The sequence below is a fragment of the Phoxinus phoxinus genome (genome assembly GCF_949152265.1).
Source record: "Phoxinus phoxinus genome assembly, chromosome: 6".
NCBI lineage: Eukaryota > Metazoa > Chordata > Actinopteri > Cypriniformes > Leuciscidae > Phoxinus > Phoxinus phoxinus.
The window spans coordinates 30,374,041-30,515,755 of record NC_136881.1 but is presented as its reverse complement, the minus strand read 5'-3'; the positions used below and the strand labels follow the sequence as shown (position 1 = coordinate 30,515,755).

General features: G+C 38.3%; 13 protein-coding genes and 1 long non-coding RNA gene across 22 annotated transcripts; 6 read left to right on the top strand and 8 right to left on the bottom strand.

The window, feature by feature from the left end:
• Positions 1-19,762: 19,762 nt before the first annotated feature.
• LOC307000751 (lectin-like) lies at positions 19,763-21,436 on the top strand. Its single transcript, XM_079616572.1, has 6 exons — positions 19,763-19,795; positions 19,867-19,945; positions 20,311-20,453; positions 20,603-20,743; positions 20,927-21,041; positions 21,208-21,436. Exons 1-6 carry the CDS (start codon positions 19,793-19,795, stop codon positions 21,300-21,302), a joined length of 576 nt encoding a protein of 191 aa, XP_079472698.1. The 5' UTR covers positions 19,763-19,792; the 3' UTR covers positions 21,303-21,436.
• A 13,921-nt stretch (positions 21,437-35,357) lies between these two features.
• Positions 35,358-51,071, top strand: LOC307000746 (uncharacterized protein). The gene is made up of 9 exons (XM_079616566.1): positions 35,358-35,647; positions 38,342-38,384; positions 38,605-38,901; positions 38,979-39,263; positions 49,002-49,222; positions 49,374-49,472; positions 49,945-50,070; positions 50,355-50,459; positions 50,750-51,071. Exons 2-9 carry the CDS (start codon positions 38,342-38,344, stop codon positions 50,861-50,863), a joined length of 1,290 nt encoding a protein of 429 aa, XP_079472692.1. The 5' UTR covers positions 35,358-35,647; the 3' UTR covers positions 50,864-51,071.
• A 1,699-nt stretch (positions 51,072-52,770) lies between these two features.
• On the bottom strand, positions 52,771-55,181 carry tmem109 (transmembrane protein 109). Its single transcript, XM_079616571.1, has 3 exons — positions 54,676-55,181; positions 53,992-54,094; positions 52,771-53,903 (listed from the first exon to the last, which is right to left on the bottom strand). The coding sequence occupies exons 1-3, from the start codon at positions 54,871-54,873 to the stop codon at positions 53,548-53,550; spliced, it is 657 nt and encodes a 218-aa protein (XP_079472697.1). The 5' UTR covers positions 54,874-55,181; the 3' UTR covers positions 52,771-53,547.
• A 653-nt stretch (positions 55,182-55,834) lies between these two features.
• On the bottom strand, positions 55,835-60,970 carry LOC307000749 (L-asparaginase-like). 2 transcript variants are annotated; one of them, XM_079616569.1, is made up of 7 exons: positions 60,828-60,970; positions 60,075-60,217; positions 58,886-58,981; positions 58,623-58,786; positions 56,555-56,638; positions 56,264-56,426; positions 55,835-56,135 (listed from the first exon to the last, which is right to left on the bottom strand). In XM_079616569.1, the coding sequence occupies exons 2-7, from the start codon at positions 60,207-60,209 to the stop codon at positions 55,992-55,994; spliced, it is 786 nt and encodes a 261-aa protein (XP_079472695.1). In that variant the 5' UTR covers positions 60,210-60,217; positions 60,828-60,970; the 3' UTR covers positions 55,835-55,991. The 2 variants fall into 2 exon arrangements, with proteins under 2 accessions (XP_079472695.1, XP_079472696.1); XM_079616570.1 differs by lacking the exon at positions 60,828-60,970 and having other exon boundaries at positions 55,879-56,135; positions 60,052-60,209.
• A 681-nt stretch (positions 60,971-61,651) lies between these two features.
• On the bottom strand, positions 61,652-66,619 carry tmem176 (transmembrane protein 176). Its single transcript, XM_079616573.1, has 6 exons — positions 66,487-66,619; positions 63,396-63,506; positions 63,192-63,248; positions 62,846-62,992; positions 62,626-62,742; positions 61,652-62,267 (listed from the first exon to the last, which is right to left on the bottom strand). The coding sequence occupies exons 1-6, from the start codon at positions 66,610-66,612 to the stop codon at positions 62,253-62,255; spliced, it is 573 nt and encodes a 190-aa protein (XP_079472699.1). The 5' UTR covers positions 66,613-66,619; the 3' UTR covers positions 61,652-62,252.
• Positions 66,481-69,382, top strand: LOC307000754 (uncharacterized protein). Of its 2 annotated transcripts, none has more exons than XM_079616576.1 (6): positions 66,481-66,625; positions 67,639-67,756; positions 67,912-68,022; positions 68,257-68,313; positions 68,399-68,539; positions 68,754-69,382. In XM_079616576.1, exons 2-6 carry the CDS (start codon positions 67,670-67,672, stop codon positions 68,859-68,861), a joined length of 504 nt encoding a protein of 167 aa, XP_079472702.1. In that variant the 5' UTR covers positions 66,481-66,625; positions 67,639-67,669; the 3' UTR covers positions 68,862-69,382. The 2 variants fall into 2 exon arrangements, with proteins under 2 accessions (XP_079472702.1, XP_079472701.1); XM_079616575.1 differs by lacking the exon at positions 66,481-66,625 and adding an exon at positions 66,933-67,073.
• A 277-nt stretch (positions 69,383-69,659) lies between these two features.
• On the top strand, positions 69,660-80,348 carry vps37c (VPS37C subunit of ESCRT-I). The gene is made up of 5 exons (XM_079616567.1): positions 69,660-70,192; positions 70,617-70,725; positions 73,489-73,660; positions 77,036-77,118; positions 77,935-80,348. Exons 2-5 carry the CDS (start codon positions 70,633-70,635, stop codon positions 78,559-78,561), a joined length of 975 nt encoding a protein of 324 aa, XP_079472693.1. The 5' UTR covers positions 69,660-70,192; positions 70,617-70,632; the 3' UTR covers positions 78,562-80,348.
• Positions 80,349-81,632: 1,284 nt separating this feature from the next.
• Positions 81,633-89,718, top strand: cd5 (CD5 molecule). The gene is made up of 7 exons (XM_079616568.1): positions 81,633-81,815; positions 82,371-82,422; positions 85,147-85,536; positions 85,943-86,062; positions 87,016-87,066; positions 87,144-87,206; positions 87,906-89,718. The coding sequence occupies exons 1-7, from the start codon at positions 81,708-81,710 to the stop codon at positions 87,986-87,988; spliced, it is 867 nt and encodes a 288-aa protein (XP_079472694.1). The 5' UTR covers positions 81,633-81,707; the 3' UTR covers positions 87,989-89,718.
• On the bottom strand, positions 88,019-91,861 carry LOC307000756. The gene is made up of 3 exons (XR_013798079.1): positions 91,721-91,861; positions 90,363-90,451; positions 88,019-88,153 (listed from the first exon to the last, which is right to left on the bottom strand). It is a non-coding gene; the product is annotated as an uncharacterized lncRNA (long non-coding RNA).
• Positions 90,256-104,106, top strand: tmem132a (transmembrane protein 132A). Its single transcript, XM_079616554.1, has 12 exons — positions 90,256-90,718; positions 91,276-91,363; positions 91,702-91,916; positions 92,021-92,230; positions 93,512-94,002; positions 94,101-94,253; positions 96,123-96,318; positions 98,914-99,057; positions 99,145-99,347; positions 100,859-101,084; positions 101,507-101,698; positions 102,785-104,106. Exons 2-12 carry the CDS (start codon positions 91,282-91,284, stop codon positions 103,589-103,591), a joined length of 2,919 nt encoding a protein of 972 aa, XP_079472680.1. The 5' UTR covers positions 90,256-90,718; positions 91,276-91,281; the 3' UTR covers positions 103,592-104,106.
• A 1,244-nt stretch (positions 104,107-105,350) lies between these two features.
• Positions 105,351-113,258, bottom strand: LOC307000743 (uncharacterized protein). 4 transcript variants are annotated; one of them, XM_079616558.1, is made up of 8 exons: positions 112,771-113,258; positions 112,542-112,636; positions 112,137-112,236; positions 111,929-112,032; positions 109,121-109,226; positions 108,493-108,569; positions 108,275-108,365; positions 105,351-107,493 (listed from the first exon to the last, which is right to left on the bottom strand). In XM_079616558.1, exons 1-8 carry the CDS (start codon positions 113,054-113,056, stop codon positions 106,595-106,597), a joined length of 1,758 nt encoding a protein of 585 aa, XP_079472684.1. In that variant the 5' UTR covers positions 113,057-113,258; the 3' UTR covers positions 105,351-106,594. The 4 variants fall into 4 exon arrangements, with proteins under 4 accessions (XP_079472684.1, XP_079472685.1, XP_079472686.1 ...); XM_079616559.1 differs by having other exon boundaries at positions 108,493-108,572; positions 109,121-109,223; positions 112,771-113,241; XM_079616560.1 differs by having other exon boundaries at positions 109,121-109,223; positions 112,771-113,215.
• A 976-nt stretch (positions 113,259-114,234) lies between these two features.
• dok1a (docking protein 1a) lies at positions 114,235-118,708 on the bottom strand. 3 transcript variants are annotated; one of them, XM_079616564.1, is made up of 5 exons: positions 117,840-118,204; positions 117,465-117,764; positions 116,813-116,885; positions 116,497-116,669; positions 114,235-115,808 (listed from the first exon to the last, which is right to left on the bottom strand). In XM_079616564.1, exons 2-5 carry the CDS (start codon positions 117,567-117,569, stop codon positions 114,879-114,881), a joined length of 1,281 nt encoding a protein of 426 aa, XP_079472690.1. In that variant the 5' UTR covers positions 117,570-117,764; positions 117,840-118,204; the 3' UTR covers positions 114,235-114,878. The 3 variants fall into 3 exon arrangements, with proteins under 3 accessions (XP_079472690.1, XP_079472689.1, XP_079472691.1); XM_079616563.1 differs by lacking the exon at positions 117,840-118,204 and adding an exon at positions 118,469-118,708 and having other exon boundaries at positions 114,249-115,808; XM_079616565.1 differs by having other exon boundaries at positions 114,249-115,808; positions 117,983-118,033.
• A 1,856-nt stretch (positions 118,709-120,564) lies between these two features.
• On the bottom strand, positions 120,565-128,183 carry paip2b (poly(A) binding protein interacting protein 2B). Its single transcript, XM_079616577.1, has 4 exons — positions 128,026-128,183; positions 126,717-126,874; positions 121,357-121,530; positions 120,565-121,271 (listed from the first exon to the last, which is right to left on the bottom strand). The coding sequence occupies exons 1-4, from the start codon at positions 128,030-128,032 to the stop codon at positions 121,215-121,217; spliced, it is 396 nt and encodes a 131-aa protein (XP_079472703.1). The 5' UTR covers positions 128,033-128,183; the 3' UTR covers positions 120,565-121,214.
• Positions 128,184-132,226: 4,043 nt separating this feature from the next.
• On the bottom strand, positions 132,227-140,917 carry LOC307000839 (uncharacterized protein). 2 transcript variants are annotated; one of them, XM_079616750.1, is made up of 8 exons: positions 140,578-140,917; positions 135,019-136,007; positions 134,545-134,873; positions 134,034-134,174; positions 133,587-133,712; positions 133,420-133,461; positions 133,170-133,304; positions 132,227-133,035 (listed from the first exon to the last, which is right to left on the bottom strand). In XM_079616750.1, the coding sequence occupies exons 1-8, from the start codon at positions 140,634-140,636 to the stop codon at positions 132,823-132,825; spliced, it is 2,034 nt and encodes a 677-aa protein (XP_079472876.1). In that variant the 5' UTR covers positions 140,637-140,917; the 3' UTR covers positions 132,227-132,822. The 2 variants fall into 2 exon arrangements, with proteins under 2 accessions (XP_079472876.1, XP_079472877.1); XM_079616751.1 differs by having other exon boundaries at positions 132,665-133,035; positions 133,170-133,250; positions 140,578-140,876.
• Between the last annotated feature and the right edge of the window lie 798 nt (positions 140,918-141,715).

Genomic DNA, 141,715 nt, shown 5'->3' with positions numbered 1-141,715 from the left:
ATGGATGGGTAATCAGCAGTGGCACCTACAGGACTGTGCACTGGACTTGACTGGTCCAGCTCTTCTGAATCAGCTGACTCAGATTCAAGTGAGACTTCAGGTGACAAAACTGCAAGACTCTCACCATCTCTGGAATTTGACAGGTTCTGTGCACTTGGGGAGTAGCGACGCTACTAACTTAACTACATTTTTCAGTAGCTTGGCAGTAACTCAGTTGCTTTTTAAACAGTGTAGCTTTTCCAGTAGCTAACTACTTTTTGCAGCAAGTAGCGGTGTAGCGCGAGCAAAAGCTACATTACGTTCTCTTACGAGAGATTCTCTCGTACTGCGTTGTCGTAGCAACGCATTGGGAAAAATCCTTTTCCACGAGAATACTGAAGCAAAAAATTATCCTTAATTTTGTAAAACGCTTTGCCACAGCATACAGACCTAGGCGAGACAGCTCGCGCGCCTATTGGCTGCTGTGCGGCAAAAGCTTAAGCCAATCGAGCGAGCCCTTGAGTGACGTCACACCCAATGAGGGCACTTCGCGCCCTCCTGCGTCACGTCCCGCCGAAACGGGCGTGGCTTAGGGCTATATATTTCGCTCACAGGCTTATGAACTCTGATTTTTTATCCTTCAGCGAGGACAACTCATCGCTGATCCGAGTGAAGAAGCTGCGCCGTCGAGAGAGCACCTCAGCGGGAGAAGTCACGACAAGCTGCTGGCACCGCCGCCTTCGTCACCTTCCAGCTGCGCGTTCCGGCGCCTATATATCCTTTCACTTATTGAGTGTGTGTGAGGTTGCCGGCGCGACTCACACTTATTTTCTAACTGTTTGTATCTGAAGCGGCGTCTTTCTCAAGATGCCTCTTTGCGGTTCGTGCAAACGGACCACGCTCAGCGACAGGGACCGCCACGTGATTTGCGCTTCCTACCTGGGCGAGGAACACGCGGCTATCGCTCTTGCGGATGGCGGCTACCACCACTGTGAACTACTACCTCTGGCGACTCTGCGGATTTGCCTGGCTTCGTTCCAGGAGCCCGTGTTCTCCGCTGTTGTGCCGCGCCGTAAAAAGCGGCGTGCACAGCGGAACCCCGAACCTCCGTCAAGCCGCCAAAGTTCGCCGGCGCGCCCGCGTACTGTGTCTCCGGCTTCCTCAGCCTCGATACCCGACGGACAGCGACCGCAGATTGCCGCCGCTTCCGTCGATGACATCGACGCCATGCTGAGGGACGAGGACTCGTGCTCGGTTTTGGCTTCCGGCAGCGAGGAGTGGGCGAGCTCTGCGGATCTCGCGGCCCCTGCCCCAGCGCCAAAAGGAAAAAGAGCGAGCATCGAGGCGGAGCTCATGCGCGTTCTCACTCAAGCCACGGCGAGCCTTGGCCTTGAGTGGGTTTCGCCCGAGCAGCCCGCTAAAAACCGTCTGGATGGCTACTTTCTGCCCGGGGAGAAGTCGACGCCAGTCTCAAAGCCCGCCCCCTTCCTTCCTGAGCTTCATGAGGAGGTCGCGAGAGCTTGGACTTCCCCGTATTCTACGAGGACGAGGTCATCTGTTTCGCTAGCATTCTCCGAGGTCGACGATGCTAAGAACAGAGGCTACCTTTCCCTCCCGCCGGTCGAAGAGCCTATCGCGGCCCACTTATGCCCACCCTCCGCTGGACGGCGGGCTAAGATGGCGCTGCCTTCAAAGGCTTGCCGCACGATGTCATTCCTGCTCCGTCGCGCTTATGCCGCCAACGGACAGGCCGCGTCAGCGCTGCACTTCATGGCGACGCTGCAGATCTTCCAGGCCGATCTCCTCCGCAAGCTGGACGAGAACGGACCCGATGCGATCTGCGTGGCGGATCTGAGAAGCGCTACAGACCTGGCTCTTCGCGCTTCGAAGTCTGCGGCCCAAGCCATCGGACGCAGTATGGCGGCGATCACCGTGTCTGAGAGGCACCTCTGGCTAACGCTCTCAGACATGCCAGAAGCAGAACGGACCGCGTTCCTCGACGCCCCGCTCTCCTCTGCTGGCCTCTTCAGGACTTCGGTGAAGGACTTCACCGACAGGTATGCGGAGGTGCAGAAGGCGACCCAGGCAATGAAGCACTTCCTGCCGAAGCGCTCCAGCTCTGCAGCAGGCCGTGCGAAACCGCCCGCTCAGAGCTCACAGCCGAGACCGCCGCCCAGCTCCTCATCTCAACGCCGCCAGACCCAGAGCTCGAGACCGCGCTCTCGCTCTTCCGGTCGCCGCCTCGCGCCGCGTGGCCCGCGACAGAAGGTAGCGTTGAAGCCAGAGCCCCCGAAAACATCCTAGCACTGCTAGGGAAGCGTCGGTGTTCAAGTGCCGCTGCGGCCGGACCCTCAATTCAATTCAATTCAAGTTTATTTGTATAGCGCTTTTCACAATACATATTGTTTCAAAGCAGCTTTACAGAAAATGCATTTCAAAAATGTACAAACAAAAATACAGTTAGTTAATCATAAATTTAGGGCATAACATATCGCCGGCGTTGGGTCGTCTCTTCACAGGCATCGAGTCGTCTCATCACAGGCGTTGGGGCATCTGAAGTCTCCATGAGAGGCTGGATACATAACTGGAGCTGACGAACTCTATTTGAGTTATCTCGGGACAGGCGTCCCGAGATAACAACAAAAAAGGCAGATGGGAAATAATTAGCGTAGCTGCTGTTCATAATATGAATGCATTTGATCTGATTTAACTGTAGTATAAAAGGTACGATGCATTATGTGAATGCTTGGCTAAAGAGATGCGTCTTTAGTCTAGTTTTAAACTGGGAGAGCGAGTCTGAGTTTTGCACAGTATCAGGAAGGCTATTCCAGAGTTTAGGAGCTAGATGTGAAAACGCCCTCCCTCCTTTAGTGGACTTAGTTATCCTTGGTACGACCAGAAGCCTCGAATTTAGCGATCTTAAAGAGCGCGATGGATTGTAGGGTGATAGAAGATCCCTTAAATACACAGGGGCTAAACCATTTAGGGCTTTATAAGTCAGTAACAATACTTTGTAATTGATACGGAACTTAATAGGTAACCAGTGTAGAGATGATCAAATTAGTGTTATATGATCATATTTTGGCTGCATTTTGCATTTTGGACTAACTGTAGCTTGTTTATTGAGGATGCAGGACAACCAGCTAATAAAGCATTACAGTAATCTAGTCTCGAGGTCATGAATGCATGAACTAACTTTTCTGCATCAGAAACAGAGAGCATGTTACGTAGCTTAGCAATGTTTCTAAGGTGGAAAAAGGCTGTTCTTGTGCCCACACCCTCACCGAAGCTCACCGCTCGTGCAGTCCCAAGCGAAGCAATTGTACCTGCGATCATTGCAGCCAACAGGCGTGCCTCACTGGCCGCTTGCCTGCACACAACAGCCGTTTTCACGGCTACCCAGATAAATCCATTAAAGAGTACATTTTCTGGTGTCCCGGCCACGGCCGATGATGTTTCTTGTGTAGTAAATCTGCCCGCTGTAATATGCACATCCCTACACACAAACACGGCCCCACACACAGGGCCCGCGCACATAAAATCGACTCAGTTCGATTGCGCGTTAAAAGTAGCACACGTGCATACTACCCAGTGCCCACTAATGCTACCTCCTGCTCATCGCACGGTTTCTGTAAAAACGAAACCTGCGTGCAGGCGCTCCGCTCCGGCGAGCGATGCTATAAAGGTGGTAAACGTGCCCGGTCCCCAGTGCCCGCGTTCCCACACAAGCATCACGGTTCCTACGGAGCCCGTCCAGCCCTCCCTCTCCCGCCTGAAGGCTGTCGAGGGGTCGAGAGCGGACATTCTGCCCGCTTTCATAAGCGCGGCCCCGGCCTCAGATGTTGCGAGCGAGACATTTCTGTCGCAGCTCACGAAAGCCGCTGTATCGCGAGTCGATCAGAGCGCGCTTTTCACTCAGCCCCTAGCTACACGTGCAGATGCATGGGAAAAGCTTCCCGGGGTTTCAAAATGGGTGATAAACATCATAAAAGAAGGCTATTCGCTACAGTTTCACAGACGCCCTCGCCGCCACACGGCGCGCGTCGAGACTTCGGTAGATTCGAATGTAGCACATCTACTTCGAGCCGAAATTCAGAAACTTCTGAGAAAAAGGGCTATCGAACCTTTATCTCAGGCTCAGAGCGAAGGGGGGCTTTACAGCAGATACTTCCTGGTACCCAAGAAAGACGGGGGTCTCAGACCCATACTAGATCTGAGGCAGCTGAACAGAGCGCTTGTGAAACGCCAGTTCAGAATGCTAACGACCAGAAAAATCCTCGCGCACGTTCGCCAAGGAGACTGGTTCGTGTCAGTAGATCTAAAAGATGCGTATTTTCAAATACAGATTGCGTCACGTCACAGGCGATTTTTGAGATTCGCCTTCGAGGGCCAGGCATACCAGTACAAAGTCCTGCCGTTCGGCTTGTCTCTAGCACCCCGTACATTTACGAAGTGCATGGACGCAGCACTCGCTCCCCTCAAACTGCAGGGTGTTCGAGTGCTGAACTATTTGGACGATTGGCTCATTCTAGCCCAATCTCATTCAGAGATAGTGGCGCACAGAGCCCTGCTGCTGAGTCACCTCGAGAATCTCGGTCTCACAGTAAACTGGGAAAAGAGTTTGCTGTCCCCCAGTCAGAATGTTTCTTTTCTGGGACTGGAACTGAACTCGCTGTCGATGACAGCGCAGCTGTCACAACAGCGCGCGCTGCGCATCCAGCGCACAGTCAGCTCATTTCGCTGCGGCGCTGTTCTCCCTCTAAAGAGATTTCAGAAAATGCTAGGTCTGATGGCCTCAGCATCTGCAGTACTGCAGCTGGGTCTGCTGCGCATGCGCCCGCTGCAGATATGGCTCAAAGGGAGGGTGCCATGCAAAGCATGGGCCACCGGTCGGCTTCGCCTCAAGGTCAATCAAGCTTGCGTTGCAGCTTTGAAACCATGGAGGTCAAAAGACTGGTACCTGTCAGGTGTAAGCCTAGGGACTTCCTCGAGTCTGAGGGTGGTGTCTACGGACGCATCCAACGCAGGATGGGGAGCGCTGCTCGAGGGCAGACCGCTGTTTGGTCTTTGGTCAGAGCGAGAAAAGCTCTTCCACATAAACTGCCTCGAGATGTTAGCAGTGTGCAAAGCGCTCACTCGCTTTCGTCCCCTGATTATGGGCTGCCATGTACTGATACGTTCAGACAACATGTCAGTGGTGTCATACATAAATCGCCAGGGCGGCCTCAGGTCCCTGTCGTTATACAGGCTGACCAAACGCCTTCTGATTAGGGCGCGCTGCAACCTCCTTTCACTAATGGTCGTTACACCCACACACAGTACAACTGTTGTGGAAGAAATTCGGCAGAGCGGAAGTGGACCTCTTTGCGTCCCCAGAGAACGCTCACTGTCTAGAATTTTTCTCGAAAAGCAAGGACGCGCTGGCTCATCAGTGGCCACGCCGCCCCCTATATGCTTTTCCCCCTGTCTCCCTCCTGACCCAGGTGGTGGAGAGGATCAGGGAGGAAGGATGCTCAGTGCTGCTAGTAGCGCCGCTCTGGACGAATCAACCCTGGTTCCCAGCTGTGATGCAGTTAGCCAGCACCGCCCCGTGGCCAGTGCCTCTGAGGAGAGATCTCCTCTCTCAAGCAAATGGTTCGACTTGGCATCCTCACCCGGAGCTATGGTCCCTTCATGTGTGGGCCATCAACGGGTATCCGCTGACCTCCCTCAGGGAGTGTTAAACACGATCACACAAGCTAGAGCTCCGTCTACGCGACGGCTCTATGCGTCTAAATGGTCTGTTTTTTCTGGCTGGTGCACGTCTCGCGGCGTGTCACCCCCAGACTGCGGAGTGACAGAGGTTTTGTCCTTCTTACAAGAGATGTTGGATAGCTGGAGATCACCTTCCACACTCAAGGTATATGTGGCGGCTATAGCGGCTTTTTCTGAAACCGCACACGGCCAGTCCATAGGAAGGAACGATTTAGTCATTCGGTTCCTTAAAGGAGCTAGGAGACTTAATCCACCCAGACCTCCCACAGTTCCCATTTGGGACCTTTCTACGGTGCTGGACGCCATGAAGGGTCCTCCTTTCGAGCCTCTTCAGGAGATTGATATGAAACACTTGTCGCTCAAGACGGTGTTTCTCCTGGCTCTCGCTTCAGTGAAGCGCGTTGGGGACTTGCACGCGCTCTCAGTGAGCGCGTCGTGCATGGAATTTGGGCTTAATGACTCCAGAGTCGTGCTCAAACCTAAGCATGGTTACGTTCCAAAATCCCTAAACACACCGTTTAGGGCGCAGGTTATTTCCCTGTCTGCCCTTCCGGTCATCGGGGATAGTATGGACGAAAATTTCATCTGCCCAGTGAGGGCATTGAGAGCTTACGTGTCGCGCTCGTCTGCTTTCAGACAGACAGAGCAGCTTTTCGTTTCATTCAGTGGGCGTCTCAAGGGACTGGCCACTTCGAAACAGAGCCTATCCAGATGGATAGTGGACGCTATAGCTCTAGCGTACGCATCCAAAGGCATTCAGTGCCCTTTGGGTGTTAGGGCGCACTCCACGAGAAGTATGGGTTCTTCGTGGGCTTGGTCGAGTGGGATTGCCTTACAGGATATTTGTATGGCGGCAGGCTGGGCCTCACCGTCTACATTTATCAGGTTTTATAACCTCGAGGTACCCGCCTTACAGGCCAAGATATTATCGGTTTAAATAACCGTATTTGTTAGACTGACATTTCAGTCGTCAATTATGGCATTATTCTGAACTGCTGAGCGCAGTTAATTCTGTACTGATCTGCTAAGTGCAGTCTTTTCTGTACTGGTCTGCTAAGCGCAGTCTATTCTGTACTGATCTGCTAAGCGCAGTCAATTCTATACTGATCTGCTAAGGCAGTCATTTTTGTGAGAGATGGTGGTTAGAGCCCACCTCTTTCAGGATTCTCTGTGAGTCCTACAGGTGATTATGTACTATATGAACCCCAGCTCAGTGCTCTGGGTCTATGGTGTCGGATCACTGCACACACGGCGTCTTACAGGGTGTTCCCCAATGCGTTGCTACGACAACGCAGTACGAGAGTATCTCTCGTAAGAGAACGTACTCGGTTACTAACGTAACCTCGGTTCTCTCTAGAGAGAGGAACGAGTACTGCGTTTCCTGCCGTGTATGCGCTCTGGTTGTTTCGCTGTTAAAAATCAGAGTTCATAAGCCTGTGAGCGAAATATATAGCCCTAACCCAGATAGCAGACCGATGTCGATTCAACGTTGATTTTTAGTTGTAAAGGTTAGTATCAATCATCAATCAAATTTCAACGTTGAATCAACAGCTACGTTCAATCAGAACGTTATTACACCGAAAATAAAACATCGATTCAACATTGAAATGCGGTTGAATGGCGTGTCTGACGTTGATTCAACGTTAATTCGATGAGCAAAACGATGTTGTTTCAATGTCACGAGAAACGTCGTTTCCACATTGATTCGATGTCAGTTTGCTATCTGGGAAGTCACGCCCGTTTCGGCGGGACGTGACGCAGGAGGGCGCGAAGATAATTTTTTGCTTCAGTATTCTCGTGGAAAAGGATTTTCCCCAATGCGTTGCTACGACAACGCAGTACTCGTTCTCTCTAGAGAGAACCGAGGTTACGTTAGTAACCGAGTACGTTTTGTCGAGCCTGCGCGAATCAGCGCGATGCCATATTCTTCTTTTAGAGTTGTGACGTTCGCGAACGAACCGATTCTTTTGAACGGCTCATAAACATGAACGATGGGAGCCGAGTCGCGGCTGGAGGGGAGCCGTTCTTTCTGTCGTTCTTTTTTTCCTATTTTCCTATGCGTGTTTCACACAGATGCACACAGCTCCTCCGCGAGACAGAACAGTTATAGGGGGAGGGGCGCACCCAGCGCAGGGGTCTTGTGTGATGATAGTTGTGTTCCATTTTATTTATTCTAATTTTATCTACAGTATATATTTAAAACTTTAAATATTTTTTGTTTTCTATCAAAATGTTCTTGTGTGAGAACAATGTTCTTGTGTGGAAGTGTTTGTAGTTAAGCTGTTTTGCACAGAAATTCATTGCAGTCGGCTTTGTTTTTGATGTTTATTTGTGAGTAGGTATGAATAACATAGTCAACGTAGCTTTACACATAGCCTACACACACTTTGGTAAATCCAAAATAGTGATGTCACTGTCTAAGCAGAGGGATGTTGTGCGACCCTATGGCCACACATGACAAATGAGGTAATAATCAATATTTCAGAATAATTCAAACTCAGATATTGGTGTGTGATATCTGAGTTTTAATTATTTGACTACAAATCTCACCTCATCATTCCTCCCATTGATTATTTCCAGGCTAAACTGAGATGTCCCCAAGCTGGCTTCTTAAAACTGACTACTGGTAAATATTTTTTAAAAAGAGCCAAAAACAGATCGCCCGGACCCCCTCAAAGAGCCATTTTTTTTGCCATTACCGCCACCTGTTTAATCACGCATCTTGCGGCTAACGGTTCACTGACGTACAGAAGTGGGTTGACACGGTTGACACACCCATATTATCCATGATGGAGCAAGACGTGGCGGCAGATTTGAAGGATGGAGAAACAACTAATGTTACCCATGGCCTTATTTGTCCAAGTTCATATTTGTTGCAATTTTGCACTTTTGACAAACAGTCTGATATATTTGAGTGTAGTGTGTAATAAAACAATACTCTTTGAAATCATAATTGTATTGCATTGTTTTAAACACAAAATATTTTACTTAAAACATTCCTCAGACACTTATTCAGTTATTTATAATATACGTTGTTCAAAAAAATCAAAAGTAGTTTCAATGTAGCTAGCTACTTTTTGATAGTAACTTGTAGTGTAGCTAACTACTTTTCCAAAAGGGTAGCTTGACTGTAGTTTAACTACTTTAACTTACGAGTAGTAGCTTGTCAAACTACAGTTTCAGAGTAGCTTCCCCAACACTGGATCTTCCTTACTTTCTGTCCAATCTGCTCTCCCCAAAAACAGATCACAAAGACAGTCCACTGAACCATCTCTCCCTGTGAGCAGGAAAAACACATCATGTTTATGTCCAATTGACATTTTCATCAAAATGAGTTTGTGACACTGCCACATTAGTTTAGGTATATTTCTTAAAATTCGTCAAGGAGTTTAAGTATTTAATTGAGGCATATAGGTCTGTAGGTTTCATATAATGTCTGAGTGATATGTATATGTGTAACCCCTTCACCCGGGTCCTCCTCACCCCACTCCGTGCGGGTCTCGAACCCGGGTCTCCGGCATGAGAGTCAGGCACTCTAACAAGGAGGCTAAAGACTGCAGCCTCTAGCGTCTGTCGCTAGAGCGCCTATTGAGATCAGAGGAGTGAGGTTTACTCGCACAGCGACTACCAGCTGGCCTCCGTTACATATGTACTTATTTATATGTAATTTTTTTCCATGTTTACTTCCACTGTGTGTAATGGTATATGAAGGGTGTTTGGTATTAGGCCACTGGTCGGCCGATACGTTTATCACCGCGCACCCAAACTTATATCTATAGGGGGCGGTCTGAAGGAAACCAGGTGTGTGAAACCAGAGGTAGTGGCGCCCGTACTCAGTGCTGCATGCTACTAGCATTTGAAAACTGTTTTATCTTGTGTGGGAGAGAAAAAGAAGGCATTCCAACTGGGAAAACAGACTATGTGACCTAAACGCTGTTTGTAATGAGTGGAAGACGGGTGCGTTACCAACAAAATAACCTTCCCAGGCGGCTGGCTGGACTGATTCACCGGAGTTGGTGAGACCGATTTGTTTTGTTTGTTTATTTTATTATGTGCGTGGTATAACTGCAAACCAACGATCGCGTACGGGTTTCTTTTCTTTTGTGGATTGCTATTCTTGTTTGCTATGTTATGGGACAATTGACCGGCGTCGGCCTTGGATTATTCACTCTCTCACAGCCGTCATGATAAAGGACAGAATATCCGTCATTTAGTTTGGACTTTTAGGTGAATTTCGGGACTGAAAGAGAAAGGACATTGAACTATTGGGGGGTTATGTGGGTCATTTGAATGTGTGAAAATATAAAGCTTTATTCTGTGAGCTGTAATAGTGTATTTGTTTGGTGAGTGTTTTCCTTTCATGCTAGTAGACCGAAAATACTGTTTGTCAAATGTTATAGTTGGTTATTGTTAATCTGGTCAATCTTTCAAAAGAACCCCATGTGCATTTTAGATAACACAGCCTGAAGTAAAAAGGTGGATTGTTACAGATGGTGGCCCGTACGGGGAGGAATATAATTTGTGATAGATCATTTTGGTAATAAGATTGCATGTAACATGGGCGGCATTTGTATTCTGAATTAAGATAATTGCTGTAAATAACCAGTTATCAGGTATACATCTCGATTTGTTTTGCACTGTAAAAAAAAAAAAAAATATCTTTGGGAAAATTACTGATTATAAAACTGAATAGACATGGATGAAATGAGGGTGACACCACTTGTAAATCTTGATGATTCCCTAGAGGAAGATGTAGTTAGAAATGAGCTTAGTACCAGGGCCTCTACTCCTACCTCTGTCGATGAGCTTGGTGAGCAGCTCAATAAACCTAAAGGAGATGTTTGGGTCACTAGGAGAAAGCCTGTGGGGGAAATTACCTCACTGATTAGTTTTCTTTATATATCACCGACAGAGGAGAGTCAACAAAGCACTGGAGATGAGGGTGACACATCGTACCTCGCACTGCCTGCTCTCATGTCCATTACCACTGACTTAAGTTCAGTCACGGAGAGAATAGATAACCTTGAAACAGATTTTAGAGATTCTGCCACTAGTGCTTTCAACAGAGAAGAGAGCATTAGAAGCTATGTTGACAGGAGTCTTGTGGCTCTTGAACAAAGCATGATATCGACACTTAAGCAGTTTGAAGAAACGTTAGTGGACTGTTTACGTCGGCGGGATGAAAAATGGAAGACAGAAATTCAACGGCTGAAGAGTGTCAGCCTTTTGCCTGTCTCCAAGCCTGGGAAAACCTCTGGAACTACTAGCCATCCTTCATATAATCGCTTCACTGCAGTTCAAGCTCCTCATGGTTTGCCTATGGCTCAAACATCCACTGGTGACGTCTCTCAAAGCAATTTTCCTCTTAGTGTAGGTACCCATGCTGGGGGGCCTACAGGAAACACCTTTCCATCTCCTTTTACTTCTATTACCTCTCCTAATATGCGGACTGATTTTGCTAATGATGCCCAGCCTTCTGTTTCTCTTACTGGACAGCTTCAGCAAGGTCAACCAGCCCCTATCACTGCTGGGGCCCAGTTCAAGACATCATTCGCTGGGTCTAGTGTTCAGCAGCAACGACAGCCTTTCACCTCCAGCACCAGCCTACCTACCCCTTTGATTGACCTTGATAGCCAGGAGCCTCTGTGCCTGTTGTTTTTTCTAAGCCTGCCGTTCATATGGAGTTCCCTTCTTTTAGTGGGTCCAGGGAAGTGTCTGACATTCTTAACTTTGTGGAGCAATGTGAAACATATCTTGCTGTAGGGGTGGGCGATATGGCAAAAATATCATATCACGATTTTTTTCAGGAAAATCACGATTCACGATTTTATCACGATTCCTTTTCATGTTGGTTTTACTATTTTGCAAGTGACTGAGCATCACAGCCAAACTAATGTCCCTATTTTAAAAACAAAGCCTTGGGTAACAAAATATAAAATAAAAAAGAATGGCAGACATTTAGGCCAAAGTGGCGAAGATAAAAAATATTTGTCATTGTCTTTGTTATTAAAAATGAAGAACAAAGATACACATACACAACTTAATATACAAATAAAAAAAACAGTGCTTTATTTTTTCAGCTACAGGTGTATTTAACAGCATTGAAGAAAGTAATTAAATGAACAAATATGAAAATAAAACACAACATCGACTTCACTATATAAATTTTACATTGATTCTTATTAAAGCTACTATTAAAGTTCTCAGTCAAGAGTGAGTGAGATGCTCTTTGTATTTTGTTGTTTTATTAACAGGGATAGTTCTCCCAAAAATTTAAATTCTCTCAAGCCGCTTTAAACCTGAATAAGTCTCCCTCTTCTGTTGAAAATAAAAGTTATTTGGAGGAATGTGGGTAAACAAACAGTTGATGTACCCCAGTGACTTCCATAATAGTTTTTTCCTACTATGGTAATTAATGGGGACCAGCAACCGTTAGCCACACTCCTCAAAATATCTTCTTTTGTGTTCAGCACAAGAAATAAATTAATACAGGTTTGGAACAACATTAGAGAGTGAGTGAATAATGACAGAATTTTTATTTTTGGGTAACTGTCCCTTTAAGGACAAGCGGCAGCATGTTTACTATTAGGGCTACTGTCACTTTAAGATCTGCGCGCAACGAGTCTACACGCATTTGACAAGGCAGATTTTTTCTTCATTTTTTCTATTGTTCTTTCACTTTAGACATAACCAACTTTGTTTATGTAAACCTTGTGGGTATTTGACAGTATTAGCGCAATAAGATAACTTAGTTCAGTAACGGGCGCTGTTAGACAGGCTTTTAGTGCATGTGCGCGCGTCGGGTCTATTGCGCTCAGAAAAGCGCCCGTTAGAACAGCGCATCAGCAGCGAATGACATGTTTAACCGGCAAGGCTTTAAAGCACATGCAAATAATTCATTTTTATGAACTACAGTGTCCCGTTCCTCTGCATTTCATGTGGATATACGTCGCGCTGTACAGTATGTTGAGACGGAGGCGCCAGAAATGCAAACTGATAAAATGGACGATCCTACGATATTTCTTCAAAAGCAGATCGTGGAGACATTTTAATCGTCCACGATCAAAAATCGTAATATCGCACACCCCTATCTTGCTGTTCGGCCATTAACAGTTGCAGAACTATTAGGCGCACTTTCTGGTGTTCTTAAGGGACCAGCACATAGTTGGTGGTCTGTGGCGAAGAACAAAGTTCACAACTGGCCAGAACTCAAGGAGGCTTTCCAGGCTGCTTTCCTGCCTCCTGATTACCTCTCGGAGGTAGAAGAAAAACTGCGAGACATGGTGCAGCTGCCCGAACAGTGTTTGAGGGATTTCGCTTATGATTATCATGCTCTTTGTATCCGGTGGAAACCTGAAATCACTGAGGCAGAGTTGGTAAGGAAGATACTAAACAACTGTAATCCCAGAATTGCTGGCTGTCTTAGAGGAACCATCACTACGGTTGACCAGCTTGTTCAAGTGGGAACGTTGGTAGAAAAATACTGCACCTCGTCAAAGGAGTACTGGGGCAAAGTGGACCAACAGAAGGCTAAGGAAAAGACCTCAAAGAAAACCCATGAGAAGGGTAGCTACAAAAAACCTGCAGATATGGTGACTGTAGTTCAGTATGAAAAAAAAAACTCCGTTGGCTCTTCTACATGTTCCAGTAACAGTGAGGGGAAAGAATTACTCTGCTGTATTGGACACGGGATGCACTTTTTCTCTCATGCGTCAAAGTATGTGGATGGAGGTGGCTCGACAGGGTGAACAGCTGAAGGCAAGTGGGGACCAAAGCTTTGCCCTTGCTAATAGCAAGACGTACGGTGCCATGGGAAAAGCACATCTTCTCTATTGCTGGCATGAAATGATGTGGGCTCTGGAGACGTACATTCTGGCTGACGACAATCTGGCATTTCCCATTATTCTTGTTTTGGATTTCCTCTGTAAGAGCTCTACCATCATCCATATGGGGGACCAACCGTATGGGGTGAAGGGTCCCAGGGGTTATACGTTTCATCCATTCCTGGCACCGCTTAATGAGAATATGGGGTGTCAAGTCACTGATAATCAGCCTAAGGCCAGTCTTTATGTAGCTATTCCTTCAGGGAGCGCTTTGATTTCATGTTCTTCACCAGGAGTGGTAGCTCTGCCTTTTCCTGATCAGCCTCCGGAGATTCAACAACTGCTGCAGGCTTGGCCTGAGGTGTGTTCAGGGAAACTGGGGAAGACCTCAGTGGAAGAACACAAGATCTTTGCAGTGGATGAGGTTCCTGTCCGCAGCAAAGCCTACCGTGTATCCCCTTTTAAGCATCAGATTATTGTAGACCATATAGACCAGATGCTCAAGGATGGCATTATTGAGCCCTCCCAGTCTGCCTGGGGCGCTCCAGTGGTTTTAGTCACCAAGCCTGATGGGTCAATAAGGTTTTGTGTTGATTTTCGACGCCTTAATGCCAAGACCCATCCAGATGCCTACCCCATGCCTCTTATACATGACCTTCTTGAGTCCATGCATGGGGCAGCTTTTTTCAGCACTTTGGATTTGAAATCAGGCTATTGGCAGGTTGCAGTGTCTGAAGAGAGTAAAGCCAAGACGGCCGTCATAACTCTAGTGGGGCTTTATCAATTCAAGTGTATGTAGTTCGGACTAAAAAATGCTGGAGCCACGTTTCAAAGGTTGATGGAGAAGGTCCTGGGAGAGCTGAGGGGGGAAATATGCTGTGTTTACATAGATGATGTAATCGTGTTTTCGGCCAAAAGCATTATATTTGCATTATATAGTGTATTCCACCAGATGACGTCACTACATAGGTATTCCCTATGGGGGGAAATGCACGTTATTTTCCTGGTTTCCACTAGGGGCACTATTGAAGGTGTTATGAAGCATTTTAATGGCTCAATGATCTAAAATTATGTTTCTGAGTTGGTGTGGATGTCTGAGAGTGATGTGTGTCTGCGTTGACAAAAGTGTGTGTGTGTGTGTGTGTGTGTGTGTGTGTGTAGGGCCTAAATATAATACATGGTGTTTAGGCGAGTGACAAAAATCATAATATCCTGAAGGTCATATTTTACCCTTTCTGTCTATACACTCTCTCTCTATCTCTCTGTCTCTCTCTCTCTCTCTCTCTCTCTCTCTCTCTCTCTCTCTCTCTCTCTCTCTCTCTCTCTCTCTCTCTCTCTCTCTGTGTGAGTGTCGGTGGTGTAGGATGTGTGCAATAGAATTTAGAAAAATAAAAATTCATGTTCATGGTGATCTTGTAGTTTTGCTTTCTTTCTAGAGCAAATTTTGATGTGTAGGGAGACAGGCACAGGTTATAGTCTCCTAGTAGAAATCAGGAAAATGTTTGCAATAGTGCAGATGTTTGCATTATGTCAATTATATGAAAAATGGTACCAACTGGTAGCCTAGGTCTCCCCATGCTGCCTTGCGCGCAGCGCGATTTTATTCACGCTGAAAGGCAGCCTGGATACCATGGACTAGATTTTCACCTCAGCGAGGGGACCAATCACAGAATGGGGAGGGAGCAGCAAGACGATGATGACGTCTATGCGACACACCGAAGCAGTTTGTTTATATCAACATGTGCACTGCAGATTTACCTTCTACCCTCATGTTTGTCTTGGACAAACGGCAATAGTCGCTGAACACCATCGTGCACACATAAATTTATGACCCATCGTCTTCTTCCTCGTCGAATTTCTGTCGCTCTACATACGTCATCTGGTATAATTGAAACGATTGGCTATGAGCTACGTACAGGCGCATTTGATAGACATTCGTAGCGCCCAATAAACGGCTATGGGCATTCGTACACCACGCCTCAAATACGAGAAAATTAACCAGACTAGCCAGACTAACCAACTGGTGGAAAACAGTAAAGTAAATATTGTACCCCAAGGCTTGGTCATGACAGGATATTTGAATAGAAATTATGATTTTATGATATTATGACAGTGGGTTCAAATTTTTTTTATTTTAATGGGTTTAAATAGGATCAACTTTGTCCTTAACGCGCTATGTGTGATTTTGGAAAAAATCTGACATAGCACAAAAAATTAAAATGCACCAAAAATAATTTAGCTGTTAATCTTTGACGTATTCAAGACTGTGATAATCCAAAGCCAAGGTTTTCACTTTGCATTTAGTATATGGAAAATAATTACATTTTTGTGTTTTTTCCTCTTATACAAATTGATGGTATCGTCACCAAAACTGGAATTTAAAGGGTTAAAATCCTGAAATTAAATAAATATTTGGTAGTTATCATGAGGACTGATGCTGGTTAAAATATTTAACTCAGTAAAAGTGGAAAATAATAATAATATATAATATTTTAGGCAAATAATAATAATATATAGTATTTTAGGCAGTGTTTAATACGCGCTAAGTGTGATTTTTTTTTTTTATCTGACATAACACAAAGATTAGGGGCAACATTATTTCTGGTGCATTTACAGATTTTGACATATTCAAGACTGTGATAATCCAAAGCTAAAGTTTTCTCTTTGCATTTAGTGTATGGAAAATAATTGCATTTTTGTGTTTTTTCCTCTTATACAAATTGATGGTATCGTCACCAAAACTGGAATTTAAAGGGTTAAAATCCTGAAATTAAATAAATATTTGGTAGTTATGATGAGGACTGATGCTGGTTAAAATATCTAACTTAGTAAAAGAGGAAAATAATAATAATATATAATATTTTAGGCAGTGTTAATATGTGACCATTTTTGGTCCTTAACGCGCTAAGTGTGATTTTTTTTTATTTAGCCTATCTGACATAACACAAAAAATAAAAATGCGTAAAAATCAATGTTGCTGCTAATCATGGACATATACCAGGCTGTGATAATTCCCTCCCAAGAAATCGACCTAGCATGTAGTACACAATTGTTTTTAATTTTTTTATGTTTTTTCCATCGATAAAAACAGTGGCATCATGTAAACAAATGGCATTTAAGGGGTTAAAATTCTGAAAATTAAATAAATATTTGGTAGTTATTTTGTTGGTAATATGTTGGTTAAAATATTTAACTCAGTGAAAGTGGATTTTTTTATATATATAATTGTTTTATGGCAGTGTTTAGAGTGGACATTTTTGTCCCTTAATGCACTCAACGTCGTAAAATATATAATGAGGCATAAAGGTTAAATAATATGCAGTATTTACACTTTATGATTTCAATGAGGAGCTGTGTTTTACACATTAGTTCAATTCAAATGCGCATTAAAACTGCCGATCTCTTACCGTATATGAGAGACAAGAATCGATAAATCCAAGGCGATTGATGTTGGGAAAATGAATTATCCACACTTCAATCTCATGGTCGGTTGCGAGGCTCTGCGATGTAAACAGCGGATCTTTGAGCTCGTGGCCGCTCATTACTCCAGCTCTAGTCATTGCCATGTGATTATCAGCCAATGAATTAGAACTGCTACAGTAACAGCACACAGGCCAAGAGCACATGCACACTACATTTTACCTCTAAAACCCAAATGAGAAGCTAAATAATGATGGAAATAAGGACGTTTAGATGATGATTACACAGTGAAAGTAACAAATAAATAATCTCTTAACGATTATGTTTCTCTGCATGAGATAGGCTACTGGGATGCACAAAGGCAATGTTTGAATGAATAGATTTGGAAAAATGTCAATGCAATAATGTAATAAGCAATCCTCATATTTTACAAGTTCAATAAAATTAAGAAGATTGAAAAAAAAAAAAAAAAACTGAGTCAAATCAACCGAGTCATATGTTTTCGCGTTCTGATTCAGGTGTCTTTTAGCACGATCACTGCTTTCTGTTTGGCAGAAAAGATCGGCCCAACTTTTCGAGAAACAAAATAATCATATGCCTCCAGACTTTTGAAAGCCTTTAATCTTTCATGAGTGAAGGGTCCAGGGGTTTCTATTAAATAAGAATAAATATCTCCCCAGCAAATTGGTGGCCAATACACGGGCGAGTCGGACCAACGTTTTTTGTCATCTCATCTCATATGGGCTTTGAATAACTTTGATTTTGTCACCAACACACATTTTTAAGCTTCTCTCCAAACCTCCGGTCTTCAGATGTTAATGTGCTTATATTGTGGATTTCGCATCCTCCTATAGGCATCTAACTATAATCTCTAACTGCTTTAACTAAATCAACTCACACTTATATTGGCAATTTACTACAGACATCTTTCTTGAACATGAAAAAACGATTTCTCTCAACATAAAATATGACAGCATTATAATAAAAGCAATTGCATAATTAGACGGCAGATTAATATGATCATGCGTAACGATCGTTAGTTAAACACGATCAAACACTCAAATATAGTAACAACTCCAACAATCAACCATTATATGCAAGATCACAACATAAACTTTCTCCTAAGTAAGAAGAATTAACTCACTTTATAGGATGCACACTTCAACTCGGATCGGCTCGCATTTCTCCTCACAGAACCCTTTGCGTCACAATTAAAAGGGCAACAAGTCTTAAAGGGGCCATGCACGCAAAGCCGTTTGTACAGTGTGTGTGTGTGTGTGTGTGTGTGCGTGTGTGTGTGTGTGTGTGTGTCAAGTGTCATGAAAATCATTGTCATGAAAATGTCTCGTTAAAAGAAAATCAAGGACAATGGAAATAAGTTAATGCAACTTTATTGTGTTATCCTTGAAAAAGAATTTGTTACGATGTTGTATTGCTACTTTTTATGTCAAATAAACTCACACCTTTTATTTTCATTTACATAAAATAAATAATCAACCTTGACGAAGGTCCGTAAATGAACGTGTTTCTTGAAACATCAACTGGTGCTTTTTGGACGTCATCAGGCTTTTATTTGAGCTTATGTCCTTTTTGAGTAAGAGTGGATTTTTGAGTGCACTGTCATCACAGTATGACGCACCAGTAATACCCACAGGCCAAAGTTCTCGCAGGCTTTTTAAGGGCCAACTAAGACATTTCTGATTTTTTTTTTTTTTTTACCATCCAGTGTAGAGTATCCAAGTGATCCAATAATGTTACTTTCTGTTCTAACTTTAGCTTTGCTTTTCATGAATACATTACATTATCATACATTTAGGCATCTAAAAATGGGCATAAACAAGACTCAAGACTTAATAGTGAACTATTTCTAGCATGTAATGAATGAGAAATTAGATGCGCTAAATCTTCTGCAGCATAATGAGTCCACAACAAGGAACCCAATATATCCCAATGTATCCAATATATAGGTAAGGCAAAGGGAAAAACCCTCTGGTGTGCCGGATCCAGTCTTAACAACACTCTCCACACATTGCTCTTTCTCATTCTCGTCCTCCTTGTTCACCTCCTCTTACACACAATCTTCCTCCTCTCCCTCTTGTTTCCATCCATTGTTGGTATCAACATCCAGTGCAACATTTTGGCACTTTGAACTGACTTTAGATTGCAATGAAAGAGCGCAGAGGGAATGATTTAGCAAGACTTCATTAAGTCTTATTATAATTGGACCATGAGTCTGGAATAAAGTTGAATTGAATATAGAATTGAATACACATAACCGTGTTTAGTCCATTGGGACAATCCTCCAGCTTATTATGGTTATTCACTGAAATTTGAATTTATATGATCTCTGGACACTGTAAGAAAAACAATGTAAAAGGCAAAAATGTAAAAGGTACTGGTAATTATCCACTACGGACATTTCTTTTAACCCTAAAACACAACACAATCCCTAATACAGGTACAAAAAACCCTGTAAAATTATTATGGAAAATTCCCTCATTAACACAGTATTGTGCTGTATTTTACAGACTTCTGTTTTTCTTGATTAGTTGTAAATTAATTATTATATTTTAGCCTACATACTATGATTGTTCAAGGTTAACATGAAGATAATGTTACTTTAGTAGCAATGGACCTATAGATGTGTAAAAAAAAAAAAAAAAAAAACACTTTCCTGTGTCATGATTCTGAATAATAAAAAAACTGAAGATGTTAAGATTGAAAGAAGGGAGGAGTTGTGAAAATGAGTGGAATGGAATAAAATAAAATAAGGTGAAACAGTTACTGTGAGGACAGATAAGACAGCAAGAACAGCAATGGTAAGTCATTTTCTTGAATGAACACTTTGTATCAATTTTTATATATTATTTATATATGCTTTTTTTCGCAGTGGACATCGGGATCTATAAGATTTGTTCTGCTGATGACTCTTCTCTTTGAGAGTGGCAGCTTCTTAACAATGGAGAGAGGTAATGTTTAATTCAACAATATGTTTACATGGAAATTTCCAAATTTTACACATTTTAAGGTTTTATAGAAATCAACCCCATTGAACCTTTTTTTCTAAGAGTGAAATTACGTAAGCCCCATTAATGTACCCCAACAATAAAATATAAGGCAGATGTTAAAACAAAACACGTGGCCAGAATATATATTGTGTATAATGTTTATATGACCAGTTTTGAGTAAACATTGACAGCATTAGTATATTAACAGATATTACCAGACTTATATATTACAAGTTACACTTCAAACAGACAAGGACAACTATCCACCTGTATTTTTAAAGTGCCATATAGCTTAAAATAGTCATGTGTGTGCCTCTGTCATTTAGGTTTTGATGGTGACCATACTAATGTCACTTTGTGGTGCTGTATGCCTGAAGCCTGTGATGAGCATGGCTTCACTGATTGGTTCAAAGTGGGCCGCTTATGTGTCAAATACTTCAAAAACCCTGTTAACTTCACTGAAGCCGAGGTAGGTTGTAGCACTTTTAAAAAAATAGATTGTTGCATTGTTACACTAAAGACATTTAGTTTCTATTATCCTTCACATTATTACCTCCACCATTTAAAAAACCAAAAGCAATGTTGTGTATATATTAAATGTTCTTGTTTTATACCCAGTTCCAGTGTAGGTCCAAAGCCCCTGGTGCACATCTGGTGTCAGTGCATAGTAAGAAGGAGAATAATTACTTGCTCTGCCTTGTGAAAAAATTTAACCCAAGTAACCTGCGCTTCTGGCTCGGAGGCTTTGAATTCTTCAAGGTAAAAAGACAGAAGTCTGAAGAGGTTCACAAATGGGGAGAGCAAAGAGAAATTATTGAGATGTTGTTATTTTCTGCTTTATATTGACATGCATCCACTAGTTTATTACAAACAAACACCCTCTGGCTTTCTTTCTTTCTTATTATTATTATAATTTTTTTAACTTCTTTCTCACTTTTGCAGTCTGGTAAGTTTTTTTGGATTGATGGTTCCTACTGGAATTATCAAAATTGGACAAGTGGTGAACCCAACCACATGTACACCGGCACAGAGGAATGCGTGGAGATGAACTGGAAAGGTAAGGATGGAAAGAAACAACAACAAAAAAACGAGTGAGTTAAATTCAAACTTGATGTTTGGCTAAATGATTTATTATAGTGATATTGATGCTGTGATGACAATGGGATGTTTGGTAAAATACAATGATAGATGAAGGTACATTTCACTTTCCCTCACATTTTCAGAGATTGGCAGGTGGAACGACGACTCTTGTAGTGTCAAGAAAAACTACATCTGTGCCTTCAAACATTATGACATGCTGAAAGTAGACCAGGAGTAGATGGAGCAGTTTTATCTGAGCATCATCCCATAAAACTTTCTGAATAAAATGATTTTCTCTGCATCAAAAAAAAAAAAAAAACCCGAAATAAAAACAATTCTTCCTTAAAATGATAATAAAGAACTTTTGCAATCAAAATGATCATTTGATTTAATTTATTTATTGTTTGTCTTATATATAATTTTGAAAAATATACATTAAAGGAAAATATTACTTTAAATTCACTAACCTTAATCTAACTATAGTTTATATCCTTGTGTTGGAAAATAAAAGTGGTTTATATCAAATTTGTTATAAATAGATAACTCATCAAGGAAAACTTGAATACTTCAGTCATCACCTTTAGTCAAGTTTTAAATAAGTTGAGGTTTCATTAGATAGAATTCTAATGAATTCACAGTCCCCCTGTGGTGAAAATCACCTTTTTAACGTTGTTTATGTCTATGTGGTGTTTTTATTATGCTTTAAGACACAAATCCCTTAATTTCACTACCCCTCACATTTTCAAATAATATAAACAATTATTCAAATTTAAACTTTAAATGATAATAATCAAAATGACCAGTTGATTATTTTTTTTGCCTGATTAATGAAATGAGAAAAACTAATGCTTCTTGCAGAATCAAGTAGCACTTTATCACGAGGCCACATTTGTTTCAAGAGGTTTTAATGTGTGATGAAGAGTGATGAATAAATGAGATCGAGGTTTGAACAAAATGGAGGGGTAGTGGAAATAAAAGCGATTCAAAGTGACAAATGTAAATGCATCATGTTAAAGGTTGGGTAGGTAAGAATTGTCTAAATAACTTTTTTTATATACCAATACATAATTAAAATGTAAGTACTTTGAAAAAGAGAGTATAACAATTGAGTGACTAGGCTATAGTGTATTTAATCTTCAAAAAACACAGCTCATTAATTCCTACCGGGATGAAACAAGTGATTGGCTTGCGCGACTGTCACTCTCCGTCGCCATGACTACCGCTGCTATTACTGGCTTTGCCCACGTGCACGCACTCGCGCACCCGTTTTTAGGTTGGAGTGAATAGAATTAATGAGCTGTGTTTATTGAAGATTAAATACACTAGAGTCACTCAGTTTTTTATACTCTCTATTTCAGAGTACTTGCATTTTAATTATGTATTGGTATATAAAGACAGTTTAAACAAATTTGAATAAAAGTTTTTTTTAGACAATTCTGACCTACCCTACCTTTATAAAGGTGAAGTTGAAAAAAAAAAAGGTGGGGGGAAAAAAAGAGTCTTGAGTCAGAGTATGTCTAATGCAGTGAATTTGATGACAACACCCAAATGTTGAGATTAAAGTTTAAGTAATTACAATAATGAATGTCTCTACAGAAGATCTTGCAAGTCAACTTGATGAATTATGATCAGATTAAGTGACAAAGCCATTCTGAGTGTGAGTTGCTGCAACTTTGGCTGGCAACTTCAAGTGGAGACACTGAGAGATCACAACTCTGTCAGTAACCACACAATCCTACGTTTTTTGTTGTTGTCTTGTGTGGTAAACTACTTTCAGATGCTTGTCGTATAGACACCTCTGTCCAACAAATGTACTGTCTACAAAAATAGTTTTCACTTGGTGAGCAAGCACAATGGCGATATGGGTTAGAAATGAAATAGGAGAAGGGTCATGCAAATTAACAGAATAAGTTGCAGAATTTTTTTTTTTTTACCATTAGTGAAAAAACCATGTCAAAAGTGCATTACGACCCAGATTGCAATGAAAGAGCGCAGAGGGAATGATTTAGCAATACTTCATTAAGTCTTATTATAATTGGACCATGATTCTGGAATAAAGTTGAATTGAATAGAATTGAATACACATAACCGTGTTTAGTCCATTGGGACAATCCTCCAGCTATCTTCTGTCACAGTGTCTGGTGGTTCCTTGGGTTAAACACTATGGTCCTCAGTTTTCACGGTGTCTAGGCATTCTCACTACAATTCCCATCATCCTGTCTGTCACTGATTGTTCATTGTGTTCCGCTGTTTCTCGTCACCTGGTTTAGCACTTGTGTATATATACCCTGTCAGTTTCAGTGTTTGTCACAGAGTCCTTGTTTATAGTCATCACACTTCCGTTGTCTGCATTCTGTCTGCTTCTTGTTTTGTTTCATGTTTTGGATTGCCTTTCTGGATTTTGACCTCTGCCTGAACTAGTTGTGAGTACGGATTACCCCTTTAATAAATAATTGCATTTGGATCTCTCTCTCCTGTGTGTTCCGTGACAGAAGGACTCCGTCACATTAAAGATCCAGCATTGGGCTGGACGTCACGCCTGCCGAGCCTGAGCTTCACGTCACGCCTGCCGAGCCTGAGCTTCACGTCACGCCTGCCGAGCCTGAGCTTCACGTCACGCTTGCCGATCCTGAGCTTCACGTCACGCCTGCCGAGCCTGAGCTTTACGTCACGCCTGCCGAGCCTGAGCTTCACGTCACGCCTGCCGAGCCTGAGCTTCACGTCACGCCTGCTGAGCCAGTGTTCCCTGACAAGATGGCCGCCGTTGAGCCGGTGCCCGTGTCTGTTCCTGAGCCGGTGCCCGTGTCTGTTCCTGAGCCGGTGCCCGTGTCTGTTCCTGAGCCGGTGGTGTCTGTTCCTGAGCCGGTGCCCGTGTCTGTTCCTGAGCTGGTGCCCATGTCTGTTCCTGAGCCGGTGCCCGTGTCTGTTCCTGAGCCGGTGCCCGTGTCTGTTCCTGAGCTGGTGCCCGTGTCTGTTCCTGAGCCGGTGCCCGTGTCTGTTCCTGAGCCGGTGCCCGTGTCTGTTCCTGAGCCGGTGGTGTCTGTTCCAGTGCCATGGCCGCCTGAGGGGTCGGTTCCAGTTCCTGAGCCGGTGGTGTCTGTTCCAGGGCCATGGCCGCCCGAGGGGTCGTCTCCGCCCTGGCCGCCCGGTGGACTGTCTGCTTCGTCCTGGCCGCCGGCTAAACCGTCACCCCTTGTTCCTGTTCCCCTTCATGGACCTGGCCCACCATCCCTCCCCCTAATCCTCCACAGCTCCGCCTCCCTCCTGGACTTTTTTCAAGTTTTGTTTTCTGTCGTGGAGCGTCTGGTAGCTGCTCCGTAGAGGGGGGGGGGGGGTTATGTCACAGTGTCTGGTGGTTCCCTGGGTTAAAGACTAGAGGTCCTCAGTTTTCACGGTGTCTAGGCATTCTCACTACAATTCCCATCATCCTGTCTGTCACTGATTGTTCATTGTGTTCAGCTGTTTCTCGTCACCTGGTTTAGCACTTGTGTATATATACCCTGTCAGTTTCAGTGTTTGTCACGGAGTCCTTGTTTATAGTCACCACACTTCGGTTGTCTGCATTCTGTCTGCTTCATGTTTTGTTTCATGTTTTGGATTGCCTTTCTGGATTTTGACCTCTGCCTGAACTAGTTGTGAGTACGGATTACCCCTTTAATAAATAATTGCATATGGATCTCTCTCTCCTGTGTGTTCCGTGGCATCTTCTCATTCATTGCATTATGGTTATCCACTGACATTTTTATTTATATGTTGATCTCTGGACACTGTAAGAAAAACAATGTAAAAGGCAAAAATGTAAAAGGTACTGGTAATTATCCATTACGGACATTTCTTTTAACCCTAAAACACAACACAATCCGTAATACAGGTGCAAAAAACCCTGTGAAATTATTATGGAAAATTCCCTCATTAACACAGTATTGTGCTGTATTTTACAGACTTCTGTTTTTCTTAATTAGTTGTAAATTAATTATTATATTTTAGCCTACATACTATGATTGTTCAAGGTTAACATTAAGATAGTATTAATGTTACTTTAGTAGCAATGGACCAATAGATGTGTAAAAAAAAACACTTTCCTGTGTGATGATTCTGAAGATGTTAAGATTGAAAGAAGGGAGAAGTTGTGAAAATGAGTGGAATGGAATAAAATAAGGTGAAACAGTTACTGTGAGGACAGATAAGACAAAGGTGCAAGAACAGCAATGGTAAGTCATTTCAGTCAGATCGGGATCTATAAGATTTGTTCTATTGATGACTCTTCTCAATTCAATTCAATTCAAATGAGCTTTATTGGCATGACTTGTACAGTATTGCCAAAGCATTGGCCATTAGGCAATGAACAAATAATCAATAAAATTAATCAGTAAACAAATGCATGAATACATTTATACAAAAAAAACAATCAAACAATCAAAATATCTTTGAGAGTGGCAGTGTCACGAACCCAGGTCCATGGAGGGGAAAAGGAACAAGGGGGAACGGCTTAAGCGACGGCCAGGGCGAAACAGACAATCCATCGGGCGGCCAGGGCGAAGCAGACAGTCCATCGGGTGGCCACGGCGGTGAAGACCCAGGCGGAACAGAGACAGACCCTGGCTCAGGAACAGTCACAGACACCACCGGCTCAGGAACTGGAACGGACACCACCGGCTCAGGAACTGGAACAGACACCACCGGCTCAGGAACTGGAACAGACACCACCGGCTCAGGAACTGGAACAGACACCACCGGCTCAGGAACTGGAACAGACACCACCGGCTCAGAAACTGGAACAGACACCACCGGCTCAGGAACTGGAACAGACACCACCGGCTCAAGAACTGCAACAGACACCACCGGCTCAGGAACTGCAACAGACACCACCGGCTCAGGAACTGCAACAGACACCACCGGCTCAGGAACTGCAACAGACACCACCGGCTCAGGAACTGCAACAGACACCACCGGCTCAGGAACTGCAACAGACACCACCGGCTCAGGAACTGCAACAGACACCACCGGCTCAGGAACTGCAACAGACACCACCGGCTCAGGAACTGCAACAGACACCACCGGCTCAGGAACTGCAACAGACACCACCGGCTCAGGAACAGACGCGGGCACCGGCTCAGGAACAGACGCGGGCACCGGCTCAGGAACAGACGCGGGCACCGGCTCAGGAACAGACGTGGGCACCGGCTCAGGAACAGACGCGGGCACCGGCTCAGGAACAGACGTGGGCACCGGCTCAGGAACAGACGCGGGCACCGGCTCAGGAACAGGCTCGGCCGGCAGGGCGAGCAGCTCGGGCGGGGCCGGCAGAGCAGCATGCCTAACCGGCGCGTCAGGGATGGCAGTCACCTCTGGGATGGTCTTTGGGTTAGGAACCACCGGACGGTCCGTTGAAGAGGTCCTTCTCCTTCTCCTCTTCCGCCTCCGGACCACCGGAATCGGAACCACTGGCTCCGGCTCTGGAGCAGCAGACACTGGCTCCGGCTCTGGAGCAGCAGACACTGGCTCCGGCTCTGGAGCAGCAGACACTGGCTCCGGCTCTGGAGCAGCAGACACTGGCTCCGGCTCTGGAGCAGCAGACACTGGCTCCGGCTCTGGAGCAGCAGACACTGGCTCCGGCTCTGGAGCAGCAGACACTGGCTCCGGCTCTGGAGCAGCAGACACTGGCTCCGGCTCTGGAGCAGCAGACACTGGCTCCGGCTCTGGAGCAGCAGACACTGGCTCCGGCTCTGGAGCAGCAGACACTGGCTCCGGCTCTGGAGCAGCAGACACTGGCTCCGGCTCTGGAGCAGCAGACACTGGCTCCGGCTCTGGAGCAGCAGACACTGGCTCCGGCTCTGGAGCAGCAGACACTGGCTCCGGCTCTGGAGCAGCAGACACTGGCTCCGGCTCTGGAGCAGCAGACACTGGCTCCGGCTCTGGAGCAGCAGACACTGGCTCCGGCTCTGGAGCAGCAGACACTGGCTCCGGCTCTGGAGCAGCAGACACTGGCTCCGGCTATGGAGCAGCAGACACTGGCATGTCCAGGATCCGAGCCAGACGCTCCAAATAGTCCATCATTGCCTTGGCAGCCCCACAAATGGGCATCTCTAGACCCGTCTCAAACTGGGCAGACGGGACTTGAACAGTCTCTGGCTGGGCAGACAGAACGTGAACAGTCTCTGGCTGGGCAGACGTGACGTGAACAGTCTCTGACTGGGCAGACGTGACGTGAACAGTCTCTGACTGGGCAGACGTGACGTGAACAGTCTCAGACTGGGCAGACGGGACGTGAACAGTCTCAGACTGGGCAGACGGGACGTGAACAGTCTCTGACTGGGCAGACGGGACGTGAACAGTCTCTGACTGGGCAGACGGGACGTGAACCAACTCTGACTGGGCAGACGGGCTGTGTCTCCTCCTCCTCCTCCGTCCATGATGGCGTCTCGGTGGCATCGAACTCACCATCTCTGGGGAATTTACCGTCTCCTCTACGAACCTGGTGGCTATGGTCTCCTCATTCCTTCTAGCACACATTGAAAAATAGGCCAACAAAGAAATCGAGGATCCTTCATCCTTTCCCGGAGGGAAAATCTCGCCACGCGGTATCCACATACCGACCGGATCGTATCCATACTGCTGGATCTAATTGTGACGGAGTCCTTCTGTCACGAACACACACAAGACGAGAAGATCCAATTGCAGTATTTATTATAAGGGTAATCCGTACTCACAAACAGTCCAGGCAAGGGTCGAAATCAAAAGGCAATCCAAAGAACACAAGATAAACACGAACAACAAGAACGGAAGTGTGGGGACAATATACAAGGACTCCGTGACAAACACTGAAACAGACAGGGTATATATACACAAGTGCAAACAAGGTGACGAGAAACAGCTGAAGGAAATGAACAATCAGTGACAGACAGGATTATGGGAAATGTAGTGAAAATGCCTAGACACCGTGAAAACTGAGACCTCTAGTGTTAAACCCAGGGAACCACCAGACACTGTGACAGGCAGCTTCTTAACAATGGAGAGAGGTAATGTTTATCATTTGATTTTATTTATTTATTGTTTTTTTGTCTTATATATCATTTTGTAAATATGCATTAAAGGAAAAGATAAATTCACTAACCTTAATCTAACTATAGTTTATATGCTTGTGTTGGAAAAAAAAGTGGTTTATATCAAATTTATTATAAATAGATAACTCATCAAGGAAAACTTGAATACTTCAAAGTCATCACCTTTAGTCAAGTTTAAAATAAGTTGAGGTTTCATTAGATAGAATTCTAATGAATTCACAGTCCCCCTGTGGTGAAAATCACCTTTTTAACGTTGTTTACTTTATATCTATGTGGTGTTTTTATTATACTTTAAGACAAACCATGTACAAATGCATAAGTCAACACACCATTGTGAGTATTTTCTCCTTAAAACTGCAGTGAATTACAAAAAAGCGGTTTGAAATCGCTGCTGTTTCTGACATCAAATTGTCTTGTAAACAATCACGTCAACGTATGATCATCAACGAAGGGGCGGGGCTAATTTGCATATTCATAAAAGATAGAACCGCGTATACTTAATGAGGCAACGGTGTAGAGTTACATTCAAGCTATTTTAAGGCATAACAAATTAAAGGAAAAAATGTTTAAATATATAATTTTGGTGATCAAAGATGAGTTTAAAGGGATACAATTATTGACAGGGGGACTTTAAATAGCCTATAAAAAACTGTCAGATACAGTTTAGTTTTCATTAAAATAGCCCCACATCATCACCCTTCACCATAGATTGGCATGGTTTTATTTCAGTTAGCCTAATAGCTGGTTTGATTTGCATTGAGAGATGATATTTTTAGTCAACTTTAGCATGGGTGTATTCACTTATGCTTAGCACTAGATGAACAATATCTGTCCTTGAATAAATAAAGCTTAAACTTGTCTTAAAAAAAGGCAGTAGCTAACAAGTGGCTAAATAGGAGTATAGCCATCAGGGACATTAAACATCATGATGGCGAACAGGTAAACTCATCTACACAAGTCCGCTTTTGCAGGCTTGTGTTTATAATCGCACTCTTGGAAACTATCCTAACTCAAACTTTCAGGGAAAATGTTTTTTTAACCCTCTGGTGCTGTTCACATGTTTTGTTTTGTTTTCTCAATGAAATGATTGTAGCCTACATTTTAGTTTGATCTTTTTTATTTATTTCATATTTTGTATTTTTAGGGGATTTTATGGTACTAACTTACATTTATGCAGTAGTTATAATCTATTTATTCACTTTTTGAGCATAGAACTGAAAATTTTATAAAATCCAATTATATATTGGAAATAAATCTTGAATGCTTTGGGGCACAGTCCTATTTTTAACGATGACACTTGGAAGATTATTGCTGAAGTGAAAAAAAAAAGTGAACTTGAAAAAAAGAAAATATTTAGGCTATATTTAAAAAAAAAAAAAACATTTGACTCTAAAACTGTGAGAAAATCACAGCCATGTATCTAGATGTGTTCCAAATTTGAGGTTGATATATCGAACAGTAAGAATTTGTGAAATGAAAAATGACTGAACCATATCAAATGTTTAAATAAAGACTTAAAGTGTTGTTGGAAGCTTAATGGTGGTGATGAAGTCATGCGACGGTGATGTAGTTTGTTTATGACCTATGTTTACCTTTTTTTTAACTTCTGCCGCTTATTTAGGCTTCAAATTTCATAAAAGTTGAGTTCGTTTGATTATCATAATGTACAAAATGTGTAAAAATCAAACTTCTGTTGGTCACAGAGCTTATTTTCTCCAATTGTTCAAAAACCAATGGACAATTCCTATTGGAGCAAGAGTGATGCTAAACTTCTGGGTTAAGCTTAAAAAATATGTCATCTCTGCACTTGTCATCAGCCTTGTCACAAAGTCTGCATTATATGTTGACACATTTTTAAAACAAATTGATGAAAATTAATGGGAGACCATGTAAAGCTTTGTGATTTTTAACTTATTTCCTAGATTATGCATTTATGTGGTTGAATTAATGATTTGATAAGAAAACTACCACTTAAAGGGGTGGTTGAGTATGATTTCACTTTTCTAACTTTAGTTAGTGTGTAATGTTGCTGTTTGAGCAAAAACAACATCTGCAAAGTTACAAACGCTCAAAGTTGAAAGCAAATAAAGATATTTGCTTTTAAAGAAAAGGACTACAACAAACTGTAGGGACTACATGACATTCCTCCCGGGTTAGTGACATCACCAACCCTAAAATGTACATAAACCCCGGACTTAAACCCGGTGTACATAAACACCCCATAAACACGCAGTCCATCTTGAGAAGAGGAAAAGTTGTTGTACATTTGTGAGTCAGCTCAAACTTTAGCATCCATATTTGCAATAGAAAGTCACTCTGTGTGCATCTCACAACAGTTCCTATACGAGCAATTTATAGACTACCATGACAGAATATCCTAATTGAAGATAGGAACATAAACATCAGCAATATAAATTCATCAACTAACCATTCAGGGACGTCCTGATGCATTCTACATGTTGTCACTTCTTCTTGAGTCTCTCCATCTTTGTCTGACTCCGTTTTAACATTAAATGCAGAACAGTTTCTGTCATTTTAGTGTGTCTGCGAGAAGTAATCGCAGCTGCTAACACACATGAGCTCTTGAAACCCCGCCCTCTGCAGCAGCTCATTTGGATTTAAAGGGCCAAGCACAAAACTGTGCGTTTTTGCAAATCCTCAAAAAGTGACAACTTTAACATGCTATATAAAATATCTGTGGGGTATTTTGTGCTAAAACTTCACACACACACTCTGGGGACATCAGAGATTACTTAAGTACTTTACTCGAGTATAATTTTTGGGGAGTAGCCTACTCATGACTTTAATACATTTGAGAGGCAAATATTGTACTCTTTACTCCGCTACATTTCTATCCATAACCGTGAATACCCGTTACTTTTTCTTCTAAAAAAAAAAAAAAAAGGAAAAAAGAAAAATCTCTGAAACCCTCAATTTGTTGTTTCCCTCTCAAACGTGACTGGATTCTGCAGGCGCCACTGATTGGGACAGCCTATCAGCAATCACCTTTCAGGTTCAGGTTCAGAGGTGTGTGAGAACATTGCTATATTGCCTTATTTGCTGGTTTAGGTTTATTGATTTGATTCATGAAAAAACAGAGAAACTCACATGTACACACAATTGTTAGCTGAATTTTCTTTTCTGATATTACACATTAATGTAAGCAGAGTATTTCCTTTGATGTTCTTGAGTATGCGGTGTGTTTAACACAGTCAGGTTCAAATGTGGGTGCAAAAAATCCATCAAAACTCTAGCAGAGGTTTGTCAGAGCGTTGCCATTGTGCTATTGCCTTTATTTAATGTTAAATAAAGCAACGTGGTAAAAAGATTAAAATGACTTGATTTTACTTTCAATTCCTTTTACATTCTCCAAGGTATTAACATTAACATTTTTCATAACTCCATGTAGGACGTTTCTGTACATAATGCAATATTTAGAAAATGTAGCCTACTCTTGTACTCTTGATACTCAAGTACTTTTAAAAAAGAGTACTTCAGTACTTTTACTTAAGTAGACATCTGACTGAAGTACTTTTACTTGTACTTGAGTCAAATTTAGCAAGGGGTATCTGTACTTTTTTTCAAGTACTCACCTCTGCTGGTGTGTATATTCAAGTAAACAGCCAAGCAAAAATCCATAGACACACACTGGCAGGACACCAACCATCAGTCTATGTATAGATGCTCTACTGACAGCTTTTACAAAACGAATAGGTAACACTTTACAATAAGGTTCATTTATTAATACATTAGTTCATGTATTAACTAACATGAACTAACAATGAGCAATATATTTGTTACAGTATTTATTAATATTTGTTAATGTTAGTTAATAGAAATAAAGCTGTTCATTGTTTGTTCATGTTAGTTCACAGTGCATTAACTCATGTTAACAAGATTTTAATAAAGTATTAGTAAATGTTTAAATTAATATTAACAAAGATTAATAAATGCTTTATAAGTGCAGTTCATTATTAGTTAATGTTAACTAATGTAGTTAACTAATGTTAACTAATGAACCTTATTGTAAAGTGTTACCAACGAATACTTTCTGGCGGTATCTGGGAATGAGACTGGATCTAATATTCCTTATGTGGATACTTGATCTACCATTTTTGGCATTGTCGGCAGGATAAAATAGCAGAGGAAGTGTCATCTTTATGGGAGAATCAGAGTATGGATTGTTTTTGGCACAGCCAGAAGGATGCAATGAATCCAGGACATCCGGGCTACAGACTCCAGGTCAATAACGTGAGAGATTAAAAACACTCCCTGGCTGCAGGCGTCTTTCCTTCACAAAAGTGCAACAAGCAGTGTAAGTGTGTCTTTGAGAGTTTGTCATCTCCATGTAAATACGGTACCGTGAGTAGAAAGGATGCTGGGTCAGATTTGATCATTCCTACATGAGTTATGCAGGGGTTTATTTAAAATCCCTTTAAAGTTTAAATAAAGTGCCCCTTTCATTTTCGAATATTACCTTTCGTGCAGTGTGTAATGAATGTAAAAGGTCTGCAAAGTTTTAAAGTTCAAAGTGCACAACAAATAAAAGTATAGTCTCCTAAAAGAAAGAATAGATTTTGATCTGTTGAAATTAGTTGTCAGCAATTGCAATCTCACTTCCTGTTACACACCTAACAATGTAGCAAATTCGTATAATGCCAGCCTATGGTCTTCATTGACTGCATGCAAACAACGCATACCTTGACCCGCCTTCAAACACCGTTGTTGTCGCTGAGGCCTTGAAAAGTTTGGTTTGGCTGTCGACATATCATGAAGACGCTATTTTCAGCGCTGCGAATCCACTTTGCTGCACTTACAAAGGATGAGGAAGACTCCGGAGCTCAAAAAAGGGGTTACACTTTATTTTTAGGTGTCTTTGTTACACTGTAATTATACATTTAAGTATTGAGTAATATTAAGTAACATGTTGTTACGGCCCTGCCCCGGTTTTTAACTTTCTTTTGAGAGACTTTTAGGGCCGACTCCTCCTCGGTGGGCAGGATTGCCCTAATGAAAACCAGCTGTACCTGTGGCAACCTATTTAAGGGGCTCCTGGATTTTGTCTAGTTCTCTCTCATTTTTGTTTTGTGTCTTTGTTTGAAGAGTGGGTTCTTGAGTTTGTGTTCCCATATGATTTCCACGACTTTACAAACCCCAATTTCCAACAGTTTATTGATTTGATGTTGTATTGATATTTATTATTATTACCTTATGTTTTGACCAGACATTATTTGTTTAACTTTAAATAAACCTATATCTTTTTAAGCCCATCTTGTGAATTGTCCTATTTATGTTATGACTTTGAGCCGTAACACATGTGCTTAGGATTAGGGTTTGGGTTTAGTTGCATATAATTATGCTTAATTTATAGTTATTACTATAGTAACTACATGTAACATTATGTAACAATGGCACTGTAAAATAAAGTGTTACCAAAAAAGGTGATGGGTGTTTTGTCTCCCCGACACGTGCTGTAAGCGGTAGACCAATCACAACAGACTGCGGGAGTCTGACAAATCAGGCTGCCGGTAAGGTGTGGTTTTGAGAGACTGAATCTTTGAACGAACAAACTTTGACTCTTTGAGGAATTAGGTGATGTGCAATGTATGTAAGTGTTTTTTTCTTTATCTTGGATGCATTTATTGTAGAAGACCTCCAAAACAAAATTAGGAACCTTTAAAATAGCATAATATGGAGACTTTAAATCACTGGGGATTTGTGAAATCCAAATGGTTTGAAATCAATAAGCATGAAATATCATTATTTGGAAAACTATCTATTCTGGTTCCTTACATCTGATTCTGAACTAATTTCAGACGGTGCAGAGATCATGCAGATTTCTAATGGTAAACAGTTTGAATCTCGAAATTCTGATTTGATGTTTCGTAAATGTGTTCAAGTATGAGTATGTTTTAGAAAATATGCAGAATGTACACAACACAGTTCCATTTAGACATTTTATGACTCGTTCTAAACACAAGGATTATGATGTTTCATTACGCTGTCAAGTAATGGGGGTTACAAACAGTTTCTTTAACATTCATATTTGTGCAGGTAGAGTGACAATTGAATTTTTGTGTTCCCTTAAAGACTTGCAATCTGCTCAAAATCAACACCATTCTTATCTGTACCTCCTATTGAGTTGTAATTATCATCTTACAAATCTCAACAACACATTAAAGTCTTTAGCACTTATGTAACATCAATTTTGACCAGGAGGACAATACTAGGGATACTGGCACTGTGTAAACTATTGTGATAAACAATGTCAAAATATTAATAAGAACAGCTGGTGTGTGGGATCAATATACAGCAAGTCCCCCCAAAAAAGCAGTCTGGTAAGTTTTGAGATAAAAACCAATTTATGTGAAATCACTTCTGTTTTTCTGAGTTAATGTCTTACTTTTATCTGCATAAAGTTATGCAAAATAAAAAGGGGTGTTGAGGAATACATATAGACGAGACTATATCAATTCGGCATTGATTTATATTACTACTGTATGAGAGTAAAATAATAATCCTAAAGTTTCAATATTCAGCAAACTCACAGAAGCGTTACAATTTTTAAACGGAAATGAAAACTACTTTCTTTACTATCAAAATATGAAATATAATTTGTGTTCCAACAAGGCCAGTCTGTAGGCTATCCCTTCCACAAAGCATTCATGAGAATGAGCATTGCACTGAGCTGAGACTGATGCATGCTGGGATGGGAGGGGTCCTCTAGCCTCGCCTCTCACGTGTATCGTGTTGCGTTTGTTTATGCAGTCTTGCCAGCCTGAAATAGGTTCGTCATCTGTTATATTAGTTTCATAGCTTGAGGAAAATATAGAAGGAACAGCTGAAGGCTGGAGCACTAATATAAATGTCCGCATTTCCTCTCCATATTTATGAGCATAAATTTGGTTTGAAGAATAACATTTATAAATTGGTGTGGTGACTCGTTGCCCTTGCATTTATTTAAAAATGACTAATCAAAATGGTTAATGTTAAATGTATTAATTATTTATGTGATAAAAAAAAAATAAGAAAAAAAGATTCAAAAGCTCAGTCAGTTCCATAAGAAAACAAATAGTTCATCTAAACACAAAAAAATGAAAGGGAAGTTCAGTTATTAAATATCACATTCCACACATTTGGGGAATGAAAAGGTTATGTTCGGCACTCCTTAAAGCTGTGTATAGCCTATTATATGCCATTTCTCAAAGGCAGGCATGCATGATCATGCTACACTTGCCATAACATACACTTAATTCTCTTTCAGATTGGCTACTCATTCAAAACTAACACACACACACACACACCAATCCTCACATGCTTTTGTAATCGTCCATCTTGACAAAAGAACAAGAATGTGCCCGGAGCGGTTGGTAGCCTATATGCACGACCACATAGGGGGCTGAGTTAAACTCTACTAGGCTACCACAGGACACACCTACTACCTACAACATAATTTACAGCCCTGAACACGGCTAAATCCTACATTTACAACGGAAACGTCCATCATATTGATGACATTGTAAGTAGATACACTTTGATCTTTCTCTGTGTCGCCTATGGTTGTCAAAATTTAGGAAATAATTCGCAGGAAACGCGAATTACGTCTCTATATACAAAGTCGTTATTGTTATAGTTTTTTTTTTTTTTAACCAGGCGCCTAATGACGATAGTTTGTCAAACATTGTAGATAGCAGTTTGTATTTATTTATTCCCCGCTGCGTTTGGTTGATGTTTGATTCAAAATCGTTCAATCACAGACAGACACGTTTGCATCTAACGTTAGCCTATTTGCGTCTCTTACTTTAATATGTGACATTAAGTCGTCAACTGAACGTGTTATTCGTTGGATTACTCGACATGACTAAATCTAATTAGTTCGTGCATTCGCGCTAGTAGCGTCAACATGTTATTCGTTGGATTACTCATGACTAAATCTAATTCGTGCATTCGCGCTATAGCGTAGGCTATGATGAAATTGGGGATTCTGGCCCAGTTAAATTAATCTAACGCGCTTCAGAGATGCAGATTAGCTGCCATTTATATGGGCGTGTCCCAATCGCTGAACAGTGCACTAAAACCAAGCGGCAACCTCCCCGTCTCTCTCTTGAAACCAACACGGAAGTGAATTAAACGGCAATTCATCGACTGGCCGCTTGAGGCTGGCTGCAGAAGGGAGTCAAATCTGTATCTCCCCCATGTTAAAATGCCCAACTTTACAGCAGAACAAAACATGTTTACAGCCTGGTTCTCTCTGTGGCTTTGGTCTATAAAGCTAACTTTGCCCTTCATAACAACTGTGAGGGGGGTGCATTTTTTTATAACTCGCCCGTGTAGTTGATTAATATTTAAAGTTCTGCAAAATTAAGGGTGTGTCCACTTTTGAGTGACAGGCGGATTCCCGCTGATGTAAATGCTAGCCGGTTAGCAGTCACTTCACTTCAGCAAATTCCAGCTGCTGAATTTGCCATCTCTGCCGTGTTTGTGCTTTTATTCGGGATTATTTCATATAATTTAATACACCCGTGACCCATTACCTCGCCCACGGCTTTGGATTCCGCCGTTTTTCGTCGAGTATCGTTCGAGAGACCAGCGCTGTATTCCAGTCGTTCTCCTCTGTGAACATGCACTAATGGATGTGATGTCTGACAATTTCGTTGCTTTTTGGAGTTTTCAGATTTAAAAACGTCTATAGATATAAAGGCTACACTCGTTCTGCGGTGCCGTTGCTCTGGACCAGATTATAACATGCTTATGTACCGTCAGATGAGATCCTGCAGGTGTGTTTCTCCGTTCATGCAATAAATGCACATCCTTGAATGAGCGCGTATTTCTAGCGCATTTAACGTTACTTGAACTTCACAGGTAATATATCTATGTTTTGACCCATTTGAGATGCGGCCAAAATCAGAATTTAAAATGGACTGAATAATAAAGCTCTCTACGAACTTGACGAGCGATGCCGCGCTGACGGACCATAGACTGTAATAAAGAGTGACTGACATGTATGCACATAATCACGGTCACACACACTCTCAGAGTAGCCTATTGTAAAGTTACTGCATAATACATTTTCAACAAGCAGAATAACTTAGCTGCACAGAATCGCGATACACAGTCTCACTTGTAGCTATGTCTTTTAACTATTACAATATTTCGAAGGGCAAAAACAGGACCTTTTAATTGCCATTCAGATTTTAATCATCAACTGTCAGTGTCACTTTAGCGCGAGCCCCTGTGCAGTCGCAGACTTGGTACTGTGAGTAGCATATAGCATTAGCTCCCAAGCCTGCTAACTCCATAACGTCGCGCTAGGTGGGCGTGGTTTCAGATAGCCAGGCTCCTCAGCTCCGCCTCTTTGCCCATATTCTGTTATCCGGGAGTGACGAGCGGTGACGCGAGGCCAAGATGGCGACGGCCGGCTCCGCCCACTTTAGGCTTCAAAAATGCTCTTCAGAAACCTACGGGTGACGTCACGGACACTACGTCCATATTTTTTTACAGTCTATGACTAAAACCTTTTGTACTCTGTCCAGGCTATTTAATTAATATATACACCGTATTGTAATATACTTAAAGGGATAGTTCACCCAAAAGTGAGAATTCTGTCATGATTTACTCACCCCAAGTTGTTCCAAACCTGTAACGTTATGAATTTCTTTCTTCTGCTGAACACAAAAGAAGATATTTTGAAGAATGTCGATAACCAAACAGGTGATGGGCCCCATTGATTTCCATAGTATTTTTTTCTCCATATGGAAGTCAATGGGGGTAATTTGATAAATGTTTTGGAATTTGTATCAAATTTCATACATAACACGAAATTATGTTGATGTAATCAAATAAACTTTCAGTCCAGTAAATGCTCATCTTGAAATATAAATAACTATTTAAGTTATATGTACGTTTAGCCTACTTTATAAAAAATCATTAAAGATACACATGTTCAGGTGGACATTTTTTTAAATACTACAAATATTTTTACTTAGAGGGCAGAAGGCATGCAGAAGATTGTGTACAACAGGTTTTTCTGCAAAGTTTTGATCATGTTGATCATTTAGAGGCCTGCCACAAATATGGTCAGATTAACCAGTTTAAGACGATATGATTGTTTCTAGAACTCTGGTTAAAACAATAAAGTTATTTAATGTAATATGTGTTAAGAATCTATCTGCAATAATAGATAATAGAAATTAATAGATAATTTCTCAAACAGATGCTGAGTGTTTGGACCCTCCTAGCAGCTGCTATTTGTGCAGGTATGACAACATTTGCTTCTTACACACTAAAATAACCTTACTGAAGATGATTCTGCATGGACGTGTAAATTTAGTTCTTTAGAATCACAGTTGAATCATGTCATGCATTGACATATAAGACAAAAAAAGCAGTATATAATTCTAATTGCTTAAAGAACTCATCTTGTAATTCTAAACAACATCTCTAGAATATGAAACAACAAAACATTGTCTCCCTCAGTGCCAGTCTCAGCAATATCTCGAAGGAATATAATCCACGGCCGTCAGTTGTCTCTGGATCTTCCTGAAAGGACAAAGAGGTTGGAATTTACCTCTGCTGATGAGAAAGATCAATTTACTATCTGGGAACATAAGAGCCTATCTCTCTGGCCCAGTAAACCCAGTAAAGGCCAAGTGAACAGCGCTAGTCAAGGCTGGTCTTTCACAATCAGACATGTTACGTTTGACGATGAGGGAACCTACACCCTGGTCAATTCCTTTGGTTCAACCATCTCCAGTTATACAGTAAAGGTCAACAGTGAGTAGTAATTTAAACCTCCATCTCAGAATAATATCTCTGTGACGGTCCACATATCCTCACCTTTTTTTTTTCAGCCAACAGGGAAATAATAGAGCGTATAGCAGGTGAAAAACTGACTATACCACTGCTAGGACTCAAGCAGAGTGATGCCACGCTTCGCTTTTACGGCAATTATTCATCTGTCACCCTCGTGGAGAATGGAGTTCCAGTGGGCAAGAACAAACCAGACTATATTAACCGGCTTAAAGTGACCAGCGAATTGATCCAGGTTCTCAATGTCAATGTGTCCGATTTGGGCAGATACGAGCTCACCGATTATAAAGGCAGATCTGTCTCAAACAATACAATGGTACTAGTGGGTAAGAAAATACTTTCTTCAGTATATTTTATATTTTAAATTTGAACACACATACACACACATTTTACTTTTACTATTTAAATGGGGACATTGCATAGACTTTCATAGTTTTGTCATTTCAGCTAGTGATAAATACTATAACCTTACCAGAAAACTTTCTGCATGTTTACAATTAAAATAACTGAATTTACTTTATTTTTATGATGTTTTTACAAATGAGGACATCTCCAAAATATATTTGTTGTCAGGTTTAGCTCACTTCTGGGTACTTTTATGCCCTTTTACAAAGCCTTGATTTTGTTTTTGGGGTGTACTAGAATATTTTTTCATGCTTGATAGTTCAAAAAACATATTTTCACATATTTTACATTGTTACAGCACCTCTCTCCCCAGTCTGGCTCGAACGTGCCTTTTAGTTCTGGTTTCGATGAAGCCCCTTTTTTCGAAATACGAAATGTGCTGTGATTGGTTTTCTCGCCCAGTGTGCTGTGATTGTGTCCCGCACGGTTGTAGAACACACAATGATGATGAGGAATAGGTTCAGAAAGGTCTTTGAATAAATTCAGATACAGGCACGCAAACAAACACAACACTGGCAAAAACGAGACTGCGCCTAGAACACTGAAAACACAGGAACTTGTGTACGGATGATGATAAGGGAACACCGCAGAACAGAATGACAACTCGTATTAGTAACCAAGATGACAAACAAGTGGCGGGAACAGGACATAATGAATACTAACTAAAAGTCAGTGATAACTAAATTAAGAACAACTATAACCAAAAATCCCTGAATGATTGGCACCACTTAACAAGTGTTCGTGAAATGTCAAGCAAGATCTACTCAGATGTAAATATTAAGGATTAAGGAAATATATCAAACCAATTCAAGCCTGATTCAGACTTAAGAATGTTAACAAACAAGTTAACTGGATCATCCAGAATGGATTTCATGCACTGACTTTGCAAGCAGGGATTTCACAGGACGTTTCAGAGTGATATGATTGTTTTTTTGTAACAATGTTATTCACCATTAATCATGATATTTGTCTGAAAACTATGGCAATTCAAACAGTAATTGATCACAAAACGCTGGTGAATTTTCCTAAAGGGCTTTTTCCTAAGAACAGTCTTGCAAAAGCGAGAGCTTACAAAAGCTACAGTAAACACTATATCAACACTAATGTTCAATTCAATTCAATTCAAGTTTATTTGTATAGCGCTTTTCACAATACATATTGTTTCAAAGCAGCTTTACAGAAAATGCATTTCAAAAGTATAGGCTACATACAAAAATACAGTTAGTTAATCATAAAATTTAGGGCATAACATATCGCCGGCGTTGGGGCGTCTCTTCACAGGCGTCGAGTAGTCTCATCACAGGCGTTGGGGCATCTGAAGTCTCCATGAGAGGCTGGATGCATAACTGGAGCTGACGAACTCTATTTGAGTTATCTCGGGACAGGCGTCCCGAGATAACAACAAAAAAGGCAGATGGGAAATAATTAGCGTAGCTGCTGTTCATAATATGAATGCAATTGATCTGATTTAACTGTAGTATAAAAGGTATGAGATGCATCATGTGAATGCTTGGCTAAAGAGATGCGTCTTTAATCTAGTTTTAAACTGGGAGAGCGAGTCTGAGCCTCGGACAATATCAGGAAGGCTATTCCAGAGTTTAGGAGCTAGATGTGAAAACGCCCTCCCTCCTTTAGTGGACTTAGTTATCCTAGGTACGACCAGAAGCCTCGAATTTAGCGATCTTAAAGAGCGCGATGTATTATATGGCGATAGAAGATCTCTTAAATACACAGGAGCTAAACCATTTAGGGCTTTATAGGTCAGTAACAATACTTTGTAATTGATACGGAACTTAATAGGTTACCAGTGTAGAGATGATAAAATTGGCGTTATATGATCATATTTTCTTGACCTAGTAAGAACTCTAGCAGCTGCATTTTGGACTAACTGTAGCTTGTTTACGGAGGATGTAGGACAACCAGCTAATAAAGCATTACAGTAATCTAGTCTCGAGGTCATGAATGCATGAACTAACTTTTCTGCATCAGAAACTGATAGCATATTACGTAGCTTAGCAATGTTTCTAAGGTGGAAAAAGGCTGTTCTTGTGACATTTGAAATATGATTTTCAAAAGACAAGTTGCGGTCTAGTATAACACCCAGATCTTTTACTGTAGAGGATAAAGTAACAGGACATCCATCTAGATTAAGCTTGTATTGTAAGAGGTTTTGTGGGCAGTTTTTTGGACCAATCAGTAATACCTCCGTTTTATCTGAATTTAATAGAAGAAAATTACACGTCATCCAATATTTTATATCTTTAACACACTCTGTCATTTTAGATAATTTAGTGTTATCATCTGGTCTTGATGAAATATATAATTGAGTGTCATCAGCATAACAGTGGAAACTTATTCCATGTTTTCTTATAATATTACCAAGTGGCAGCATATAAATTGAGAATAGCAGGGGGCCTAATACAGATCCTTGCGGCACTCCATAATTTACTGACGTTATCTTTGATTTTTCCCCATTTAAATGGACAAAATGGTAACGGTCTGATAGGTACGATCTAAACCAGCTTAATGCCTGTCCCTGAACACCAGTGTAATTTTGAAGTCGATCTAAGAGTATTGTGTGATCTATAGTGTCGAACGCAGCACTAAGATCGAGTAAAACTAGTATTGAGATACAGCCTTGGTCAGAAGCTAAAAGTAAATCATTTGTAATTTTAACCAGCGCAGTTTCTGTGCTATGATGTGGCCTGAATCCTGACTGAAATTTTTCATAGATATCGTTTTCTTGCAAGAAAGAGCACAATTGAGCGGACACAACTTTTTCTAGTATTTTAGACATAAATGGAAGATTTGAAATGGGTCTGTAATTTGCTAGGTTATTTGGATCTAATTGTGGTTTCTTAATGAGTGGTTTTATAACTGCCAGCTTGAACGTTTTTGGAACGTGACCTAAAGATAGAGACGAGTTAATAATATTGAGAAGAGGCTCTTCCACTACAGGTAACACTTCTTTCAGTAGTTTAGTGGGTATTGGATCTAATAAACATGTTGTTGGTTTAGATGCAGTGATAAGTTTATTTAGCTCTTCCTGTCCTATAGTTGTCCTATAGTAAGCGCTGTAGTTGTTCTTGAGGGACGATAATTGAGGCTGAATCATAAGACGCTGTCAAAGATTATACATTTACAATTGTGTTTCTGATGCTTTCTATTTTCTCAGTGAAGAAATTCATGAAATCATTACTATTAAAATGTAACGGAATATTTTGTTCAGGTGATGTCTGTTTATTTGTTAATCTAGCCACAGTGTTAAATAAAAACCTTGGATTGTTTTGGTTGTTTTCTATTAGTTTGCGGAGATGCTCAGCCCTGGCTGATTTTAGAGCCTTTTTATAACGTGACATACTGTCTTTCCACGCGATTCTAAAGACCTCTAAATTTGTTTGTTTCCATTTGCGCTCTAAGTTACGAGTTTCTCTCTTGATAACATGCGTAGCACTGTTGTACCATGATGCTTTAGTTTTCTCTCTTAACTTTTTTAATCTAATTGGTGCAACAATTTCTAATGTACTAGAGAGAATGGTGCTCATACTGCTAGTCATTTCCTCTAGCTCATCTGTTAGTTTGGGTTCACTGAGAAGCTGAGATAGATCAGGTAAGCTATTCAAGAATCTATCTACAGTGGTTGGAAGGATTGTTCTGCCTGGTCGATAACGCGGCGCAACATGACACATTTCAGCCGTACGTAGTATGCAAGTTACCATGTAATGATCAGTGACATCATCACTTTGCGGTATAATATCTATATCGGTTGGATCGGTTCCATATGATATAATTAAATCTAAAGTATGATTAAGACGATGAGTGGGACCACTAACGTTTTGCTTGACCCCAAAGGAGTTTAATAAATCTGTAAACGCAGCCCCTAACGCATCATTTGTGTTATCAACGTGTATGTTGAAATCTCCAACAATTATTGCCTTATCGACATTGACCAATAGATCTGAGAGAAAATCTGCAAACTCTTTTAGGAAATCAGCGTAAGGCCCTGGCGGTCTATATACAGTTGCCAAGGTTAGAGATAATAGGGATTTCTTTCTTACATCTGGGAGCGTAACATTTAGCACAAGTACTTCAAACGAATTAAACCTGTGGCCTGTTTTCTGAGTAACATTAAGAATATCTCTATAGATTGTTGCAACACCGCCGCCACGACCAATCAGACGGGGCTCATGCTTATAACCGTATCCTGGTGGAGAGGACTCATTAAGACCGAAATAATCATTCGATTTAAGCCAGGTTTCAGTAAGGCAGAGTACATCGAAGCTATTATCAGTGACCATTTCATTTACAATAACCGCCTTAGGTGTAAGCGATCTAATGTTTAGAAGACCTAGCTTAAGAAATTGTTTTTGTTCACTAATATTGAGATTTTCTGGTTTAATCACAATTAGATTTTTCTTAGATCCTACAGTAGATTTATTGTTTGGCCTCACTAAACGAGGAATAGACACAGTTTCTATAAAGTGTTCTACACTGGTACTTATATCAATTAATTTGGGACAGCAAAGAATGTGATTTGGACTTTGACTTACTAGTCATATGGTGTATAACGTCTTGGAGATGTTGTCCGACAGAACAGCCGCTCCGATTCTGCTGGGGTGCAGGCCCTCACGGTAGAGCCTAGGTCGCTCCCAGAACAGATTCCAATTATTTACAAAGAGCAGTCTCTGTTCATTACACCATGACATCAACCATTCATTTAGTGCAAACAATCTACTGAACCTTTCTTGTCCTTGTCGGTACGTGGGAAGCGGTCCAGACACGACGATCTTTGCTTCAGGCGATGTTCTGCGTACCGTCTCGATCAGGCTCCTGTAGTCCCTCTTCAGAACCTCCGTCTGCCGCAGCCTGATGTCGTTCACCCCCGTGTGCAGCACGACAGCTCCGACGCGCTCGTCACCGTTCAGGATCTCGGGAACCTGCGCAGCGACATCGAGAACACGAGCACCAGGAAAGCAGTGAGTGCGCACCATACCTTTACCTGAGGTAGCGCGGACATGCCGGACCATGGAACTGCCGATGATCACAGCGTCGTCGCGTTCCGTCTCGCAAAGAGGGGAGAAGCGGTTCCGGGTGGAGATCTCGAAGACCGGGAGGGGCGGAGAGGTCCTTGCTCTGGTCCTGGCTCGTGTCTTCCGCTGTGGCATCATCCAGGGTCCATGGTGCTGTGTCGGTGTCGGGGTGAACGAGACCAGGGGTGCTCGGGTCTTGTGCAGAGAAATACACGGAGTAGAGGAGGCCGGAGTCGAAAAGTTACTAACCACTGACTTGTGAGCATCGGCGCGTGATGCTTCAAGCGCTGATCGTCGGTCTCGCAGCTCGGCCTGCCTCCCCAGCAGATCACGGATCTGCTTCTCCACGGACTCCAGCTCCAACCGCACCGAATGCAGCTCAAACGTGTCCTCACCTGCACTCAGAGGTAACGTTAGACACACATCCGATGTATTCGCCATTATGACAGATGAACAATAAATTAGCAGTGATGCTACCAATATCACTACTAATTTAGGACTGAAATCATGGATAGAACCCGTATCCTTCCAGTGATTCGAGTGTAAATAAGACGGTCGATAGGAGAGACCACGCGTGCAAATGCTAGCGGGCTAACGTTAGAGATAGTAACGGAAGTTCGGAAAGTTGGATATAACCAGCGATATCAAAGCAATCCGATTGTTTTTTATAGAGAGTAACGTAGACTCACTGTATTCCGGACACTTTGCACAGTAAAAAGTCCCGTAAGGTAACAATCCGCGGAAAAATACACCTGATTGGCTCGTCTGTCTCTGGGGACATGCCTTCCACACGTTCTCAAGTTTGATTGATACATTTTTGGACTAATCATTTTGGAGAAATCTTGAAAAAACTGCCGGGAGACGCAGTGTCCGGATTACAGTGAGGACTCACGGTGTTCCGGACGGCTGACTTTTTTTACTCACTGTGTTTCGGACAGATAAGGAGGAGTCATTTCTAATATAAAACACATACATTTTAACAACTATAAGTTGGTAAAATAATTATATTAATAATCATATGTTGTATATTTATTATTTATAAGTGTCTATACACTCTTTTAATCGACGATAGCTCATGTGAAGCACATGCGTTGATAACATTATATTCTAACGTTAACAAGGTGTTTTAACGAGGGTGCAGTGATTCATGTCGGACAAAGTGCCTCATAGAACGTGAATATCCCTTTAAAAAATTACAAATATTTGCAAATTGTAACTTATAATTACTTTATAAGACCATAATAATGTTTTTTTTTGTCATTTTCTGGTGCGTGATCATGTTTTAAGAGCTGAGGTATTCTCCCTTCTTCATTTTGACCTGCCGGAAAACCCTCCCCCCGCCATTTTCTGAACAGTCATTGGTGTACGTTAGAAACTCGCGTTGATTTCTTTGAAACGATTGGCTCTGGAAACATAGGGTTGGTCGGAATCAAAAGAGGATGAGGCAAAGATGACACGGATATATATATTTGCCGTGACCTGAAAGTGTTTATTTATAGAATTTGCGGGAAAAGGTCAAGTGTCCGGAATACCGTGATGTCCGGAATACAGTGAGTCTACGTTAGTATCGGAGATATGTTCACACGCTGGAAAAATAGAAAATGCTCGTTTATAAATGAGTGTAACGAAGAAAAAATCAAGGATTTATGAGTCAATTCGACGGAGCTCCAAACACAAACAAAGCGATTCAAAACACAAAAATTAGTGTAAAGAAGAAAATTAAGGATTTATGAATCAATTCGACGGAGCTCCAAACACAAACAAAGCGATTCGAAACACAACACAAACTCCAAACACAAACAAAGTGATTCGAAACACAACACAAACTCCAAACACAAACAAAGCGATTCGAACACAAACACAACTCCAAACACAAACAAAGCGATTCGAACACAAACACAACTCCAAACACAAACAAAGCGATTCGAACACAAACACAAACTCCAAACACAAACAAGCGATTCGAAACACAACACAAACTCCAAACACAAACAAAGTGATTCGAAACACAACACAAACTCCAAACACAAACAAAGCGATTCGAACACAAACACAGTGATTCGAAACACAACACAAACTCCAAACACAAACAAAGCGATTCGAACACAAACACAACTCCAAACACAAACAAGGCGATTCGAACACAAACACAAACTCCAAACACAAACAAGCGATTCGAAACACAACACAAACTCCAAACACAAACAAGCGATTCGAAACACAACACAACTCCAACACAAACAAAGTGGTTCGAAACACAGACACAAAGCGATTCAAAGCACAAACACAAACTCCAACACAAACAAAGCGATTTCAGTGATTCGAGTGTAAATAAGACGGTCGATAGGCGAGACCACGCGTGCAATGCTAGCGGGCTAACGTTAGAGATAGTAACGGAAGTTCGGAAAGTTGGATTTAACTAGCGATATCAAAGCAATCCGATTGTTTTTTATAGAGAGTAGTATCGGAGATATGTTCACACGCTGGAAAAATAGAAAATGCTCGTTTATAAATGAGTGTAAAGAAGAAAATCAATGATTTATGAATCAATTCGACGGAGCTTCAAACACAAACAAAGCGCTCACTCGCGACGCATGCGAGTGAGCTACCAGGCGAGCATGTTGGTTACCAGGCGAGCATAGCAACAACGTAAAACTTATCATTGGAATTGTTAATAGAAAACGTAACTACAAATAATAAGACATACTTACAAGTTACAACAGCAGATTGTCCCGATGGGACCTTCTCCATTTCAGGAGAAGCTTTTGTGCGTTGCATGCATTGTGGTTCTGGAAGCTGTTATCCGTAAAATGTGCCACACACAGATAAGTGTTGGGATTATAATGTTTAGGAACAGTGTTTAAAATAAATTGAAACCACTCTTAAGTTCCTCAGCTTTTGGAAGGTGACGGTCAAACAAACGAGTTTTGGAAACGGGGTGGAAAACACTGTCTCTTTGACATAGCGACAACACTGTATTCTCTAATGCAGCTCAACCAGGCATCATCCCCTTTTTTAGCGTATTCCGTGGGCGGGGATTATTTAAATGAGTAACATTGTGACTTCACAAAGCCCTGAAAAAACATGTTGTAGTCCAAACGAGTCGTTGTAGTTCAAGTGAATTCTGTTAAATAAAATATCTCCCTTTGGAGTGGACTTTGAGCTTTGTAACTTCCCCTTTTATTCTGCACTTATGCATTGAATTGACAGTAAAGACATTTATAATGTTACAAAACATTTCTAATTCAGATTTAATTCATTCAAATAGAATTAATTGGCTCATGACACAACACACACTCCTTCACAGGTCACCTTTCGGCGTAATCTACGATCACTCTCACCCTCCCGCCTATCCTCTTTGGTCTCATCCACACTTCCTCCCCCTAATCAGTTCTTATCACTAGATACTGTACTAACAGTGCAACTGACTCTTGTTTAGACAACTTCTGCCCCCTTCCATCCAGGCCAGCCGTTCTCCGCGAGCATCATTCTCAATTCAAGGCTGCAGAGGGGAAGGGTAGCAATTCAAAAGATCCCACTGACCGTGGTTTGTATCAGTCCCTCCTCTCTTCCTTATCTGCTAATGTCGGTCCTACTAAATTGATTTACTACCACAACCAAATGAACAATTCTTCTGACTCTCGCAAACTTTTCAAAACCTTCTCTTCATAATTCTCCTCTTCCCCCTCCTTCTTCTGCCCTAACAGCTTTGCCACAGTCTTCATATATAAAATAACAACCATCAGCGGACAATTTTCCACGCCACAAATCGACACGCACATCTTAACAGCTAACACACACGTTCTCCCCTCCTTCTCTCTGCTCTCGGAGGCAGACGTCTCCAAACTCATCCTTTTCAATCACCATACTACCTGTTCGCTTAAAGGGATAGTTCACTTTGAAATTAAATTTTGGTATGTTTTAGCTTACCTGAAGTGCATCCAAGATGTAGGTGTCTTTGTCTCCACAGTAGTTTCAAAGAGGCACAACATTTTTTTCACAGACGTTTACCTTGACTGTTCCAAACTCGGGTTCAACCTGAGCTGCTGAGTCTAGCCATTTTCAAGAAACTGCAAAAGATGCATCTTCTTCGCCAACATGTCTACTGTTCTAATATATAAAAAAATGTGCTGCGCTAGACTAGCTGGGACTGGTCACGGCATTTGCATTTTGTTGCCCTATGTTGTTGATTTGACTGGTTCTATTGCTCTCTTCATTTGTAAGTCGCTTTGGATACAAGCGTCTTCTAAATTATTCAATGTGAATGTAAATAAATACTGTTCTGTTCTGTTGCACTTTCTATTTATCAAAGAATACTGACAAAAATCTCGGTTTCCAGAAAAATATTGAGGACAATTGTTTTCAACATTTCAACAAGTTTCTTGATCACCAAATAGGCTTATTAGAATGATTTCTGAAGGATCCTGTGACACTGAAGACTGGAGTAATTATGCTGAAAGTTCAGTTTTGCCATCACAGGAAACTTTTTTTGTTTTGGACAGTACTATTAGTAAAAAAAAATATTCCTGTGTCTGTGTTTTGCAGGATTATTTTAGAGATGTATGATGCATGCATTAGTAACCATTATTATGTTTTTTCTTGTCTCATCTCTTCAAATGTTTCATGTAGATCATCATCCACCGAACCATAGTGTGGGTTTTTTAGCTCTACTGCTGCTTGGCATTCCTTCTGGAATCTGCTGCTTCTGCTGCAGAAGGAAAATCTGCAATAGGTGCCGGACCACCAAATCACCAACAGATTCCAACATCAATAATACTGTACCAGTGTCCATACCTGGCAGCAACACAGATCTGCCTGTAGGTCCTATAGGTCCTGGAGGCCCTGGCCAGGTAACATAAATGTGAAGATTCTGTCTCTCTCCCTGTACTCTCCCATGATCATGTTTGACTGGATCATGCCAAGCAACATTTATCAATTTTAGTCCCTGTAGCTGCTGTACATTGTAATTAATATGAATGGTTTGTGGTTTTTTGACCAAAGAGCTACAACGCTGGTTATCCGCCTCATCCAGATCAAGGACAGATTCATTATCCTCCGCCAACAGAGTGGAACGTGCAACCTGCTGTTTCTCCAAACCCTGTGAGTTCACATAAACATTTACTTTACAGATTTACATTTACTTTTATTAATTTAACAGATCCTTTTATCCAAAGGGACAAATAAAGAATGTTACAACACAAGCAGTTCATCCTAAGGAAGCAGTAACTTTATTTTACTTAAAGTGCTTGATTACCTAGAAAAATAATGGAAAAGCAGTGCAGTGGAATGCAAAAATTTGTTCTGTATGAACAGACCTTTATAGCTGGTTTAGCTGGTGGACCAGTAAAGACATGCAAACTTAAAGGGATAGTTCGCATCTTTTATCACGGATGGATACGCTTTGATGAACTTACACGAAAATATACCCATTGACTCCCATTATAAAGCTTGGAAGAGCCAGGACATTTTTTGTGTATATATATATATATATATATATATATATATAAAAGTGAGGGTTATATGTGCACTTTAAACTGGAAAAAATAAGTTTTGTGCATGTTCTCTTTTTAAGGGCTTTCATCCAGCGTATGCGCCTCAAAACCCTGTCTATCCTCCTGACTTTGGATCTGGAGTTCCCCCCGCTCAGCCTCCACAGTGGAATGCCCCTCCCACCCAGTACAACCCACCTGCACCTGTGGTACATCCAACACATGTTGCAATTTTGTTTTATTTTCATCCTGTTAACATTTCTGTTTGCTTATTTTTACTAAAATGTTAGCAAGTGAATATGTAAAAGACAAAAAGCAACACTAATTAATTACGCCAGGATTAGGCTATAGTGTAATAAGGACATATAAGTGGCTTTTATAAATGTGCCTTTGAAGAAAAAAAAAAGGTATGCACATTAATTAAGACATTCTAAGCTTGCATGTGCTTATTTGTGTATATTTTTGAACATGTTTACACTCTTTGTGTCCTCAGAACTATACGCCAGTGATGTACAGCGCTCCTCCTGGGCCTGAAGACGCAGGGTTTAAAATGAATGAACCGTATCCAACCACACCACTGCTCACACCTCAACCTGAGGTAAAGCTTACACTTTTTGTCACAGTCTGCGAAATCATTGAACGGGTCATGATAATTTGATTGTTTTTCCCCCCTACTTGTGAGTAAACGTTTTGGTGCAATATTGTAGTGTGCCACCTGTTGTTTCTAAGTGTACAATACTCAAATGTTTTCGAAACATTCCTTCAGTGACAGCCTTTTGTGTAATGTCTGCATTCATTGTGGGACATTTTTTTAACAAAATGCAGAAAATGTGCCCAAAATTGCTGCAAATGAACCCACTGACTCTCTGTGTCTCCCTCTTTTTCTAGTCTCACCAGTCTGCTATGCCCAGCGTTTCCATGAATATCCTCAACTCCGGTGAATCTAGTGTCCAGTTTGACATTAACAAAGGAAAGTCTGCTTCTGGCAGCAACTTCCTTTAGATACTCCAGAATCCTGATTTATCACTGTAAGAGAAACAAACACTTAGCTGTTGATTAGATTCATACAAAACCCAAGCCTTTAAAAATAACTTCTTCTTTTTTTTGTCCTTTCATATTTTGAAAGGACAGGACAATGTTCTCACTGTGGTTAAATTTCTAATTTTAACTTTTATATTGATGAATACCTCAAACAGATCAGTGATGGTCATCACTGGTGGTCATCACTGATGGTCAAACAGATAATGATGGTCATTATCACTGTAAACAATAATCATTTCTGTCTGGAGAATTAGTAGGACTTAAAAACGGCTACTGCTATTTTTTTCCTACCTCTTAATGCCACTCTCTTGGTGTTTAATAGTAGGAAAGAAGCTGTTGATATATATTTTACTGTTAGAAAGCTACCACCATATTGTCAGCCAAATGTTTTCATATTATACTCATGCTAAAGGGACAACAATATGAGGATTTTCCTTCTAAATGGGCTTCCAACGACACCCATTGCTGAAAGGTGTGCATATTGAAGCAGCAATGCAATATCCATAGACAAACACTGGCAGGCATGTAATGGCCTTTTCTGAAGTTTCACTTTCAACAGGACGGTTTACCCACAAAAATTCTAATTCTGTCATCATCTACATCTACCCTTATGTCATTCCAAATCTGCATGACTAGAAAATAAAATAAGATATTTTGAACATGTTTTTTTTTTTTATACAATGGAAGTTAATGGGCAGTTGGGCATCAATACTGTTCGGTTTCCATCATTCTTCAAAATATCTTAGGTTTCCACAGAAGAAAGAACTGCATACAGGTTTGAAATTTCATGAGGGAGAGTAAATGATAACAGAATTGTCATGTTTTGGGTAAACTATCTCTTGAAGGTGACACTAATCTACTATTTTCGCTTTCTAACAGTCAGCCTTAAAAAAAAAGCCATGTTCTACACTTTTGTGTAGAACTATATAGAATAAGCCATTAATTTAGTATGTTTTTGTACAGGTGTACCTCTACTCTTGACAACATATATATTCATTATTATTATTTTTGGCCAAAAAATGGTCTTTTGTAACTAAAATATACGTTATTTTTACCTGCTTAATTAAAGAGCGCTTAGCCACATATGCACATCATTACAGGAGGTTTGTGTATGTATATATGCGTGTATATGTATACACACACACACACAATGAATGTAACACATGTACATTGCTATTTAATATGCATGTAAGTGAATTCAAATGTATTAATGTACTGTTTTAGTGATTTTTCTCAACTAACACGAATAGCCTTTTCTGCATTTGCTTAGGGCATTTTCAAAGTGCTGTTAGCTGGAATTAAACAACTGCCTCAAACCAAAAAACATTTATACTTGAGTCTTGAATATATGCATACAGTGTTATAGTGATGTAGTTTTATAGTACAGGGTAAACATTGTACTTGCATAATTTAAATGGCCTTCATATCACAATGGATATATAAGTCAATTTCTGCCAACATGACTGTATTTCTTAATATTTATATTGTATTCATTTTACACGTTCTCTGTATTTTTTTATTTTCTCAAACATCTAGAGCCAACTGGCAATGCCTTATCCCTTGTTATATGTTGCATTATTGTTAAAGTAATTTTACTTTATTGTTACGCTTTAAAGTATAAGAAGAATGACAATAAACATGACTATCGTAATAAATATTCATGTGCTTTCTAAACTAAATTTCTAGCACATAGCTAGAATCAAGCATCTCCAGGATTGTATCAAAATAGACATTGCAGCTGCGATTCATTTTTTATTGCTGAGGTTTCAGTAAAGTCAGCATAACAAGAAAGATTCCACTGGAATCAACCAGTTGAGGGGGTATGTATGTAGAATAGGGTGAAAAAATAATAATAAAATGGAGATTCTGGAATTTGAGCAGAAGATTTGCATCTGGTTCAGATTAAATGCAGAGACCAATTTTTCAGTTTGTGATTTCTGACTTTAAGGATTAATTTCAGGCTTTTTCTTCTCCTAACGAGCCATAGAAAAATGTAGTGGATTGTTCTCATGGAGAATTCATTTATTGGACAGGTTTTGTTAACACATTTATTATAATGAACTGATTAAATACACTTTGTAATGTTGCCCTGCTCATCATATCCATGAATAATTTACAAAGCAACAAAAACAAGATTATTTAAATGCAGCATGAAGACATTTTGCAGTTCTCTGTATCTTAAAAGATAGCCCCTGACACTGTAAAATTAAATTTTCTCTGTGTTTGAACATTCAGTATTTGTTAACAATTAAACCCCTTTAGGCCAATTCCCACCACACAGACAAACGTGTCCCCGTCTGCGTTGGTCAGGGTTTGTTTCCACCTGACCGCACGTTCAATGAGTGTTTTGACGTGTCGAAATGAAACGGACACATTTTTTTTGCCGTTTGTCTGTGGGATGTTAATTGGCCTTTAAATGCCACATCCAGTTGTGCTATGGGACCAGTTTACTTGAGAATCAATCATCTTTTAACTAACTCTTGAAATATTAATGCTTAGTAGTTTAGACAAACAAAATGCACTTGTGGTTATATTGCAGGGTGTATCAAGTCACAATAACATGCTGAATTCTATCCTTGGATTTATAACTGTGGCAAAGAGAAATGGAAATTAAAGTTACATCTGGTCTGGTGAGGGTTTCCATATCATTCCATTTTGCTTTTCTCCATCTCTCTTAGTCGCCTCTCCAGCATCTTGATTTTGTTTTCGAGGTGCGTATCTGACTTTGCAGATGTTGCACCTATTCCTAACAGGACACAGACACACGCCAGGCCTGCTAATCTCATCGCTGTGGTTTCTGCAGATGCTCCAGTGTCACTGAGAATCAATCCAAACATGCCAATGGCAAAGGTGACCTTCAGCAGCCACAGAGCCTGCCTCACAGCACCGACAACCAAGCGCAGGATGAAGGATATTATCATGTAGGCCACAATAGCCAGAAGGGCCCACTGAGTGACAAATATCACTTCCTCTGGAGTAACTTTTTGGAAAGGTAGCTTGGCTAGATAGACACATGGAAAAATGTACATGTTAGCATGTGGTTTGGTTTAAATACATTTCAAGTAAAGATTTTTTTTTGGTACAATTACCGTCAATTCCTGCTGATTCCAAGATTTCCGGAACATACTGGATGACCGTGTTAAGAGCTGATGCCACTGCATTTGATAGCCACTTCACACCGCTTTGTAGAAACTGGTGCCCATAAATAAAATATAATAGTGTAAATGTTTTTCAAAAAAAAGAACAACTCCAGAGAATAGCACAAAGTCATCCAAAAATCATCATTATGTAGTAATATCATTTACAGTAGCCATGGAAAAGTATTTGGACACTACTCTTAGAATTGTATGAACTTCACAGCATTAGCTAAATATGCAAAGCAAATGACACAAATTCACAAGTTCTCTTTCACAAGCTTTTCTCAGAACTAACCTCACTTTTCTTAACCACTTTGAATTGGTTTCAAAGTCATTTCACTGACATTTCAGATCACCTCAAGTTCACACAGGTGGTTTATCAAAGTAACCCCAGGTTTTCATCACATTTAAGTAGCCTATGTGAAACGGATTTAACATCAGGTCTGGTTTGACCACCGGAAGGTTTCCAAATATTACATTGATTGATTTACTTTTAAAAACTAATAAACTAATTTTTGTCAAATGCTTCGCTTTCCTTCCCAAATAAAACAATGAACTAGATAGAGAGATAGATATCAAAAAGCATTTACGATATGGACTGTTATAAAAGACGGATTTCCCACAATATTAGCTCACCTTGAGACACAGATCGAGTCTCTTTTCGCCGACTGTAGAGACTAGGCAACTGTGTGCTTCCTCCGACAAACTTGTGATTATGGACCGCACATTTTGCAGGGGACCAGATTGCTTGTCCCATTCGAAAGAGTGACACAATGGTATCAACTGATATGAAACTGAAAGTATAAGTGTTGTAAAATATAAACACCGACCCATTTTAAAAAGGTCACGTTAACTAGCCTACGCTTAGACAACGCTGGCGCAGAATTCTTATGCGTGAGGAAAATGTTCCCCTCAAACGACGTGTTGAAGAAACAACTGAACTGGCAACACAGTGTCCCCGCTTGGGGATTAGTAGGCTAAATTAAGTTTTGGATGGGCTTTTAACATATTAGAGTCAGATAAATGGTACAAATGATGCCAGCTCTATCCATCAATAATAAACTTAAGATTTACTAAACTAATCCATGAAGCGTTTGTTTTCCTCGAGCAAATGCCTGCTTCCTCTTTCCATCCTGGAAGGAGGAGCAACCCTGCCGCCTACCGATGACTAAAGAGACTACGATTTACACCATCCAGAAAAAATATGGCTATTTTATATAATAAAGTGTCCTCAAATTACTATAAAGAGGGAGGAGTATATTCTTTTTTCTGTTTTAAGAAACATCATTAGATCACTAAGCCATGATGACATTTTAGGTGGATTGTGTGATTTCCACTATAGAATTCTTCTAGCTATTAATATTAATAATAATTATATTAATGTGGCAAAAGCCAGGGCATTCTCTTGATTTGTAGCTATTTGGAAGTCGTCACCTCTGACTCCAAACAGAGCCAATATTGGGTTAGGGTGAATTCTTAATTTAAAAGCTGAGTTTAAAATCTCAAAGACTGAAAACCAAAATTGTCTGTTTAGGACATGACCAAAACATATGGGTTAGATCTCCCTTTGATGCACTACAGCGGTCACACGTTTCATCTATATTTGGGTACGGGTGAAAGACTATTCTTACGATTATAACTCTCATAACCATGTTTAGCCTTTGGGGGAATTTTAAAAAATGGCAGAAAAAATATGTATAAATGTACTAACTGAGCAGTGTACATACCTTAAAATCGTGAAAAACAAAGAATAGTGTGCACACTATAAGCCAACATCATGACACACATTAGTATTGTCATAGATTTATGTATTATGTATTAGTAGTTTATTTATTTTTCCTACAAATACAATACAGCAGATTGAGAGGAAAATTCACACAAAAGATTAATTAAAAAAGGTTTCTGATAAAAGACAAATTTTTCCTATATTATTGTTATTATTATAACCTTTTTTATATGTGTGAATGTTCTGCCTTAAACAGCAGATAGGCCTGTTTGGTGGGGCAACGAATTGTGAAAAAAGGCTCAAAAAGAGCCATGATCGTTGTGTCATTTTGAGCATTATCCATGGCTGTCTGACCCCACACATCTCTCTCCTGGAGAAATGGGGAGAAAGAGTAAATCCAAACGTTGTCAGTGTGTTTAATATTAAATTCGTTTTTTTAAATAAACATTTACCACCTCATCCTTCTCTAATATTGTCAAATAAGAAAGTAGTTCATACCAGTGGTGTGGCTCCATATCCCAGTAGTCTGCAGATCATGGATTTATCTCCCAGATAAACCGCCTCATGCATTACAGTGCGTTCATTATAGTCTTTAGCGTCCATGTCAACTCCTGATAGAAACCAAGCATACAGCAGAGGGTAATCTCTGTTCTGTACCGCTCTGTGGAGTGAGAGGTTAAACAAAAATAAGCTCATTGACTCATAAAATTACATTAATAAGAAACATGCATTGTGCTGTAAAATGTTGTGTGACATTTATGTGTGAGATACTACATGGTAAATGCTTACTGGATCATTTCCATGGCAATTCTCACAGTCTGTAGTCTAACAGTGACTCCCTTCAAGCTCAGGAGTTTAACAGCATGACACTGCCTAAAAGAAACACCAATACAGCTACAGTGACATGTTTGAGCTGATCATGTACAAATGATTAATTTATGACCCCAATGTTAGTTTGAATTACATTGAGTGAGAATTCAGCCTGAGATAATATAGGATAAATAAGCTGCTGTCAGTAAAGTGCTGCAGGGATGACATGTTTTTGTAGGCCTAGTTCCCTCAACATTAAAGGGGTGGTAAAATGCCCATTTCACAAGATGTAAAATAAGTATTTGACATCCCCAGAGTGTGTACGTGAAGTTTTACCTCAAAATACCCCACAGATATTTTTATATAGCATGTTAAAGATGTCACTTTTTGAGGGTGAGCAGTTTTTGTGTCTGTCCCTTTAAATGCAAATGAGCTGCTGCTCCCTTTCAAGAAGAGGGCGGAGCATCGACAGCTCGTCCTTTTACCTCTCACACAAAACTTTTAGCCTTTTATGTTCAAACCGGAGTCAGAAAGATGAAGAGACTCAAGAAGAAGTGACAACGTGTAGAAAACATTTCTGAATGGTTAGTTGGTGAATTTATGTAGTTTATGTGTAGTTATCTTCTAGTCATTGAAGTCTGTCTCTATACACGGGTTTCTGTGCAACGTCATCACGTAGATGCGCGCGCATCTAAGAGGCAGAAAGCAACAGTCTTTACGGCTATATCTAGCAGAAGCAGAGATGACGCGGAGCTGTTGTGTTTTTATGATTTTATACTAATGTTTTTATGATTCGCAAACTTAGTTGGACAATTTCATACTAGTCAACTAACTAACTTTTTACATAATGTTATATTAATATGCAAATGAAACACAAGCAAACAGATTCAACTCTGAAATTGCAGTTTATTATTGAGTCAACAAGAATTTACAAACAATGCGAAATCTACGTTAATTACAATGTTTTTTTTTACAGAACTCGGCATAACATATAGCGGTCTTGCCTCTTGGATGCGCGCGCATCCGGTATTGTTTGTATACAAGAAACCTGTGTATAATCTATAAATTGTGTTCCAGGGGCGGGGTTTATCTAAATTCTCGGGTTGGTGATGTCACTAACCCGGGAGGAATGTCGTGTAGTCCCTACCAGCCATTTGTTGTAGTCCTTCAAAAGCAATTTCTTTAAAAGAAAATATCTCCCTTTGCTTTGAACTTTGAGTGTTGTAACTTTGCAGATGTTGTTTATGCTCAAACAGCAGAATTACACACTACCTAAAGTTAGAAAAATTAAATCATATTCAACCACCCCTTTAACCCAATAGGATTTTTCTGGTATTGCAGAAAAAAAGCTGAGACTAACAAAAGTCAATATTCTTACACGTTTTGCACATCATGATAATCTTCACATGAACACAACTTTTATGAAACTTGAAAAGTCTAAATACAATCACCAAAAGTAAAAAGCTAAAGGCTATAAACGAACTACAACACGGTGGCATGACTTTTTCAGTCTTTATTAAAAAAATATTTTCCCTGAAAGTTTGAGTTTGAAAAATTAGCAAGAGCGTGATTTGTAAACACAATGAGGCTGTAAAAGTGGACTCGTGCGTAGATGAGTTTACCTATTCGGCTGATGACTTTTAATGTCCCTGACAACCTCTGTAGTCCCATTTAGGGACTACATTCCCATTTACTTGGTAGCAACTGCCTTTTTCAAGACAAGTAGTATTACTGATGTATTTTATGCCGTATAATAAAATGTGACACAATTTTTAGCTTGTGTTAACCACAGACCTTATTTCATGCATTCAACTAAAAACCCATTGACTTCAGGGTGATGGAACTGGAAGTGCTAAATCATTTCTGGGTTTTGGCCGACAAAAACATATCACCCCTACAGCAGTCTATAAAGTCAGACAGAGCAAACACTTATGGTGATAGATTCAATAAAAGTTGACGTTTTACTAGTCAAAAATGTCAGCTGAATTAACTAATCATTGCAGTTCTAGAGTCTACAACCCATTTCAGATCAGTGTACTGTATGTACCTGTTTTTAATGGCCATGTACATTGGGCAGTTTCCAAAGCGGTTCTTGTGATGAGGAGACGCCCCCTTTGACAGCAAGAAATTGATCATCTCTAAATTCCCCAACTCGCATGCTGTATGAAGGGGCGTGAATTCGTCATAGGTTTTACAACTGTTGGCATCCATCTTAAGTAAATAAATAAATCACTTTGGGTATGAAATAGGTTGGAATTCAAAATTCTTGCAGTCCACATTTATAGTTTAGGAAATGTGAAGTTTAGTAACCTTCTCTAAGAGGACTCTTAGTGAGATGAAATCGTTGTTCTCCACAGCTCGGCAAGCAAAAGAAGGAATGATTCTGTCAATGAGCGATTTCCTTATCTGAGAGATAGCAAGGTATAAACTCAAGCCTATGAACATATATTCATAAGTTGCATGTAAAGCCTATAACTTAACATATTACTGAAAAGGTGAAATTGTTCTAAATTTGTTTAAAAATCAAGTCAGGCTGGAATCAAAGCTATAATGTTATAGTGTCCGCACAGATATTCCTTTCAATAACAGGGGCCGTATTCACAAAAAAAATCTTAAGGCTAAAATTTGCTCCTAATGAGGAAATTTAGGAGCAACTCTTTAAAAAATAGTGGCGTGTCGCTCCTAATTTTAGGACTAAAAAAAAGTGTCATCTAAGAGTAATTCACTTATTTAATTCATTTATTTAACGCTAAAAGTAGTATTTTCATGTCTATTTAAAAAAAGGGGGGTGCCGCTTAAGGGGTTAACCTAGAACAGCTTAAAAGTCCCCCTGAAGAGAAACTAAGGCATGCCTGCTTTTTTTCAATGAGCGTTGCAACCGAGTAAATATATTGGAATATTACACTGACATCGACCTTTTAAAAAGGAATAACATGTATTGCAAAGGTGTTTTCATAGTTTTAAACGGTCAGTCCAGTTTGACTTTCTGTCTTGTCTTGTGCTTCTGTATTATCCATCATGATGATGTTCCACAAAGGTAGCGTACGTGTATATATATATACACATAATGTATGTGTGTGTGTGTATATATATATATACACACACACACATACATTATGTGTATATATATATATATTATATATATATATATATATAAAACTGGTGATTGCATTTGATATAGTTATATATTTCTATCTTTATTTCTCCTTCCCGCTGTCTGCCTGCTACACTGCTGCGTGCAATTTAAAAAAATGTACATCATCCATAATGAGGTCAACACCACCTCAATCTTATATTAGGAGTTCCTTGGTAAAACTTGCTTTTAAGAGTTTTGTGAATAGGTTTTAAGCTATAAATCCTAGCCAGGAACTCTTAGGAGGACTTTGTTAATACGGATAATTATTTGTTAATACGGCCACATATCTGTATAGTCATTGCTAAGTTTCCAAACTACTAAGTAATTGGATAGTGGATACTATGCAAGTGAGTCTGTTCATGCCTCTACACTTTTGCCATGTAGCCACTGAAGTTTCAGCACTTTGCCCAGTCTTTGCAAGAACTTTTTGTCTCGGACCACCACTCCATCAATGATGATGGGCCTAAAGATGTCATCCCCCTTAGCTGGTCTCTGCATCACAAAAACTATGAGAGGGACGGAAAGAAAGGTGAATTGTTACTTAAAAAAGAAAAGAAAAGAAAAGAAAAAGTTCTAGAAACACTTTCATACTCGCATGAAACAAAATAAATAATTTCCTTATTTTTTTAATCACATCCCTAATTTGTCTTTGATTCAAGGGCAAAACAACGCAAATGTCAATGGGTTCCAAAGAGCATTTTTGCAATCATTACACTCACTATTATTAGATTTGATGGACTACAAATCGTGTGACGGTAGTAGGCCTACAGTAAGTTAACTTACTTGTAAGTTTATTGCGATATAAGTTAAGCTAACTTACCCCTACCACCCAACAGCACAACAACAAGCTAAGACAGTGGTCTCAAACAAGGTTCACGGAGGGCCACTGCCCAGCAAAGTTTTGCTCCAACCCTAATTAATCACACCTGTCCCGGCTAAACAAGCTCTCCGGGATTGCTAGGAACTGCTTTTGAGCTGGTTGAAGCTGAACTCTGCAGGACAGTGGCCGCAGGAGCTGAGTTTGAGAACACTTCACTGAATAACGTTAGGCTTCATGTTTTATAACGTTTTATCTTGCCCCTCGTTTTATAAAAATCACTGTGACAAGAAACTAACCTTAAATCTAGTAGAAACTGATGTGTAATAATATATTCAGGCCAAAAAGTGCTTATTTCAGGGAGGTCCGCTAAACCGTCTGTTGGTTGTTAGCAACGAACGAATTCTGGCTGGCTGCTGCTACGGGGAAAAGCTCATGAATATTTATTAGACAGAGCGCATTTAGGCCACGCCCACACTGGGGAAAAACAATTAAATCTCCGTTGACTTTGTGTGAAGCTGCCTCCTTGTCATTTCTGATTCTGACTTATATAACAAAAAACAAAACAATGTATAAAAGCTGCTATGTGACAGGATGTACAGCGAAAACGCTAAAAAAAACAGAAATAAGTTTGTATAAGTTGTCGACCCCAAAAAACAAAAATGGATAGGCCTACAGAGGGACACAGCGCATTGCAACGTGTCATTATTCTGATAACTAACGTTACGCCCGCTGTAGAGGAACCTAAAGTTAGCTTACAGAAATATAAAAGGCCTTTATACAACTGACATTAGGATATTTGACTTTCCAGTAACAAAATGTTTACTGCACACGTGGTATAGGGTATTTTTAGTGCGGGTTGTCTGGATCCCACAATGTAGGCCTTGATGATTCACGTCTTATTGCTTGATGTAGCTTCTAAACATAATTTTTTATAAATCAATTTATTTACTTTTCCCTTTGACTAATATTTCGTGTGTTAAGCTTTTCTTCTGGAAGTTGGCAATTAGACAGCTTTAAATCAGTCTAACAACTCGGAAATATCACATAATAACGTGATTAATATTCACGAGCAAACCGTTATTATCGTAAGCTAATTATCTTGTGGTCTTGTTATGTGACTGACGAATTGCCCAAAACAGAAACGGTCTTGTTTTCTACCAACTAAGCAAACATTTACATATCCAAAGCGATCAAACCAACTTTAGTGCAATAATATAGGCCAAGTGCTGGCACATAGGTGCTGGTACACGTAGCAGTTTTTTTTATTTTAAAATAGAACAGAATAGAATTATAATAGAATGTGTTAATGGTTCAAGTGTTGACGAAAAAGATGCATCTTTAGCCCTTACTTGAAAATGGCTCAGTTGCTCGCATGTGGAGAAGCTGAAATGATCAGAATTGACCATAACATAAAACAACAAAATATTACCTTTAAACTTGAAATGTAACTTTAATAATAATAAAAACATATAGACGTTTATATTGATGATATTAGATTAAAAAAAATATAGAATTCACTTTCAATTCATTTTCACTTAAAATACATCAACATTTCAGTGCATTGTATTCTTGCACAGCATTGGTTAAGCAAAACCACACATATCAAGTGAATGGGTATAGTTTAAGGACCTCAGATTAAAATCCAGAAATGTGATACATGAGGGGTACAACTGTCATGGGGGTACAAATGTCATGGGACGATCAGCATCCTAAGCAGGATGTCATTCACCCAGGGTCTGAGAGAAAGAGAGAGGAGAAAAATAAATACGGTGCATATTACCAAACCACCTTTAAAACACTTTGAATTTGAACCTAAATGTTCTTAAAATATAACACAACATTTCATAGTGTTTGTAAGAAGTTTATTGTTCCTAATGTAATTCTAGATAGAAGTGCAGAAAAGAATACAAGTTTTCATGCTCACTTTGCCAAAACACTATGAAAACAAAACATTTGACATCAAATAAGATCAAGACTAAAGCTTTGTTTTTCTTTTGGAATAAATCATCATTAAATCACAAGTTCATTTAGACAATACAAAATCAATAATACAAAATATTTAAAAATAAATATAATAAACTGTTATTCTCTTACCGCATAGTTCGTAAAGTTCCTCTTGTGATTATACAGTATAGCTGTGAAGGCAGAGGACAGTGCTGTCTGGACAATATTGACCATTGAGATGGTTATCTTCACTCCTGTGCTGAATCTCTGTTTTGAAGAAAGAGTACTTACTACTATACAACTGTTTAATTGTCTGTATACTTAATATAATATAATAGAAGTCTCACATATGAGGGTATGAGATACATACAGTGGCATAATACTGTTGGTCACACCACTGGTCTGATCCATGATGGCATTTGGTTGCCGGATTGGAAGCAATGTCAACATAATATAGGATAAGTGCAATAACTGAGATGATTATGGTCACAACAGAGACTGCCAAGCAAGCAGAAACCTAAAGACAAGAGCAACTTTCATCACTTTTTCATGTAAGTGCATTGGATTTTGGAGACATAAACTTTTACACAGAACATGCCTGCTTTTGTGAAGCCGTTGTATTTGATTATTGGTCAAGACTGAATTACATTATAATACACAAACTCTATATGCTGTACTTTGCTTGTTAGTCTGTCCTGTTGTAAGTTCAAACTCACTGTCTTCATGGTGGTCATTTTTTCCAATGCTATTGCAGCTGTGCCTGAAATGATAAACTGTTTGAAAAAAAAGGGACACAAAGAATAAAGTTTAGTGATAGGTCCATGGTTGGTGGATATGCAGTATACTGTACATTTCACTGAATACTTTGTCATCACCTTAATCCATTATATAACTCTTACAGGCTTATTAGTTTGATTTACCATAAGGCCACTCCACCAAGGCACACCAAAGTTAAGTATCATTGTGGTCTCAGTAGAAAGCAGAGGTATAGAATAGGAGATGATCAGCAATCCTATTACTATCTGAGAGACCTATATGAGAGACAGAAAAAAGCAAGAAAAATGTCTCAGTAAGACATTTGTGCATCTCAAAGTAAAATATATAACTTAAGTGTTCGTAATATAATTCAGTTGACATGAAATTTCAATCAGTTTGAGCTGCAATTAAGTTTTTTAATTTGTAATTTTTCTAAACCAAATTAAGTATTTTAAACCAAAATTTTATTTCTTCTATAATTATTATTTTATGTCACATTTAACCCTCTGGTGCTCTTTAGTCATTTTTGATCAGAAAACTTCATCAGAATTGTACAAAACTTGGGAAGGGTTTTGGCACTTCTGCTGTTGAAGGCTCATCCAAAACAAAGCCACATCTCATCCAAAACACATAAATACACAGCATGGAAATACATATGTTGACTAGCAGCACATCCATTCAGACCAAATGCAATGATTGCAATAACTTTTCATTTATATCATTTATTATATTCAGATCACTTATATTGCTATCAGGATGTGAAAAAAGTTTCAACCAGTATAACAGATGTAGTTTATCAAACAAAAGCCTACCCTATACCTTTAAATGGTCCTAAACAAAAAGTCACACTTGTGCATGGGAAATTAATGGGAGACGAATTTCATCCAGTGGAAACGTTTGGTACTGCACCCAAACAAAATCTTACTGAAAGCAGTAGTATATTCCTGCACAACCGGAGGCTGCAGTTTTAGGACCCCAGTTTTAGGACCGCAGTTTTAGGACCCTAGTTTTTTGTGACAGCGCCACCTACCGAACTGGATGATATAGCGGCGGCTGCTGTTTCAGGACCGCAGTTCTAGGATCCAGGTGGTTTAGTTTGTACATAGTATCAAGATCCACCTTGATCCTAAGTCTCATTAGAAAAAATATATATATTTTAACAAATAAGATTATGGAATAGAATAGCTCCTGCAGCAGGTGGATTAGAGCAAGTAGCATCAAGCTACACGATACAATTTAAAATATTAATATTAAACTTTTACTTAAAGCTCACTTTAAACCACCATCGAGTAAGATAGGATATTTGTACCATATTACGGTCGCGGTTTAAAATGGTTTTAAGTCATAAAAAGATGTTGAAATATGGTATAATAAAGCAATTTATATGCAGCTAATGGCTACACCTTTCTTGGCAATACTGTAAACATTGTTAATTCATATGAAAATACCCAAAATTGCACGAAAATCACACACAAACCACATATACTCGAAATCGTGCATTTATTAGCTTCTTGTTTCAGGTGAAGAGATGTGTCTTAGCTTTGTTATCACGGATAACAGGACCGCGTCATGCAGAAGGGCAGGATTATTGTCACGTTGAACCACGTGATATGATTGACAGCTGTACAGCGAATGAGATTTGCGTACATTACTGACGCAAATCAGGAAGAGGAGACCCAGATCTCTCTGTGTTCGCTGTTTGAGTTTTATCATAAACACTATCGAGTCTTAAATCTTTCTAATGATGCTCAGTTTGTCCAGATAAAATAAGTAAGAGTGTGATGTTTTAACGAGTAATGAATGTTGAACAACAATCTGTTGTGATCAACAATGTGATCTTTTATCTTTGCCGCGAAAGGGGTTAAATTTGTGTTTTTGGTAATCCATTTCTGTAGGTGGCGCTGTCACAATAAACTAGGGTCCTAAAACTGCGGTCCTAAAACTGGGGTCCTGAAACTGCAGCCTCCAGTTGTGCAGGAATACCCTTCTCACTGAAAGCTCTTTTTTGTTGTTGAGAATTAACCTCAAATTTGTAACACAGCTTGTTTAGATTTCAGGCTTTGATTTTCTCACAGTTTAGAGTAAAAACATGTTTTGGAAAATGTATATATATATTTCATAAAAAACATTTTGTGCTTTTTTCACAACAAACTTAAAATTCTAAAGTTAACTTTTTTTCAATTCAGCAACAATCTGCCAATTGTCTTTTTTTACAAAGTGACCGGACTTGTATTCTAAAGCATTCAAGAATTATGAAAGTTTAAGTTGGAAATGTTCAGGTCTGTGCTCAAACAGTGCATATGGATTACAAATAACGCATATCTGTAAATATAATTCAGTACAATATAATCCCATAAAAATACAAAATATTAAATTAAAACATTATTGAACTAAGATGTAGTAAAACAATTTCATAGAAAAAAAAAAAAAAAAAAAAACCATAAGAGCACCAGAGGATTAAGCAATAGGGTTGTCATCCCAAATTGTGAATATATAGTCATGTAATCCTTATAGTTCATAATACAGAATGGTCTCCAGTGCCTTAGTGCTTTTAAAAATGTACATCATATATTAAAAAAAATATTAAGGACACAATGTTTTTGGTCATTAAAACTGGAATAGCGTATTGACCAATCAGAAGCCAAGACAGGAATTATTTTATTTTATTGGGCAATTTATATTATTTTATAATTAATATGCAACATGGACTATTTGTAGTTTTTAATTTGTATTTTCTTTAACATAATGATACTTAAATGGTCTATTTAATTTGCCTAGTAGCCAAAATGGCTAGTGATTTAGGCCTACAATGGTAAAAATGGACAGGGGGCCAGAACTCCTGACAGACATACTGGAAATATAGAATTTATATAAACTCAAGAGTTCAATAAAATTATACTTTAAAGGCTTATGCTTGTGCCCTGTTTGTGTTCTTAATTCCCATGTTCCTTGAATCATGAGCCCTAAGAGATTTGGAGGACTATAAAGATAGTAGGCTATTTAAGCTTATATTTTATACAGGTGCAAATAGCAAGGATACAAAAAGATAAATTGGAAATATCCAAAATTTCTCCTCTGACAGGAAAAAAAACAAACAAAAAACAAACAATTTTTTTTTTTTTTTGTGGAGTTTAAATTAAACCCCAATTTGACTACACGTTCTTTGTTTTTAAAGGACTGTGCCAGAACACGTCATGCGAGAATCTGTGCGGAGCCCTTTAAAATTAATGAAGCCATAACACGACGTTCACTCACCCCGAATATTTTGGGCTCCCCCTTCTCGATGCTATCCCGCAGAGCTTTTTGTTTGTCTTCCAGCTTTTCCTCTACCCGACTTGGGCCAGTATTCACTGACAGGTCCGTCGTCACAGTCAAAGTCATCCTTCGTTTTCAAGTAAGTTAAGTTTGCAACAAGGGATAACAAATACGACTCGTCCTTAAAGTTACAATTGAGTATTGTCAGCACCACAAACTCAGAGCGAATGTTCACGCAGAGAAGAATTCCACATGAATGAGTGAGATAGGCTGACCTAAAAAGCCTGCTCGAGTCGATCTTTGAGCTGTTTGTCGTCTGCTGGCAGGAGCCGTTTCTTCTCCTGTTGAGCAAACTCGCCTATAAGTGCGCAATAATTCCAAATAAAACATCTGCGCTTCTTTCTTTCTAGAATACAAAAAGAGTTAGACCCTCCCTTGCGTTTTTTTAATGCAAGCATCGCAACGAAAAGGGGTCTGTCCAGCCCCCATCTCCCCATAGGAGCTTTTATTAAGTGTTTTCGATCACTTCATAAACAGCTCTGTTCCTCTCTGCCACGAGCTTAGGATTCACAGAAACTACATTCGAGGTGAGTCGGTCGTAATTATTTAAATGGAAATTATATTTGTAGACAGTTATCAGTAACATATACAAGCATACTAGCATATTTTCGTTAGTGTATTTTATTGTGATGTCTGAAACTAAAAAAGTGCACTTGAAGTGTGTGATGGTTTGCAGTCGTTATCATGACTATTTGTGATTTTATACTGTACAAATAAATAAATATATAAAAAAGGAAGGAGCTGTTTTGGACATCTGGGCAGTCCAGCCCTCTGAAAGGAAATGAATGTTGTGCACTGAAGTTTTTTTTTTTTTTTTTAACCCTAAACCTCTTCCTCTGCAGTGCTGTTGAGTAATCAGAATTGTATCAAGCTGTGCTGCTCTTCTCTCCAGCCACATTTTCTGTATTATATCCGCCCACTTCCTCTCCTCACAAAGATGTTTTTCTCCTACAGCATCTGTATTCCCGCAAAACGTTCCTTTATCCATGGGGATCAGATCATGTTTGATACTGACTCTCTCACTATTATTTCAGACTGTATGGGAGCCATTATAATCATTGAACTGAACTTTGAAATGCTCCTATTTTTCAGTACCTCGGTTGATTTTAGCTGACTGTTGAAGATGTCAAGCACTCAAACGCAGTCTGCTGATTCGGATCCTCCCAAATTTCATCGTTTGTTCAAATTTCATGACCCTGAAGTGGTGGCAGTAAGTGGATGTGGGCCAATTTTTTTGTCATTAAGGAAGACAGATAATGGTAGCTTGGGATCTTAGTCGTCGTAACAGTTTTCTTTGAGATGTTTTTGTTGTTGAATATTTGTTTGAATTTTTTTCTCTCTCCGCATATGTTTTCCCCTCTCTAGGTTTTGGCGATATTACTAGGTTTGTTTCAGCTCCTCCTGACTTTACCAACTTACAGCGCCAGCATTGATATGAAATATATGTTTGTGTGCCCCCTCTGTATAGGTTCTGTGGTATGTTTATTTTATAACTAAGATACAGTTATGTTTTGAATGATTGTCATAGTCACACACACACACACACACACACACACACACACACACACACACACACACACACACACACACACACACACAGTCCCAGTGACCCTTTTCTTCTGACAGTTGCTTTAATTTACAATAACAATCCAACCTTTTCTTTTAATTCTGATGTTTTTCTTCTTCTCCTTCTCTTTCTTCTCCAATTAGTCTGTGATTGCTGGATCCTTTGGAATGGCATCTGAAAGAACTCCTAGGAAAGCACTGGTAAATTCAAGTAACTAGAGCTTTTTTGGATGTTAATTGTTCCGACATACACATTAATAAGCTATTATGTGGTTTTCTCTCTAAGCTAAACATCTGTCTGATCTCTGGTATTGCTGGCCTGGTGGGAACACTGATTGGTCTTGTTCTGTATAGTTATGCTGCAAGTACCTCTCTAGACCTCCCTCCTTGCTCACATGATCATGGTTGTCCAGAAGAGGTTTTTCAAGTAAGTTCAAATTAGTGAAAAAATCACTATACCTAAATAAATAGCATAATACATATGTTCTGTGCTGTGACTTCAGCATTAATGGAGAATGTATTTAGGCAAAAAATCACACATTGTCGAATACTGTTATGTTTTTGCTAAATATAAACTTCTAATTTTTACCATAAACTCTAAATAAAATTTACCATAACATTTTCTCTTTTTGTTTTGACAGGGGTTTTACAAAGCGATCTCTGGGCAGCTGTTGTTTTATGATATTGCAGCTTTGGTTCTTCATTGTTTCCTAACAATTTCTGCATTTAAAGGTCTAAGAAACCACTGAAATCACGTTATACACCATACACTTCTCTTTGTTCGTATGAGCAATTTTAATTAGTAGACTACTACATTATCACTGCTATTGTCCTTGTGTTTTTTTTCTTTTCTTAAAAATGTGAATTTACAATATTGTCATGTACAAAATACAGATTTGGAAGTTTTTTTGTGAAACTGGCGACAATAGCTAGCTATACACTGTATTTAACCCACTACAGCTCAGAGCGTATAGTTTAATTGCTTGGCTACCATAACTTTTTAATAAAAAATAATGTGTTGCCATTATTACAAACGGCAATGATGGTCTTTTGCTAATGAAACTCTGAAAACTCATAAAATCACAAAAAAATAACAATGGATGTAACCGAATATGCAAAAAAAGTAAATAAATGTAATTTTACAGTGCCTGTAATTACAAGCAATACAATTATTTTCTACTATGGGTGTCTCCAAGTGCTTTTATATGTAAATATGCAAAACAATTATTTTCTTGCTGCAATATTAAACTTATATATATATATATATATAACTCTCTTGTCTGTGTGGTGAAATAGTAGGACCAACCCTACTGCCATATCACATCACATATGGAACATTCCCGTCACATCGGGGTTTCCCTTTCAGTCAGCTAGGACCACACCATGTAATGTCAAAGATAGGGGAGCATAATGGAATTTTCACTGGAACATGCGAATGTCTTTCAATAGTATACATTATAGAACATTTATATAGTTATTTAATCCATACACTAAAACTGTAAGCGATTTTCCAGACAATAAAGGTAAATTGTGTTTTGGGGTATCGTATCTCACTTCCCTAGACAAAATCGACAATGGTCTCATCCAAAGATGGCCGCGATATCTGTCAACGAGAAGTGAAACTTTCCCTTAAGAATAGGAATATACACCGTGAATTAACCTTTATTTGCACTGTTTTGCTCGAAATGACATCGATGCTGTTTTACCGGAGACATATTATTATGTCTTTCTGAGTTGTTATTTCGTCCGACGCCGTTTTGTATTGAATAACAACCCGCCTTGCCCAACAGCTCTCTTTTTAGTGTGCTAACGTTAGCCGTTCAGCTAACCGCGGGGAGATTCCAGGAATAATTTAGCGAACATATTTCTACTCTGTTGCGCTAAATAACGCGTGACACCTTGTACCGATACTGCCTCAGGCGTGTTTCTCGCAGATAGCGGGTTTTAACGCCGAAGACGCTCGCGAGGCAGTTGTCAGTCTCAACGCTTCCGTCTACATCTTGACGTCACTCGCTTCCAATTAAGTTTGATGTTTTTCCATGAGCACCCTGCGGAGAGGACTTTGATTTGCTTGTACCTTGTAAGTATTGAGATATTCTTTAAGATATAACAAGCAGTTAGAGTTAATCTTAGTTTCAATAGCATCATTCTTCGCCATACTTTAAGTAACGTTAGTCCACTTCCACTAAGTTATTACATCCACTGTCTGAATGACAGATGACTGCCATTGGCGGTCCAGATTAACTATCAGTCGTGGTTGTATATCCAAATTACACTTACCAAGTATTCACTGCTAGCATAGGTCAGTTTAAAAGGATCGTTTACCCTAAAATGAAAATTCTGCCAACATTTATGCTACTCGTTGTTCCAAACCTGTATGACTCTTCTGTGGAACACAATATGCTATTGAGTCTTGACATATATTATGATCATATATTATGAATATGATAATGTAATAAGTAAATTATGAGTACAGCTTAGTAAACTTTACTGTTGATTTTCAGCTGTCCTAGCAAATCAATGGAGAAGCTTCAAGACCTCAGCCAGTCCGAGTTGCAGAATCTGCTGGACAACTCGGAGCGGGTGGAGTCTATGGCACTGGAGTCTGATGAGGTAAGATGATGATGATGATGATGATGGATGTTTGTTACATTAATAGTTCACCCAGAAATGAAAGTTCTGTCATTATTTACTTACCTTTATGTTGTTCCATACCCATATAATTTTTCTTCCTCTTTGGAACAAAAAAGGAGATGTTAGTAAGGGTGTTCATGCTCCTCTATTCCATGCAATGAAAGTGAATGGTGTCCAGGCTCCAAAAAAGCCCTAGTCCTTAAGACTCGTTCACCATGTTCTACGTTTTGTTGTTGTTGGAACAAGTAGTCCAACAGACCAAAGTCTTGTCTACTAAAATTTTCCCTTGTCTGCCATACCGCTCAAATCTAAAGTTTGCAGATTATTGTTTGTTTTTCTAATGTTTATCGATTAAAAGGCCTTGCATCTTTAACCTCAAACCTACTGTAAAACATTAGTATGCAACTATGCATAATAATTGACTTTACGTAAACATAAAAGATATGTCAGAGCATTGGTGGAGGACAATATTTTTTTGTGAATGATTGGTTTGTACTTCCATTATGAATGTGACTGAGGTATATGTTGTCTTTTCTCATCAGTATTTCGATGACCTGTAATTTGCCTTCTAAAATGATTTGATCAAAAAAAAAAAAAATTAGGATTAAGTACAGAGACTTTGAACAGTCAAAACTCATGGATTGATGTTTTTCGCCCTCAGCTATAAATGGAACCACTGGTTTCTACGTTGCGCTTGCATCATAAAAAAAATATTTTTCCAAGTTGTAAAAATATTGAGTATGTTTTACAAGAAAATATTATTTCATTAATTTCCAAATAAAAAAAAATATATATTTCAATGTATTACTTGCTGTTTCTCTGAAATAGTTTACAAATTTACTAGCAATTTCTGAGTGAAAATTGTTTCTACACCTATTTTTTGTGTGATACTTTTGGTAAATGCAGCACTGAAGGGCTAAAAATGCTATTTGGAATGACATAACTTTTATTTGAACAGCTCCATTTTTGTGACATACTATAGTAGTCTGTCGTGTGATTAACTTGCTTATTAATGAGGCTGTAAATAAACTTTTCTAGATATGTTATTTTTAATTTACACAGCACAATTAATGCTGCCTGCATTCATGTGCTATTGGAATTATTTTAAATACCAGTTTCCTAGTAGGAAATTGGACATGAATGCCTTCTCAAATCGTACTACTGGGAAACTCTTGAGATAATTTTATACCCAAGATGTGCATGCCATAATCTTTAAACATGGCAGAGAGGAGAATAATTGCTATTGTGACTGCTATTCTTAATTCGTTTTAACAGCTAGATCGCCTTGTCGTTAAAGTAGTGCATATTTACATTTATGAATAATCATCTGAAGCGTACTGTATGTTTTATACACAACAAAAATAGCCAATTCTAAAATTGTCAGCAAGTTGACTATCTAGATAGCGTGGCAAATGATTATATGGCTGCCAACGAATAGGACACAAAACATAATTTTGGTTTTAATAAGGTTTCCCTAATAAATAGGCAAGAGTAAACCTGTTGTCCCCAATGATTCCTGTTCTTTCCGACAACAAATCACTTGAACACGACAAGCTTGTAATCACAGCTTCAAAAGTGGGAAGTAGGAAATTTCAGATAGCATGTGGAGGCAGCATAAAACATCACATTGAATGGTTTCATATCCGCTCATCTCGGTAATCTCAGATTAACTTAAAGAAATAAAGAAATTACCACTTGTCTCCTTCACACCAACAGCCATTGTTAAAGGGTAACTGTTGCCAAAATTTAACCTAGGCTATTTTTGTTTATCTATCCGAGTTAAACTTTCATGTAAAAGCATAATTAGAATGGCATTAAAAACGCATTTTCGTTTTAGGTCAAAATGCCATTTGAATGGGAGTGCATGGGGCACTTCTATGATAGCATCAAAATCGCTATTTTTAAAACACTAAGGAGGCTCGACACAACATTAAACTGTGCTCGACGTATCACCAGGGGCTCTACACATGAACTTGAGCATTGACTACATTGTTTGTGTACACAAAGTTTACTAAAATTAAAGGTTTTGTACGACTCACTTTATCAGTTAGTGTTTCCGGTGGCTGGAATTTTGTCAGTCAAAAGTAGTCGATCTCCGAATGCAACGTAACAGGGAGGAGAGTAAAGATGGAAAGCTCCTAAAGCTTAGTTCCATATAAATTCACAGATAATTTGTTGTTTTGTCGTTAGTGAAAATCAATATTGACCTTGTATTTGAAAAAAGATCCTCATATAATAATGAAATGATTCAGTGATACAGATCGACTATTTTTGCCGGTAGCCGAGAAGAACAACAGCTACAGTGAGTACAGTGACCTTTCTTTTTAGTAAACTTTGTGTACACAAACAATGTAGTCAATGCTCAAGTTCATGTGAAGAGCCCCTGGTGATACTTCGAGCACAGTATAATGTTGTGTCGAGCCGCCTTAGTGTTTTAAAAATAGCGATTTTGATTCTATCATAGAAGTGCCCCATGCACTCCCATTTAAAAGGCATTTTGACCTAAAATGAAAATACGCTCAATCTTAAAAGTGGCGTTTCAATTCTAATTATGCTTTTACACAAAAGTTTGACTCGGGTAGATAAACAAAAAGAGCCTAGGTTAAATTTTGGCAACAGTTGCCCTTTAAGTAAACGTCCCAGTCTTGACAGTCCTGCTGAAGATATATTGTCCTTGTGTACTTTATAATGCCTGTAGCATTGTAGTTTTTGTCATGTGTCACTATCTTTCTTCTCTTTCAGATTCAGAACATTCAGCTGGAGAGGGAAATGGCTCTGGCTGCCAACCGCAGTCTGGCCGAGCAAAACCTGGACATGAAGCCCCGTCTCGAAAAAGAGAGAGGGCGACTGGTGGAGAAATACACCGAACTGGAGGACGTGAGGGAGAAATACAAACAGCACTGTGTCCTGAGAGGTAAGAGAAAAGAGGGATTGATTTGGGTTGTGAAAGTAAAGGTTTCAAAGAGAATGTAGGAATGAATGCGGGGTAAATTTATGTAAAATGAAAAGGGGGTGAGAAATTGATTGTTTTTAGAGCAGGTTTTCTGAAACCAAGAAGGAGAAGTGAGTAGTTTTGCGCTGAGCAGAAATTACTCATGTTGGTAATGTGGATTTGTATTTTCCTAATTAAAACGGGAACCATTTGGGATTTTCATGGAAAATAAATTATTTAAATATATTCTAAACTGTATAGCCTTTTTTATAAACATAAAATCACCAAACCAACCAACATTTTCAGATTTATTTTTATATAGTAACATTAATTTTATTCGCAAGACTTGAGTTTTTGTCATATTTTTTTCTTTTCTTCTGTTTTTGTTATACAAGTTTCTGTTCAGCTGTTACTAAAAAGTGTATATCTTAAAGGTAGGGTAGATCAGAATTGTCTAAAAAAACTTTTATTCAAATTTGTTTAAACTGTCTTTATATACCCTACCAATACATAATTAAAATGCAAGTACTCTGAAATAGAGAGTATAAAAAACTGAGTGACTCTAGTGTATTTAATCTTCAATAAACACAGCTCATTAATTCCATTCAGTCCCACCTAAAAACGGGTGCGCGAGTGCGTGCACGTGGGCAGAGCCAGTATAGCGGCGGTAGTCATGGCGACGGAGAGTGACAGTCGCGCAAGCCAATCACTTGTTTCGTCCCGGTAGGAATTAATAAGCTGTGTTTTTTTGAAGATTAAATACACTATAGTCACTCAATTTTTATACTCTCTTTTTCAAAGTACTTACATTTTAATTATGTATTGGTATATAAAGACAGTTTAAGCCAATTTGAAAAAAAGTTCTTTAGACAATTCTTACCTACACAACCTTTAAAGTCGTAATGTTCTGTCATTGGCAAGTTTTTAAATGAAAATTAAAACATCAAACCAAATTTAGTTTAATCGTTCTGAACAAAAACACTAGCATAGCATTAGCTTTTGGATCTCAGGAGTTTGTTCGGGGATATGTCGCCGACCTACCCTGAAACTGCAGAGTTCTCGCGAGAGCACAATTTGAACAGTTAGCTCTGGTGTCGAGTAATAATGCTCATTAAATATGCCCCTCTATCTGAGCTGCACCAATCACATCTGGTTATCTGATATAGGCGGGCCAGAGGTGAGCTGAACAGATGATGACAGCGCTGTGACGTCAAAGTCATTAGTAAACATTGAAAGATGGCTATGGATGAACACCAGTTGTTTGAAACGGCTTTGGGCGCTACAATGAAAAAATTAGACTTGCCTTTATCTCTAAAAGAGGAACAGAAGACGGCGCTCGAATCGTTCCTTTGCAACAAGGAAGTTTTTGCTGTTTTGCCGACCGGATACGGCAAAGGTATAATCTACCAGTTAGCTCCACTCAAGTTCGAACCCGAAGACAGACACGAGAGGCGGGGAACAGAGTAGACGTGATAAATGTGAAGTTGCAAAAGAAAGAACGCTGTGGATCAGGAGGTGAGGTGAATTAACAGACTGCAATAGCCTGAACTTAAGTTGGACCCAACTTTTCAAATGTAATCAATATTTTCCTAAGTACTAGATGTGTTGGGCTATTTAACATGACATTTTAATTATATTATGCTGAAGTGAACGAAAGTACTCGAAAAAAGATTTGTTAATTTTGAACGAGATTCAAAGATCCGAGTCAGTAAAATGATCCGAACTTCCCACTACTACTCCGCTGGTAACGGGGCTTAGTGATACGTCGCCCCATGTATTGTTGTGATTGGTCGTAGTGTTAGCCAATTGCGTGCAGTGAGATTTTCAAATGCACGCTTGCTTGATGCCGCCCCTCGAGCTGGCCGATTTTCATTAATCGAGACCAGACCATAAATCTTTCAGATTTTGGTCTCGATTTCCAGGCTATATCGCCGACCGTTAAAATATTAAGAAAATGAATGGCAGGTAATATGGTCGTGTGTGTTTTGAAACCAGCGAAAAATTGCAAGTTAGTGTAGAACTGCTAATTCAGGAAAACAAATTAGGCCTGTATCTTTTTAAATAATTAAACACCATGTTGTCAAAGTTAGTATTATGGCAGTTGCGTGTGTCATTATATTATTGACATTTTCCCCAAATCAAGTTCAAATTGAGTTACGAGGTTTTTCAACAATGAATATCTGGGATATGTGTGTTTGTCAGTTATTAACAGCCGCATCCGAGGCAGTAAGTTCAGGCATTACGTTTTAACCAACTTACAGGTTACACGTTTATTGTAACTATGCGAGCGCTTCGTTTTTTCTGTCATTTCATACATTTGGACAAAATCGTGTGTTGTAATATGATGTACTATGCACAGGCTGTATTGTTTATGATTAGAAGACAAATACCAGACAGACACTCTTCTCAGTTCCTAAAATACATAGAACATTAGCCTTTACAAACATTTTTTGAATATGGAAAACAGTATTTATTTAAAGAACCAGTTTAGACGGCGGAACAGGGACGGTCTCCAAAATGTGTGCAGCACTTCATTCACTATTGAGCCGGGTTCAGTCACAAGCTCTTAGTATAAAGCTATTTAGTATAAAGCTCTATTCAAGTTCTGGTATAAAGTATAGGCAAAAAGAAAAGTTAGATGATGTTATTAACTGGCATTTTTTCTAATCAAACTGTTTTCGGAACTGTAATGTTACAGGAGGAACATATGAACAGAAACGTTAAGTTTTTAAGCCCTGATGGAAACCAATTTGTATTATTCTAAAAGGGAAAGCTTAGGCATTGTGAAAAATAGAACGAGTTCATCAGAATGAACTTTTTGAAAGATTCCATTGTTAGCACTGCTTATTAGCTCAGTGATTAAGTGAAACTAAAATTACAGTGTTCTTTTGACTTTTGTTCATATTACAGTTAAAGTGCACTGGCAGTTTTCACTGTACTTTTGGGAACCCTGATCTTTTAAACACACACAAGAATTCTTACTGGATATCTAAATAGAGTTTTTCGTTCAGCCTGAAAATCTGGTATATCTTGTGCATACGCCTGTCACTTAGTGCTGGTCTAAGAGCTTGTTTTGTTCAGGCACTCATTCTCCTCCCCCTTTTTTGCATCTGTGACATTACATCACACAGTAGCTATGTGTGGGGCTGGCCTATTTCTTCCCTGTAGTCTCATTCTTTCTTTCTCTGTTCATTCAATACTGCTTTTTGTTTAAAATTATTGCACATTTTTAGCCAACTGATTTGTTTGCATAACCGTTCTCATTTTTCAGTTTCTTACTCTGTTACAAGCCCACCTATTTATGTATCAGTTCTCTCTCACTTCTGTTTCTCTCTCCCTCTGTGCCCCACTTTGCAGACAGTATCATGGGACAGGTGTCTCCTGAGGGGCTGTTGTCTCGCCTGCAGACAGAGGGCGCCAACACAGAGGCAGAATCAGAGGTGGGTCACCATCTTTTTTATGATAAACTTGTATTTTCTTTTGTTATTTTGATGTTTGCGTTTTCACTGCTGGTGAAACTGTCAGGGTTAAAAATGTGTGGATAAATTATATTTAAATAGCTTAAGTCTGGAAACTTTGATGCACTCATATAGTGTATTTTCTTAGACAATAACCATTCAAAAGTTTGGAAACACCTAGAACATGTTTTTTTTTCTTTTCTTTCTTCTTCTTCTGTTCACCAGTGTAGCATTTAATTTATTATAACAAAAAAAAATGTGTTAATATTAAGATATTTTAACATTTAATTACATTTCATGTCATGCATGACAAAGCCATCAATTCTGCTGCCAGTTGCATAATCATAGCCAATATGTTAAGACTGTGTCTTAAGTACTAGTACGACCAGCTAGTGGTTAGTCAAGATGCAATCAGTCTTACTTTCGAATTAGACCAGTCTACTTTTTATGTAACTGACTTAAATAAATGTCATTACTAATTTAGCAGTTTATGCAACTGGAAGAAAATCTTGTTATGTAATCCTTAACTCTATTCTATGAACAGAGATCTTAAATAATACAGTATATATTTTTTAATTTAAGTAGCATTTCATAATTCAACTAAGGTGAATAAAAGTTGCAATTTCTTTCAAAAATATAAAGTCTTAGTGTTTCCAAACTTTTGAATGTAATGTATATATTGTATCTGAAGTTTTATGAACTACCGACCTCCTAAGCATTACATAATGTTATACAATTTAGATATTGTGTTACCAACCCCACGGTGTGAGGATTTGAAAATCACTCACTCTCTTTCAGGTTCTAGCAGATGAGTTTCTGGAAGGTTCGATATCACTGGACTCCTTCCTCGAACGCTTCCTTTCGCTCCGCTCTCTCGCTCACACAAGACGAGTGCGCATTGAAAAGCTGCAAGAAATTCTCTGCCAAAAAAGCAAAGGGATAGGAGATGCTACAATGACATCACAACCCTGTGCCAATCAGGATGCTGGATCATCATCGCCGTGGCAACCACAGCAGCCTCAACAGCAGCAGAGCTCCAAAATCAGTGCACCCTCCAATGCCTCCAGTTCTGCCCTCCCCTACTCCCCCTACCCCGTTCCTCCGCCCTCAGCCTCCACAGCGGGCACCACTAACCATAGCACAGCGTTTCAGCCCTACCCCAGCCATGGTGCTCCCTTCCCGCCATCGACAGGCTACTCCGCTCCCAGGCCTGCATTTGGTCCTCCCGCTTGCCCATACCCCACCCAAACCCAATTTCCTGCCCCACCGTTTGGGCAGTTTGGTCCCACGCCCCCCACGTACCCCACTCCATACCAGTACGGAGGGTACAGCTACCCCACAGGCCCCCATGGGCCATCAACCCAATCACCCACAGCTAGACCGCTTTATAGGCCAGGTTTTGGGGTACCACAGCCATACTCCTGAGCCACTCTGTGTGTGTGTCTGTCTTTCTCTTTTTCTCATCATCCTCCGTCTCGTCTCTTTCCCTCCTTTCTCCCCCTGCTCTGCCTTTTCCCTACCCTCAGATTTGTGGTTTGAGTACCCATGTCACATCCTCTTCCTGTCTGAGGCTTATAAAGACACTTGAGATTGAGCGTGTGCTTGTTTCCCCCATGAAACTTCAGTCAGAGACTCTTAAACGGCTCAGTTTCTTTCCATTTTGAAGCATGTTTTCAAATCGGTTTGCAAAAATCTCTGAAATATTGATTGTTCAATGACGAGATGCTTGTTTTTGTCTTCTGACGACATGGTGTTACAGCTCAGCCTTATTTGGCTGTTCTTTCCAAGCGTTTTGTCAACATTCCACTGAGAAGAACACGCCACACTACATGGAAGCGTTACTTTAGCCGTAGTCTTATTCTCTTGTCTATATCAATACTTGTTGACAGCGTCAATCCAGAAAGCACAGCACCATTTTACATTCTATCACAGATGAAAACTCCTTAATAAAGCTGAGCTTATTCTTTATCATGAATAAATTGACAACTTCCATGTGTACTGATTTGAAATCCATATCAATGGGTGCAATGCGCCCTGTTACGAGTGCTTAGTGTACTAATGCACCAATCAATCACTCCAAACTCTCTCGATACCTCTTTTGCTCCCTCTTTTTTCTTTTACACCCTTCCACTTTTATTTGAAATACCGCTCGACATTGACCGGAAGGAATAGTCGTGAGGACAGTGTACTCAACAAATTACACTAATATTAAAGGGAAAGCGGAGAACAAGGGATATTAATATAGACTATCAATATAGATTAGTATATATCTATCTGCTATAGCACAGGATTTGGTGGGGCAGGTGAAGCATATCATAGCACAGAGCATATGCAAAGAAAATAGGCGCTACATAACATGCTTACGTTAGTAAATCTAGCATTCAGCACCTACCGTTAAGGTAAAGAAAACCTTTTGTGGTAAATCTATGCAGACGAATGCAAGACTGCATATATTACACTTTAAATTTAGACACATTTGAGGCATTCGATGGTCTTGCACAGCCAGCCACCCTGTCTGTTTCAGAGAGGCATATTGCCATCAGAATCACAACGTGGTTCGGACTGGATTCGAATCAAGAGCGTTTACTCTAATTTTGTGGTTTGATTTGAGCCCATCTTCAGATTCTTCCTCATAAACACCCCACTAGCCTCCAAATACTCTCAACAAAAAACGGCCCGTGCGTGTCATTATGATGTGTTATTTAGTTCTGTAAAAGCCCCACCTAACTGAGGTCCTTGTTGGTCAACCGGAGGACCATGTGAATCACACTAACACTCCACACTTACAGCCCCAAACTCTTTGGCAACAGATGCTGGGAGCGGGGCCTTCGGACTGTCCACTTTAGAATAGGTGTGCGGGGTCACTCTTTATTTTTGTACTTTAAAGCAATTCAAAACCAGAGGCATCCTCAATCAAGCCTCGGGTGGCTTTATCTAATTCATGAACTCAGTAATTAAGACTCAGGTTTGTAGCAAAACCCCCACGTCTAGGTTCCCTCCCCAGCACCTGGAGCGAGGGAGAGGGGTGATACGACACGAGGATGAGCGGGGGGGGAAAATGGGATGAAAATTTTATTAGCACATTGATTTGCAGCATTAGAGGAAAGAGATTCTATTGCATTGGTTGTAATGACTGTAGCCTGTTAAAAGTGTATTTTTATTTTTATTGTCCTTTTTTCGGGTGTGAATATTAAACTCTGAAGTTGATCTGATTTCTGTGTTGATTGGAATTTCTGACTTTTTTATTGTTATTAGTAGTTGTAAAAGTACAAAAGTTTGGGGCAAAGAAATTAAAATGCTTTCATTCAGTGAGGATGCATTAAAATGGTTAAAAGTTCCACATTTTGAAGGTAAAGACATTTATTTTGTTACAAAAGATTTATATTTAAGATAAATACAGCTCTTTTGAACTTTCTATTCTTCAAAGAATCCTGATTTTTTTTTTCTACAAAAATAAGCAAAAACCTAACATTTTCAACATTGACAATAACAAGAAATGTTTCTTGAGCACCAATTCATCATATTAGAATGATTTCTGAAGCATCATGTGACTGAAGACTGGAGTTATGATCCTGAAAATTCAGTTTTGCATCACAGGAAAAAATTACATTTGAAAATAAATCAAAGAAAACAGAATATTACAATGTTTTGATTTGTATTTTTGATCAAATAAATGCAGCCTTGATGAACATAAGAGACTACCTTAAACCTTACCGACCCCAAACTTATGAACAGATTTTTTTTATTTTATTTTAAGGATCACATAAAGCCAATGTTTTCACAAATTTACAAGATGACAATGGGAGCTCATTGACTCACTTTTGAAGGCTGTTTTAATTCCGTTCATATTGAATCATAGACGAGAGTTTCAAGAGGGTGTTGGGGGATTTTTTTTTGTACAGGTACAAAAACCATCTTTACGGGCCTCTCTCCGACTGTACGATATGGTAAACCAACCCCGGCGACACCTGAGAAAGATCGAGAGAGTGAGGGAGGGAGAGAGGCGTCTGGGAAAGATTGTGAATGAAAAGAAGATATGAGTAACAGTAAAATGAAAGGATAGATGTGGATATCGGTGGTTTTACAGCCTGACTTGACTTGCCACGGCACTCGCAGTTGATACTACCTAGCTTACGAGCACGATTAATCATCTGTGCGAAACTTGCTTGAACATTTTCAGTGTGCCGTACACCACAAGAGACTCAGTTCCTGTATGCAAAAAAGAAAGATTTTCAGTTTTGAATATGCGGATTTTTTTGCAGCTTTGTTTACTCCACCAACCATATCCTTTTTAGATGAAAAAAAACTTTTTTTCAAAATATGTATTTTTAAAATGTGTTAGAAATAGCTATAGGCTATATATATATATATTTTTACATTTTATATCAAGTTAGACAATATCACACTATTTGTTACCTTTTCTCCTCCCACTTACCCATACTTGCCCTTTTTTCATACTTTTCTTCATTTTTTTTGTACGCCGCTCTCTTTGAAGTGAGGAAGCAGTGCACTGTGCAATCAAACACACTTGAGAATAATAGACACGCTCTACATGGAGAGAGAGAGAGAGGATGGGGGCGGGGAATGAAGATAGTAGTTCAACACCTCTGCTTATTTCCTTTCACTTAATTTTTCTTGTCACTTGCTGCACACATTTGTTCTTGTCAGTCACAGGCAAGGTAAGATCTGATAATATATTGTTAAAAAGCTGGTTAGAAGTCATGGTGTTTCATAGATGTTTGATGCTCTTTGATGAAGAAAACCTTCGAAACACTGTTGAAGCAGAGATGTGAAGACAGTTGTCAATTAAAAACAATAGCCGTACTGTAACATATCTAAAATAACATAAACAATCTCATTTAAAAGTGTGTCCGGTTTGTGTCAACAAATTGCCATGACAGTGTCATTGTAGTGAATGATATGTTCTTGTTTATTGTGGCTTAAGTCATGGCACGATATGAAATCTTTGCCGTAGGCTACTGATAAAAACTCAGGCTCAACATTTAAATATAGTCATGGTTGCTTATTATTTAGCTTTATCTGAACCGGACCCCTAAAAAGAATGAAACATAATTGGGCCGAGGCTCAATTAAATCTAACAAAAAGCACCAACAAGCATCTTGTGTACCAAAGGTCATTCATTTGACCTCTAGGCCTGTTATCAGTTTGAGTTACTTTATTTAGTCAAATGAAGTTAAATGAAGCTCTAAATGTTTGACACAACCTTCTGCCAGATGGAAAACTCTCTGCTGATGACTCTAGCGGCGCTCCTGCTCCTCGGTGTTCGTAAGTAATTGATTATTCCTAAATATACTTCATTGTTGTGATGCATGTTACATATATAATCTGCTCTGCAAAAAATATCTGCAGGCAGTTGTAGATGCTGATGTACAGTTAGAGGTTTATTTGTCTGTTTAATATTTTAATATATGCCTTTAATATATCAGCAATATATTCCTTGGTCCACAACAAAATGGACCAAGGAAGAACACTTAGTATTGCAATGGCTAGAATAGTCAGATGCTTTCAGTCACAACATTGTGCATTATATAGAAGAACGTTTATAATGCAAAACATTGTTAACATTAGGGCCTGCAAGTATGCATTAGAAAATGAGTGCAAGTGTCAATAGTGTCCTGATAAAATACGTAATTTATTGTAGTGTTTTTTATTATTCTTTCACATTCTTACTCTTAACTCCATATTTACTGGAAACTGATGGCAACACAAATATTTTAATATATATAATATTAAATATCTAATAGGGTGAATTCGGTATATGGGTCACCCTGCAAAAACTCTTCTTACACGTTTCCTTATTATTCATGTAAAAAAAAAAATTCTGCATACTGCATACTTCAATCTTGTTTCTTGCATTAGGTACTATTTGTCATGTGCATGTCTAGTGTTTTTTCAGACGTTATCCCAAAAAGTTGGCTTTGCTATATGGCAAAAATCATGGAACAATCTATACTTTAAAGGGGTAAATCCCACCAAATTTCATTTTTCAGCCCATTGTCTGAATAAATCATATCTTGTTAGAGTGCAATACACATTAATTGACCATTTAGTTTTGGAAAACCGTCAGAAAAACTATTACACTGTAAAAAAAATTGCTGCGATTATTTAGCACAACTTAGAATCCAACATTGTTTCAACTTCAAAAAGTATGTGTTCAAGCTTGACTTAAAATATTAAGTTTAGTTAACTTTAGTTTAGTTTGGTTAAGTTGGATATTTAAGTTATCTCAACAAATTTTAACTAATCGCAGCCACATTTTTTACAGTGTATAAAGAACAGGCGTTGTACTTCAAATGTTTGTAAACCATTTAACATATTTAACGCCAGCACTAATGAAATAGCTTTTGATATACACTAGTCGACATTTGAAGTGGATAAAAAAAATTCATCAAAGTTTTCCTAAGACAAGAACGGGTATTGTTCAAAATTCATGTATAACTTTGATGAAAGGTTTTGATCCACTTCAAATGTTGACTACTATATTTTTGTTTTCAATCAAAAATAAATGTACATTTGTTTTTATCAACAAGGACACTAAATTATGAATCAGTGAAAAGTGAAAATCTTTTATTTTATTTTATTGTATGTTGTCAAAATATGTTTATGTGAATAAGCATGTGCATTGTACATTATAATTTATATATATATATATATATATATATATATATATATATCATTTTTATTTTAAAATGTATTGATGTTAAAACACGTTTTAATGTTAATACATTTTAAAATTTAAATTAGTAATATATATTACTAATTTTACGTTTTACCAGTCATTTCATGCTTACATTTTATGTTTTTATGCAAATATGTGAATACCAAAAATCACCAAAATATGTATTTTGGTGATTTTTGGTAATCCAAATTGTAGATCCGTTAAGCACCTGATTCAGAAGTGCAATAGGGATCAAGCAATCATGCAATCATTGCAAATGTGCAAAGTGTGTGAATGCCTTCGAGCACAGTGCAAAAAGTGCAAGAGCGTAATGAGTGCAAATGATCCAGCTATCTGCTCTCTGACCTCAGTAACAAGCCGTTTTTATGCTCGAATAATGCAGAACATGTCACATTTTTACATACAAAATGTCAAATAAAGTTCTAGAGTTCTTAAAATGTCAAATGTTAGTGAGATGTTATTGGCGAGTCGGAGAATATTGGTAGCACACTGTATTCAAAATATAACATCACAACTGAAGCGATGTCTTGCAATGTGATAAAATAAGAGCACAGAGCAGCAACAACCGCAATCAAAATTATGAACATATACTGTCAAACCAAAAATGATTCAGACACCAGATATAATGTTTTACTGGCGGGTGCAGGACACTATAGTTAATTTATGTAAGTGAGGATAGCAAAATAAAGTAAACTGTGACATTATATCCAAAAATTCTTCATACAGTGGACTACCAGTAAAATGTATTAAAAAATGTGGGACCAAAAATGATTCAGACACTTTGACCTGACCATGTTTTGCTGAAGTGTTTTTTCTTTAATTGCTAATGCAAACTTTTTACACCACAGACTGAACAGAATTAAGCATTGCTTGGTAATTGGTTGAGATAAATTGCTATAATTGTGTACTTATATTTAACAGCTGACAACTGACAGCTATTCAACCTAATTCATTTTGTGAGACAGTCTAACAGACCGATGGCCAACACCAGTGAAATATCAACTGATTTGATAACTCTTCTTGTCATATTTTACCATTTCCTAAACAAACTGTGATAATGTGTGAAATGTTGAAGGTGTCTGAATAAATTTTGGTTTGACTGTATATAAGTATAATTAATTCTCTGCAGCAGTATTTTAATCAACTAACATTTCTTTCATTTGCATTTAACAATTAAAATGTTTAAAATGATTGGAATTGTATTTATTTTCCAAACTACACATTTTATGTGGAGAATAATATTGATATTCCAACATTTTCAGCATATTCCAGCATAGTCATGAACGTAATTGTGTGTTTTCCCTTAACAGGAGAAGGAACATCACAGTCTGCAACCCTAAACATCACCAACACAACCTCCTCAACCCCACATGCCTCAACCCCCCGTACTACAATATCCACTGAGACCCCATGTCCGAAAACCATCCAGCATATCACTCAGACTGTTGTGGCCCGGCTGAGGGTAATTTGGAAGAAGAGTCCGTGCGAGGGTCAGCTGTTTCTAAATATCCCTAATGGTCGAGCCCCTTTGTGCTCTAGCAGCTACATATCAGAAAGCTGGGGGAGTGATCTCTGTAAGGACATGAGATGTGGAGACTTCAAGGGCTTTAAGCCCACAAAGAAGGATAAAGGTCATGTGCTCACAACCAACATGACGTTAATCACGGATGAGTGCCACGGCCTGCAAATCACTTGCGAAGGTACACTGTAAAAAATGAGATGATCAATAAGTTATGACAACATATGTTTTTACATTGCTTTAACTCATCTAAATAAGTTAAGATATTTGAAACTTTTTTAATAAGTTACATATTCAACATTTTTTTTAAGTCAGTTTAATGTCATTTACGTTGAAATGACTTATACAGCCAAGTTGGTTGTACTTTTAAAAAAAATTAAGGCTGCAACTTATTTTTGCAGTGTATGTGTGTGCGTTCTTTTTCTTTTCCAGAGAAGAGTTTTACTTATACAGTCTATAACTCTGTATGTTGGAATGTTTTTTTGTTTTTTTTTCTTATCAGGTATCATCGACAAAATAATTGTTAACGCTATATGCTGTGCATTTTGAATAACGCATAATTTTCTTCTCTTCCCACATTTTCTCAGATACTCTAGGAAGTGAGTTGGCTGCCTATAAAGCAGTAACTGGCATATTGATTTTCTTGATGTTGGGAGTCATTCTGTTTCAGTACGGTCAGCCCACATACAAAGCCATCCGCAAAAGATGTGAGTCATGAAGCCAACGAGCGTGTCTTTAATCTCACATTACCTGTAGAAAATGTAAATGTTTATATATGCAGGCACATAGCACCATTCAAAATGTCTCTCTGTTTGCTTATATACAGTCCAAAATACTAAGGTTTCATTGAAAATCTGGGTAACACTTTACAGTAAAGGTTAAAAAATGGAACCTTTACTGTAAAGTGTTACCCAGATTTTCAATGAAACCTTAGTACTAGCTAAAAACGAACTACGTTAGTTGACACTGAAAATACTTCTAAAACATGTATTTATCTTAATGTTAATTTTAACATTTACTAATACATAATTAAAATCAAATGTTAAATATTTTAATATTATTTAATGGTACTTAGCTTACATGAACTAACATTAACAAAGATTTATAAATACTATAACAAATGTGGGCTATTCTTCGATGTTAGTTAAAAATAGTTGATGCATTTAAGTAAATTTTTGCGAAGTGTTACCAAAATCAGATTTTTTTTTTAGGATTTACATTTTTTTAAAACAAGGAAACATGATATTATAATATTTCAGATTATTCTTCTGTATAGGTCGCTAATCAAATCTAAGCAAATTAGTGAGATTGATAATGTGAACTCTTTATACAGACAGTCAGATGTTCTTCTTCCATTAAAGCACAATAACTTTTGTTTGTAGAATTCATGCATGTGGCGTTTATGCAGCTCGAGTGAATGACCAAATTCATGTTTATTTTCAACTCCATCTTTCACTCAAATTGTTTTGCTTAGAAAATCATTTGTAATAGCATTTTCACTATGCTTTTACGCATTTGAATCCCACTTATTAATATTGATGTGGCTTAAAAAAATACTGTTTGACACTGACATTCTCCTGTTGTTTTGCCACTGAATCTTTTTAAAATCCAAAGTAACATGCTCTGTCTGATTTGACTATTTTTACCTGGTTTGATGCAGTTTCACAAAAACGGGAGAGTCGCTGGGTTGGCCCGACTCAGAGTCAGAGTGGTGAGTCATCTCAAACATGAACACATTCATGACGGGGTAGTGAGAAAACATTCAGCATTGTCTTTTTCTTCTTTAAGTGTCCTATCACAGAGGTCAAGGTCCCCCAAACAACAACACGCTCAAGAGGCAATCCTTTCCTGGTGAGTCTCTCTCTCTCTCTCTCTCTCTCTCTCTCTCTCTCTCTCTCTCTCTCTCTCTCTCTCTCTCCTATTTGACCATTCTGAACTCTTTCTATTAATCTCTCACTCGCATTCATGCTCATTTACTCAATTACATAATGATGAATTGAGTATTATGATGTATTGGGATTTTCACTCAAATTGCTTTCATTCAAATCACGTGTGTGCTTTTTTGGGTTGTGAGATTGGATATGTTAGATTAAACTATTATATAACATAACATTTACTTTAAGTATCTAAATCATCGTCTATCATCATATGTGACCTTCTCGACAACAATTCAAATCATAATCTATAGATCTTTAGTTCAGTGGGGGAAAAACAATCAATTAGTAAAAAACTAAATTTTGTCCCAATTGACTGTAGGACTTAATTTATAACAAATAAACAAAATTGTTTATTTAATGATATTTTTTTTTTAAACAAGTTACCAAATTACCAAGTTTTTGGTAATGTTGCAAAATTAAAAAAAATTGGCAAAAAAAAAAGACAAGAAAGGGAAACCATATAAAATGAGCAGCTCATACAATGTTTAGTTGAATATTTGGTTCAACTGAGGTTGATGATTACTGACCATCTTATGAAAAAAAAAGTTCTTAAGAGTTTCAGACCATGCAGACACTGATGACAATTCTTCTTCTTTTTCCCCTGTGCTGTCAGGTTTGGAGAGGCTGACGGTAAACACGAGCAGAGAGCCCTCGTCCAACCGAAACAGTGACTATGACTCGTACGGCTTCAACTGAAGGCCCGTGCTCACAGAAGTCCTAAGAGTGTGTGTCCCGACCCGGGGAAGACCTCTCTCTGCAGTCTCACAGTCTTGTGTTGTGGGGATTTGGTCGCTTTGAGCTGTCCTTTGGCAAGTCGAGCGAGGTGTAAATATGTTTGAGAAGTTCAGCTGAGAAATCCATCTAGGATAGATTTAAAAAAATAAACAAATTAGTCTCAACGTAACCAGCAAAGTGCTTACTTTGTATCGCATAGCAGGCTTCATTTCATTATTCTTTTGTAATTACTTGATTTTGCTGTATATGCTTTCTAAACAGCCAGAAAACAAAATGGTATTTTTCTCATGTCCTGAAAGACACTGGCTTTTTTTTGTATATTTATACAAGTGATTGATTTTTTTTTCTGAGTTAGAGTATGAATCATTTTAAATAAACTAAAAAGAAAATCATTTAGATCTTTCGTGGTTTTTGACTTGGCTGCAGAATCAGAATGAAATTGGATGCTGCAAATAAGTTGAACACACGATTAACATTCTAGGATGGTTTTGTTTGAGCTTTGATGAGAAATTTCTTCTTCTGAGGTGACATGGAAGTGATGTAAAGGTTGGAAGAGGGAATGTGCTGTTAATGCACAATTTTGCAGCAATGTGGTTTCCTGTCGTAATTCTATTGACTTCCTGTTTGTGTTATTTCTGTCGCTCATGCTCTAAATATACTGTACTCATTCTTTTCACTTGGTTTCTTTGTCTTTCTTTATTTTACCCATTTCCTTCTTTTTTCTTTTAATATTTTCTCCACTCTCTCTCTCTCTGACCCAGTTGACTTTTATTTTTTTTAATACTGCACTCATAGAGGGTTTAAAAATCACAACAGCTTAAAATCTTATGCCTTGCCTGACTGATAATAACTAAGTGAAACTCTCTAAGTGCAGTGAGAGAGAAAGTTAAAAAGCTTGGAGGGTTTTTGCCTAAACCTTTCCCGATCTCCCAGTGTGTGTTTACATGAACAGCATTTCCGGATGGTTGTTTCAGTTCTGTTCATTATTTTTTTATTGCTTATAGTGGCTACCGGTTTGCAGACGATTTAGTCTCTCTTCATTGTGAGAACAAATACACAGCTGAGGGAACGCAACAGCAGGTTTGGTGGGAGAGAGTGTGCTGTGTGTTGTGTGTGTGTGTGTGTGTGTGTGTGTGGGTGGATAAGTGTCGTCTCCTCCTCATCCTCAGGTCAGAGTGAAGGATTAAATCTGTAGTTTAAATGAGGCTCCAGCAGAGAACAATGACAGATGACAACAGATTACATGCACAGATTAACAAAGAGACCACACTGGGTAAAATATCTAGTGCATCCATTCGCCATTTCTCCTTCTCTCAAAACTTGTGACACTGACATCAAACCTGCTTGTTTCCTGCATTCAGTCTATTTTCACATAATTGTTTTGCATTATCCAACATAGTCAAACTGTTAATCCTGACTATTTTGGATAATCATCATTCTGGAGGGCTATTATTCCCATCAGAGAGAAAGAAAATCTAAAGGAAAAAAATTATATTCATCACACGAGCTTAACTGTTTAACTTATGTTCGCAAATACAACCTTTGATTTGAATAATGTGTTAGAAAATGTTGAAAGGAAAATTAACTAAGATTAATAAATGCTGAAGTATTGTTCATTCTTAGTTCATGTTAACTAAGGTAGTTAACTAATGAACCTTATTGTAAAGTGTTACCAGTTTAATAAATTGTGCAAAAAGCAAATAATAAAAGATTGGAAATTATTGATGCCCTTAGAGAGTTTCAGTTTTAACCTCAAGTTAAATCATTTGAGCAAATGAATTGAGCTTGATATTTATAAAAGTGAAAATTCAGCAGTTTTGCTTATTTTTAAGATGCTACGAGAGGATAGATGTAATGAAAGGGTTGAGAAAGAGTTAATATGATATTCTTAGGATTTTATGTATTTAGATATTCTTAGTGCTTAAGGAAAAGAGAAAGATTAGATGGAAAAAGAGACAGTTCTGTGATTAAATACTTTTTTTTTCAGATGTATATAATGCCCTCATTCTTGCTAATAGGATTTTGCCTTTAATGTCGTCTGCAGCATTTCTCCCTCGTCTACTAATCATTAAGCCACTGAAATTAAACATTAAAAGCATTGAGATCCCATTTCTTTAATGTATGTTCAGAAACTCACCATTTATGACGACATAAATTCTGCATGTTTAATGTAGAGGACCCGGGGAGAGAGTGAGATTATGATGAGATAGGAAGTGGGTTTCATCTTCAGAATTACGAAGGGTTACTTGGAAGGACGTCAACTATCTTTGGCCAGACATATCCAAGATATAAAAAGAGAATAAATGGGGGAGGGTGAGAGAAGAGGATTATTTACCATTTAAAATGAATAAATCCGTATTGTGTGAATCCGGCTCACCAGCCAAAGAGGGGCACAGAGAGTGACTGACAGCTAGCAGTGCAGAGCTATAGATGACAAAGAGAAGAAACAACACTAAACTAAGGAAACAAGGATTTTCAAATCATTTGGACACTTCTGACATACCTGTACTTGGAATATTTTTTATATTGACAAAACTAAGAAAAAACTTCCAAAAGATAGATGCAAGCTTTCTGACAGATGATGGACTGATGAAACTCTGTGACCAAAATCACACATTGGACTGAGCATGTCTGTGCGAGGAGAGTGATATAATACTATCTGAAAATTGAAAATCTGAAAGGACCATTGAGGCAAGTACAAAGTTTTTGGAAGTTTGATGGTGTCGATTGTTTTTTGTTTTGCTTTATGTTATCTTATTTTACCTGAAATTATTAAAAATAAAAATAAAGGTTCCAAAAGGGCAGTGATGCCAAAGAAAAAAACATTTTTGGTTCCCCAAAGATTTCTTATTGATCAGTTTTATTAAAATGTTAATAATCTAAACACATATATTTCACTATTTACATTTAGTAATATTTTTACATTTACACTATTTACATTTAGTCATTTTTTTCCACTATAAAGGAATGGAATGGAAATGTTCCATATATGTTAGAAGTTCTTCATGGAACATTTATGTTAGAAATAGATGCCAATCAAACTCAAAACTCAACCAACTCAATCAAAAAAACTAAATCAAACTTAAATAGATGCCATTAAAGAACCTTTATTTTTAAGTGTAGTTGATTTTTGATGAGTGATTTTAATGGATTTCAATAAAATAATTTAATAATAAATAATTTAACAACAACAAAACTGGTCAACTATTTAATATTCAGAATAGCCTTTATTGTTTGCTGTGTTACAGGGTGTTATGGATTTAACGAGTCTCTCTAGACTCAAACGGAAGTCGTCTACAATGAGACTGGTAATCCTTCACTTATTCATAATCCTCTGTAAGTTTGACTTATTTTTTACACTCCCCAAAACACTACATGACACACTTTACTTTATGTCGTTTAGCAGTGAGATTTTTTTTCTCTCTTTTTTAAATATTTTGGAGGGAAACCCTAATTATGTAGAGCACTAGGAGAAAGACATTCTTCTGAAATTTTTTAGACCAAATTTGAATGTGTAAGCCATTTTTATTTAATTCTTTAAATTTGTAAATCAAAGTTTTACGTGTTGTGGTTAATCTGGGAGAATATGAGATGCTTAAACAATAAACCAATTATTGTTACTAATCTCAGTAGAACTAAAAACCCAACTTCCCTATTTATTTCTTCATCAAAAGCCCATTGTCAGACACCCACCTCCCCATCGCTTCCAGTCCGGGTCACTGTTCCCTCGCCATGGCAGTCTTTCCCCCTCTCTCAGGCGGATCTGGGCCTTCTCTTCACCAACTCCAGCCCCTTCTCTTCCACCCAATCCCTGCTCCTCATGCCTCCATCAGGAACGGCCTCCAAACCTCTTCTTCGTGCTACATTTGGTTCCTACACCATCACACAGGTAAAACAGTATTGATTATAGTTAATGACCTTTATCTCACTCAACTTCAAAGATAAATAATGTGAAGTTACTTATTCTGTGCTTCCACTTCTTGTGTTCTCAAGGTGATGACTGAAGACATTCCTCCTCTGACTCCATCTCTCACTGCATCGCTCCTCTCTAAAACCATTGTCAAAGAGATTGACGGTGAAAGAGGAGAGCGGTTTGAGGTGCGAGTGCTATTTCATGCAAGGGGTGATGTTAACAGAGGAACCTGCGTTACTCTCCATGCTTTCAAACAGACCGAAGAACAGAAAGCTTCCTGCATCACTCAGGTACTGTTGGTCAATGGCACCATAGATGGGTCAAGGACAAGAATTCTATAAAGCAAAGAGTCAAACAAACCTCAATGATTACTCTGACTCTTCCACTGCCGTATATATATATATAGCCTATATATGTCTGGTCAAAATATTTCAGATGTATATTAAAATATGTTGTAAACCGTACAGCTGTTAGGTGTCTTGGTTGTAGTGAATCGCACAAACAGAAAAAAATCTAGAATACGTCTTTAATAAAGATAGCTGGAATTATGAACTCAGGAGAATAAACATTCCACATAAATGCTAACAACAAAAAAACGGTAAGAACTCAAGTCAATTTAACAAACTTAGGCTACGTTTACACGTGGCTGGTTATTTTCATAAACGGACATTTCACCCTCTCCGTTTTCAGAAAAGTGTTCGTTTACACGAACCCGTGTATATGCCGTCAAGAGCATGCCAAACCTATAGGTGGCAGTGTAACGAGAAGCTCAAGCCCACGTTAGCAGAATCCCGAAAATATAGGTCGCACTTTTGACGCAGTGCAAGTTCTGTCGCATACTGTGACGTCGACTGCCTAAAACTCCGTTTTTCTCAGTTTACATGCAAACGTGCAAACGGAGTTTTCCAAAATCTCCACTCTGGCCGGAGTTTTTAGAAAGAATCGTTTTCAGAGGAGAATTCTCCGTTTGCGTATAAACGAGAGTCAACCGAAGGGAAATGTCTCCGTTTTTCAAAATAACCATGTACGTGCACGTAAATGGGGCCTTAAATACACAAGGGAGGCTAATTAACAGAAATTGAAACAGGTGGATAACATAATCAGTAACCAAGGGAACTAACTGTTGAATACAGACGGGCAGGCAGGGCAAACCAAAAAAGAAAAACTTTATATGCGTCTTGGGGGTGCTTTATAAAATGGCATTTTGGGTGCCTGACTGAAAACGGCTTTCTAAAGTGCAAGTTTTTGAAAGAGGTCTCCGTGTAAACCACAAAAACACGAATCTCTGAAGACGATGACGTCATGCACATGCGTATCATCGCCATCTAATGGCCTGCCAGCAGAATACAACGTTTTCAGTCGTTTTCGCGGTGTCAATGGGGATTGTTTTGACTATGGTGTCGTCTGTACCCAGAAAACGCAAAGGAAAAACTTCTCAGTTTTAAGCATATAATTGTCGTGTAAATATATTATAAAATATACTTCAAGTATATAATATACTTCAAGAAAATACATTTCCAAACTTCTTCAATATTATTATCATTAACAAGTATTCTTTAATTTCTTCTCAGCCACCTTTTGGGTTGTGTATGGTCAGTCTGACACTTCCAAACGACTGGTTTGAGCCTAATCAGAACATCAAGGCAAACCTGGACCAGATTTTCAAGCAACGCCACCTGAGCAGAAACCGTTCTCGTTCCCGAAACCGTGGGAGAAGGCATCCATACGTGCCAGGACGACTCAGGGCCCAGTCTGATAAAATTCAGCTCTACTACTCTTCCTTTGTGTCCAGTCCTAAAGTCGGACCCCCTAGGTGTGCGGAGGAAGTATTACAGCAATCAGACAGGAAGATGTACTTCATTGGTCCTGTGGGACTTGAAGATCAAGAGATCAACAAAACCAAGCAAAGCGCTGCATGTTTAGACGGACAGGCGGAAGAGAAATTTTGGTTGGATTCCAATGTGCTAATTGTCTACAGCAAAGGGCCTGTACGTGCTGGACAACCAATCAGAGTGTCAGTAAACTTGAGAGCAAATTTTAGTGGGGAGTCACTGACCATTAGGTAACATTAATATTATTACATTACACACAATTGCTCAGCACATTTTATGTAAAAATGTATTGTATATTATTGTTCACAATTTTTTTTTTCACTATCAGACTGAAAATGAAAAAAGGGTTGTTGTCTTCAGAGGTCCATCCCACTACAAACTCTGACCTGTGGATGGTAAATGTAGAGAGGACATCGGGTTCTAAACATGATGTTATTTCCATCACTAGCCAAAGCACGGGTACTCATCCAGACCGCACTGGGTAAGAGGAATAATTACTGCCCCTAGAATTAATCGGTACAGATCTATTTTATGTCATTATATTATATAAAAAAATGTGGGGTCAGTAAGATTTTTTTGTTGTTGCTGAAAGAAATGAATATTTTTGTTCAACAAGGATTAGTTCACCAAATTACTAATTACTCACCCTCATGACGTTCCAAACCCGTTCATCTTCTGAACATAAACTAAAATCTTTTTGATGAAATCTGAGAGATTTCTGTCCCTCCATTGACAGTCTATGCGCAACTACCACTTTGACGCTTCAAAAAGTTCATAAAGAGATCGTAAAACTAACCTAAGGTTTGGAACATCATGAGGGTGAGTAAATAATAACAGAATTTCCAGTTTGGGTGAATTAAACCTTTTAACTGATCAAAAGTGACAGTAAAAAATATATATATTTAAAATAAATGTTGATTTTTAAAAAAACTTTCTGTTCATTAAAGATGCCTGGAAAAAAATATATCACGAAAATATTAAGCAGAACAACTGTTTTCAACATTGATAATAATAAGAAACGTTTCTTGATCAGCAAATCAGCATATTTTACTGATTTCTGAAGGATCATGTGACATGAGGAGTAATTCAGGTTTGCCATCACAGGAATAATTTAAATTAGGGGGAGAACGGGGATGGTTGTAACACGGGTCAGTTGTAACAATTCCAATCTGTCCGATCAGGAACTAGTTACAAATCACCTGATTCACTTCGCACATGCTTAGTTTAGTTCTTATTCCACATGTGATAAAGTAGAGCCCGGTGGCAGACACAGCAGTTAGAGTGGTAAGAGTTAGAGTGGAAAAAACAATTTTGAGGTAAGAAAGTAACTTTTTTTTTTGTTGTTATGGGAATTTCTGCTTTGTAGTTAAACTCATCAAACTTTTATTATGTTTATTGTGTGTCTGTGTAGATATTTTCCATGCAAGTTGTTAGTGCTAATGTTTTGCCTGTTAGATGTAAGGTGAGCTAGTTCATGGCTACATGACTCTGGGTTAGTTGTAACAACAATGAAACACACACACACACACACACACACACACACACACACACACACACACACACACACACTGTTCAATTTTAATTATGGCCAATACTAACACTGCCAGTAACAAACATGCTTACAAACAAACAATGTTTGTGTTAAAGTTCAATTTATAATGGTCAATTACTATGACTGAGAGTGACAAACACACTGAGACTAAGAGTGACACACACATCAGTTATATTGAAAAGTCAGTGTTAAATAAAAACCTTTCAAAATATTTTTTTTTGTCAAAATCCTTATTTCTTTATGTTACATATCACCCCGGTGGATATCATAATGTAACATCTCACCCCAGGGTATGTTACAACTAACCCAGACTATAGGGTGAATTGTAACATTTCACTCCTCGTGTTTGAAACTAAACCATGCATTTTCTGTTTGTGTTGCAAAGATAATAGCTATGTCATTTAATAGCAGACACTTGTAACTAGTTTGGATCACATTTTGAACACACTGACTTCAAAGTACTACAAGATAGACAGAAAGGTCAAAATTGTTACAACATCCCCGGTCTCCCCTAAAAAAGGTAAATAGAAAACATATTTTAAATCACAATAATATTTCACAAATCCACTCATTGAAAAAATAACATTGATTCTAAAAGCTTATCCACAAGTCCAACTGTTAAAAGTACAATCTTTAACTCTAATAACAGTTTTGTAAGAAAACAACATTAAAAGTCCTTTATAGCCTAGTTTTGCTTTTAAACCATCATCATCATTAATCACAAACCTGAAAGCTAGTCAAGAATACTTTTCCATCCATCCTTTCCTTTTTGTCTCTGTACCTTTTCTTCTGTTACAGCACATCTGCTCTAAGCCAGGTCTCCTGTCTTTCATTTGAGGCTTTACACAAAAACTTCGGCGTAGCGATGACTGTCACTGCTAGCTGGTGGGTGGAGTACTCAACACGCAAGTTTGCAGTTTCACCACACGGGGCAGTCACAAGCTTTTTCTCCTTTATCGACAGAGAAGTGATGGGCATTGCCCCAATCACAGAGGTATGTCATAAATCTATTGCTAATTTCCATATGCACGCAATAAATTATTATAAGGATCACCACCAGATTAAGAAGTCTCTATGTCTTCAGTTTAATATTCTACCTTTCCCCATTATATCAACTTGTCTATTTCTGTTGTATCGGGTTTATTTTACGATCTCTTTGTTAACGTTTTGAATAGAACAAATTCAGAGCATGCTAGGTATGAAAGCGAGGCTGTGAGGGATATATACTTGCCGTGTTTTCAAAGCTCCTAGATCACTTATCATTTTCCACAGCTCATGTAGTCTGGGGTTTATTGTCTAGCCTATTCAGGGCTCGCAGAATTTCTAAATCGCTGGTAGCCCTTCGGGCAGGCACTCTTCAGTTTTTGGTAGCCAGAAATTAATTTTACTAGCCCACATAAAAAGACAATTTTTAATGTAGAAAACATGAATCAAAAACTTTTTCAAAACACAAATATCAACAATTGGATGTAAAATAATCAAATTAGAATCATCAATACAAATATGTATTGGGGGTGGGGGGGGGGGTGGGGGGTTATTTTGCGAGCCCTGCAAGTACTGAAATTTCTCAGAAAGATATTTTGCAGTTTCATCAGAAGAACAATCTAAAAACTACGGTGGCCCAGTAGTCCACAACACAACGCAATTTAAAAAGCAAAAATAAGTTCACAAGACAACGAAATTAAGTTACAAAGTCACCTCTTAACAATATAGATTGTTTCAAAGCAGCTTTAGAAATTAAAGTAACAGATCGTTTTGGCTTTACAGCAGCTCTAGAATAAAGTTATTGTCCAGCTAAAGTTAGTTTTGATTGATTCACTTCCGTCGCAACGATCATTTATTAACTTAGGGGGCGCTAACACAACACCGTTCTAACAGAAAACCCTTGATGCCATCCGGCCCGCTCATTTGCACAAAACAGTGCCTGGTGGCTCAAGAACTCAAACCATGAAATAGGTTCCAAGGTACAAGCCTTGAAAAATGTATAATACAGAATTTTTATCGCTTCCGCATAGCCATGTGAACCGGAATTATCCCGACAACGTTTTTTATATGTACAGAGGTAAAGGGAAGGGAAGGAGGCCTTCACAGGGGAGAGACTAGTTGACACTTCAGGACTGCGTTGTCGTCGTGTCCAGGCGCAGGTCCTTCATCAGATCCAGATACGGCCTGGATCACAACATAACAAAATTAATCCACAACACAACAGAAATGAGCCACAACACAATGGAAAATGTACAACTCAATGGAAATAAGCCACAACACAATGGAAAATGTACAACACAGCTGAAATGCTCTCGACCACTAGAGGGCTCTCGGAGTGCGATAAAGTTAGTTTTCCTTGCCATTGTTCTATAGTCTTAATATATATCAATTCCACGATTAGTTTTAACAGTATGTAACTATTGTATATCGACATAAAATATTACTTCAAAATCACCTACATGAATTATAGCTGCGTATTTATACTCGAGAATGCTTTGGTGCACCACCACAGCACATGATCCCTAAGGGAACGTCTGGCAAGTCCACCAAGTGGTTAAAACGTATAGACCTTATGTAGCCCCGCCCCTTTTCAGCGCTGCGCTCGTTGTCTTTTGTCTTCCGGTCCTTATTTTCACAGCGATCTTGCGTATTTATGAATGAACGGCTAGTTTTAAAATCTTCCCGGTCTACTAACATTTGTTGAGACATTTGCTTTAAACATTACAATGCTCATGATAACTTTAATTAACTCTACAATAAGTAAATCCACATCACCAGTGAATTACTCTTCGACAGCGATGCCATAGAAATATACAGAGCGACAGCAAAACCGGAAGTTCAAAGACAATATTCTAAAGATGGCTGGGCGCATGTTTCTCTGGCGCATAAGGTCTATAGAACAGTGGCATAACTTTATCGCGCTCCGAGAGCCCTCTAGTGGTCGGGATAATATCCGTTGTGTTGCGGCTTTATTTCGTTGTGTTGTGAACTTATGTTTGCTTTTTAAATTTGGTTGTGTTGTGTAAAAAACACATTATATAACAGTACACCCCTGAAGAGATGTACATCTATCCCTCGTAGGGCTGTTAAACGATTAATCGCATCCAAAATAAAAGTTTGTGTGTACATAATAAATGTGTGTGTACTGTGTATAATTATTTTGTATATATAAATACACACACATTCATATATATATTCAAGAATTTTTATTTATTTATATGTAAAATATTTATAATTTATAATAATATAAATTATACTGTATATAAATCTATATACAGTATATACATGCAAATATTTCTTAAATATATACAAGCATGTGTGTGTATTTAAATATATAAAATAATTATACACAGTACACACACATTTATTATGTAAACACAAACTTTTATTTTGGATACGATTAATCGCTTAACAGCCCTAATCCCTCGACAGCCTCGCTTTCATTCCAGTTAACCCTAACCCTGACCTCAGAAGGTCACGACTGACCAATCAGAATTAAGCATTTCAGAGAGCCTTGTAATAATGTTTGATATTCAAAGTAATATGTGTAAGGAAGACAGGAAAAACATGGTGTTTTAGTGAGACCCAGTTGTTTTTTTTGCAGAGCAACACAATTATCAACACAGCCATCTTGACAAGTCAGCCTGTGTCACTTCCTGTCATCGTCCTAGCGGTGGGTCAAGATGGCAAAGTATCAGATGTGACCACAGCGGTGAAGTGTCATTCAGCCAATGAACATATCATCAAGGTACCGGTATATAAATATTTCAGAGGAGGTCTGGTCTAATGCATAACATATATAAACTCATCTGATGGCTCTTTTCTTTGCTGGCAGGTTTCTCATGATTGCTCTGTGCTTTTTGTGGACGGGAGTGAATCAGGAAGGGGCAGCACCTGTGTGGAGCTGGAGTTTTCTTTGGGAACCTTCAGTGGCTCTTTGTGCTTGGCTGTGTGGGCTCCAGTAGTTCCACTACGTGTGTCTCTCTCTGACTCTGTCCTGAGTCCCATCAATGGCTGGAATTACTTCAGTGAGAGCGGGTATGCAATATTTGGTTACTCTTAACAATAAGGTCCCATTCGTTAACAATATTTAATGCATTTCCTTGTGAAAAAAACAACAACACTTTAGCATACTTTTAAAAATAGTACTTAATATGGAAAAATTTACTTTGCAAAATAAATGTCATATTTTCAGACACTTAATTGCATGTTAGGGATACTTCATCCAAAAATGAAAATTTACTCACCCTCATGTTGTTCCAAGACTTTGGTTAATCTTCGAAACATAAATTAAGATATTTTTAATGAAACCTGAAGGTTTATGTTCATCCGTTAAAGGAATAGCTCACTTAAAAATGAAAATTCTGTCATAATTTACTCACCCTCAGGTTGTTTCAAACCTGTATAAGTGACTTCCTTCTGCTGAACACAAATAAATGTTTATATTTTGTAGAATGTCATTAACCAGACAATTGACTTCCACAGTAGAAAAAATATATACTATGGAAGTCAGTGGGGTCCATCCACTGTTTGGTTACCGACATTCTTCAAAATATCTTCTTTTGAAACTTTGAAGATCCAAAAATGTCATAAAGGCGTCATATAATGAATCCTTATGAATTTATTTTTAATCCAAGTCTTATGAAGAGATATGATAACTTTACATGATGAACAGATTTAGACTTTTTACACGGAAACAATATCCAACACACATACATACACGTCACACATGTAAACACAGATAAACACGATCAATCACGCGCTTGAACAAACCTCATTGGTTCTCACTCATCACACAATGCACGTTTGAGCTTCTGTGTTTACCATACAGTATGTCGATGTGTATGCGTGTGTTTCTTCACAAGACTTTGAAGATATGGATTAAACTGCTTGATTCATTTTACAACAGGAGGGTGAGTAAACAAATTTTAATTTTTGGGTGAGCTAATGGGAAACAGGCATGGAAATGTACTATCTTTAAGTACACTTTCTTCACCAATTAGCATTAAGCTTTGTATCAGCAGAAAACCTAAAGTATTTTCGAATTACCATGCTTCTCATTTTTTGTTTAGAAAAAAATCTTCCTATGACGCAAAAATCGTCATTTTGCGTCATCAGAATATTTCCTGGCCAGAGGCTAAAAACTACAGCCAGTAGAAGGAGCTAGTTCCTCATGTTTTCAACCCGCCCATAGTGGGTGGGATCTCACTCACTGAATGTACAAACAGTGTCAGACATCTTTTTTTTAAGCTAAGCTAACAGGCTCTTGCTCTGTGGAGAAAGCTGAGTAGTAGGGGTGACCATACGTCCTCTTTTTCCCGGACATGTCCGGCCAGGACTGTCCGGGCTCTTCCTCCCGACCCAACAGGTCTCGCTCCTCCGCTGCAACAGCAGCAGCTCCGGCCAGCTCCCGCTCCCCTACCATCCGCGCATCGGACCCACGCACCAGACCTCGAGATCGCCCAAAATGTCCGGGACGCAGCTCCTGCTTTCCACAGTTGAAGTTTTCATAGTTTATGTTAACTAATAGTTAATGTCTCTTTTTTTAGGTGTGAACCAGTTTATCAGAGGTCCGCTATACGGATTTTGGCACAATTCAGCGCCCATTCAGCAGCCCAAGGAGGCCAACCAACCTACATGCTCGGATCACCGGATTGGTTTGTGGATGTGACCGAACTTGTCCAAGATTGGCTGAGGATAGAAAACCCATATATTGCCGCTCTTGATAAACAAAGACATCTAATTGGCTTGAAGCCTGGAATTACATCTTTATATGTTGGTATCTGAATTTACTGTCAGAATGTACAATGTTGCATTGTACATTAACAACCTAAAGGGATAGTGCACCCAAAAAATTACAATTCTGTCATCATTTATGTCATTCCAAACCCGTATGACTGTCTAATGTGACACTCAAAAGAAAAACATTTTTTTTGGCCATACAATGGAAGTAAATGGGGTCCAGTGTTGTTATGGACCCCATTGAATTTTATTGTCTAGACCAAAACTTAGTATTCAGTATCTTCTTTTGTGTTCTGCAGAAGAAATAATGTCCTACAGGTTGGAAACAACATGAAAGTGAGTACCGGTACATTGATGACAGGATTGTTATTTGTTGGTGAACCATCCCTTTACATATGAACCTGTCTTGGTTCCTAATTTCCTCCCCTAATTGCTTCTCATATCTGTTTTTCAAGGTGATATCAAGCCAGTGGGATGGAGTGCTTGGAAGGACTAATGTCATTGTAACCTCTGAACCTGTCACTCCTGGTGACCTCTCTGTTCAGTTGGTGGGAGGGCTTGGCCTGTCAGTTAATTCCAGCCCATCTCATCCGTCTATTGTCACAGCAACAGTGAATGCTCACAACACACTGTACAACCATGGGCAAGTAAGTATACGACAATTCACCCTGACGTCACAACAGTAATAGACGTTCTTCCGGGTGGCAAAAGCCGAAGCGCTACTATGGCAATGCTAGTAAATTGCTTGGAAGGCATCGTCGGCAGTAAAAAAATCAATAAAAATTAAACTTTTTATTTTTATTTTTTATCATAACAACTGTATTTAATTATATAATTAAAAAAATATAATAAATATGTAATATAGTAGGCCTACACATAATTAGCTAAATACTCTCTATATCTATTTTTTCTAGCCAAAATAACGTGCTATATATCATGGTCATTAAATGGCTTTCCTAAGGTAAATGTTAGGTAACATAATTGTCCTCCTGCTGTTATATTGACCTATTTGCGTGGTTGAAAAACACTGATTGGTCGATATCATGTATGTATGAGGAATAAACATTTCGGTAAGTTGCGTGAGAAAATGGATGTGTGGGGTGAGAGCGTGTGAAAAGTGAGTCTCACGGTCAATGCATGAGAGTTGGCAGCCCTTTACTTCAGGCAGTTACTGGCAATGAGTCTGATCTTCAAAAGAGACAAGTTTACTAATATCTCGAATGTCCCCGGCTGAAGATAAATGCTCTGCTATGATTTTGTAGATGGACCGTTTTGAGAAATACGTTACACTAAGCAGAGTTGAAGGGCAAGCAGGGTTGGCAGCAGAAAGGTAAACTTTGGATGAATCATATCATTTCGATTTCCTACTTTTAGCACTACTTTTGACGACACGACGTCAACTCGCTATAACCTCCTCCTCACCCACAGGAAATCGATAAAACCCTACACCTTTTGCTGTATATGTGGCAGCGCAACCCCAAACACAACACGGTTTCATCGTCGTTTCAACTTTGATCAACAACAATGTTTTTAACTATGTAACTGTTCCAGTAGCCGACTGGATCTCCTCAGTTAGTCAGTAGAAGCCGCTCGCGTTCTGCCACCCGGAAGTATCTTGGTGCCTATTGTTTACAAACATTCTGAAATGCCCTATAGGGAGTACTAACATTATAATGCTATTCATTCTACCAACTTTGTTCTATTTCTAATTCTTTCTGCTCTTTTTTCATTAGGAAGCATCTGTCAGTGTTTGGATCCAGTTTGATGACGACACAGCCCTATCGGTATCTGCCTTTAGTGGGATTCCCTTCGCTCTCCGGCTTTCCTCTTTGGCTGAGTCTGTGGTCGCTGTGACACCCGCTCCATCACAGCGCGTCTTGGCACAAGGTGATGGCGGAGGGCCTCTTGTGAAAGCCGAGCTCCTGGTTTCCACCTGTGAACCAGCGTCTAACCATGTTGAAATGGAAGAAAAAGGTAGTGAAGCAAAAAGATTGGCTAAAGGCTCTGGCTGGATAAGGGTGAACCTGAACACAGACTTTTGGCCAATGGGAAGTGAGGAAAACAACTTTGAGATGCACGATGTGACTGATATGCTTGTCGACTCCAACAAGGATCTGTATGAAGACTTTGAAGATCAGCAAATTATGGTCAATTCTACAAGTGAATATGATGTTGGTAATGACATATTTAAAAGAAATGACTTGGAACATGCGGTTTTGATCCCCAACCACGAAGAGAGTGTTGTGTATTTATCTCCTGGGGTGGAAAAAGAGAGGAAGGAGGTTAAAACTGCTGATAGACAAGTAGAGATTGGCATTGGAGCTGTCCTTTCTCTCCTTTGTCTTTCCTCCCTCCTTTTCCTGGTCAACTGCCTGCCATGTGCACTGAGAGAACAGAGGAACAGAGGAAGACGAGAGGGAAATGCAAAAGACACTGTGGAGGAGGATGAGGAAACTGAAGAACAAGAGGAGATAAGGGTAGAGGGAAAACAGTGTAGTGAAGTGGTATTGGGAAATGATGACAGAAGGGAAAGGAAATGACTTTTTGACTTTCATAATATCTTACACTGCTTATTACCTTGTACATATCCTGAATAAGTCTTTACAGTCACATATAGTATTGCCGTGCCATGCCATTTTAGCTGCTGACATGTGTGGTAATGTAAGGTATTATTACTTCAATTGTTTGCTATTGTTGTTTCTGTTTTTTCTTTCAAAGACATTAATACAAGAAGATACAACATATTGTGTTAATATTGCCATAATAATGCATTAGAGAAAACATATGAATACACAAAAACTTTTTTTTATGATCTGAATAACTTTAAGTCAAACTTAGGCAAACTTTTTAACTCTGCTTAAATATTAAATAAAGGTGAATTTATTTATTTTTTAATTCAATGTTCATGTTCTTTTGCTAAAACAAGGAGTTGGCAGTGTTGAGTCACATACAATATCTAGGAATTTATTATTACCATAAGACTGATGTGATTCCTAATGTATTCATTATCATGGTAGGTGGTAGAGTTAATTTACAACTAGAAACGTATTTATACAACGATAACTCATATTTGAGAACTCATATTGCATAAATAGCTATGCAGAAACTGGTCAATCAATCAACTATGTATGTCAAACTGAATGACTACATTACTAATCTTCATCAAAACAACATATAAACTTCACATTGCACCGCTCCCTGGTGGTCTAGTGGTTAGGATTCGGCGCTCTCACCGCCGCGGCCCGGGTTCGATTCCCGGTCAGGGAACAAATGTTTTGGCCCGTTCAACAAATACATTCGACGCAACAAGCGTGTTAAATAATTTGTGCATCTGAACCTTTTACAAAGTATAATCTTAACAGATACACACATCAGAGGGTTTCCCGATGCATGTTAATTGTTTGTTTTGTCAAAAACAACTTTTAAATGCATTCTAACTCACAAATTGACCGACAAAGATCTTCAAAAAGTCACCAAACCTAAACAAAATCCTGTAAACCCGTAATGTTGAAGAGGAATAAACATAACCCGTATGCGGAAGAATGAGTTAATAGAGTCATTAACACTGAACAGAACTCTGGGAGACAGCAGCAGAGTGGCGCAGCGGAAGCGTGCTGGGCCCATAACCCAGAGGTCGATGGATCGAAACCATCCTCTGCTAAATGTTTTCCAAAATTAACTAGCTTATTTTCCAGAGAGCGCCCAATATTTAATTCAGAGCTTCAGCTTCTTTTCTTTCTTTTATCAAATGACCATTTACCGGTATATAAATATATTTAATGGTTTCAAATGACGTGTGGTTTTCTGCAGAGTTTTTATCAGACAAAATATCGTCTACGTTAAATATAATCTTGGTTTTATAAACAGGCACTGTACAGGCAAGTTATATAGATAATTTCAACATTTTCTACAACGCGTTGGAGATTTGGATAATCCAGATGTTGGAAAATACGAACCCTACCTTTTCGTTTTGATCCGCTTTTGGAGTTCAAATTGTGATGAAATAATTCTCTGAAACAAAAACAATAAATAATCGCGCCCAACGTGGGGCTCGAACCCACGACCCTGAGATTAAGAGTCTCATGCTCTACCGACTGAGCTAGCCGGGCTGCTGCTACAGAAGTAATCTTGATTAAAATATTCGATACAAAATAATTACATAATTATATTAACATAATTATTCGATAATATTCGATACAATAACGAACATTTAATTATATTCAATAACATTACTTAAATTACTTAAAATAGCAGACTTATTTGGACTGGCAAACCCACTAACACAGCGCGAATAATGACAAAAAGAAAACCCAGATGGGCGCTCTTTTATTATTAGTGCTCGTGCACCACCTGCTGTTCGCTGTCAGTATTACAATTCACGGACAATCAACATTAGAACTAATAGAAGTCGCTAACTTAAGTCACTGGTAACACCAACACATCTTAATCTTACTATTAATTTCGGTTAATATTTTTATCCCCATTTAAATTTAAATATTCTTTATTCCAGGAATATTATAATTAGTGATGGGAAACCGAGGCTTTCTGAAGCGTTTGAGTCTTTCATCAAATCGAACGGACGTTAGGACGATTAGGGCCCAGACACTTTTGGGCCCCCCAGAGATCGATTATATTAGTAGTAACGGGGCCCAACTTCATATTTTTTCATAGGGCCCCAAATTGCTAGCGGCACCCCATAATTGATCAATGATTTATGTTATAGGGAAGTATAGTGTTAAATCATTTAAATAAATAATACCTCCTCTATAATAATTTCCCATTTTTATGCATCAGATGGGGTCGTTAAGTGCCAATTTTTTCAATCCAGCTGTTCCGACCTTCCGATACGGCATGACGGCATGTTTTTCAAACGTCATCAATCATGTGGTATTGTAATTTATGGCGCTTTTCCATTACCAGAACCAGCTCGACTCGACTCGACTCGCCTCGGCTCGCTTTTCGCTCGGTTTTCCATTGCAGATAGTACCTCCACAATAGGACCTGGTCGTCATAGCGACGCGACACACACCCGCTACCCACACACACAGGACAATGGAGGAAATCGATGTGTATGCTGTTTTACATAATATTAGTAATGGGTATATCACGCAATCTCTGGCAAAACTATTTAAAAATGCCGGGGTTAATCAGGATACTCCGTCTGGCGCGTGCAACGATGACGCAGTGAATAGTGACGATTCTCTCTGACCAATCAGCAGTCTGCCGTGTTTCACGTCATATTTTAGTATCACCTCGGCTCGCTTAGAACCTCGCCGGAGGTGATACGAAAAAAAGTACCTGGAAGCAGGTACCGGTACAACTTTTACACAGTGGAAAACCAAACAAAGGCGAGTCGAGTCGAGCTGGTACTGTGTAGTGGAAAAGCGCCATTAGATACAAGCATCGGTACAGTGTGAAAACTGAGTCGGAGCCCCGATATCAACCGTCACATCACTAATTATAATGATTCCTTTGCCATCCAAAAAACCACTGGATTTGTAAGAATGCAAAAGTTGGAAGCCAGGCATTGTCATCAGATATGATTAATTATATCCGACTCCTCCACAGGAGGCCGACTGCTGATGTGTCTTGAGGTTGCAGATCCAGGCGAATCGTTTCCCACAGCGGGAACAGATGAAGGGTTTCTCTCCTGTGTGAACTCTTTGGTGTTTCTTCAGGTTGCCTGCCTCTGTGAACAGCTTCCCACATGTATCACACCTAAAAGGCCTCTCCCCTGTATGCACTCGCTGGTGTGCCACGACATTGGACAGCCCAGGGAATCCCTTTCCACAGTACTTACAAACGTAACTTTTCCGCCTACCTTGGTCCATGTGCTTTGGTAGTTGCAGCCCAGCAAAAGAAGGCCCAGGCTGAGTTAATTTGGACCTCATTTGGGGAATCACAGTGAAATATGAGGAGTTTGTTGTACTTGCGGTCTCCGTCTGAATCGTTTCGGGCCTACTGACGTGGCCTGATGCTTCAGTTTGGCTTTGCCTCAAAATGGCAGCTTGATTCCATCTTTCCTCTTCTCTCATATGTCCCTCTGCAGCCCCTGCATTTCTAACAGCATGTGTTTGGGTAGACGGCGCTCCATCCCATCCACCTTTGGAGCTTCTAACAGATGATTCAGTGTCTGACTGAACCAGCATACAGTCTTGATCCTGGTCCGACTCTGTATATGAGCAGGATGGATGTGTGGGCCAGTGTGGAAAGCTGGTTTTATGCTCTGCAGGTCTCTCATACAAGCAGCCTTTTCCTGACGTTTCAGTGGCTGTCTTTTCATGGTTCTTGGGTGAAGTTCTGCTTTTCACCGTTCCCTTGTGTGCGTGCCCTGAATCTGTGAGAGCTGCCGTTTCTCCTGTTGTTAGACCCTTGCTAGGTTGAACAACAAACTTGTGGTACCTGTGCTGTTGAGAACTACTTGGGCTGGACTCCACAGTACCTGAATGTAAATATGTTCAGAATATGTTCGTATTTTGTCAGAACATTTTTAATTTGCAAATATTCTTAGCTCTAAATACAAACTTTTTTCAATCTACAGTATTTAGTCAAATTGTTTAAAAAGTGTATATGTGACCCTGTGCCCCAAAATCAGTCACATGGGTCAATTTTTTTAAATTGAGATTTATACATCATATGGAAGTTGAATAAATAAGCTTTCCATTGATGTATGGTTTGTTAGATTAATACAATATGTGGTCAAGATACAACTATTTGAAAATCTGGAATCTGAGGGTGCAAAAAAATTTAAACTTGAGAAAATCGATCCATTTATGTTGGCGATTGTGCTGCATTCACTCACAAAAATAAATGTTTCATATATTCACGGTAGGAAATTTACTAAATATCTTCATGGAAAATAATCTTTACTTAATATCCTAATGATTTTCCTCATAAAAGAGAAATTTATAATTTTGACTCATACAATGTATTGTTCGCTATTGCCACAAAAATACCCGTGCGACTTATGACTGGTTTTGTGATCCAGGGTCACACATGAGTGTATATCACATACAAGTGTATATCAATATGCATTGATGGGTTAAACCTTTATCTGCTTACTTCTATGTATGTATGTATGTATGTATGTATGCATGTATGTATGCATGTATATATGTCTGTATCTTGTTGATGCCATGTTTACTTTATTATCTGCCTGTATAGCGACCTTGAGCCTGGGATAGGCGCTTGATAATTAAAACATATTACTATAATTGACTCACCCTGTATGTTTATCTGCAGTCCAGTGGATGGAGAAAAGTCGGTTTTCTGGCTTCTATCATCATTCAAATGGGAAAATTCCACGTCTATACGCTGGAAACAATATACAACAAAAAGCGTTTAAATATTTTTCTGCAGCAGTGGCTTGAAATGTTCCTGTTGGCACTCTTTTGCTCTGTCCTAGTTTTTTTTATTTTAAAAGAACAGTAAATAAACAAACCTTCTCTGTTCCAGGTGCAACAGTGCTTTTGGCTGGTGAGGTAGAAAGTCTCCCACTACAAATGTCTGTATTTGACTCTGCTGACCCAGAGGAAAAGAGAATGAATGTTAATTTTTTTTTTTATATATATACAAGATTCCAGACCAAAAGTATGTAGGCTAAATGTTAAAGGATTAGTTCACCCAAAAAAAGAAAATTTCCTCTTCATACCATAAAAGAAGAAATTTCTTCTTTACCTCAAGACACATCAGCAGTCGGCCTAGAAATGTCTAGTTTATATATACAAAAGTAGAGGCCAAAATGTAGTTTTTAATGACCCTACACGTTTGATTAAACCATCAAAATATGAATATATATATATGAGGGAGGAACAAAACACTAAACTTGGTTAAAGTATTTATCTGACAATCATTTTAGTAAGGCAAACTACAGCTACAGGTTTTACTCTGGAATCTTATAGGCCTACTATGCACAATTAACTGACTGCAAAATGATAAATATTTAGTTGGTTCTCTCTTGTTTTTGCATGGGTTCATTATTTCTTTGTATAACAGCCTGGCCAAAAATGATATATTCTACCATTCACTTAAGCAGCAATTCGACGACTGCTTTGTGGCCCTCTACTCACCATCCTGCACAATTATGGCTTGTGTCTGGCTTCTTTCCCACTGGTCATTTAGATCCTCCTTTATCACTATTGTTTCAGGTTCTCCATCTTCCACCTTTCCTTGCTGCTGAATACATGAAACAAGGTTTTGCGTTACAACATGACCCTGGGCTGGCACATGAAACATAAAGGTTGTGTATGCATGTATAAAGCTTTCACCATCTAAATTATCTAGGAATTCCTCGTATAAGGAGTTGTGAGGGTGTGCAGTGTCATAATGTTCCTAATATTAACAATTACAACAAGCTTTTCCTTACTTAAAAAACAAAAGTGGTAAAGTATTTATCCCACTGTTGAACAACCAGAGTATTATTTATTAGTACGGTAGTATTTAACAATGGCTGTGTCCTTCAGCGTGGTAAGTGGAAGTAATCATTCCATCTTTTCATTAATCACAATTTCAGTTTTGTAAAAGGAATAAAACAGAAATTGTTATTGCACAGAGCTTCTGAATATTATTTAAATGTTTTCTCTGTCCTGAAACGACCTGCCTACGGACATTACTTTTTATAACACCAATAAGAGACAGGCATTGGTCTCAAAAACATACGAAGTGTTTTGCTGTTCTTCAAAAAACAAACACAAAATGAGTGCAGAAATGTTTATTTACACATCAAACAATTTTAATATACAAAAAAAAATAAAAAATGCTTGGAACCGTTTCGACTAAGTCTCTTCACTTTTTCTATAGAACACCACAGCACAGAGTATACTCTGAAATTGTTAATTATATAAAAACACTTTGACTCACATCCATATTGATCAAAAACAATGTAAATCATGTAAGGGCTCGACATTAACGCTCGTCCGGAACAATTGGATTTTTTTGAAAGGGCAATTAAAAGAGAATTTGACTTGCCCGACAGGACACGTGGCCTGTTTAAAAAGTCAATAACAAAAAAACAAAACGATGGAATCCCCTAAACACGAGAATTATTCAGATTTTATTTAATTTAGTGTAAAAGGCGATTGATGGTGGATAATAGCTAATATGTAACGTACGTACTATAATGCACTGCCGGTAACAAGGTTCTCGAGGAAAAAGAAACTCTTCAAAATGTGAGTTTTTATATTTATAACATATGATAAGCCACAGCACACGACCAAGAGTGCAGTTTTCCTGAATACCATCATCCAACAGTTCAATAAACAAGTAGTTTATATTAAGTCACTTACATTTTAGACGTAACATTGACTGTTTTTGTTCTGTTTCAGCAGCGAAAATATTTCCAAACAAAGATCACAGCAGAAGCATAGCGCATCTCACAGAAACACTCAGCCGTGTTTTCATTTCTGAATCAGTGTTTTGAACGAATCTGTTGAGTCCAATTCAATGAGCCATTCATAAACAACTGCCTCATTATTGAACGAATGACTCAATGACTTGCTCATTAAAACGGTTACCTGTCGTCACCTACTGGTTTCTTATTATACCAGTTTCTTATTTGTATATTCAAAATATCTTTTAACACAATTTCATAACATTATTTAATTTGATTGGTACCAGCCCTATTGTGCCGTATTATTCTAATTAAATTTATTGATAAAATAGAAGAATTTGAAAATGAAAGATGAAGCATACATTTAATAAGGTTAAGAGGAAAAAGGGCTTTATAAAGGTAGAAAAAAAGAAAACCTCTGAGTAAATATCAGAAATATGCAGCGCAGGTTTAAATATGTCAAAGCTGATAGAACACTGATGAGAACATTGCTTCAGAATAAATTATATTTACACCACAAAAATCTTATTTTTTCCAGACAAGCAACTTTTTTAATCCGATAAGTGAATGACTGATTTACTTGTCTGAAGCACAAGCACATGACAAGGCTTAATGTCGAGCCCTGATGCATATCATTTAAATTAAAGTCTTTATCCAGAAAAGACATGACAATGTTACACACTCATGGTCACTGATCTTTTCAGTAATCTAGTGATCATTTATTGACTCCTAAAGAAAGCAGTTCTTCTGCAGTAAACATATCAGGATGGTTCTTCTGCTGGTGGTTTTTGAGGTTCCGTATCCAGGCAAATGTCTGCCCACACTGGGTACAACTATAAGGTCGTTCTCCTGTGTGGACTTTTTGGTGTTTTCTCAGGTTTCCCGCCTCTGAGAAGAACTTCCCACAGGTGTTACATTTGAACGGCTTCTCACCCGTGTGAATCCGCTGGTGGATCACCACCTTTTTGGGACGGTTGAAAACTTTGCCACAGAACGTGCACGCAAAAAGCTTTTCGCGAGGAACTCTGTCATTTCTAGTCCGACCAACTCTTTGTTGGTTAAAACTGACATCTCTGAAATTGTGGTAGCTGTCCGTGCCCTGTATTTTTGAAGATGTCGATGCCACTGCTGCAAAGCCACTTGACACCAGAGGCGGATTGGAGGAAGGCAAGAGGACCATGCTATCCTGATGTTCCACCCTCCCGTATTGTGGATAAACACGTGGAGCCTGGCTTTTCCCTTGTGTTACTTTCCTAGCCCACACAGAAATATCTTCCCCCTCCTCCGCCGAGTCAACCTCTATGATCTCTGAACGCCGTACAGAGGCAGTGGATTGGCTCTCAGTTAATCTTGCATTGTTCATGTACACGCAAGATCGCTGCCGCAAGTCTGCATTGTCACTCCCTTGCATTAAATAATCCCTCATAGGACTGGATTTTCCATTCAAATCACACTTTGCTTCAGCATGTAATTCTATGGGCTCTTGTGAAATCCCCTTAACATTCTCAAACTCTGGCTCAGATTTTAGCGCAGTGTCAGATCCACTGACCTCCAAAGACGGTAGCAGCATCCCAGAGACTTGATCATCATCTTTCACCATCTGAACATCTCTAAAACCAGCTTCTCCAGTCTGTGGTGGAGTATTTGTTACTTCTGAAAGAAGATAAATGGTGTCAAGTCAAGTTTTAAGATGGGTATTATTGTTGGTTACTCAACCTCGTTTATAATATGAGGCTTATGTTCTTCCATCCACTCACCACCATCTCTGATGAACAATCTCTGCTGTGTTTGGTCCTCCTCAAACATCTCATCCTTTATCAGCACGGTGTTTACTTCTGATATTACTGCATCTCCTGTCTGTTGAAATGAAAGGAAATGTTTAATAAATCTGTATTATAAACTTATAGATATATATGTAGTGTAGCTAAAATATCTATCTATCTATCTATCTATCATTTGTCTATATAACAGTTTATCTATCTATTCTTTAATTGTCTATAATAGTCAATCTATCTACACTTATTTGTCCATTTAACAGTTTTATCTATCGTAGACTATCTATTTACTGTACAATTTGTGCTCATTATTTAATGTCACAAATAAAAACATGCTAAATTACGTAGTTATTGGGGTTATCATAAAGAGATAGATAGCTTACCTACCATACTGTTACTTTCATTTACAGCCTGCTGAGGAGTTGAGTCGGTCCCTCCACCTCTCCACAGTCCCGGGTTAAACTGAGCTCCATACAGGACGTCTGAATGTATGAAAACCGGAGAAACAACACAACACAGTGTACATTGACCACATAAGACTTGATCGTTTATTTGGTGAGACAGATACACTGGAAAGTAGAATAGCATGTGAGGTTTTAAGGTAACGTTAACACACCGTTAGACTGGTTCCTGTATTTCTCAGACAAAGCGGCGTTCACTTGTACTCGGTTAGTGCGATTCAGTGAACTCATCCTTCTCTCTGCAAACCCTCGAGCCATTTTAAGCTCCAGTACGTGAAGTTTTCTCTTCAGCGCTTTGTTTTCACGCTGACACTGAGTCATCTGTAAGTTTATAATAGCGTAGTCGTCGTCTACGAGTTTACATATCTCAGCCACCGCAGCATTAGCCAGCACCTCCATAATGGAAGCTAACTGCGTCTGGAAAGCGATGCGATTCGACATGATAAACGATTAAGTGTCCAACGGCACGTTTCAATAAACGTTCAATGTTTTGTGAGCTGAATAAAAATTATTTAAAAAATGCGAAATTTGAAGAAAAATCTTCAAAACATCGTGAGAATAACAATCAGTTGCTCGGGGTTGACATCGTTCAGCACTTCCGGTCAGTAGTGATGACGTAAAAGCCATAAAGACTGTTTACAGCGCACACCAAAGTGTCGGCACTGCTTAAAATACACGTAGTCTTAATACATTTGCTGAATTAATAAAACTGATCCTTTTTGGCTGCTCTGTCAGTTATATATAGATATATATTTTTTATTATGTTTTTTTTTCTAACAGCTTTTAACCCTCGATTTCTGGATACGACTTTTATGGAGCGGATCAAATTGACCACATTCAATACGATCCCCAAAATCACACTGAAAAACTAAGAATCCAGTACAAACAGTAATATCAACACTATCAGACTTATGATTTATAAAAATGTTTTAACCACTTTCAATAATATGGCAAGTAAGTTAAAGCTCACAACATCACAAATGAACAAATTTGATATCGGTTTCACGGTTGTTAAGAAAATAAATAAATATAAATAAGCTGTGAATCTTTTTCATTACAAAAAAAAATTCTGGGAAAAGCTAATTATTTACCTTCAGTGTAATAAGAAACAAACAACACAATTTTAACTCCATGCTGTATAAGGGCTATATTCAACTCCAGTCCTGGTGGGTCAGTATTCTGCAGACTCTAGTGCACCTGCCAACCCCAATGCAACTTATCTATAATTTGAACCCTGTGATATTAGTTTTATTTAAACTCTGCAAGACACTTTAGGACCGGAGTTGAAGAGCCATGACATGCATCAAAGATTTCTTTTTATTTTGGGTCTGTAAAGCTGACTTTGAACAGCTGCCTATGCGGGTCAAATTGACCCGTGAACATCAAAATTGTATACAAATGTTTGCACGGTGTATCCTGACTTTGCATGGATGTTCATTAAAACATCCAGTCACAAAATGTCAGGGGGAAAATAAATCATAGGTTAATATTATTTTAGATAGATTGAAAATAAAAATGATAGCTCATTTCTACCATCTGTGTTTACGTTTTTTTTTCTATACTGAAAATAGTGTGGAAAAGCTCATTTTTAAAATCCACATACCAACATAAATCCAGGAAATGTTTTCATTTTACAGTTGCCTTGGAACATAAAAATATGTTGGTCAAACTGACCTGCGAACATCAGAATCATACTATAAATTTGTGTACACTTCAAAACACATCGGTGTATCCTCACTCTGCATGCATGTTTATGACTCTAAATGAGAAAAAGTAAACATTTTCAAACTGATCCCCAACATCATACAAGGGTTAAAGGAGACTGTTAACTTCAAAATGAATAATGTCTCAGTAATCTTTTATTAATTCTCATATAGTTCCAAACATGTTTTCTAACTGGATTCCTGAATTATAAAATGTTTCACTTGTATGGTCTGGTCTGCTGAGATTTTAGCCATGTGCTTGCTCATATGAAGCCTATATATATATGACATATGTATGTACATGTACACACACACGCACGCACGCACGTCGCACGCACGCACGCACGCACGCACACACACACACACACACACCATTTTTAAAAACAACTTTCAGTGTTACACAATTGGAACATTTATTTTCAGTCATTATTCCACCATGGCCAGTAGAATGGATTAATAAATTATGATATCAGTGGGGTGGGGTTGGGGGAAAATAACATTTTAAATATTAGAAATTAAAAGCTACAGTTTTATAAAAAGATATTATATTATAGATTTAGTTAAATCATTCCAAGGTCCTCAGAGACAACCTCTCGTGTTTGGCCTAGCTTCTTTTCTTCGAGAGACTGAGGAGTTTTGGGTGGTTTGTTAACTTTGCTGTAGATGGGTTGGTTCTCATCAGTCATTTTGTTTTGTTGAGAGTTATTGTTTTGGGTTGCCTGTATAAACTCGGGTACACTATAAATGGGCTCTTCAATCCTCTGGTCAAGTTTTTTACTTGAGTTTAGAGCAACATGGTCATACACCTCAGAGTACACAGGTTCTTGCTGCTTGTCGTTGTTCAACATTGTCTTGACGGCCTGACAGTCCATCGTGTCAGTAGGGTTGGCCTGGACACAATTGTTGGGTTTTGGGCGGATAACATCAGCAGGATCAGAATACACTGGTTCTGAATCATCCCATTCAGGAGATGGGAGAGGATGTGATTTGATGAGATCTGCTGGCTGTGATTCATGTCTGCCTAATAAAATTACAGGATTTGAATACACAGGCTCAATCAAGCTTATGCCGCCACTAGGACTTGAGTGTGTGCTTTTTGAGGAGCTTAAGCATTCTGCAGGGTTTGCATATATAGCTTCGGTTGAGCCAATAGGACTCTCAGGTTTTGTATGTACCAGATTTGAGATGTTTGGGCCAAGAGCATCTGCTGGATCAGGGTACAAGGGCAGTTTTGAGTCAGAAAGCTGAGGGCTGTTGTTGCCCTCTGTAACAAGCAAAGGATAACTTTCAGGGCGTTTAGGCAGGGGTGAGCGAGGAGAGCGAGAACGTGGAGAATGTGGCGATTGCCTGTCTCCAGTAACGCCAAGGCTCTTCTGTTGCCGAATAGCTGACTCAATAAGGCGGAGGATCTCTTCACTCTGCCTGGTCTCAAAGTTAAAGGTTCCGGGGCCTGATTCACAGCGCCTGCCTGCTTCTATAGAAAACACCATCTGGAGAGGAATAGACAGAACGTTGAAAATATTTGAATGCACTATTTGTACAAAAATTTAATTTCAATGGAAAATGTATATAAAAATTGATGTTAATTTATTAAATTGATAACATATATATATATATATATATATATATATATATATATATATATATATGTGTGTGTGTGTGTGTAAGCCTAACACACACTGACAGACATATATAAGCTCTATATATATATATAAATAAATATTATAATAATATATACTATTCATCACATCGACTTATGTGTAATGTGTCGACATAATCGACTTGACAGCACTAATTATAGCACATAAAAGTATTAACATAATTTATTTTAGTTTATAATATTCTTATGCAAGAGTATATGTACCTTCATAGTAAATTACTGTTAAAATTATGCTGTTTTTTGCTAGTAAAAAATTACTAACCTTAAAATTTACACAAAAAAACGTTAAAAAGATGCTTCACATGGAGCATTAATTTTTTTCCCCATCACCATGCTCTGGGGCTCTGTATTAATATATGTATGGTTATAATTTGTACAATATACAGGATCACAATGCCATCATGTAGTAGGCCTACATTAAAACCACAGCTGCCAGCGTTTTGCCACGAATTTAACAGCATACTTTTTTACACATCATCACGGTCCTGCACTTTATCAAGTCCATGGTTACTGCTGACCTTATCTCGACCATAGCGACGCAGCAGCTTGTATGGCCAATCCATTACAGACTTCCTGGTCTCCAGATCTTGTAGAACGAGTATGTCTTCACCAGCTTGCAGCCAGTACTGTCCTTTCAGGCCACAACGAACTGAAGACTCACTCTGCAGCACAAGTACTTTGAACTCACTCACTAAAATGAAAGATATATTGAGATTAGATGATCAGAATTAATCAGAGTTCAGAGATTATCCATTTATGTTTTATGTGTCTGCATGAATGTCTGAATTCACAAACATGACAGCATATTGTTCTGATACATTTGTGTGTACTCACGTTGTTCTCTGGACATGTAGATCTGATTGTCCTCCATAAGTGGTACCGGCTGTGGAGCACTTTTAGTGTGTTTCTATGACAGAAAAAAAAAATGTATGAATACATACATACTGTTCAAAGGTTTAGGGTCAGTATTATGATTTCTTTGAAAGAAGCCTCTCATGCTCACCATGCCTGCATTTACTTAATCAAAAATAGTCAAAACAGTGAGATTGTGAAATATTATTACTATTAAAAAGAACTGTTAAATATTAACTGTCATTTATTTCTGGGATGGCAAAGATTAATTTTCAGCAGCCATACTCCAGTCTATATTGCCACATCATCCTTTGGAAATCATTTTGAATATGCTTATTTGGTTCTTCAGAAACATTTCTTCTTATTATTATTATTATTATTATCACCACACATATATTAGGCTTATATACCACACGTATAAGTTGAAAGCAGGTGTGCTGTTGTTGTTTTTTTCTTACAAGATTCTTTGACAAAAAATGTTTTAATCAAAAGAACAGCATTTATTTTAAATAGAAATCTTTTGTAACATTAGGCCTACAAATGTCTTTATTGTTGCTTTTGCTTCTGAATAAAAGTATTTCTTTAAAACAAAATTTGACTGAAATATACTAAAAAAAAAAAAAAAAAAACTCACCTGAAAGGCAATGTTACATATTATGTCCACCCATTCTCCACAGCTTTCTCTCTCTGCTGCAAACACCAGCCTCTTGTCCTCAGTCTCCAAACAGAAGGCAGCCATGTTTTCCCCTGGACAAGCCTCTGCATGTGGAGGCAGCTTGACGACCCTCACACAGTCAGCCAGACGTACAACTTTCCTCTCCAGGTGTCGTCTGACCACCACAGTTGACCGTTCGTGAACGGCTTCTGTTAATTCTAACCGTGCAATGCCATGCCGACTAGCCGGGTGAAGGGCCAACCAATATCGCTTCCACTTCTGTTAACAAATCAAATATTATCACATATTTAGTATTTCCCTAATGAATTTGTATACAACAGGCCTACACCTTACAATTAAATGTATCACGTTTGACAAGATCCAGTCAGATGATGGATGTTCAGGTGGAACTTGTACTTCAGGTAATGAACACACCTCTGGTGTTCATTGACATTGTTAATAGTAAAAAGTGCTTAAAAAGCACATGTTGGACGTACGGATGTAGATTACTCATTCAGCCAATCCCTCATTTACCTCACATGTATTGTGTGTGTTAGGGGCTGAATGCAATATAACGTGAAGTGTACTTTCATGAGGGCGTGTTTTTCTGTCAATGGAATGTGCCGTAGTCTAATACGAAAATCAAGACCGAGATGTGCGCACCAAGTTTCAACTTGTAGAGGCAGTTCCGTCTCATACCAGAACATAACTTTAAACCAGAGAGTTTATGGTCACATTGGAGCTATATAAAAAAATAAAAAAAACCTTAAGCAAATACCACTAGGCTTATTAGCCCTGCTATGTCTATGATTACACAAACAAGAATATCAATATTAAGAGTAATGAAAAAAAATTTATAAATTTTTTTATGAAGACTTTTTTTATTTAGATCAGCTCAGAACATTTTAGACTAGAGGTTGACAAACAAAAATCTCCGTTTTCAATGGCACAAAATAAATTACTATGTTCCGATGATGTCTTACCTCCCCATGTTTCTGATGTTGTAGATAAACTTCACCTTGTTTCCCGCGTGTGTCCATGTCCGTTTCCTTAACCCGACAGCTCAAAAATTGCTTTAAAAAAAGTGTATCCTTTTACAGCAATGTTGTTACCTCTTTAAACTGTTAAGACATATTACCAAGCCTATTACACGAGGTAGAGTAGTACTAAGTGCAAACTTAGACTCCTCCTCTTAAAGAAAGAAAAAAGGACAACCACTGTTCGATTTACAGCAATATTCACTTGATTTTTATATGAATTATACAATCAATCAATGTAACCTATAAATAAACAAGCATCAAAATAGCTGGATAACCATGGCACACATTTTAGTTGAAAAGCCTTGTGTATGTAGCAATGAGATAATAAAGGCTTTTTAACTAAGATGTGTGCCATGGTTATCCAGCTTTTTGATGTTTATTTATACATTTATTAGACCAAACAGAGATGTAAATGTTGAGGAAATAAGAAAAAACATTCAAATGTATAATTCAAACAGTGAATATGTTTTTACTTTGTTGGACTATGTTGAACTCTTGACCAGGAACCTTTACTGTCCTCCACCATAAGCACTCTCTACAGTTGGGCATCAATTATAAATAAACATTAAACTATGCTAGGTTTCACTATTTGAAATCATAAGCCCACATGGAATATAAAGAGAATTTAAAGTACAAAGCCACTGTGCACAAACAATTTTAGTAGGGTACAATCTCAAAACTAAAAAACCTTCTTTTATAGTGCACATTTAAAAAGAGTTGATCCAAACTGCTTTACAGTGTCCAAAGCAAACATGCCTATCAGAACTATGTACATGCTCAGACTGGCACGCAGACATAAACTCATACAGCCTTACAGACACACAGCATTATCTAATGTGTGTTAAGTGAGCATTGGTCTAAAAACAGTTAGTCATTCATTCACATAAACACATCTTTCACACTATTACTTAATGAAGGATCAAGTATGTAAACGCCATCATCCTCTCTGACATCATCCAATTGTTGCACCAGCATATTCGGACACCAGGAATACCTACAGCAGTGTCCAGGATCTTGATCAAAATCATGGAAATTGACCTTAATAGAAAAGTTGTGTCACGAAATATGTTATTTGTTATATATGACATACAGTATATCATCAACAGAATATGAATATCTTAAAGAATTAGAAAACCAGGGAAACCCACTGGGCAAATAAACCAGGGAAGCAAGAAACTGGTACAGCGCTCAAAAATAAATAAGGAAAAATCCATGAACCCAAAAATCTGGAATGTTAATGGGAAATATATTTTGCCCTTATAAGCACAATATAAAACAAAACCATTGTTCCAAAAGGTGGAGCAGTTTCGCTATGACAGTGTTTGATTAAGCAACACCTGACCCATCTGTCTGCAGTTATACCTGGGTAATCCAAATACTGCTCTAGGCAAATACAAACCAAAATGTAAAGAGTTATACACTGAAATGATGCCTTCGGAGTGGCTTTGGACTAATGTTTAGGCTAGCCAGTCAATGGAGTAACATGTGACTACAAACACTGGGATAATCCCTCATTTCAATGCAGTCAACAAGAACCCTGCCAGAAACAAGAACAGCTACTGCTGACAATTTACAATATACTGCATCGCATCGGTCAATTAAATAACAATGTGACATTAAAAAGCCAGAAAATAAACATTAAATTTGGAAAGGAAAACATTTTGTAGCAGCATGCCTTTTTATGATTTAGTTCAATTTACATTGCAATAATTATTTAGCTCACCAACTGATGCATTTAATAGCAATTTGCAGTCACAAGACTCAATATCACAAATGATCAACCCGGTTTGAATGAAGCACTGTAACATCTCACTGGTCTAATACTGCTTATCTGCCCTGAAACCATTAAATATAACATAAGAACCCCCCAAAAATTAAAATTGTAATATGTTCCTCTGGTATTCTTGACAGCATGTTAGTCAAAACATAACAATGGTGCCATGATGCTACAGCATTTAATGAAGTAAAACTTTGGGATGAGAACTGTCAAGACTGAGGTGTAGTTTACATTACATAGAAAGCACAAACACAAAAACATCTTCCAACATCATCAACCTGCGTGTTTTATTTGATTTTTTTCCATTTTTGTTAATGCATGTTGCACACTGTGACAGAACTTCAACGGAGGAAGGAAAAAAGAAACAGGAAAATGTTTCTGTGAAAATCCCTCAAAAGTTGTCAGCTGCCACCAGTTCTGTCCATCAAAGAATGGTCCACCTGTCAACAGTCCTTGTACTGTAAGGTTTCCTTTGTCCCAGCCCTTTCCCCTCCCACTCGTATGACACACACCTCCCCGCCAAACTTCCTTTTAAAGAAAATAAAAGAGAAGACAGGAAAAAAAAGAAAAATGGCAATGACACGGGGACAAACTGCTAGTCACTATCACGATAGTGGAACTCACACAACTGTTCCTCTGAGATTAATACAAAGATCTTCCAGGAGAACTAGTCACAATCTGCAGCGGTCCAATAGGAACATTACACGGAGCAACCCGCCCACGTTATACATGGAGACAGACGGAAATAAAAAGCTTATAGAAGAGCATCCAGCACCCCCTCCCCCCCACCCACAAGCCCCACCCCATCAAGCCCCACACAACCCCAGGAAGATTGAAGTATGTGTGAGGGTGACCCCTGGCCACCAGCGGTCACATAAAGTCTCTATAAAGGAGCCCCTAACTGGAGGGTCTCTAGTATTTCACTCCAGGAACAAACTCCTTGGCCTCTGGGTTCAAGCTGCTTTTGCGCTGAGAAAGAACAGAGATGAAGTACACATGAGTACAATATCACAAACGTTTATTTGAGGTCTACAAAGTGAAGGATGACACTTACTGCGATGTCTTCGGCGTTTCCGTCACTGACCGACAACCCGCTAAGCTGCTGTTGGATCTGCCCTACACCAGGGGGAAGGTCTCTGGCAGGAATGAACCAATCCTGATCCTCCTCCTCCAACATCTCCTGGAAACAGCGTTCAAGAAACTCCTGCTCCAAAAGTTCCTCTTCCACCTGCAGCAAGACATCAGACCCATTAAAATTTGTGTATGAAATTGTAAGGTGCTCCTTTTCAAGAGTCATTACGGTAATTCTAACTCGCTGTACAGTTAGATGAAGACAAACCCACTGCAAATGGATGTAAAAACAAATTGAATTGCAAATGTGAATACAAATCAGACTATACTTGACGTAATGTCAGACAGTGAGGAGCACTAGACCATCACATTCAAATATGTATGCTTTCAGTCAGTCCTTCCAGTTTTTCACTGAACACAAAACAAAATCAACAAGTCACATTTTATTGGCAATCGCGCCATTTCACCACAAAAAGTAAAATGTCTCACAAAAAAAGTATTATAATGAATGGAATTAAACGGCTGGATGGGATGGCAGGTTCAGACAAAATAGTGTCTGAACCTGCTCGGAAGAACGTCGGAGGCGCCCCGATCGCGAATCGTAAATATTCAACATGTTGAATTTTTACGATCGGAAATCCTGATGTGTGGGGGGAACCCCAAGAACAAACGCGCACGCTCTGGAGATTATCACGTGAACCGAAACAATATCCAATCAGAAAGTGAGATGATGGAAGACGGAAGCATAACAAACTTAGTCATGGCGCAGCACAAAGTGAAATTGATGTGGACAGCAGAGATGGAGGATCAGCTTGTTGATTTGTGGCAACAGCGCAAATGTTTATACAACGTGTCGTGTAAAACCTAGTATAATAGACTGGAAAAGGAGAAGAGTTGGTCAGAAATATTTTTCTTTATAAAAATAAAATATTTTTTCCCCCGTGAATTTTCTGTGAAAATCATTCCAAACAATATCATCGCAATTTCTTCTTGAATATCGTCCGCCTTGCTTATTCTGAAGTCTCGCGAGATTTCCTGTGTTCACAGTTGAGACTCTGGTTGAAAATCTATTTGTGTGTGGTGTGCTGCCTTTGTCACATAATGACACACCACACACTATAGGAGCAAAACAGTTAAATCTAGGATTTTTTGTCCTCATGTTTGTGGTCCATCACATTTTGAAAATCCTATAAGATATAAAAAATATTTTGGTGTGTACCCAGCATAACAGAAGTTGTGCGCGTTATGTCAGTGAGTGGTCTGCGATAAAGAGTAAGTGTACTTTTCTCACCTGCCATGGTCTGGGTGAAGCGATTAAGAAATATGAATGAGTGACCAAATAAAAAAGTATGATATGCTTGATAGTTCTTAAAGTTATTGAAGGCACTATATACTGCGAAAGAACTCAATTTGGCACTGACATACTAAATGTCAGATTGGCTGGGCATTTCTGTGCGTGCTTTTGCCGCCTGTCAGCTATTTGCACTTGAATGGTCAAATACACACATAATTATGCCAAAATGTCCACCATGGCGTTATGTCTTACCGTGAACAAACAGTTTGGGGTGGGACAGTATGGGATGTCAGTATTGGATCCACAAATTACTGTAGGTCTCAATGTGGCAGAAACCTAATATACATACTGATGTCTGCATTGTAAATGTTCAACAACAGGACAAAAACAGTACCGGTACTTAAACTTAAAGCACTGTTTGTATTTATATCTCTATGCTGTACTTATTTGTCCTATTGTCATTTGTTTCTTTGTTCTTATTTTATGACTGACTGCTTATTTGATAACTTGAGAACTTTTAAGGTGACTATTTGTTTTGTTGTGGTTTGCTCATAAGATTTGTCATATTGCCCACACTAAGTGATTGTTAAAAGCTAGATATTACACCACTCGACTATCCTGTATAAAATTATTTCAGATTTGTGAAGACTGGGTAAGGCTGTGCAACACAATCAATGAATATGCCCCTTTCCAAGTCTGAAAAGATTGTAGTAAAGGTTAAAATGTTTTATTTGGTAAGAGACCAAAATAAACAAGACAAGAGTTATGCATTTTGCTCTTGTCTCATGTATGACTATTGGGCATCTAACATAATAAACAATGGACTGGTTTCACAGACAGTGCTTAAAATAAGCCAGGATTAGTCCTTACTTTAATTAGATTTAATGAGCTTTTTACAAACGTGCCTTAGAGAAAAACATTAGTGAGAAAGCAATGGCACTGACATATTTAGTTGTTTTCAGTTAAAACCGTTCGAAAAAGCATTGTAGTTTAGGGCTAGGGTCAAGCCTTGTGTGGGTAACCGGAGGAATATAATAAATGTGGTACCCTAATTATAAAAAAATTTTTTTTTCACAAATATCACAGGAAAAAAAAAATCCTGGGTTTATACACAAATAATTTGTGGTTTGCATACAACAAAAAGCTAAAATCATAGATGCTAATGATGTCTCACTGAAGCCATTTTGGAGTAATTGATAAAGTTCTAATTTTTGAGTGTATCACTACTGCAATATCGTTTGAGTATGAGTTTTGCGTAAATGCATAGAAATGTAATTAAAATCAGTAACTACTAAACCATGATTTTTAAACCATTCAAAACAAATGATTAAATTTAAATGAATAGACTTCCATAGTAATATATTTATGCTCTCCGTTTGAACAGACTTTTTTATTGCCTATTGTTAATATTATTATTGCTGCTCCTGTTATGAAACTAAGAAAACATACTGTTTATTTACGTAAAGTTTAAAGTGCCCCATTATGCTATTTTAAAATGCTGTTTTGTAGGACTCCTACAATAGGTCTACATGCAAATACATGAAATACAAAAACCACACACTGTATATTAGGGGTGTAATGGTACACAACTAAAAATTGCTTCTTTTTAAATTAAACTTTAATAAAAGTGTATATGCGTTTAAATAAATTCTGTTATAATAAGTTTACTAAAGGAAAAAAAAAAAAATCTATCTTAGCTAATGCTGTAAACTATATGGGGATTCCTTAGTTACACATTACTATAATATTGAAGGTTACAATTAACAAGACCAAATTATTCAATTTAGTTGCTATTTATTTTTAGATGTACAAGGCAGGTTTTGCAATTAACTTCAAAATCTAATTATAAAGTTCATTTTCTACAATTAATTGTTAAAATAATAATTTGCACAATAGCGGTCATAAATGTTTTTTTTTACACGCATTAAATAATCAAGAAGTTACTAACAGGTTAAAGAGTCAGTTCACCCAAAAATTTACATTCTGTCAGTAATTACTCACCCTCATGTTGTTCCAACCCCATAAGACTTTCGTTCATCTTCGGAACACAAATTAAGATTTTTTTATGAAATCTGAGAGCGGCCTCACTCCTCCATAGGCTTCTATGGGATTGAAACTTGCCAGCCCAGAAAAGTTGTTAAAGACATCGTTAAAATTGTCCAAGTGACTAGTGGCTCAACCTTAAGTTTATCAAGTGACGAGAATATTTTTTTTGTGTGCAAACCCCCCAAAAAATAATGACTTCATTCAACTATTCATGTTCTTCTCTGTGGGCCTCTGAGTGAGTTCACGTAGTGTAAAGCCCAATTTATACTTCTGCGTCGAACTTATGCCGTAGGCTGTTTAGCGCGCATACCCTTCGGCGTACCCTAACGTGCACCTCTCCAAAAACGTAAGAACGCGTCAATTCTACACGGACACAAGCGCTGTGATTGGTCTGCTAGAACCCCTCCCTCGGGTTTCACATGCTCCCTATGCATGAGAAATTGCACGTTAACGCGGACAACGACGCAGAAGTATAAATTAAAACCAACACGTTGCCTACAGCGCAGAGACTCCGGCGTAGGTCCGACGCAGAAGTATAAATCAGCCTTACCAGCGCAGCGCTTCTGTGTTGTACATCAGCAGGTAGGCTCACTATTGGCTGACGCTGGTCACGTGTGTGATGCGTGTGACGTTTCAATTCGCGTCGCTTGATAAACTAAAGGTTGAGCCACTGTAGTCACTTGGACTATTTTAACGATGTCTTTAATAACTTTTCTGGGCCGGCAAGTTTCAATACCATCAAAAATATCTTAATTTGTGTTCGGATGATGAACGAAACTCTTACGGGGTTGGAACAACTTGAGGGTGAGTAATTACTGACAGAATTTTCATTTTTGGTGAACTATCCCTTTAAGTAAATAATGAATAGGCTAATATAGTGCATATATGAAATGCTTCTCTCTAGAGTTCATTTCTCTAGTGAACTAACCTGCTGTCAACACAATGCCTAAATGTAATGCTATGCGAGATATTATTCTCAAACTGTTATATTGATTTCTTTCCGCATCGTCTCTTCTTCTGTGCATTGCCGTGCCTTCTGCTGTGCATCGCCCTTCTGGATTGGAGTGTGGATCGCCTATGACAATGTATTCGTCTTGCTACTGCATGGCACATACAGAACGAATATATGTACAGTTATACCCCTACTGTATATACATTGCACATCTCATTTCTCAAAGAGTCTAAAAACGGTTCGTTAGAAGATTCAGTCTCTCTAAACCCCACCTTACCACCAGCCAACGCTGGTCTGATTCGTCAGACATTTGTAAATCAGAAATTTCCCACTTCTGAAGTTGTGATTACGAGCTTGCTGCATTCGTGCTTTGACGTCGCAGAGAACAGGAATCATGGAGCATTTTTGGGGAAAATCTTATTTAACTGACAGTTCACCCAAAAATGTGAATGTTGTCATTATTTACTCATCCTCATTTTGTTCCAAACCTGTATGAGTTTCTTTCTTCTGTTGAACACAAAAGAACAACCAGTCAGTAGCCATTGAGTTCTATAGTATTTTTTCCCCTACTATGGAAGTCAATGGCTACCGTCAACTGTCTGGTTGTGTTCAACAGAAGAAAGAAACTCATACAGGTTTGGAACAACTTGAGGGCAAGTGTAAAACAATTTTTTTAGGTGACCTATCCCTTTGGAGCCAAAATGATGTTTAGAGTCCAATTCACTGACAACCATACAAACATTCACTGTGCTATAAATAGTTTGCTGAAAATTATGGAATTTCAGTCAAATACAGGCTATTTTTGCAGTGTAAAACATAAAATACCCTTTAAATGACTATTCATATATGTAAATATGCTCTTTAATTACAAGTTGATGTAGCTGTTGAGGAAAAAACTAATTAAGTATAGCAGTCACAGAAGCAATCGTTCTCACCTGCAACACGTATAAAGTTTATGGCACGCCCAGAGATTTCCAGTGGTAAATACGATTTTTAACTAGGAAATTTGTATTTACAATACTTTCAGTAAGAGCAGCAGGTTCACACTGACCTGTCTGTTGTACTCCTCCTCATTCTCCATCCACATGTACTCTGCAAAGGGGTTGGCATCCCCCTCCTTGTGTCCATTCACAACATTCTCATCCTTCCCTTGCCCGCTGCCTCCTCCTGGTGTCTTTGCTACCTCTGGACTGTTAATATCAGCAGGTTCTGTGGGTGTGAAATGCAATATTAATACTCAACCAAGAATATAGTACCCCACCATTCACACGCATAACAAAAGTGATGACAATGAACATTAGAGACTTTTGGGACACTGAATACAACAAGTACAGATAGCATGCATAAGTAAAACCTCAATCATTATGGTACACGTGCTAAATTAATTATTCAATAAGTATATAAAGCATACGCAAATGTAATTTTAAATGATTGTTATCACAACAAGAGGGATTCGTCCCTCTGTGTTTGGATATTCTCGCGCACAGGCACGAAACTTGCTATCAACTTAAGACGTTTTATATTACAATATGAAAGCACAATTTCGTTTATTGAGCTCTTCAAATACCTTCGACGGGACATAGTGCATAACTCACATGGTTTAAACATTATGTAACTATCTGTTACTAACCATCATAGTGTTGCATAAATGAGACAAAGAGGAGGTCAGTCGACACCATCTTTCTCCACATGGATTTGATTCATTGTAACGTGAGGCCTGGCTAAGGCTCCAGGGATAACTATCTGTACAGTATATAACGTTAAACCATTATGAAAGTCTAAAATCAAAACAAGTCCCTTTTGCTGAAGATATTCCCTGCCTTCGTATAATAAAGTTAAACAATTGTTCTAACTTCACGTTTGGCGAGCGTAACGTTATACTATACTGTGAAGCTAACGTTATGCGTGTTAGCTCGAGCCACGAGCGAGCCATATCAACAGCGGTCTTTCCGCGTGAAAAAAACATGTTGCCTGGCCTCAAAGAGTAACGTTTAATGGCTATTTTGCTTCTATCAAAGCAAAAACTGATTCTAGTAGTGTTAAATTGGTTTAAAGGCTTCTGTATAGTAAGTTAAGATACACGACGGATGCGTGTGTTAGCCACACGACTGCATCACATTACTAGGCCTCCACGCACACTGCGCTTAACACAAACTCTGCCAAGTGAGCATATATGGGCTTAATTTGCTTTATACTGTTTGTTAAATGTGCTAATTTACTTATATTTGGCTACTCCACGCATTCAGCGATGGCTACCATTTCACAAAACAAAGAGAGATAGAGAGTAGCATACCGCATTTATAAAGTCAAAAGATTAAACATAGCTCCTTTCAAAGATTTGAGCTGTTAAGAGGACTTACCCGGCATTGTAACGCTTCTGTCCCTCTAACTATCACCAAGTAAGTCGACTAAAAGAGGTAATTTTCCTGTTTGCAGCGACACCGTTACCTGGCTAGATTTCAAGCCTACGTCAGAGTGCTCATGTGGGCCTTTCACACAAACATGTCGCGTGCGCCTCCTGTTGGTCATCATCGGTATCTCTAAAACTCAGCGGCCACGGGCTGTAACATCAGATTATTGGATTGCCTGGCTGCTGGTCCTGCTACAGCTACACGCAAGAAACGATCAATGTAAAGTGATCAGGTTTAACGAAACTGCCCACATGCTTGTAAAATATATTCAAAGATTAATCTTTTAAAATGCCTTTTTTTATGTATTTTTATCAGGATAAATAAACAAAAAGCTAATATAAAAAAATATCTAAATCCGCATAAGTTAGTCAATTTTATTTGAAGAAATATTAATATGTTGTTATTATTAATTTGTGGAAGGCATAAACAATTTGGCAGGGATTTACCAACATGGAAATTCAGTGGGAAAATAGGCCTTGCGACGCGTTACTTGGTTTCACGCCAACGTATTGAATGTGGTTTGGATAGTACCGACTACCGAGTAGTAAGGAAATATCATTGTATGTAAGCGAACACTACATATGAGGTTAAAGCCTATCTCATGATGCTTTATCTGCATTGAAGATAGGCTACTCCATTTACTGCATGGGAATCGAACGCATGGCCATATACTCAATAAGCTACATTTGATTTTTTTTTCCAGGACTTAAATGTTGGCATTATTAAGTAGTTTTGAATCTGATATATCGCACTCACATGTTTAAAAATAGATAGAACAACCCGGGTGATTAAAAACAATTTAGTACTTACAGACACAAAAGCGAAACGAACCGAGATACAATTTCAACATTGTAACTGTCCCTGTTTCGGAAACGATCTACAGGTCTGAAAACACCCTAAAATCCAATGTTAGTTGTCCAATGAAACACACTGGATTTTACTTATACTGTATTTGTCATCGTGAGTGCATCACTCCCTGGTGGTCTAGTGGTTAGGATTCGGCGCTCTCACCGCCGCGGCCCGGGTTCGATTCCCGGTCAGGGAACGTGCTTTTTTTTATAGATGTCCTGGTTGTGCTTGTTGTTTGTGAGGTCAATTTGAGTGCAATGTAGTGTGGCATAGAGATAATATTCCATTTGACACAGCTAAAATCTCACTCTTTGTTGCAGAGGTATGTTAAAACTTATATTAAACAAATACTGTCCTATTTTGTTCTTATAGCGACCCCTAGTCTAATGGTTTCATTTTATGGGGAAAATGCATGAATTCAATGCATACATTTTCTTAGTGCCCAGGTGAAAAAAAAGTATACTTTAGTGCACTAAAAATATATTTAAGTAAAAGAAAGTACAATTGTAGTACGTTCATATTTTTTGTGCTAAAATCAACTGTAAAAATAATATATTATAAATACACTAATTAAAAGTATATTTTACTTAAGTAGTACTTAAGTGTAATTAATAAAGTATACTAAATACCATTGATATTTCAAATGTATTTTTAGTGCATAAAAATAAAATATACTTTTGAATAAATAGACAGAAGAGTTTTTTTTGTGTATTTTTTACAAGTACATTTTTAACACATTAAAAAAAATAGTTCATTGTTAGTGTACTTTTACATAGCTATCAAAGTACACTAAAAATAAACTATTTTAAATGTGTTAAAATGTACTTGTAAAAAATACACTAAAAAAACTTCTGTCTATTTTTTCAAAAGTATATTTTATTTTTATGCACTAAATTTTTTTTTTTTAAATAAGGTTTTTAGTATATTTTATTAATTACACTTAAGTACTATTTAAGTAAAAATATACTTTTAATTAGTGTATTTATAATATATTATTTTTACAGTTTTTAGCACACAAAAAAATAAATATACAAATTACTTTCTTGTAATTAAGTGTTTTTTTAGTGCACTCAAGTTCACTTTATTTTCACCTGGTGAAAATACTTTAGTACTTAAAGGGATAGTTCACTTTAAAATTAAAATTCTGTCATCATTTACTCACCCTCAAGTTGTTTCAAACCTGTATTAATTTATTTCTTCTGCTGAACACAAAGAAAGATATTTTGAAGAATGTCAGTAACCAAACAGTAGCCTGTACCCATTGACTTCCATAGTAGGAAAAAAAAATACTATGGAAGTCAATGGGTACAGACTACTGTTTGGTTACTGACATTCTTCAAAATATCTTTCTTTGTGTTCAGCAGAAGAAATAAATTAATACAGGTTTGAAACAACTTGAGGGTGAGTAAATGATGACAGAATTTTAATTTTAAAGTGAACTATCCCTTTAAGTGTAATTAAGAAAGTATACTAAATACCATTGATATTTTAAATTGTTTAAAGGTGTATTTAAAAATGTTTTAAAGATGGGTTCTATTGCTCTAAGTAGGGAGGGATTATAGCTGAATAATATTTTAAAATCATGTTTAAGTTCATCTTAAGTCTGTATAAAAATAGCAAAGTTGATATATTCGTATATTTTAAATAATTTATAAGTGTATTTAAAAATGTATTAAAGATTTAATCTAAAAATAAAATTAAAGCTGAAATAGTATGTTAAAAGCATATTTAAGTTCATCTTCAATGTGTCCCAAAAAAGCACAATTTAGTACACTAAGATGATCTTAAGTTTATATTAAGCAGTACTTAAGATAAGCTTTTAGTATATTAAGTGCAAAATAAGTGGATCGAAAATAGAGCACTTTAAGTACATTACGGAAGTGTATTATAGAAGTTTACTAAGTGCACTTATAATGTATTCCTACATTTAAAAAAAATGGACTAAAATACATTTTAAGTATAATTTTTATATAATGATATATTATTATTATTATTTAAATAGTTTATTATTGTATTTAAAGATGGTTTCAATTGTACCTAAAGTGTTAACGAAATACATTTTTTTTAAATATGAAATAGTATATTAAAAATACACTTTAGTTAAACTTCAATGTGTCCCAAAAAAGCACAATTTAGTACACTAAGATGATCTTAAGTTTATATTAAGCAGTACTTAAGATAAGCTTTTAGTATATTAAGTGCAAAATAAGTGTATTATGGAAGTGTACTAAGTGCACTTAAATAAAATGTATTTCAGTGCACTTTTTTTTCACCTGGGTGTGTATGATGCATAGAAAAAAACCCATCATGCAATCAATAAAATTAAACAAAATAATAATTTTCATTTTTGGGGGTGAACTATTTAAAACTGTGATTTTGGTTTGTCACCTCTGTGATCTTGACCTATTTAACGTTCTCCAACAATTAAGATAATACATGTCCTATAATTATATGTAATTTTGACAATCTGATTATATTCAATTAATTGTTCAAGGTTCCCACAATTTTTTACCTATTCATTTCAAAGGACTTTTCCATGGCCTTTCTAGTTGATTGAGATTACTGGATAATGACTTTTAAAAATAATTGTATGGATATTGCGCTCACAATTTAGTCAATTAAATACTATAAAGATGAAGATAACCAGAATTATTTGATTTGGTTTTAAAATTCCATGACTTCATTTACTTTCCCGGGCCTGTAAATCAGACTTTTAAAATTTTCTGATATTTCCAGGTTTTTCATGACCGTGTATTGTAGTGACTATTAAAGGGGTCATGACATGAGAAACCAAATTTGCCTTGATCTTTTGGTATATAAGAGGTCTTTGTATCATTAAAACGTCCTGCAAGTTTCATAGCTTAAGACGTCCTCCCCATTATAAACGAATCATTTATTTAATCAAGCTCCCAGCTCGTTCTGGATCCATGGTAAGAAGTGACGTCACGGTACGAAGTGACGTGCCAGCGTTTGCATATAGACCGCCTCCAGCACAAGACAACTACGCTTTAAGCACAAGACAACTACGCTTTAAGCGCAAGACAACTACGCTCATTTCGTATCACTGTCGCGCCCGCGCGCCGCGCGGCGCCGCACAAGTGTTCAGTCGACGGAGAGCGAGTGGGTCTGTGTACAGGGAAATTACGATGCCACGCAGATGTGCTGTTCCTGGCTGTGGACAAACAACATCTTTGAATACGCTGCCGAAAGATCCAGTCGTCAGGGAAAAATGGATGCACTTTATTTTTTGCGGATGTCTCAGTCACGGCAGTGTTAGTTTAAGCATTTTTTCTATACATTTGAAGGATGACTGTTTTGAGAACAAATCCCAAAATGATGCTGGCTTTGCCAGAAAACAGTTGCTCAAAGATAAGTCCGTGCCGACTATTCTGGGCTCAACAACGACGACGCAAACTGTAAGTAATATATTTAAAACTTTAAACTACTTTTTAAATACGCCGAATCCGCAAATGTTCTGGCTGGGGGCGTTAATAATTGATGCAGAGGCACTGACGTTAGCCAATCACAACAGTGGGCGTTAACACTGAACTCTTAAAGGGGAAACACCCCCAAAACAGACTGTTTGAATCAGAGGATGAGAAACAGGGTGGGAAAAGGTCATAAATCACTACATTTTAAAAGTTTTTTGTAAAAAAAAATTTAGTAATACTATAATTGCACCTAAGGGAACATAATAATAAAAAAAAAAAAAAAACGTCATGACCCCTTTAAATATTTTGATAAATTGTTTTATTGTAATCTTGTTCTTCTTGTTCTTCATAAATAAACTTTATAAAAGATGAAAGACAAACAATAATATTCTTATGACCTTGTTTCATTGTATTTTATTACAAAGGTAATATCTTTATTTAATAAAGGTAATATACAAAGGCATATTTAAGGGGAAAAACTTTGAGGGTATTTGGCTGAGTTGACCTCAGATGTATCTTTCTGTATATTACATCCTCTGAGGAAAGAGAGATGGTGGTTGTTATAAAGACAAGGGATTTTTTGAGACCACTCAAATACGGATAGAGCAACAGAAGCAGATTCCATTTCTAAAACCATCTGCATACTGTTCTTGTTCCAAAGGCACTGATCAGCATCCGCCTAGAAAACAGAAAATATCATCAATTCACTGATCTTTTAGACTCAAATACAGGTAAAAGAATGACCATGGAAATGGAATCAAACTCTTTAAAGTTTTTTTCCACATCTTTCTTTAGTGTTCTGCGACAGCTTACCTTGTTTCCATTAAACACCAGAGTTCTGAAAACTTTTCCAAAGGGTTTTAGCAGCCGTAGCACTCCTGTTGCAGCACAGGGCTGGTTAGGTACATTACATATAACCAGCAAATGGTCCAAAGGCGTCAACAGCCCCTAAAGGACAGTGGGGACTTGTTGTTAAGAGTCATGGAGGATGGATGGAAGTTTGAAAAAAAAATATTTTTTAATCTTAAATATTTGAAATGTCTCAAGAACAAGTGATACTTACATTTGACATTGCTGGCCCCACAAAAGCATGAAACACTGACACCTATAACGCAAAAGTTAATCAAACCCAAAACCCAATAAGTAAATAAAAAATAAATAAAAAAAGTATTTATGCAAGGAAATATCCACTATAGAAGTATTTCCATCCATTTGAGTGTGTTAACTCACAGGTGAACTAAGGTCAACGTTTTGGGACACCAGCTCTAAACTTTGCTGTCTCATATGAACCGGGATAGCAGAGTAAACCTTTACCATCTCCTGGGCTGAGAATTCAGTTGGAAGCATCAATAAAGCCTGGAAAACACACACAAGCTGATAGTAGGCCTATAGTTGAATGTTGATAATTGTTTTAGAAAGCATTATCCCAACAAAATATGTTCCAAGAATGTTTTGCTAATGTTCCCATTGTTATAAAACTTTATTTTTTGAATGTTCTCTGGACGTTTTAAAAACACATTTTACTTGGTTATGCGAACATTAAGGGAACATTCAATTTAATTATTTTGCATATATTATGGGAACGTTTCTGGAAAAAACGTTCCATGAACGATGTATATACAATTTTTTTTGTGCTAATGTTTTAAACTTACATTTATATTCTAAAATAGCACATACCTTCTTCCATTCTAGACAGGTTTCCATGTCAACCTCCGTTGCCATTAAAACATCATCAGGGTGACTAAATGGAGATGCCATTTTGATTAGTTCACTTTCAGAGTAGTCAGGAGAGATTCCAGACACACGAATTACACCCTTCTGTTGGGAAACACAGAGCGATGAGGGGAAAAAAGTAAACTGCTTTATTAAAAGAGTGTTGTTGAGTTTGTCTATTAAAGCACATATCTGTGCTGTTTCCTTTCCGAAACATTTAAGTGTCCTAACACATTTCACACCACTAGAGGTCCCTGTCTCCAAATGTGTTATCATGGGACGGTGTTAGTGTGAACTGTTTTCAGCCTGCAATGCTAAGACCAAACCGATAATTTAATGGTTTAATGGTGGTATTTCAATAATGATGGTTGTGATTACTTTTAAACACCTTTAATACGACTGGCTATTCTTATCATAATGATATTAATAACAATCACTTGTAATTCACACTTCTGTTACACCTGCGAGAGCTTACAGTATGTGCGGATGTTTTTTCAGTCATCTTAGTTACTGGCATCTGAATGTTCATGGATTTAGTGGTTCCTTCTGATTTTGCAGACTTGACTGGAAAAGACTGTTGCTGACCATTTCTCATGGAATTGAAAGTGGTGGATCTGTGTGCAGAGGACAAGGATCTTTTTGTTGTATGATGTCTTGTTTTATTACAGCCTGTAGAGACAAAACTGGGCCGTATGCTGCATTTTGAAGGAGAGGGACAACAGACTGAACCAGGCCTCCCCCTGGACCTGGTGACATCAGCAGGCCCATGCTGCAGTCTCTTAAGGAAGGAATTGGATCCACTTCCTGGAAGGTATGAGACAGGAGTTTAGTCAAACTTGTTACCATGAAACCTATGATGATACAATTTATATTTTTTCAAGCAGTATATTTCTGGCACAGACGCACGCACGCATCATTGGTGCATCAGTTAGATGTAATAAAAACCCACCTGATGAATCTCTTAATCTTTTCAATGTTCTAGACTGGGTTGAGAAGTACTCATGAATGTCCTCAGATCTGCTGTATCTTTTAGCACTGAGGGATCTATGGGAATGGGAGGATCCCTGCCGTTCACCAATACTCCTTTGATCATGATGTTTCCCATGAGCGTTTGATTCCAGCTGATCAGATGAGTTCCATCTAGCATGGCCATGATAAATGCCCTCTGTTTCTTTGCGTTGTTGGATGTCTTGTATAATGAAGGGAAGTTTCTCTGTTGTTAACTGGTTGTCTGGCACGTGACTGAGTAATTCTAGGTCTTCAAAAGAGAGGCCAAGGCTGGTTAAAGCTTTGATTAGGTTTTCTGTTGGAAAACGTTGCGTTACTTGTCGCTTTGGCTCTACTTCTTCAATTTGTGGTCTATCAGGAGAAATCATTGCTTTGGCTGTCATTGACTGGTACCGAGAACAGTCCACATCTGGTTTGAAGGCAAAATGCTTGCCAAGATGGTTGGTGCTGGATCTAACGAGAGGTTCCTTAGATGTTGGCAGTGGCACTTTTGTGTTTCTAATGATGGGTATTTTCTTCTGATTGATCTCTTTTGCTAGAAGGCCATCACTCTCCTTATTCGTAGTAACTGAATTCATTTCTGTGAATGATGATGAGGGGTAACTTGCCCTGTGAGGTATGGAATTCGTGTTTTTCCTGTGCAATAAATGGGAGAGGGTAAAACCTCCTGGGGGCTGGTACATGTTCAAAAATGAGGATCTTTGAATGCCAACAGGCTGTAAGAGACTTAGAGGAACAAGGGGGTTCCCATAACTGCTATTATTTCCAGCTGCGATGTTACTAATCAGGTTCAAGACCAACTGAGCTTCAAGCTGGGCTAGCCTCAACAGGAAAGCTTGTGTTGTTCCAAATAGCGGTGGCACACCGGTGAAAACACTGCTCATCTGAGACACACACACTGGCCTGGTATTGATTTGAGGAGGATGATTTCTGTGGGGGGGGGGGGGGGGGGGGAATGTAAGAATATACATTTCTAATATTTCTGAATCATTCAACCCATACATTCAGCACAGTCTTTTTTTTTTTTTTTGTCAGGATCTATGACCCATTTATTCAAAAATACATTAAAAATGCAATTTATATAATGCAGGTGAAAAGAAATGTGATATAATGAACACTTCAAAAATGATGGTCTTCCTCTAAACATTCTTAAATCAAGATACCTGTACATTTACTCGAAGCAAAATAACTTAAGATATTAAGTCTTTAAGTCTTAAGTCAAAATTAAGTAACTTCAGGCTAAAAACAAGAAAAATATCTGTCAGTGGGGTAAGAAAAAAAACTAGTTTCCCCTTTAAATTAAGTTTATTGTTCTGACCCCATTGACAGATATTATTTCTTGTTACCCCATTGGCAGAGGTTTTTCTTGTTTCAAGTAAGTCATTTAATTTTAATAAATTTTTTTTTCTGAAAACAAACTTATGTTGTTTTTAAGGATGTATATTGATTTATATGCATCTTTATTTAAGGATGTTTAGATATTTGTACAGGAAAAAGAAAAAAATACTGAGAAAAGAAAGCCTCATTTGTCAATCTTTTATTATTATTTCATACAAAAATAATATATAAAAAAAACTGCTTCACTTCTTATTAATATTTGAAAAACTTGTCATTTGGTGAAACTCCCCAAAACGTAATGATATTTATGCATGAATAATTTATGATATTTGTCAACAAAAAAGTATAGATGTACATGTGTGTGTATTTTTGTTGTTGCTATTTTTACACCACATTTTCACAAAATTTTGTCACAAAATTGAAAAATTTGCTGAAAATGATGTAACACTTTATCAAAACCATATTAAGAACTTGACACCTTTCCCCCTCTTGTTTTATTTCATTTTATCATGGACACTCTTATTTGTTGTTGACTCTTGACTCCTATGCTCATTTTTCAAATGACATTTGTTGATAAGCTTTTCCTTTCATCTAGACCATCAATCCATGACTGCGGCTCAACGTTTAGCTTCCAAGCAAACTGTGAAATAGTTCTCTGGTGTTAAACATGCACAAACAAATACTTTAAAGTGTAATGAATGGGTGACTATTCTCCACAGAGCATGAAAGGACAACTTCATGGAGGCTTTCACTCAGGCATGTGTTCACTTCATTACGTATAATTAATAACACGCCAACGGGGTGTTTTTCAAACACTGTGACAGCATGTCCTCGTAACATGAGTAAGGGATGAAAGACATCTGTCTAGTGTAAAGTACCACACAGCTGCCATAATTTCACAGCCATCATGGCTCCCTGCATGTGTGTGTGCACTATTCTGGACAGGTTTTTGAATAATGTGTCATCCGATAAATAATTATATTTTTAAAAGAGTGGTTGACAAAACCTGGATGACGCATTATTCAAAAATCTGTTCAAGAGAGTGCACACCTGTTCACAGTTCAAACTTAAGGACAACAGATAATACAGGGCAAGGCTATTATCTGCTAAAGTGACATTAAAAAATAAATAGGCCTTTATCAATAATAAATAGATATAAAATCTATATCTTTAGGCTATATAAAAGCGTTGATTTCCTGTGAGAAATTACATTGTTAGATCTCAAAAATGCTTTCATGTTTACCCATGTGAAAAAATAAGTGATAATTGTATTGAATGTGCACTTGTAGTGTAGGCCTACTTCAAATAACTTAAAATAAACTTCATAGAGTAGGCAATGTTTACATAAACACTTTTTGTTATAGGCTACTAGTTGAAACTCTATCTATTAACATCCTGATCAATCAGACTACATTAATCCGGATACATTTCAAAAACTCAGTTTTTGCTGCAGACGGAAAAATAAATGAAGTTCCTGAAAGTAAGTTAGGGAGGAGTGAGCCAGAGCCAATCGAATCTTTCAATCAACAGCCTGAGTATAAGCAGCCGCTTACCTCTCTCTAGCATCAGCTGTTCCAGTATCCCTCCACCTCCCCAAACTCCACCTTCATCTTAGGTACCTTGCCCTTCAATTATCATATCCTACATTTAACCACTGGGGGGTATATCAGAGCTCGAGTTGAAGCTGCTTCATCGAGCCCCTCTTCAGTGGACAGCAAGCCAAATAAGTTTAACCTAATATCTTAAAGATTTCATGGGCAAACAAACTTGTTAAATAATAAAGTTATAAAGCAGGATAATTTTATTTAGCAAAATATCTCACCATTCACTGATCAGCTCACACTGACTCACCATATGTTTGGTCTAAAGTCATATACAGCAAATGTGAGTAAACTTTCTGTCATCTTTGCAGGACTGTGATGTGAAGAGTGTGCAAAGTAACATTTTTTGCAACAGTGTGAAAATGAATAGCACATAACAGGCACAATACTGGTAGCCTATAAACATGAATATTTATTGGTATAATGACCAACCTTACGTCATCGTATTTAAATACCTCCATTTTGACAGTCCTAACGTGAAAACGACATTTTCAAATTTATCCACTTTGAAGAGCGTTTTCATTAAAAAAAACGCCGTCTCAGTGTGGACGGACAAAACAGAGAGAAAAATTAAAACGTATTAGTGTGGACATGGCCTTTGTGTTGAAATATTGGCTATGATCTGTTTGTCCTTGGTAGCCTACTGTTGTTGAAACTGTAAGAAGACTCCGGAACATCAATAGTGTGTCTGAGGTTAGATTACAAAGATATGCTAGCATAGAGGCATTTATTATGCTTTCTGTTATTGGAAAAGTTCTTATAAGCTGAACGGCATCATATAATTTAATAGAAGATCGTAATGTTCCTGAGTGCGCTCTCTGATCCTCCTGGCCTATAACTGAAATACCAAGTGTAACGAGAATCAACAACCACTAGCTTGCTTTCCTAATGAAATCATTTGAGCCTTCTCACCCTGTCTCTCTCTTTCATCGGTCACACATCTATTTAGGTAAATCTTATTTTTAGATGCTCATCTGATGCAGGATCACTCCCAGAAGTATGTTCAGATTCACATATTCAGCAGATTCAATCATTCAACAACTTTCACTAGGACTAACAGCAAGAGATGTAATGAAAATGTAATTGATATGATCATAATTGCACTTTTACAAAAAAAAATGTTTTTACTGCATGTAATGACATAAAGACATGTTGCTCTGAAGATGGTGCTAAGTTAATAAGCTAATCTGATTTACAACTCCTGGATAGATTTTCATCATGCTGTCTTCATTCCTGGAAGGTGGGTACATGGGAACAGCCCATGCAGGTTAGTCAAGTTAACCCAAAACTAAGCATAAATGTGATGGTAGAACAACTTAACACAATACATCTGCTCTGTATTACTAGGATATGGGGTCTTAGCATATTCTGAAACTAGACCAGAAGTATCTATGTTGTTAACTCATAGATATGTTAATGACCCAGCACCTTGAAAAGGCCAAACGTACTGAATTACAGACGCCTCGCCTGAAAAATGCAGGTCTCTGTTACATCTATATGCAACAACTATGGAGGTGGAGGGAATCCTGTCACTCTGGTACATGACGTCCTCAAAGAGGTTACCCAGATCAGTATAACCTCTGAGGTCTGTGCTTGAATATTTGAGCTATGTACCCCATGAGGAACGGTATTGGACAAGGTCAGAAAGAGGAATCCTGCTTCACCCACACATTTCAACACGTCCGCCACTATGCTAATGGTCTAAAATGTTTTGTTAAAAAATGCACTCAAATGACCTAAAACATCATTTTATATACTATATATACTATATATAGGCTTTATATAATAGTTTATATTGTGTGGAATTAACCTGAATTGCAAATATCATATTCTCCAGTTGAATATAAAGTATGTGGTAAACTAAGAAGTATTTTTTTTGCAATGTGGGAATGAAACTAAAGACTTTACAGCCTGTTGTTAGCCCGTGGACAACAAGAGACAGTAACATGCATGCGACTTTGACTTGAGGACAAATTCAAGACCTTGACACACTTGTCCTGTTTAAGTTCACAATGGATGTTAAAAACGGAATGCAGCAGGTGACAAATCTGTTCTCTGGGCACCAAAACAGATCACGTCATACATTTCTGTGCTTGTGATGAGTGACTTTTGACTGATGGCTTCTTATCCTATTAATGTGTTGTAGGTGAAAAACTTTTTAGGACTTATTTTCAATTGAAAGTAAAAAAACAAAAAACAAAAAAATTAAACAAACAAACAAAACCAAACTATTATAATGCATAATAATGCCATTTTTTTTTCAGGTAAATATATCTTGCTATCTGACTGCGACTGTTCTAACTAGTTATACATTTGCATAAGGAAAGGTTGTGTATCAATGGATGTATTAACCTCAAAGTAATATATATTTATATATAATTGAGGGACAGTTTAAAATAAAATAAAAAGTTTTATTGTAAGATAGAGTTGTAATTTTGAGGGGGAAAAAATCTAAATCACAAGAAAAAGAGTAAATTCTTAAGATATAAAGTCACAATTTCGAGAAATAAAATTGTAATTATATGATACAAAAGGGAGATATAAAGTTATCCCATACTCACATGTTGGCTTTAGCCATAGTTGAGCTGGAGGTTGTTTTCCTTTGGATTGAATTCTTCATTATTGGGTCAATCTTCAGTCTTCAGATATTTGTAACTGTTCCTCTTGATTATGTATCATAGCACATGAACACTAAAAACTACAAAGTACATGCAGATTATTGACTCCCTGAGCTAAATGTCTTTTGTCGCCCTCTGTAAATCTTATTCCACTCTTCACATGGCCAGACACACACTGTAACACATTATTTCTTCTCAGTATATGTTTTCATCCCCCTGACCCTGCTCACCCTCCCAACACCACCCCCTAGCATTTCCTTCTCACCTCTGCAGTCACACGGTCTCTCTTACACACTTTATTATATGATATATATTAAAGGGCACCTATTATGACATTTAAAATGTTCCTAATGTTGTTTAGGGAGTCCCCAACAACAGTTTTACGTGCATGCAATGTCAAAAAACACTTTTGTTTTCGTATAATATGCATTTATTTTTACCTGATTTGCTCACCGACTCCCAAATGATTCGTTCAACGACTCATTTTTCCAAACCCCTCCTTTGCGCGACGCTAATCTGCGATTGGTCAGATGACCCAGCAGTGTTTACAGAGATAATACTTATTGTTTAACACGGAGTACAATGATGCTTTTATCAATTAAATCGTGTCATAATAATGATTATAGTCCACTGCTTTGTAGTTTGTAGTAAAAAACTAAAAATAAGATAAAGAATTTAATGTTATGTTAGCGAGCATAGCCCAGAGTTCATATTGTAAAAGCACAATCAGTCTTTGTTTGCGTTAGCCCGATGCATAAACATAACGTTTTTACAAAAAAAAAAATGCAGTTACGTTACTACGAGGTATTATTCTATTCTTTAAGACAACTCCGAAAACAACGACAAACACTTCACATATCTCAATACAATTGCCATTGAAGACCTAGAAGCTAAACGGTGCTTACACAACAAACAAAATAATAATTAAGCATGCTACATAAAACATAAAAGCAACAATTATTAATAACACTTACAGGTTGTGATACAGAGGAGGAAGCTGATGCAAATACACTTAGAAATGAACCTTCCTTCAATATCAGCCGGCTCGCGAATCCAAGTTTGATTGCATTTAAAAAGCAAT

Bases quoted from the DNA above. Each gene is read 5' to 3' on its own strand.
- LOC307000743 (XM_079616557.1), bottom strand. From the start codon at position 113,056: ATGTCGAATCGCATCGCTTTCCAGACGCAGTTAGCTTCCATTATGGAG. The intron at 112,637-112,770 runs GTGTGTTAACGT...TCATACATTCAG, and splicing joins ATACAGGAACCAGTCTAACG to ACGTCCTGTATGGAGCTCAG. The intron at 108,573-109,120 runs GTGAGTAGAGGG...CCTCTGGGTCAG, and splicing joins AGCCATAATTGTGCAGGATG to CAGAGTCAAATACAGACATT.
- dok1a (XM_079616563.1), bottom strand. From the start codon at position 118,525: ATGGACACACGCGGGAAACAAGGTGAAGTTTATCTACAACATCAGAAA. The intron at 116,670-116,812 runs GTGAGTACACAC...CTTTCATTTTAG, and splicing joins CTACATGTCCAGAGAACAAC to TGAGTGAGTTCAAAGTACTT. The intron at 115,809-116,496 runs GTCAGCAGTAAC...ATTCCTCTCCAG, and splicing joins GTCGCTATGGTCGAGATAAG to ATGGTGTTTTCTATAGAAGC.
- LOC307000754 (XM_079616576.1), top strand. From the start codon at position 67,670: ATGTCAAGCACTCAAACGCAGTCTGCTGATTCGGATCCTCCCAAATTT. The intron at 68,023-68,256 runs GTATGTTTATTT...TTCTCCAATTAG, and splicing joins CCCTCTGTATAGGTTCTGTG to TCTGTGATTGCTGGATCCTT. The intron at 68,314-68,398 runs GTAAATTCAAGT...TTTCTCTCTAAG, and splicing joins GAACTCCTAGGAAAGCACTG to CTAAACATCTGTCTGATCTC.
- paip2b (XM_079616577.1), bottom strand. The intron at 121,531-126,716 runs GTCAGTGTGAAC...GTCTTGCTGCAG, and splicing joins AGGAGGAGTACAACAGACAG to GTGGAAGAGGAACTTTTGGA. The intron at 121,272-121,356 runs GTAAGTGTCATC...GTTCTTTCTCAG, and splicing joins GAAACGCCGAAGACATCGCA to CGCAAAAGCAGCTTGAACCC.
- LOC307000749 (XM_079616569.1), bottom strand. From the start codon at position 60,209: ATGCAGAGACCAGCTAAGGGGGATGACATCTTTAGGCCCATCATCATT. The intron at 58,982-60,074 runs GCATGAACAGAC...GCTATCTCTCAG, and splicing joins TACATGGCAAAAGTGTAGAG to ATAAGGAAATCGCTCATTGA. The intron at 58,787-58,885 runs GTTACTAAACTT...TATTTACTTAAG, and splicing joins TAAGAGTCCTCTTAGAGAAG to ATGGATGCCAACAGTTGTAA.
- cd5 (XM_079616568.1), top strand. From the start codon at position 81,708: ATGGGGGCGGGGAATGAAGATAGTAGTTCAACACCTCTGCTTATTTCC. The intron at 81,816-82,370 runs GTAAGATCTGAT...ACCTTCTGCCAG, and splicing joins TCTTGTCAGTCACAGGCAAG to ATGGAAAACTCTCTGCTGAT. The intron at 86,063-87,015 runs GTGAGTCATGAA...GGTTTGATGCAG, and splicing joins CAAAGCCATCCGCAAAAGAT to TTTCACAAAAACGGGAGAGT.
- tmem176 (XM_079616573.1), bottom strand. From the start codon at position 66,612: ATGACTTTGACTGTGACGACGGACCTGTCAGTGAATACTGGCCCAAGT. The intron at 62,993-63,191 runs GTGAGTTTGAAC...TCTTGTCTTTAG, and splicing joins AAATGACCACCATGAAGACA to GTTTCTGCTTGCTTGGCAGT. The intron at 62,743-62,845 runs GTATGTATCTCA...TCTTCAAAACAG, and splicing joins ACCAACAGTATTATGCCACT to AGATTCAGCACAGGAGTGAA.
- vps37c (XM_079616567.1), top strand. From the start codon at position 70,633: ATGGAGAAGCTTCAAGACCTCAGCCAGTCCGAGTTGCAGAATCTGCTG. The intron at 70,726-73,488 runs GTAAGATGATGA...CTTCTCTTTCAG, and splicing joins TGGCACTGGAGTCTGATGAG to ATTCAGAACATTCAGCTGGA. The intron at 77,119-77,934 runs GTGGGTCACCAT...ACTCTCTTTCAG, and splicing joins ACACAGAGGCAGAATCAGAG to GTTCTAGCAGATGAGTTTCT.
- LOC307000746 (XM_079616566.1), top strand. From the start codon at position 38,342: ATGCTGAGTGTTTGGACCCTCCTAGCAGCTGCTATTTGTGCAG. The intron at 39,264-49,001 runs GTAAGAAAATAC...TGTTTCATGTAG, and splicing joins CAATACAATGGTACTAGTGG to ATCATCATCCACCGAACCAT. The intron at 49,473-49,944 runs GTGAGTTCACAT...TCTCTTTTTAAG, and splicing joins CTGCTGTTTCTCCAAACCCT to GGCTTTCATCCAGCGTATGC.
- tmem132a (XM_079616554.1), top strand. From the start codon at position 91,282: ATGGATTTAACGAGTCTCTCTAGACTCAAACGGAAGTCGTCTACAATG. The intron at 96,319-98,913 runs GTATGTCATAAA...TTTTTTTTGCAG, and splicing joins GCATTGCCCCAATCACAGAG to AGCAACACAATTATCAACAC. The intron at 99,348-100,858 runs GTATGCAATATT...CTCTTTTTTTAG, and splicing joins AATTACTTCAGTGAGAGCGG to GTGTGAACCAGTTTATCAGA.
- LOC307000839 (XM_079616750.1), bottom strand. From the start codon at position 140,636: ATGAAGAATTCAATCCAAAGGAAAACAACCTCCAGCTCAACTATGGCT. The intron at 136,008-140,577 runs GTGAGTATGGGA...CCCCCCCCACAG, and splicing joins ACTATGGCTAAAGCCAACAT to AAATCATCCTCCTCAAATCA. The intron at 134,874-135,018 runs GTGGGTTTTTAT...CATACCTTCCAG, and splicing joins AAGATTAAGAGATTCATCAG to GAAGTGGATCCAATTCCTTC.
- tmem109 (XM_079616571.1), bottom strand. From the start codon at position 54,873: ATGGGTCGGTGTTTATATTTTACAACACTTATACTTTCAGTTTCATAT. The intron at 54,095-54,675 runs GTGAGCTAATAT...TATGGGCACCAG, and splicing joins GACTCGATCTGTGTCTCAAG to TTTCTACAAAGCGGTGTGAA. The intron at 53,904-53,991 runs GTAATTGTACCA...GTGTCTATCTAG, and splicing joins GGAATCAGCAGGAATTGACG to CCAAGCTACCTTTCCAAAAA.
- LOC307000751 (XM_079616572.1), top strand. The intron at 19,946-20,310 runs GTAATGTTTAAT...TCTGTCATTTAG, and splicing joins CTTCTTAACAATGGAGAGAG to GTTTTGATGGTGACCATACT. The intron at 20,454-20,602 runs GTAGGTTGTAGC...TTTTATACCCAG, and splicing joins TTAACTTCACTGAAGCCGAG to TTCCAGTGTAGGTCCAAAGC.